The sequence below is a fragment of the Lepisosteus platostomus genome, chromosome 14 (genome assembly GCF_059453375.1).
Source record: "Lepisosteus platostomus isolate fLepPlt1 chromosome 14, fLepPlt1.hap1, whole genome shotgun sequence".
NCBI lineage: Eukaryota > Metazoa > Chordata > Actinopteri > Semionotiformes > Lepisosteidae > Lepisosteus > Lepisosteus platostomus.
Window position 1 is genome coordinate 21,861,488 of NC_142624.1, and position 112,822 is coordinate 21,974,309.

Here is a 112,822-nt window from a genome sequence, read left to right on the forward strand (position 1 = left end):
GGCACAGTGTTTCTATGTTCACCCATGTTCATGTGGCTCCAATTTCCTCCCATACTCCAAAGACATACTGGTAGGTTAATTGGCTACCAATGGTTAAAGCTGACCCTGGTGTAAGTGTGTGCATCATCTGTGTGTCTTGCAATGGACTGGTGTCCTGTCCTGGACTGGCTCCAGCTCCCCTGTGACCTTTATCAGACAACACACTTAGAAAATGGATCAACGGAGATCAAATTGTATGAAACCCTTGTAAGAATAAATGTTGTATGTAAAGGTGTCACTTTAAAAAAAGGTACATTTCTAGAAAACTGTGCCAAAGTAACACAAAACCTAATGACAAGAAGCAAAATAATCAGAGTATTCTGTCAAAAAAAACATTTTATTTTTTAGATTTAAACAACAGCAGGTATTTCACTTTGCTTGTCAAACCCAAGAGATAAAGAAAATAATTTTGTACATATGAAATTCGTTTCTTTGTGTAAACATCAATTGAAACTTCTAAACCAAACTGAAGTTTTCAGGCTTTCCATTCAAAGGGTTCGTGTCTTTAAGAGTATCAGCCCAGCGCTAGTCTCTTCCAATGTACCAACATCTTTTACCCTCTCTTACATTTACCAACATATTCCAAATGCTTCAAGTGCACCAAAACACAATAGGCAAAGTATAAAGAAATTAAACAAATCAACATGGTTCAACAGACAGTCCCAAAACTCACCACAACAGCTTAGGGAAATATTTTTGCTTGGGAATGCTGGGACAATACTTTTGCTTTATTCACAAGAGCCATCTCTTCCTAAAGGACTAATTCATGAGTCGTTTCTTCTTTCAGTGTTTCTTCTTCCAATGTGAGTGTGGTCTTATATAAAGACAGAAGCACTGCACATTCATTTTTGAGGTTAGATTTAATAGCTTCTCATTCCATTCTGAGCAAATAATACCAAAACACTTAACTTACCACTCTGGTTTCACAGACACAGGTAGCACTGGTCCTGGACTGCCCAATGTTATTGCATTTGAACAGATCTAAGAGTATGGCTAATATTGGTCAGTGAAACTAGCACATGATGTTTAACTTCATTTTATGCTAAACATGTTTTCTCTAGTCCTCCAAATTAATGCAAAACCTCATCTCAAAATTTATGTTTTTACAGATGCAGTACAGCCTTTGCTTGCAACTACACATCTGGCTACCTGTTAGGGGACAAAACCTAGGCTGAAAGAACTTAAAAGTCAAAACAGCATTTTAAGCACAACATATAATCAACATCCTCTTTAAAAACATTGAAATACTAGCACTGCAAGACATCTTGTGAAATTCTTGTGAAATTCAGCTGTTGCAGTACTAAATTACTCAGGTGAAAGTACTATGTACAAAAAAAAAACTTTAATACTGAGGAACTGCTGCATGACTGTTACAGCATTTATATGGGAGGGCCATTACAGTCAGTAGAGACCATCTTATCATTCACTAAAGAAAGCAGAACGAAGGTGTGGGAAACCACAAAATTGTCTAACTTTACTTTTATACATTAATTGCACATGGCTATTTGTGCACTAAAATATCCAAATTACAGTATCTATAAAAGTCAGTACAACTGGTATTTAAGCCAAAGTAAGAACATTCCATACCACCAAATAAACAGCTCATGTGCTTTTATGTTAATCACTACAGATCTTGTGGCAGAAGCTTAAAATTACAGAATATCTTAATCAAAAATGATCAATTTGGTATTTTTGGTGGGTTTTTGAAATCCTACAAAAAAAACGATTTTGGTCTAGGATGGGGAAAAAAGTATTATTTCTAAAATATCAAACAAATTATAATCAGAATGTGGTGCTGTAATTTGCAATGATCCTTAACCATAAAATAAGAAGTAAGAGTTACGACAGAATTGTTAAAGGAAAAAGGAAGCTGAATAGGTATATGGATACATTTTTCAGGAATATATTTACAAATAGTCTCTCAAATACATTTTCACATTCTACATTCAATTTTGCTTATTTGAATGGTTGCATATATGCCTCAGATATCCAAAAATAATGCAGTGACATATCAATGTTTCTTGAACATATACTACACTGCAAAGGTCTCCACATGGCAGGTATGATTTTGACCATCAAGCCCATATCTAGGAAAGGTAAACGTATGCCAGGGTAGTTAAGATTAAAGAGAACAACTACACCCAGATTGTTTCAATCTTAGATGTTCTGGGAGACCACCACAATGACACAGATTAAGGACAAATCCTGACAAACGGTTCTTGCACACTTTCATTTCTCCTCCTTTCCCACCACAAGCAGATGTATATGTATATAGTGAATATGAACCACACTGATTGATTCAAAAACAGTTCATAGATGAAAACAATTCAATAAATCACTTTTTAACCTGAACTTCATTGAGTAGGTAATGCAAAAACATAAAAGTAAAAATACTTCTGGACTTTCACTGCTCAATATCAAAAAGTCCAAAATCGCTGTTCCCTTATATTTAGTTCTTAACATTATATCAAGTTAAAAAGTGATCCACAGCAGGTATGGCACGTAATAATGTCCTGGAACCCACTGACAATGTTATTGAGCTACTACATAAAAGAGGAAAAATAAGTTTCTTTCTTTAGGCTGTTATAGTTGTATTGCTGGTACAGAATTAGCTAGTTTAGTTACATGCTTTGTTTTATAGTAGTTGCCATACATCTACTCTCTTATTGTATAGCACTGTGGTACAGGGAATTGACTGTCTAAGAGAAAAAATATAATTTAATTAAGGTACTCTAACCAGCTGCTTTGTTTTTAAACCAAATCCACCACAGGCAGACACAGATTTCGAAACTTTCAGTGCAGCCGAACTACTAGAATAAACAGTTCTAGGCAAAATAGTTCAACATTGGGATAGATATAAACCACATAAAAGCCTTTTTTCACATCTCTCAGTACAATTTAAAATTAGGATTGTATATGAGAAATAATGCTATTAACAACAGGGAATGGTGGCTGGTGTTAATACTTAAATGGTTGCTTTGGTTTTTGGTAAACCAACGCTATGTACAAACATGTGGAGGCAGGGGATTGCCACATTCACACTCATCATTTACTTTTTTAATACGGTCCTATATCACCAAATACAAATTTAACCAATTTGTGGAAGAAACGCACATATTTTCATTGGCTGTTCTTTCTGCTTTTCTGAATTAAGACAAAAAGCTCTGAAATGCAATCCAAGTTTAAAGAAACTTGAAAGGGGTGTGTTGTAAATATATGTAAATGAATACAGGATGCTTACAGAAGTTCTCTCACTCATAACAGTTTTAGGAACTCAGTTTCCTAATCCCAGTAATATGCATTATGGGTAGGTGAATACTACAGTTCAAGAGCAACTGCTGTAAAACAAAACTTTCTACAGGAAATGTCTTCACCTGACTTGAGAATAACGGATAATGATGGTGCAACATAGTTAAAGACTTGTACTGGAAAGTTCTCCAGATGTAATGGGCCAAGCAGTGGCAAAAGCACTTTGTCCCTGACATAGGTAATCATAATATAAAAACAAATGTAACTATATACAAATTATAATATATCAGGGATAAAATTAATCAGCCTGTATCCATTTCTTTATCTACAATTATGCAACATGACAGAACTCATGTCAAAACAGTCAAAAAATGGTGAATCTTATTTTGGATTTTAGCATTAATCCAACTTTGGAGAAACATGAGAACTCGCACTCTGGCATACTTTCAAATAGAATGTGGACTTCTTAAAATGTACAAAGTTGAGATTAAGGGCCTAATACATAGAACATGTACAGCAAATAAAAGCAAAAAAAATGTCAGCAATTCTTAAAATAGTATTTGGATTGATTATACCAATTTAGTTTTATTTTTAATTCTTAAGGAAAAAACAGGTATTTAACGACTTGAAAATTTTTGAATATGGTGCAAAGTGCTCAAAAATCAACTTCAGATGTTTTCTTAGTAACAACTAGATGAAGTGTGCAGATATCCAACATGAAATACTACATTAATACGTCATTTAAAAGTCTGTTTTGAAAGTATTTCATCACATTAAAAAAACATGCAAAAAGTCAAGTTTGGCAGTTTTTTTGCATAAACTGCATGGTCAAACAAACAATAACCCAAAGGAATAACTACATGTTGAGGATGCACAATATTCAAGAACAGTTTTCAAATACCTAAACCAAATTATGGACAAATTACTGCAAGGAGAAGTAATTAAAACTGTAACAAAATCAGACAATCATTTGTTTTTTACTACTATGAAATGTTGGTAAAATAACTTTGGATGCGATATCGAGTTGATTTTTATAAGCCGTGAAAGTGTTTACCATAGTTCCTTTTACAGCAGTTATTGCATTTTGAAGCAGGAGCTTAATTACCCATCTGCTGTGTTGCACTTAGCTCTTTCTGAAGAGACACTGAAGTTGGGATTCTCAAAATGCTTTTCAGGAAGCAATCCAACACCTACTGTACTTGAAGATCCTAACATCACTGGAAACAGATGCAATAGTGAGGAAAAGTAATAAGGAAACGAAGTGTCACATCACCAGTCAATCAAAGCTCAAACAAGTGATTGCCTCAAGAGCTTGGCACAATGTAAAAAGTCTAAGAGCACCGTTTATAACCATCTTAGTAAGAATACCAAGAAGCATCTACAGGTTTCCAAAGAACCAACTTGAACATGACGACCATAAGTTGTCAAAGCTCTTCATTTGTCTAATGTTCATAAGGGCTATACAGATCATCCTTTTTGTGTTGGATTATCCCCATCACAAGAAGATGGTGAGGGCTATTGTGGAGGTAGGGGAATATTCCTTGGGTCTGTGACTTCTTGAAGATTCTTCACCAGCTGAGCCAGCCAGCGCTTGGTTGTGGTATCATCCTTTAAGACCTGAGCAAAGGTTGTGTCTTTGAGCTGGTCAGGCAGGCACTGGCGGAGGGCTTCTCGGGCTCTGTGAAGGAAGAGCAAAAAAAAAGAAGCAAGTCACAATAATGCTGATGACAATATTGGAGTACTGAATGGCTTGGGAAAGCTATAGGACTACAACGGAACCAGTATATCCTCCACTTTTACCTAGCACGGATATTTGGATTATTTCAATACATTTTTATAGATACAACGATCATAAAAATGCAATATCTTCATGAAATATATACATGTACTAAACATAAGTACCAATATATTTCCTCGATTTTGCCAGGGCTTGATCTAAGGGTGCTCATCTGGAATGGCGATCTGACATGCAATAAGCGCGTCTAAGAGCCCTTCCCCTCGATTTGACACATACGATTTCTGCAACACACGATTAACAGCTGTGGTTGCTCTTCTACTATTTGTTGCAAAACAATTAATGATTTAATATCAACCTAAACAGAATAGAACACAAAATAATTCCTTGAATGATATGAAAGTGATATACAAATGCAATTGGCCCATATCCTTACAATAATTATAACAAACAAAAAATATGACAGGGATTTCACAAAGAAGCACTAAACATGTTCTAAAACTATACAAGCATTTGTGGACTAGCATAACGGTCTGTTAAAAGAAAAGCAGAATTCCTCAAGGGAAAAGACTTATTTTCAACCCACTAATGCATGAGAATTTAATAAGGCTCTACTTTTAATGTCAGTGAAAGTCCACTATATATTTTTTAGTCCGCATTGTTCTAGACTCTCTTCAGTGAACAGCTCCTCCTAGGGGGATTTTAAGTGTAGACCACATAACATTGTGTAATATGCACAGTGAGGTAGCTAACAGTAAGGAAAGGAGCCTGTGACGTACCTGGGATTGTCAGAAAGGCGGAGATAACAGCGTACAACATGCTTCAGCAAGCGAGCAGAAGGTTCTTTTGACAGCTGTAGGACCATTTTTCCCTTAAAAAACAGACAAGATCATCATGCTACCTTGATTTTTTACACAAATACCACAACAAATAAGATTAATTTAAACATGTAAACAAAACAGATAACAGAATATCCTGAGGAGTAAAAACCTTCTCAATAAAAGAAATTATGTTCAAATAAATAAGTCAAACTGAATTTAAGATTAAGATTATTAAGAATAAGAAGCTAACTAATGAAAAAATGTAATCTCACTGTTGAGTTTCACTCAAAATAGCCTGATATTTTACTTACAAGTATCATGGCAACATGAGAGAAACGTTCGTATGTTTGACAAATGTAAGCGAGCCCTGTGTCGTCCAGGAGAATTTTCTGTAGTATGAAAGTAGCAACCTGTTGCAAAGAAAGACAACCAAAACACATGCAGATTACAGACACGATGATGGATTGTTAATCCTGCAGTCATGACTACAGGCAAAGAGATACAGTATAGACAAACATATACACAGACCAAGGCTCTGGTATTGTGACTGCAATTTAAGAAATAACATTCATAAATTGGAGTGCAATTGACTAGTTAACTACCTACTGAAAATACTTAAACGCATTTATGTTTTAGGTCTTTTGCTGTGTAAAAATTAGAAAGCAGTCTAATTGTGATTACCTAAATTTGGGGAAGCAAGAAGCTATTACTAGTTATTTTTGTGGTGTCAGATACAAAGGTGGACTTTTAGGTTTTCTGACCACTGTTTTGCTCTGCATCTCTGGGCATGTTAATTGCACAGCTGTTTAGACTTATATCAGCAGAGTGCAAGGATGTTTCCTACCGTTTTTGACAATTCACTGCCAGACTCCATGATGCGCAGACACAGTGGAATGATCTCTGTGGTCAGTAAAAAGTTGATGACTTCTTGCTCATCTGTCTTCACCAGAGCTCCTATAGGCACACAGACAATTTTATATTCTTAATAAACAATGTTTTGGAACCTAAAATGCCCTGTTTCGCCTCCAAATTAATAAACATAGAAATTAATTCCCTCCCAGCAGAAAGTATGAGACCGTGCAAGTGCAGCAAAAAGTTACTTAATTTCAATGACATAGATTGATTTTGATTTAACATGAAAATTATTATAAGGTCCCTAAAACCTGTAACATATACATCAATATACACAAGCTATACAATGAGATACTATTAAAATGAGTTATGTTACAAAGTTTCAAAGACTTACCCAAGTTAACATTTGAAAAACCAAAGCAACGAGTATATCTAATAAAACCTACAGTGTATATCTTCTATATCCTGTGTGGGTTAACCTTCTAAGACGTTTGTTTCTAGTACAGACGGATCCCATAATAAAGGTCAGTGTTTCCTAATCCTAGTTCTCAAGTACCCCGTTGGCTTCTGGGATTTGTAGTTAAAATGATAAACCCTTAACCGATTACTTGATTTTGACCTGCTTTCTACTGTCAAATCTTAGATATTCTATTTTGTATTACTTCAAAGAAATGCAGCAACCGAAGCTGTATATCAATGAGTAAACCAACATTGAATGGAGACTCAATCATTTCCAAATGGTCATTGAAACAATCCTGTCACAGTGATGATACTGCGAACTCATAACCAATTATTATTTAGGAGCTTGGACTATTGTAATTAATTTAAAGATTCAATAACCTCATATTAAAAAAAGCACAGTTGAAAATGAAAACTGCCATGTAACTCAAGGACCAGAGCTGTGACACAATGGTCAATGCATTTGCATTACAAGTATGTCATTAATAGACTGCACCATTCCCCAAGTGGCAGGAAACAGTGGGTTGAATTCCACTGGAGTTGGGGAAGCCTCAGTTGCCCAGAATATCCATGGCAGTTAACGTAATAGCAACTACTTTGCCTTCTAGGTAACTGTGAGCTTGCAGTGCTGTGATGTAGACGTAGATGCTGAGATTGTGGAACAGGAAAAATATCAGATGGCTATGACAGTGTGAAGTTCAGAGAAAACCACGCACTGTGATCATCCCTCCCTGCAGACATGAGGGTAACAGAAGTAAACCAAGTCTGGACACTGGTGACTCCAAACTAGAGGTGGTTAAACAAAAAAAAACAACAAATGGCAATTCAAGATTTTTAAATAATTAAAGAAGAATAAAAAACATATGTAGTATGAAAAGCTACTATAACTTAGCTAAAATGACTTAATCTGAAGTATGAAGAAACCTACCTATGACTCCTAAGCTAGTTAGCCGAAGATACTCAAAAGGCCGTGTTTTACTGACGGTGTGCAGAAAGGGGTAGAGGAACAGTGGGATGTGTGCTGCAAGAAATGCAGACCTGAAAAAAAGATGAAGATTGGTCAACTTACACTTTCTTTTGGCAAACACAGAGCAGATCACAAGCAAGACAAAAAATTGTTATAGACTTGAACTAAAGTTGATATATTTACATGTTGAATGAAAGGTGAATCAAAACTTGTAAAAGAGCAAGCTATTTTATTAACTTAGCTAGTATACAGATGTATAATAACCTACCTTGTCTCTGGATGAGAAGCCACACATTGCAGAAGTGCTAGGGCATTACATACTCTGTTGGACTGATGTGCTGTTAGTGTTGGTGGATTTATAGAGGGATATATGTTGACAATTTCCTAGAAAAAGAATGTTTTAAAAATACGTCATAAAGTGTCACAGTGCATGACAAGCTAATTTTACAGTCAGAAAATACTCTAAACAGACCATTAACCATAAAACAAGCATAACAAAAACAATGTTCCAAAGTTTCTCACCAAAACATTTCATTTTAAAGGAATGCCAAAACCCATAAAGTTAAGCTGTAGTGTTTATATCTACCCATTTAGTAGAAATGTATGTCACATGCTATGTCAACTCTTTATTTCCTTAAATAACGCTATCTTGAATTATGCCAAATTATAACATATTCAAATGCTTCATTTTACATAAACTCCAAAACACTTTCAAAATAAATATATTTGCATGTCAGTCACCTCATGGGCTTCAAGACAAATTTCTAAATCACTATGAAAGTCTTAAGGCCAAAACCAGAAGAGAAAGAGAACTTTACTAAAAATTGCACATTCTGAGTGTACATTTGGTTCATGTTTTACACCCCAGATTCTTCCAATTTAATTAAAAAAAAACTATAACTCCAAAAGCAGTCTGAATTCAACCTTCACAGCCGAGGTTAGACGCACTAGATACCTGCAGGAGAGCAGCTATGGTACCACAGGAGTGCCAGAGCATGGGTGCCAGATCTGGTACTGACTCCCGTTTTTTGCTAAGCTCCAGCAAGGCATTCTCACGGGTTTCTGGACTTGACAGCTCGTTGATCCATTGATAGATCTTCTCCCTATCCACTTGCGCCAGCGCTGTGGTTACAGCCTGCAAGGAAAGAATGCAGACAGTCTGAGAGAATGGAGCCTACAAACGGATTTTGATATTTGGATTTTTGCTACTGTAATAATGAAAAGCATTTAAAACATTTTAGGTACTGTAAACTGCCATTTGTAAAGCTTTCAAATGGTATCTCCTTTCCAACACAGTGCAACAACAATACATGAAAAATAATCTCACCATAAAAAGTTAAAACAGTAAGATGACAGCACTGTGATAACAAATTATATTAACCTGCTATAGAACAGCTACATCTAACTGTATCATCTATATCTATGTAAGCTAAGACAGATATAGTAGATACAGTTTGATTTTAATTACAGCTAACATAGTCCTGTACTACTCTGACTTGTGTTTGGTTTTGTAATTGAAACACGTTTAGGGTTACCAAATATCTGTTTTTTCCCCCAGACATGTCCTCCTCTGTAGGCCTTAGATCTCTGTCTGGGAGGAATTTTCAAATCTTAATATCTTCCTTTATTCTTTTGTCTCCAAAGGTTTTGAATGTGAAATGGAGTGCTGATTATTCGTGAGCAAGACTATGTATTGGTTATAGTTGGAGTGTCTAGTTTTCTGCCCCATTCAGTTTTCATTCCAAAGAGAGAGGATTTTTCCCAAAACCTCCACACTGGCTCAGCCACAGCACTAATTTCAGTATCTTATCTGATTCTGGACTGTGCACAGTAGCTTTTGCTCAAGAGAGCTTTATTTGATTTTTTTACTTTGCTATCCCTAAACACAATGCCAAACCAAAAATACTCATTCACTTCAGAAGTAAAGACAATATTGCTATGTTTTCCAAGCAGGATAGAAGAATGAGAAGCTGAGTGCTTGGTATGTAGACCTGGTACTTCTGTGGTAGGCAAAGGTGCAAATGATTTACAAGTTTGTGTGGACTCACACAAGCATGAGAAAGCAGTTGGAGAGGAGAGCTCATCATCAAAAATGGCAGATTATGTTTTATAACCAGACAGCAAATCAGGTAATCCAGCAAGTCCAGGGTTTATAGATTTTGAATGTCCTAAGCTATTTTCTCATGGCACGACATAACTGTCATTTTTTCCAGACATTACAAGACTGATACAGTTTCCAGCTTTTAAGTCCTCATTTTTGTTATAGGACAAACCACCTACTCTGATCAAGACATTCTTTTGAGTATGAATTAAGTGAGTGTTACCTCTGAGCATTCACGAGTTTATTCCAAACATATATCTAAGAAACTGAAAGGGAAAACAGCTCTGTCTTGGAAGTGATAACAAGCTTGAATCTAATATTCCCAAGTAAGGGACTACTGGCAGAAAATGCATGTGGAAGGATCTGTTGAAGAGTGTGACACATTATGTGATAAAACAGATAATCTGTATAGTAAATCCTCAGAATATTTCAAGACGTAGAAGAGGTCCCTTGAAGACTTCTCTTGTTTTAAACAAATTGTCCTGAGTGAAACACTGAATTGGGCTGATGTGGAACCTTGCGTCAAAGATCTGATTGATAAGGAGGCAGTAACTGATGCTGTGAAGTATTTTGATTAGGTCAATAATCTAAAGAAATTGATAGGAGGTTGAGATAATAATGAAGAATTTAATCACACCAGATGTGGATCAAATACTTTGAAAAGTAAAAAAAAACACCAAGTGGAACTCAGTGCTATTAAAGCCACATACTTCTTCTTTGCTGTTCCTACTCAAGATAGGAATGTAAAGTGAGGTTTTCCACACATGTAAAGCCAGTGGACAAGGTAAAACAACTTGTCATTGAAAAGGATATTACTTGTTCCATACAATTTCAGCCAAACCTCTAGCAAAGACTTCCACAACGTCTTCTCTCCTGCTGAGAAACCTGCTTTCTACATAGACATTTGCTTGGGCACATCAGGAGGAAGACTACTTAAGGACTGGTGAAGGAAAAGGACTACATATAAAGAGATACAGTAAAATTTGAATAAAGTATCTCTGAGGCCATAACGGTTTTTATAATTTTGCAGATCAATATAGACTTATAGACGAAACGTAGTACACAGAATATACAACCGTAATACAACTAATAAAGGTCTAATAGATAGTGGTACAAATAGCCCTCTCGAAGGAGTGTACCCCTTTTTTAAATGTTCAAATATGGTAACCCTTATCAAGCTCTCAATGTCTGATTATCAACAGAATTATGAAAAAGCACTAGGAAAACAATTTAAAAAGGTATTTGTTTACACCCTTAATGTAGTGTCGGGATTCTAAAAATGCAGAGCAAAAAACATAAAATGACAACATCCATACTAAACACTAGTTCCACCAACCAGTCCCTTCTCAATACAATACAACATTTCAAGTTGACCTGCTGCTAAAACTTCACTTCATCAGTTTTTAATCAGTCTTTGTGGTCCACTGGCATTAAGTTGAATTATCTGGTGTATATATATAAAATACAAGGTGTCGGTTTACTCGCACTTAAACTGCATCTAGAAAACAACCTACAAGTTTTGTAACTACATCGTCCACCAGTATGAAATTCCACCATGCTGTTGTTTTTCTCACAGACCTGAACTGCCTCCTGTGTATGATGCTTCCGTAGTTTTTAACCCCTGTACTGAATACCCTTTTTTGCATTAGAAAGAGAATATTTTAAACCCACTCTCTAAAATAAACAGTACAAATAAATATTTAACAAACTTTATCGGATCGTGAAATCACTTAACAGCCAATCGAGTCTTAAAGGAGTCTCTACACTTGCGTCAAAATTTTAAATTTCACCGAGGCCTAGAGCATCTTCAGGAATAAAGTACTTTTAAATAACATCTTACCGCCCCTGTAGCCAACATTCTCTGAAGCGCCTGGATATGATCGCCTGAATGTTGATTTTAACCCTATTTTAATTCCGTTGGATTTCTTTACTTTCTTTTAATATTAATATATGCTCTGTTTCCAAAAACAGAGAGAAAAATCCAGCAAGCGCCGGAATTGTAACCTCTGACCTTTCACCTCGCGCGCACATTTCCGAAAAAAACAAAACAAACTACAATAATTGATAAGGTTGCAGTTATTGTTTTACACCGATCTATACAAATGCTACATTCGTATAGTTTTAGGATTTTAACAAAATATTAAATAAAATCGAAAACAAATTAAAGAGATATAATTTGATTCTGCGTGACCTCTCAACTTTGCGTTGCCAATATTTGGGTTACATAACTGAATAGAAATATAAATGTATTGCACAAGTCCCTGACATATATTTCACAAGGGCTGGCCAATATTTTATTTAATTATTTTTTCCTGATATAAAAAAATCTAGACATGTCTTACATGCCGTAAGATTATTTAATTATAAGAGCTTCTTTTGACAAATGGTTTGATGAGATTCTTGGATCGATTTGCTATTAACTACCAAACAATGTAGAGGAGCTGAATGGCTTCCACTCCTTCAAAAGCTTAAGTTTTTAATCAAACCTATAGAGCATATTAAGTTATGTATTTCAGTAGGCTTTATTCCTACACTAAAAATTACCTGTGTTTTCACCCGCTCTACACTGTTAATTGTTTTGTATTAAAAATAAGAAAAAAAAATGAAAGTATGTTAGCAGTCTTTTACAAATAGCAATCTTTCAGCCCCGGACCCACTGTCTAGACTCCAAAGTAAACTAGTTTATTGTAATGTATTTATTGTCCCACAGTGCTTTTTAAAATATTAGGGGTCCTCATTGAGACATACTTCTTTAAAGAGAATTCCCCAGCCAGAAGCAAGAAAACCCTTAAATTACACCACGATATTAAGGGATTATGGGGGTTCCAAAATGATCTATGTGCGCTCAAGTCTATGCGCCATTAAAGGAGAAAAAAAGGTTTCCACATTTTATACTTAAAGCAGGTAAGAATATTTATAGGTTTAAAAGTAACCAACCCCTTGACCCCTGTAAACTACAGTACAGGAAGAAAACCAAGGCACTGCGCAGCTTCTCGCCATGCCACTCTGTCGCGCGATACCACAGCGCATGTTCTCGCGCCGGGTTTCCGTTGTTGATTTTCACGTTCCCGCCATCATACACACCGGTGGGGCTGCGTTTTGGACCGACTGTCAACGATAACAACATAGTTGCTACCGGAGGCCGGCCACACGGCTATCAGCCCGTAGGAGACGAGAGGGGAGTATACGCAAAATATAGGAAAGCGTGGAAACCGAACGCTTTCTTTTGCACGTAAGACATTATTCGTTGTAATTGCCGGAGTCCTGCGTTCCTCCTCTTCTTGTTATTCAAATTACTGACAGTGGCTGTCATTATCCCGGCCTTTAATGTGATTGCCGGTTTTCGTTATCCCTGCCCACGACGACGTTCCAGAAAACGGAATCTCCCGAAACCTGGGGGTAGTTCCGTTCTAAATAAATGTTGCCGGAGAAAGTGGCGATGTATGGGTCTGAGAAGATGGGGACTGTCGTGCAAGTCCAGGGCTGTTTGTGTGTTCTTGTTAAAATGCATCGCCTCTTTGAAACCAGCTTTTCACTCTCGTGTCTATTTTTTTCGTCGCCGTTGAATTTCGTGCTGTCTGTTCTCAGTCTTGTCGCTGTGATTTCCCTTCACGAACTTCAAGAAAAGTGCCAAAAAAAAGTAACACTTGGAAATCTTCGCAGTTCAAAATACGGCGAAGCAGCACGATTTGCGGGCGCATCTGTTTTAATTCAGTATTTGTGATTCCTGACCTGTATTGTGGAATAAATTGTACTTCGCTATTGGCCTCTGTGCACGTGTGTCTTTGCAGTCTGTTGTGGGCAGCTCCCCGTGATTTTCTCAGACACTTAACAGCAGAGGACAGTAGTTTGTTGACTGTATGTGAAAGCTGTTTGATTTCTGCAATAGCACGGGCCCCATCTATGGTATCCTCAATCGTTTAAAGATCTGGTGTAGTAAGATACGCTTAGCATATTTTACTCATTGCATTCTTTTGTGCGTTAGATTTGGTTTTGCTAGTCGCAATGGTCTGGTGCTTAGATTCCATGCTGTATCGTTTAAAAGCGATGATTCTGAATGAGTGTGAAAATACTGTAAGCGCGTCTCACACAACGATCAGTGGACTTCAGCTTCCTCGTGTTAAGTCAAAAGTGTTTCAATGCACGGCTTTGAATCCGCCTCCCCTGAAAGGTGCTCCGTATCTGTTAAATAATGTTCCACAGTTTGCCAAAATTAATGTTCCTGCATGTTTGTAATTACTACGTCTATCCGCAGTGCTTGCAATTTTGGTGGGATGTGTCATGCTCTCCTGCCTCCCAAGACATGAAGTGTTTGGACATCAGCACATGTTCTGATAATAGTTATTGAGCAGGGGTTTCGAAAATATTTTAAGCCATCATTGATCAAAACGAAAGCAAAAAAGGCTGCGATTTTATCTGTAGAACTTTCATGGGCTGCAGCTGCATCTTTGGATGTCACATTGGTGAAGTCCTTCTGCCATGGCAATAAGATTCATCCCAGAACGTTATTATTTTGATTTGTCACTAGTCTGGTGTGTTGCTTCTTTCTTTGTATACACCACCTGTCATTTTGATTATAACCCCAAGAAATGTTTAGCTATTGGTGTTTTAATACTTAACACGGACAAGGATGTTGTGAACCAGCTGTTTTTAGGCAATTTTGTAATGTTTGTGCTTCCCATGAAAAATGATGTATAGGTCCATAATGAATTTAAGAGTAAAAAAAAATATAGTACTAGTATGAATAAGCACAAGAAAAGTTTCTATCCTCAAAAGTATTACAAGTAACCTTTAATGAGCTGTCTAACTGGAAACCTTCTGTTAAATGTTCAGGTTTTACATAGGGCTGTCCATTGGCCCAGGTGTCACTTGAAGATCCAGTGACCCAGTGTCTGTTGTGCTTCAAGCCATGGCAGCCACTGTGCCAAAACTGTTAGGCAGCGTCCGGATCAACAGCCTGCAACTGGGTACCACCAAGTGGAAGGAAGGAAGCTTTGAGATCCACGAGAAGGACAACAAAGTCAACCTCTTTGTGAGGTTCAACAGTGGAGGAGTCCCCAAAATATTTCAGGTACAGTTTACTTGTCTTTCAGATCGAAAGAGCTTCATGTGTTTCACCCTACCTCTGTTAGGAATGAGGTTGAAGAAAACAGATGGTAAATTTGTACTATTTTCCTAAATTGTGCTGTTTTGCCTGTTCTTTAAGGCATGTTAGCATATGGTGCACTTACTAAGCAGTACATATATATGGTTATACAGGACCTTCCAGATTTATCCAAACGCTTGATGAAATAGGAACAAAATACATCATTTAATGGAAAGCTGTAATACATACTTTAATCTTATTAGCATTGCACAAAGCAAAGTCATATTTGTCATAATCAAGTTCCGAAAGTACAAGGATCACCTTTATTCACATTCCCTTAGTGAGTATTTTTTTAATCCTCCTCTGGCATAGATTACACGGACACCTCCTGCAGTGTGCTGTATAGTTCTGGTGCTTCTTATAGAAGATTTCTGAGCACTTCTCCAGGCAGAAGTGTTCCGGGTCCTTAAGATGATTGTTTTTTTTGTGAACTGCCTTCTATAGTTCAAACCACAAATGTTAGATTGGTTTGGTGACTGGTGATATAGATGGCCAGTCAAGAACATTTACTTTGTGTTCTGTTAACCATTCGTTTGCTGGTTTGGATGTATACTGTTCTCTCAGTGTGAGCTTCACCTTTTTTATACCAAACAGAATGCTAATGAGCATGCACAAGTCTTAATTTTTATTTAATTTTTAACTTTCATTACATCAGACAACATTGAATGTCAGATTTCTATACTTTGTATCCCGAAGATGCCAGTTTGGGTTGGAGATCTCCAGTTGTCGTCTTTAGATTTCTGAGCCTCCTGAAACACGTTTCAGTATGTCATGATGGCAAGATATGCTTGTGTCCTCCTCCTAACGGAGTTACCACTGTACCAGTAGCCTTGATGTTCTTAATAATGGGCACAACATTGAAAAGTGATAGATTCAGCTGTATGTTGCTTCTTTCATTGCCATCCCCTGTTTTTAGGAGGTCAATGGATAGTCTTCAGAGGGCTCCAGTGAGAGGTGTGTTACATCCTTTATATTTCAAGGACACGGGGAACCAACAGAGGTCACTGTGTAGTTCTGGTGGCTTTTCGTTTCTAAAAAACACTGGTTTTGTAGATTTTCTGTGTTCTGATTTAATTTAAAACAGTTGTGAATAAACATGACACTCGTATTTTCTAGAATTCAGTTATTTATGATCAATATGACTTTGCTCACTGCAATGCAGTTGCAGGTTCTGTATAACATTTTTAGAACTGTTGTAAGCAAACACATTATCCAGTCTGTAACTTATTCTGATGTGTGTTCCTAAATATTTTAAATGAGTAATAATTAAAAAAGAAAAAGCATTTAGACTAAAACAAGTGGCAAACATATTTTAAGGTATTTCTACATATTTTTTATGTATAATATTCTGAATTTTATAACCATTTCTTCTTTGAAACGAATCTTTGTTCAGAGAGAGTAAAGGTGTCAATAGAAAAGTGTAGCAGGAAGGACACTTGTACTCGGGGATTGGTGGGAGATGTAATAGACAAATGAATTTTAAAATGGCGCATTTTTTTTGTTGCAATACAGCTAAACCAGAATGTGAAGACTGTGTCACTGGGGCCTAAACAGAATCAATGCCGCATCCAGGTGGTGTTGAAGGACTCAAGTAGCCTAATCATTGATAAAGTGCCCTTGTTATTGGCCCAAAAATTCAGGGATTACCTGGAGAAACTGAAGCAGGGAAAACAGACAGGTACAGTACATATCTTCCCTAATAAGAATATGTATTGCATATGAGATCTAATTCTGGTTACGTTTTGTATTGTATTTTGTTTTCATGAGGTAATATAATAAAGAAAGCAAACATAATGAGTTGTGAGGCTTGTATACAATTAACAAGGATATAAAGGATTTCAGGCTTCTTTTAAAAAAATATTTGTGGCCTTTGTTTATCATAAAAATGATGACGACTCCAAATCCTACTTCTAACATCACAATAAATGCAGAACAAATTGATAAAATAGAGTTCTGAAGCTTTAGCATGGGTATATCTTAAGTTGTGTTTAACTCTAATGTTTGTTTTTTAATTCTAGTTTTAAAGCCATCACAGGGAACTGTAAGCTTTGGCAGTATACTTGGAAACCGGTCAATACAGAATGACTCTAGCCAACACCTACCCAGCACAGAAAGACAGGTAGAGATCAAAGACTGCTTTTCATTGAAACATTGGGAGAATAGGCTTGAGTAAAACAAGCATGAGAAATATAGGCAGAAGTATCTTCTGCTGATGCAGCTAAGCCCTGAGTTGCATTCTACATTTGATCAAAAATATTTGTTTTCCTTGTATTTTGCGAAGATTGGACATGCAAGACAAGTTAATTGTTTTTTTGTATTTTCTGTTCATATTTTCTTTCCAATCTAAACGCAAAAGTCTACACTGCTAAATTCTTTTTTTGTCCAATTTCAAGCGTTATCTAGAACACGTATTTCCAGGGTACTGAGTAATGGATTTTTTTGTGCCAGATTTAAGTTGCCCGTACTTTAAAAGTAATCTTTGTATGATTGTTGAAAGCGGCAGGTTTGTTTCTTTGATACCCTTGTATCTCTAATGTTTATTTTTGCATTTAAAGTTTCTAAAGAAATTGAAACAAATTGCCAAGGTTATAAAAAAAGTGAAACGCTGTCTGTTGCCTCTCCTTGGTTAGACACCTCCTAGGCGCGCGAGTTTGGAGAACAGAGAAGAGAACAGCGTCCGGAAACCCCTGGGCAGCCCAAGCCGGGTGGCCGCTACACCAGTTCGGAGTGGACATTTGGAAAGCAGGTACAGGACATTCAGATTGAGAGATCCCACATTCGTGGTAAAGATATAGTTCAGGCAACCATTTTACTGCCTGGCAGCTCTGGCGCACCCCTGCTCACAATGCTTCCCTCTGTTTCCAGAAGTGAGAAGAGGAAGAGGCTGCTGACTCCTGAGAGCGACCTGAATGAGGACTACCCCAAAGAAAATGACTCGTCCAGGTCTGAGTTTCTTTGGTTCGTACTCGTTTCAGAGGTGGTGCATTTGTGGATTAAACAGAGTGATCTTGTGTCTATGCCATACAATTAACTGTCTGCCTAAAATGTAATATCCTAGATGAACGTTGTGTTTGTTGAAAAGAGTTGTTATTCCCAGTGTTTGTCTGGAAGTAGCTGTAAAGGCATGATGCGCGAGTAAGTTGGGGCTGTAGACTCCGTTTCTGTTGCTGGAATGACATTTAGTTGAATTGCTACAATAAAGGTAAATATGAAATACCTAGAAAGTGCTTCTTTCATTGAGGATTTTATTAAGCATTATCAGTGGAAGTGGTCATTTGTTTATCAGAATTAATTTTACTTACATGAAGTATTTCTTTCTTTTAGCAATAACAAGGCAACTTCAGATCCTGCTCGCAAATTTCTGATTAGCTGCAAAGAGAAGCTCAGTCAAAAGCAGACTGAGGAGAACAGAAACTCAGGTATGGGTTTTTCCACTTACTGGCTTATCATTACTTATTACATGGTAGTAACTTTCTAAATTAAAAAAAAAACAATTAGTTTTGTCCATCATTTAGTGTTTAGTATATGAAATAACTGAAGTGCTTCACACAAGATTTTCTCCTTTGAACGGTTGATTAATGCACTTGGTGTTTAGGTACTTAAACAATTTGACAAGTCACTAGCTCCTCAGCTATGTGCAGGAAGCTGAGCTCTGATTGGAGGAAAGGTGCATCTCAAGCCTGCAATTGCCCAGGAAGCCACATGGCTCACTGTGTTGCCAGTAACCAAGAGTTGCCAATTAATTCCATCCTACCCTGGCTTGTGCTCAGCCAGTTCTGTGCCACCACTTGGGGAATACGCGTCAAAATCATGAGTGACCATGACATGACCCAGGCTTGCAGTAATACTGTCATTGAGAACAGAATGTGTTTTGTGCTCTGAAACAATTAGATAAAAGACTTTCTGCCATCCTGTATTTTAGGAGAAGGAAAAGTTAGGCAAAGTGCAGACCAGAAAGTTTCTATAATATACAAAAGTTTCTTAATATACATCCTGTCTAAAAATAACGCTGCGCTAGCTAACGATGGGCAGATTTTCCATGTCATAGTTTAATTGTGTTAGCAGTAAATTATGGACCAAGGCATTCTGCTGAGACACCTACAATTAAACATTTGGTTAAACTTTGCATAGGTCATAACCTGTTGCCTGGCTGAGGTCAAGGTTATGCCTAGAATACCTATATTTAATGAATTTCAAATGCTGCAGAGTATTACACAACTCTTTCATGTTACTCTTTTTTGTTCTTTGAAGGTCCTGCACCACTACAGCCTTCGTCTTTCTACAGTAGCAGATCTGTGACTAAAGACTACTCGCAGGGAAATTCTTTCCTAGACAGGTAAATTTAAAGAAAGAGATTTCTATTTAATGTAGAAATAATATTTGTGAATGTGAAGAACTGATAAACGTAATATATTTGGAACTTCCTGACATCAGAATTGTTAACAAGTTAAGATGTCAGTAAGATGCAGACCTTTCTTACTGCACCAGGATTGTTGCAGTCAGAGGTCATTCTTAAACATCTTGGTCCATTCTTTTGAAATAACTGAACTATAAAGGTAGCAAACTTGCTGGCAAGAGTCTGTAGTTACTCGTGCAGCCCTGCACTTCTGGTAGTTCACAGAATAAAGTATATTTATTGTCTGTTTTTCACATAGACCAAGCAGTACAAGTCAGTCACCTTCATCAAAAAGGAGCCTGTTATTTCCCAGTCACTCAACTCCCTTGAAAAAAGTTCGGCCCAGTCAGGATTATACAGGTTGGAACAAGCCAAGGCTGTCTTTTCTCACCCAGACCCAACCTCAGTTACAGGGGTAAGGAAATGAATTGATAACCTATGTCTGTATTTTGAGTTAAAACATCATATGAACAGCCAAATTCTTTGCTTGGTTTGTCATCAGTAAAATTCAGAAAAAAATAATGGGTTTCTAAGACAGAAACCTAGTTTGCAGTGTTTTTAAACATTAATTTAGGATAGTGGTATTGTCAGTTTATTTAAATGTTTTCTGTATGGCTTTTATTTGGTTTCACAACAAATGTTTAAAAATAAAACATACCTAATGCAATATATGATCTCATTTGAGACTGTCAAGCAAAGGAAGAACAGAAGTAGAAGCATTGTTCATTTCTGTGTGATGTTCAGTGGTTTTCCTTGATGGATAAGGTTTCAACTTTCATGCTTTTTAGGTTCTCCAACTTGGGAAATACTTGTTACATGAATGCTATACTACAGTCCCTCTTCAGTCTGCAGTCGTTCTCCAATGACCTGCTAAAGCAGGGAATTCCATGGAAAAAAGTTCCCATTAATGCACTTCTGAGGTACAGTATTAACAAACACACACGGAATTCCAGCACAACAAAAGTTCAGATACAGCTAAACTACTTTAAAAGTTAGTCTATGCTTTCCATAGATTGCAAACTTCAGAAAACTCTTGAAAGGACTAATTCTGAATTCTGGATTTTTTTTTTTCAATTTGTGCCATTAATGTATTTGTGTTGACCTTGTGCTGAGCTTAAAAACACATTTGTATTTTACTAATGCTGATTTTTAATGAGGCCATATATATTTCTTGGATTTCAGTTTTGTCTGAAAGAAAGCGTAAACTTTAATAAAGATTTTATATTTGAGTTCCTTTTATACAGCATAAAAGACTTTCATTCCTGTTCTCTTAAAAATTATTCTAGGATTCATACATTTTTGCATACATTAATGTGTGGATTAATTGTTTTTCCGATAGAATTGGTCGGTCTTGTGTCCGAAAAAGCCACTTGTGTTGTTTAGTGTCATGAATTGTACTGTCAATCTTTATTTAATTCCACGTTTGTTTTGCCTTGCTTCTGGAAGGCGTTTTGCTCATCTGCTGGCAAAGAAAGATATTTGTAGTCCTGAGGTTAAGAAGGATCTGCTGAAGAAAGTTAAGAGTTCCATCTCTACCACTGCAGAACGGTTCTCTGGATACATGCAAAATGTGAGAATTAAAACTATTACATGTGTTTGTTTCTCTTTATTTCTAAAGATTTTATTTGAATTTCTGTTAATCATAGGAAACTAATTACTGAAACAGATTCAGCAAAGTTGATATTTTTTCAGCAATAAGACTGTATTTCTTTTAATGCACATGTTCCTCTGGCAGATAAGACTAAGCTTCCATGAATTAAGGAACCATTGGTGATGTACTGTTTTTTACCTGGTTCACTGCATCATGTGCTGCCCTACCAACACCATGGGTTCTAATAGTTTGTGGGGTGGGAAAAACTGTTTCTGTTACATGTATTGTTTAAGCTGTATTTATTGATTAATTCAACTTTTCCAGTTAGATGCTTTGGAATATTTGATATGACTGGGAGCAGTCGAAAAATAGCTAGCTTAATTTTGTACAGTTTATGTATTAGACATAGCCTCTATGAAATTCTCCATTGAGGATGTAGTCAGTTCTGTAGTGATTGTTTTAATGAAAGTAAGACTGCTTAAACATAATAATCTCTACACAGGATGCCCATGAATTTCTCAGTCAGTGCCTAGACCAGCTCAAAGAAGATGTGGAAAAAGTTAACAAAACCTGGAAAAATGAGCCTCAGTCTTGGGAGGACCCCCAGGGAGCACGGCCAGGAGAAGAAGCAACAACTTCACGAATTTACACCTGTCCAGTGGTGGTTAATATGGAGTTTGAAGTGCAGCACACTATCACTTGTAAATGGTGAGCAGAGTTATAAAATTGAGTATTCACTTTGAAGGACTGGGTTAAAGATGTATGATCTTTGAAACCCTTTTTTTTTTCAGTTCGCAAGACCAGTAGATTTTATTTTCAGTTCATGCCGTTAATGCATTTTTGTTGACCTTGTGCTGAGCTCTAAAAACAATTTGTATTTTACTAATGCTGATTTTTTCTCTTTTTTTGTTTTAGTTGTGGAGAGATTGTCACAAAACGGGAGCAGTTTAATGACCTGTCTATTGATTTGCCAAGGAGAAAGAAAACACTTCCTTTGCGGTCCATTCAGGACTCCTTAGATCTCTTCTTCAGGGTTGGTGCTCTCAGGGCTGTAAATCAATATAAAATGTGACGCATACTTGATTACAGTCAAATCTAACAACACTACCTTATGCTTCATACAATATATCTGTACCTGGAAAGGCATTTAAAGATTTTAGTATCATGTTATATGGAACAATATTGAAATCTCTGCTATTCATATAATAATGGCAATGTACGTTTTATTTAAACAAGTGGTGTTAAAATGGGTAAACTGCATTTTTCATACTGTTGTGTATTCTTTGCTTTTATCTAGGTGGAGGAGATAGAATATTCTTGTGAGAAATGCAGCGGGAAATCTGCAACAGTTATGCATAAATTTAGCAAACTGCCCAGGTAGGTTCTGTGCATCTAAAAAACATATTACATTTTACAGAGCTCTATTTATGGAGCCGTCATATGCTGGGAAGGGTAGTGTAAATTTGTGTATGGCATTAAATCCTGTTTGATTCTTACTCCTGTTTTAGATGGATACTTCAGTGGCCTGCTAAACTCCATTTAAGCACAAACTGTTTACTCAGTCCCCATTAAGTACATGAGTAGAGAGCAATCAGAATTAAGTTCATCATGTTGCTAATGAGCTTTCCTCTGGCACTTTAACTGCCTGTGGTGCTCCTTGGTTTCATATAGTGCTCCAGGAGTAAACTAAAGTGTGTTTTGTAATGTTCTTTACACATAGTCCTCTAGTTTGTTTTTTTTTCCTATTGATTACAAAGTAGTCCTGTAGGTTGCTGTTGTCAATTCCTTTGAGAATTTATTTTGAATACTTGAATCAAGTGCTCTTGCAGTCTTCTTTGGTCATGACTAAAGTTCATTCAGTTCATCAACGCATTGCTTTAAGCTCCAGAATGTATCTGGCTGATCGTCTCTGAGTTTTACAGATCCTCTGATACTACACTGATAACATTGTCTCAGTTTGAGTATTTGCCCCTTATCTGTAGTGGTTTTGATCTATTAACCATCTATTAATTTTAATTCCAAATTCTCCAACATAATTTAACAGCAGTCCATTATGAGGTATATTACTGTTGTTGCTTGTTTAAAGTTAGACAATATGTACATTTTTTTAAATTCAAGTTAACTGTCCCCTTTTACTGGATCCTTTTACCCTCTAGGCAATTCTCTAGCGGTCTTATATATTTGAAATATGTTGCTGACTTTTTCCTTAGTGAAAGCTTGGGTAAAAAAGCTGTTTGGTACCCGAGCCATTTCCCTTTCATTGTCTAGAAGTTTCCTATTTGTCTCCTGGATGCCTTTTACTTCACTTTTTATGGTTCTTTTGCTATTTTATTTTAGCCTCCATAGGATATTGGACTCTTTTTCCTTTCTCTCTTGGCCTTTCTAATATCTTTTTTGCTATCGGTTGTTGAGCCAAATGATTAGATGTACATCAAATGGAAGGCAAGAACTGCTGCAGGCAATAAAAATGTCAGTTTTATGTTAGATGGTGTATTTTGTTCAGGAGACAGAATGGTTTGCGAAGTACCAATGTGTTTGTAGTATGGGATCTTTAAACTCTTCTCTAGAAAGCTGACTAATACCAAAGTTACATTTTACATTTACTTTTAACATTTTCATAAGTTGTTTGTGATCATTGTTATTGTATTATCCCGAGTAAGGAGAGGGAAGAGGAGGAAGATATTGAGAAAAATAACTTTTGAAAGAAGATGAAATCACAGTCTGCTAAAGGTTGGATAATAGTTCTTTATGTCCCTTTACAGGGTGTTGATCCTTCATTTAAAAAGATACAGTTACAATGCTCAACTGTCACTCAACAGCAAGCTGGGTCAGCAGGTCTTGATCCCCAAATACCTCACTTTGCTCTCACATTGCACTGATTCTACACGACCGCCCTTAAGTCTTGGCTGGAACGCAAATTCAGCAGCGTAAGTAATGAAAATATATTATTAATATTAATCTTCATGTTACTGTTACTATTAATATTTTTTTTTTGAGACTAAAGTTTAAAATGGTGTTGTATATTTTATAATGCTTAAAAGCTGTTTTTGACCAATAGGTTCAGTTCCAGTTTAAGACATTGTTTTGTTTCATTAATGGATGGAAGATTTGTCCATTTGTTATAGTATTATTTTATAGGGGCAGTGAAATAATATTTCAAACCACATTTATTATTATTGAAGGCTTTTTACGATACTCAAATTTTTTTATCTTTGTCACTCAAACTGCAGACAACTCAAATCTTACTCTGTTATCTAATCTAATGCGTTCTAATGTTTATCCAGGTCTCGGACACTAAAGGCTTCCCAGTCTGTAAACTCAACTATACCAGCATTTCGGTAAATATTCAAAAGCTTATACAGAAGCTAATTATGTTTTGATATGCTGCAGATTGTTTGGTGCCTTTTGCTTGTCAACAGTCTTAAGTTAACAATCTCTTTTACAGGAAAGGTTCCCTTAAACCAGGCAGTTCTACTATGACTATCTTGGATTCTGACAGTGAAGAGGAGTTAACCAGGAAAATTGTCAGTCGCAGTCGCAGGCTGAGTGAGTCTCCTCAGGAAGAAGATAGGACAGAGAAGGTGAGGTGTTGCTTGAAACTTAAAATGCTTATAATACGTACTATTATTAATAGCATACATAGGAACAGCATTACATTAAGAACCCTTATAAAAATAGTGACCAAATTTGAGCTTACCATTTTCTGCACAAAACAGTGGCCACACTATTTAATTTTTTTAGTTTCAAAATGAAAAATATTTCATAGGTTTCTATACATTGTCATTTATAGCCCACGCGGAGACCCCAGATGGAGCATCCTCTGCCTGGCTATGACGGGATGAATGATGAGGAAATGTTAGCAGCTGTGCTGGAGATGAGCCGTCAAGAAAATATGCGTTCGGGATCCCCTGAAGATGAGCCAACTAGCAGCCCCGACACAGGCTTTGGGGAGGGTGATGGGCAGGACCTGGCGCAGCACACCGATCTATTTGACTCTGATAGACCTGCATCTTCGGGTAATGTTTCCTAAAGCATTAGACGTACTAGATCCAGCTTTTTTAACAACCATCAATTGGCCGTTACAAGAGCCCATGAATACTGAATACTAAGTGACCTTGAATACTGAATTATGATATATTGTGATGCTACTGTTGACTTTTGGAAGTATATTTTTTACAGTGTAGTAAACAGGATTTGTGTTGAACTTTGACCTCTAAGTTAGGTTAGCGTGTATATTAAGCTATATTACTAAAATTATTTTTATTTCCATTTAATAAATGTAGCAAATCATGTGCCATATAAGTTCAGCAGTCATTTTATATGATTGATCTGTTGCAAAGGCTGTTTCCTTTCATGCCCAGATGTCTTAGATTCTTTGGATCTGACAAAGGACCTAGATGAGAACAAGGAGAATCAGACCCCTGAGGAAGCTCAAGGAGAGTTGGACTGGGTGCAGCAGTATAGTCTGGATCAGGAGCGGGAGGAGCAGGAGCTGCAGCAGGCTCTGGCTCAGAGCTTGCAAGAACACGTATGTGCGCATTTAAATACATGATCTCTGCTTTTAAAAGGGATTTTATGAGTTAATTCTTTCTCATGCCTGCTCAAAATAACGTGGAACATTTTTTGCGCATCTTGGCAGGAAGCTCGGGAAATGAAAGAGGATGATGACCTTAAAAGAGCTACTGAGCTGAGTCTGCAAGGTAGGAAAGGATGAAAGCTATAAACCTTTTCTTCTGCCAGGAACGTTTAGAAGCTGTTTCCCATTCAGCCTGTAATTATTAGTACAATGCTGACCATTTTAGTGTATAGTACATAGTAAGGTCATGATTGCCATTTCCCACACCATGCAATTTTACTCAGGTATTCTGGATATCCATTATGAAGCATAACAGGTGGCAAAACACTTTTTTTGGTTCAAACTAAACTGCATGTGGGGGACAGAGTAAGAAAAGGTCAAACTCAAATCATATGTGTTGTCAAATCTACGTTGCACATTTTCTTAACATAATCTCCAAAAGAAAAAAAACAGCACATAGCTAAAGATTGTGATTTAGCTTTGGTTTTCTTGTTTCTGCACTATTGTCAGGTGAGTGCATGTCTCTGCAGGGATCTGCACAGTTTTAAAGCAAGCATAGGATGGCTGTGGTGCTTTAAGAGGCAGTCAGTAGGCAGGTTTCTATATGTGATTAAATAAAGCCTGCAGATCATGATAAATGTATTATTGCATGTTTTTATAAATTGAAAAATAGTTCATGAATAGCTCTTATATAATGAGCTATAATAATGTACCTACTGGTACTTTAACCTTGTGATGTTATGAATTACTATAAAAACTTGTTTTCTTGAAATTTAATGTATATTTTCGCTGCACACAAAATAGTGTAATACTCAGTTTTTAAGATAAGGGTTAGTTCATATTTATCTAAAATGTGTGAGCTTTAAAGTGTTCTTGACTTACGGTGCCATGGTGCAGCAGGATTGCAGGAAGTTAAAATATACCTCTCCCTCCTATGACATTATTAAATTATTTGTTTTTTGGATTAAGGACAATTTAAACATTACTACTGAAAAATAAATACATTATTGGTGTGTTACCACTTTTAAAAAATCTCAGTAAATTCAGTGTTTCATATCACCAGGACTCAGCAATTGATTACTCACAAGTTAGGAAGAAGACAATCTTTGCAAGATCTTCTGCATAAGGAACATAAGGAGCGACATGCTATAATATTTAAGAAGAAACTGTCCTCTCTTGTGGAAACAGGTCCCATTACGCTGTTGGAATTTCAATGATATGCAATTTCCTTCATAACAAGGGTTTTATCCCTGAGCATACCAGCAATATCAGCATCTTTTAAACAGCTTTTCTCCTCTCCTAGAAATATTCTCAAAGAAAAGACCAAGCTTAAGCTCAGACCATGTACAGTAGACATGCTGAGCTTTATGTACTGCAAATTATGATTATTGTAAAAGGGCTCACAACATTTGTACTGTGAAGGCTTTAGGAGTATGTCTTTTGGTGGACCAATGTTAAAGAAATGTGCTTTCAGTTTCTTTTTAATTGTTTGTAGCTACAGCAACAACATGTGTAATGAAGAATATTTGTGAGTCGATGCCTTATTTCCGTTCCAGGACTCCAAAATCATTTTGTCAATAAAATGTGTAGTGTTCTGATTATTCAGATATAATTGAATATTTCTATTGAATGTTTGAATACACTAAAATATTTTATAGATGCAGGCCTATTAGACGAATTGCAGAAACTTTATACTTGAACAATTATTACTTATAAAAATATAAAATATCATGCGTATGAATGTCCTTGGATGCCTTTATTTGTAGTTCACTGTTAAAGTAAAAGCAAACTTTTTACTGTTTGAGCAGATTTCTAATATTCAGCACCCTGTAAACTGTCAAAATTTTCTTCTTCACAGTTAAGCTGTTTTGTGTGAGAGCACAATATGTACTAGTTTGCATTACCTATTATAATGTAAAATAAAAGCCTTCTAATTTTGTACAAACATGTTAAAACTGGGTAGCACTGTATTATTGTCTTATAAAACATTGTTTTTTACATAATACTGAGTGGACACTGAAACCTTACTTGCTAAAGTTTACTGCTTTTCAATAGGCGATTTACATATTTATCCTTCCATTTCTCTCTGATCTGTCTTATTTTTCAGAATTCAACAATTCTTTACCAGAATGCCTGTGCTCTGATGAGGATTCTGGAAATGAGGATGTCTTGGATATGGAGTATAGCGAAACTGAAGCTGAGGACCTGAAGAGAAATGCTGAGGTGAGGGTTGTATATGACTTTTCTTTCAAGGAACCATGTACTGACTTATTATTGGTATCGATACCATTAATTAATGCTGTGTATCTTTTTACAGAGTGGTGAGCTCCCCCATTCTTTCAGACTTGTCAGTGTGGTCAGTCATATTGGCAGCAGTTCATCATCAGGTAAAGAATACTTGAATAAACAGTGGAATTTTTAATTTAATTTTATATAATGTAGTTGTTTAAGATTGCCGTGTCACACTTGTACAACTGGAAATTAAGGATGCACCATGAACTAAATTGTAACAAACTCAATGCACAATGTCTCGCTTCCCTCTCCTTAGGGCACTACATCAGTGATGTTTATGACATTAAGAAGCAGTGCTGGCTGACTTACAATGACCTTGATGTCTCTCGGACACAAGAGACTGCAGTGCAGAGAGACCGAGATAGAAGTGGATACATATTCTTCTACATGCACAAGTAAGATCATCTATTCCTTTTAGCTTTAGGGGACTACTGCTATAAAAATATCCGCTAAATGTTTTGTGTGAATTACTGTAGGTTAGTTACGTTTTTATATACTGTATAAAGCTTATGTTATATATAGTTGTAATATTGTAGTTGTTGTTGAAATATTCCAGGAAAAAGGTATGTAGGTTCAGTGTGAGACTGTTTTATCCTATATAGAATATGAATGTTATCGATTTGGTTTTCTCTACCATCCTGAAAAATAAGATTAAACACAATTTACATGTTACAGTAATCTTGCAATGTATATTTTAGGATTCAGTTTCCTATTTGTTTCCGTTTTACACATCATAATAGATCAAACTACCTTGTACTAGAACAAGCTCGTAATTCCATACTTTGTCAAAGGCAAGGAGTAGTGATTTCCTTCAGCAGTGTTCCACAACTGTACATTTCTCCATAAACCTTCTTAAAAAAAACTGCAACTTAATCATAATTCATAATCACCATTGAAACAATTTGTAAAAACTTATTATATATAAGGTTTGTATTATATAGTTCTCACATATTGTAAGTTATATACATCATAAAGCTAAATTTTTTATATTAATTTAAAGTTTGGTTAATACCAAATAAAACTACATATGCTGCTGTACAAAGTTGCAAAAAGAAACCTAATTGTTGATGTACCTTGCTACAGACAGTAGGACCATGCAAATCTCACTTGTACTTATTTCTTAAGACCTTTTACAAAATAAAATAAATATCTTATTGCAGGGATATATTTGAGGAGCTTGTGGAAGCTGAGAAGTCCAATGGGAATAATGAAATGGGAAGGTCTGTCCTGCAGCCCCTCTGAGAAGCCAACGGTGAATTTGATAAACCCTTTAATACCAAAGGGGATGGAGTTATTTAATAATGAGAAAAGCAGAAAAACTTTCCAGTACTACTGACCACCATCCAACTTCCCTCTCTGAAGCACTTTTTAAAAAAAAATGACACTTGCTAACATTACCACAGCAAGATTACTTTCAGTGCTGTGAAATCGTTGCTTACTGTTTGTCATGGACCGTCAAGAAAGCAACTATAACACAGTGTATTTTTGAAGTGTTTCTGTGATCTATCCTGGATTACCTCACCTGTGTTTAATAATGGGGTACTGCTAGGATTATGGAAGTGGTAAAGGTTTTGATCGTTGCATAAGGTTAATGAAATATCCCAGGTTTTCACTACTTAAACCTTATTACCACTGATAGATACTATGCTACTGTTTCCTCTATCTGAAAAGTACTATTAAAACAAGATTTATAATTATTCATGTTTATTGGGAGAAAAGTGTTCGCTCTCCATCTTTTTTTTTTGTCTGAAATCGTATATTCATACAGTTACAAGACAGTGGTGCAATATTTTTGGTAGTTAACTTGTCAATGTGCTTAAGCTTTTAAGTTGGTCACCTTAGTGCGGGTTTCATTAAACTTTAGGGCTTGCTTTTGCCTTCTCTTTGTGTGCAGTTTGTTGTTTTTCTTCATTTAAATTTTAATGACTAGTTTTAAAGCCTTTAACAAGCGAACTCTTGATGAGATGGCTTGTCTACTTTTGGAAAGTAGACTGTTGTAAGCATTAGCCTTTTCTTTGGATGTCCTCAGCAAATCTGTAATTGAGCTCCTAAAGGCAGTAGATTCCTGCAGAGCTTTATTTTGTGAAAGTTGCACAAACAATCTGGTTAGAATGTATTTGTTGAAAATAAAACAAGAGTCACTGTAAGTCAAACGTGTGTAAGTAATCCGTAATTGTTAAAGAGGCGTACATTTCTTTTAAGTATTCAAGCTGAACTATTTATTTTAGTTCATATTTTGATCACTAGAGTATTGCAGTTCAGTCTTGTCCTAACCAATATTTTTATTTTTATCAATGTGACCAGTACTCGTATTCAGGGTTAATCTGGAAAGATATATTCATGTCATCACTGTTTTTTTCCTAACCAATGCCTTCATAAAGCTGAGTAAATGAAGAAATGTCACGGTAAAAAGTTTGAGTGGTGTGATCTGCAGTACAGTTCTTTGGTTTAGAGAACTTGCATACACCAAGCTTCCAGTATTTGACTTTCCCTAATGCATTTTAAAATAAAATAACTTGTATACTGTACCACGACAGTGTTTGAATCTTCACTTATTTTTTTCTTAATATTTATAAACATGTTTAACAGCCTGTTTTACAGTCTTTAGACATGTGGAAGGAAAGTGTATAAATACTGGAAAGTTTCCATGTGATATGGCACATTGTTGATCTAATACAGTCGTAAGTATACATTCAGGGTTGTACATCTTCTTGATTATATATTTGCTTTAATTGGCCATATTCCATTTTTACTCAGAGGCTGATAATATAAAATGAATATTATAATAATAAAAAAGAATATTCTAAGCCACACACCTGCCAAGAAGAAAATGTTATATTAAATGGTGTAGTTGTGTTAAAAGTGACAATGGTATAAAAGATGAAAATGCTCATTTTATTATACAGATTATAATATAGAGAGTTAAAGACATTCACATTTACTGTCCAGGATTGTGTGCCATGCTGCCATCATTTTATAGATGACATTTATGATCAACAATTTATATGTATATCTATGATGATACAAACAGATTTGAATCAAACATTTGAATTCTTGACTGTTAATACTATACAGCAATCAAAACTTTCGTCAGTCAGTAGCCTCTGCAATGCATCCATTTTCTGCATGGAGTCCACTAACGACCGTTGATCATCTTCTCTGCAGTTTATTTTTCTGAATTGTACTCCTTGGTAAGTGGTTCAAGGTGGGAGCCTGTGCGTTTGTTGAACTCATTGAGAATATATGACTCCTTCTGAAACATCTGTATGAATTGAATGCAAGATAATCAACGCATATAATAAAAATATTAGAAATATTTAAACTTGTTATACAACATCAGACTTTTCCAAACTGTATAATCAGTTGTTTACATGTGCATAATTCCAATCGCTCTTCTGAAAGAACCGACATGCAATTCACATTCTCCTAAGCATAGTAGTCCCAAAAACGGACAGGAATGTGCACAAGAATTCAGTGACTCTTTTATATCTGGTTAATCAGTCTCTGAGGTACCATACCTGTTTCCATTCTTCTTCCGTTTCATGCCTGTACCCCAGGAGGTGACAAATCCCATGAGCTGTAACTACCTGTTTACAAAGAACTTGGGTGAAACCTTTGAGCTAAATGAATACATTTAATAAAGTTAAGAATTATATTTAATAACTAAGGAAAATAATGATAAATCCATAAGTATTTTAGCCTACTGATACACAGTGATTGATATTGTCTTTAAAATAACTTTTACTATGCTATATTTATATACTTTAAATATATAAAGAAACTGAAAGGGTTGTTCATCAGGGACTATTGTAGCATTACAAAGATGACTGAATTTAATTTACGGCCTACATTGAAGACAAGAGTTGTTGTTTTTTTTAAAGATATGGGATAGAGTACACATTTAAGTGATGTTCATGTATTTTGGAAAAACGGTATCCCAAAAGTTCTGATTTCTGTTCATTGTGTGTCTAAACCTTTCAACTCATGCAGACCTGTCTTTCTTGGCATGACAGATAAAAAAATAAAAACCGTTTTAGCAAAAAACTTGTGTTGAATTGTCGGGTATTACAGTGCATTACTGATAACCCTCAGGCTGGGTATTTTGTGTAAGCTGAAAGTTTAATTCCTCTTTTTCCTATTGCACAAACCGTTTTCGAGGTGTTTCCAGGTGGATTCCTGAACTTCCCTCTTCTACTTACAGTGAGGGCGCTGTGGAAATCACATCCCTCCTCATCGCACTGTCTCAGCAAATACTCCACCCCCAAAAAGATGTCTCCCAGGTTACATTCATCTCGGTCGAGTCGAGAGGGCAGTTCACCTGCCTTCAGATCCTTCAACCAAAGTGGAATACAAATGACTACAGCTGCAGTACATCGGTATTCTGGATCACATATTCATATCCAGTGGGATTAAAAGCATTTTACATTGATATTTACATGATCACACATGTGAGAGATTAACTGTTAACTGTACATATAGAAAGTGACATTTGAAGAACACATTATCAAGTAGATGGTAGTCCGTCTTTTTAACAAGACCTTGTAATCTATTAAAATACATTCCTAATGTACATAGGCCGAGCATCAAAAAAAAAATTCACAACATTTACATTTTTGTTAAAATTATCTTGTAGTGTAGCAGGTGCGATGAAATGTTCTCAAACAGATGAGACCTACCTAAGAGTTACAAACAAGAGGAGGCCATTCAGTCTTTCTAGCATATTTGGTAGGTAGTAGCCAATTGATCCAAGGATCTGATCCAGATGTTTCTTGAAAGAACCCAAGGATCTATTTAAACAACATGGCTGAGTAATTTTCATACTCCCACAGTACTCTTGATAAAGTACCTCCTGTTCTCAGTTTCTCACTTTCACAGTTTCCACTTGTGTCTGAAGAAGTCCATTGGGTTGAGTACTTTGAATATCTGTATAAAGTACCCTTGCAATCTTCTGTTCATGACTAAACAGGTTTTGTTTCTTCAGTCTGTCAGTATAGAGCATTCCCTTAAGCATGGAATGTTTTTGGTTGCTCTTCTCTACACTGATTTCTATAACTTGGTGACCATAATTGTATACAATATTCTAAATGAGGCCTTGCTAGTGCATTATACAATTTAAAAATATGATTATGACTCAATTTAAATTATATGCTTTTATCTATATATTATGTTTTGTTTGCATTTTAAATTATGGTAAATTCACAGTACTGCATTAACAGAGATGGTGAAGATCACAGGGGTTCACTAAGTCCACTGTCAATGTCTAGCAGCATGTGTGACCACCCACTGTTAAGAAACTATACAAGTCATGTTTGTGTGATGCTTGCTTTGTACCAGGTTGGAGATGCTGTCTTGTGGGATCATTTCCCATCCCTCTCATACAGCCTGGACAAGCATGTGCCACATGTTATAGCACATCCTACATGTGGCCAATGAGGACAAGTTGGTCATCCACAGCTTAATTCTCATGTTGCAAGAAAGCCAGTGATACACAAGCAACAGAGGGCTTGCTGTGTCCATCTGCAATACTGGCTCTCCAGACTGAGCCAGCAAGTGAGGACAATCGCTCAAACCTCTCATTCGTTGAGTTTACTGTGCACAGAAAGCACATCCTTCTGCATGTCTGTGCCACAGTCACCGCTATCCATCAAAATACAGTAGTCTACATAAAAGATGGAGTTGGACTTGGCTCAACTGCAGGTGAGTCCATCTGAGATGTTGCTTCACCATACCAATAACACAAAGGCATCATACTCTTAATAAGAACAGATATTGATTCCATTCAGGGTTTTTGTTTTCTTGATTTTAACCAGATTTGACATACAACAGGTTAAAGCATTATTACATGAGCCCAATTAACTCCCTCACTAAGGAGGTGATTGAGTGCTTATGACACTCAAGTATCACTGGCGAACAATCAATTAATGATACTGAAAAAACATTTAGGTCATATCCAAAATCTGTATTCATACTTTCTAAAAGCATACATGCAAAAAGGATACAATTATAAAATCATATTTAATTGAAGACTTAGACTGGCACCTCAGGTATAAATCTTTTTAAATCCTTTTCTTAAAGCTTTTTTACACTGTAAATACGATTTTAAACGATTTTTGTGTGCTTTTAAAATGCCCAGACTTCACAATAGACAGAATCAATATACTGTATACATGATTCAATACATGGTCACCTGCTTTAAAGAAAATACAACACGAATGTGTTGTCGAAGCATAAAAAAAAACATCGGTGGAAATAAAGAAAACACCTGCCTCATAGAAGGGGAATGAAAGTACGTCAGTTGGCGTGTCTTTATGCCTGTATGTTTTATTGATGTGTTGAATCCTCTGGTTGTCCACGCAGATCAACCCCAGGTCAAACCTCTGTATGCCCAATATCTGCCTCAGTGTTTCCACTTCCCTTCGAAGTTTTGCCCGTCGTATAGGCACCACTCTCTGGAGATTTCTGAGAACAAAACTCATCGCTCACAACAACACGGCGCCAGCTTCAGGACAGGCTTCGCAAATCTACAGTGCAGAAATAAGGCAAGAGAAAATTGATCAGCAGAATCGCATTTTACACCTTAATGCGGAACACTAGACTTCACGCATACAGCTTGACTTGTTTAGCATTTACCTATTTGTTTGTATTTCTAAATCTGAGTTAGGATGATTTTGTTGGTATCTTTCACTTGAGAACAACAGTACCAAGTTTCTTGGCGCCATGTGCCGTTTTTCCCATAACATGTAACAGGTACTCAAAATCCAGACAGATACTCTCAGATTTCAACAAGTATAATACAGTTCTCTGTGCTGAAACCCCTGTGTGGATTTCAGTTAGATTTAACAGCCTGGACAGTTTTGTTTATTTCCGGTTCTGTGCCAGGGGCCAATTAGGAAACCCCATAACACACACATGCAAATCCAAAAATGACAGCGGTAAAATCTCTCGCACCCTATTACAACTAAATTGTTAAATATGAAACTATATTTCTTTTACCATTTTACATTTGGGAATGTATTCTAGTTTACCAGCTTGCCAATCATTGAACTTCGCGTTTCCAAAACAGTACTTGCCGTTGCATACTATCGTTACACTTTAGATTATGAGTGACTTGATATGACAAAGCAGTTAATAACTGATTTGTCATAATAACTAATAACTGAGTTATTAAACCTGTATCTCTGAGACAAATGTGTGTGTGATTAAATGTAAAGAGCTGGGGGGAGCACAACAAAAGCATTAGTCTTAGAAATTTGCCCGTTTTTGTCTTTTCAAAATCTGACAACCCTAATTTAGCTCTCACTTGCTGCAAAGCTTTGAGGAAGGGTTACACAGACGAATTAAAAATCCCAATATAAAATGATCTGGTATCAGGAAAGGTATCAATTATAAATGTACACAGTGCGTGCAGTATGTCAATGCTCATTGCGAGAATTTGCTATTCCCTTCCGAAGGGTTTGCATCGTGCAGTAGTACATTATTCTTTAACAGACATTAACTTTGAATTGCTTCAGATCACTCTGGCGCAATTTCCGATCTCTTCCCTGATGAACTAAACTACCTTAACATTGTCACGTGTCTATCAAGAAAATCTAAAACCTGACCTGTATGTCTTCAAATAATCTACACAAAACGGCAATAAGCATTTTAATCAAAATTTACATAAGATTCATACGTTTAGCTTTCATTACCATGAACAAGTCATAAAGACGCGGTATATTTTAGTCCCGTTTATTTTTTATTTTAAATAGCAAATGTTGAGGTTCTTCACATTTAAAATTACAGTATTTCACACAACCACTAATCTATGGATTTAAACCTGGCTTTTCAAGCTGAATTATTCAATCTGCCAGAAACAGTCATACCTTTTTTAGATCAGGAAACATCCTTGATGCGGTTCTTTTTTTATTAAGGTTGTGTAGCAGTCAGGAGCACAAAAAATGTGACGCAGGGAAATGTTTCCCTCCGGTTTTTTTACAAACACCTAAACGAGATTTCAATTGAAGCAAGAGGAAAAGATAAACAGCAGCACGTAAGTATTTAATGTTGCTGTGTTTTACTTGTATGATTAGGTCATTATAAACTTCTGGAATTATTTTAATTATACATATTTATTTCTATGTACATCAGGGATCGGTGTGTGCGTTTTTTAAGTAGTATATGTTCATAGGAACAGAACAAGACCAAGTACAATGTTGGCAATGACGTTTTATATAATATAAATCGACAAGACGAGCGGGTAAAGACATTTTGTGAGTTGATTGTTCATAACTGCTGTATGAAGTCAAATTAACTTTTTTTAGTATATCGTTTAAAATGAAACTGTCTTCATGATTTTTTATTTTATTTTGCAGGCTTAACGGATGTTATTAATGACCAGATTTTCGGTCAGACAAAGGCCATTTAAAACTGTACTTGACCAATAAATGTTTTTAAAGCTTTATATTCCGGTCTTGCGAGAAAGATGATGAAGCTTGCCCGCCTTCTCTGAAGATAGGGTTACATAAAAAGTTAAGTAACTGTGTTCGCTATTAACGAACCTGGTGCCTGTTTGCAGCATGTTTGGTAGGCAGCAGGGCGGAGCATTTCAGGCTCCTAGCAGTACCAACACCAGTGGAGGCATTTTTCAGTCTTTTGGGCAGGGGAGTGCTGGTGGGGCACCACCGACTGTAGGATATGGGCAGACATCTGCTTTCAACCAGCCAACGCTGTTTGGGCAGCAGTCTGCCTTTGGTCAGACTCCTTCCTTTGGCCAGACATCTGCCGTGGGACAGGGGTCTCTGTTTGATCAAAGCTCCAGGCTGGGGCAGTCTTCCATCTTCTCCCTTTCGGGGGTTCAGGGCCAAAGTCAAGCATTTGGACAGCCTTCACAGAGCAATGCAGGGTTTGGAATACTGCCATCTTATTCCCAGTCAACTGGAGCAGGCCAGACCTCAGCTTTTGGGCAGCCACCTCCCTATGGGCAAACCACAGGACTTGGTCAGCAGTCTGGTCCATCAGCTCAAGCTACCGTGTTTGGGCAGTCTTCGGGTTTTGCACAGTCATCGGGGTTTAGCCAGGCTATGAACATCTCACAGGCCTCTACAGTTCCCACGCCATCATCTGCATTGGGGCAGACACCTGCAATTTCCAGTTTTGGTCAGACTTCTGCCTTTGGGATGCCCAGTGGAACTCTAAGTTCTTCTACAGGCAGTCAGAGCGTCACCTTCACTTCACCTTCCTCCTCTTCGTCCTCTGGTGGACTGTTCGCTTCCACCTCCTCTTCTGTCTTCAAAACCGCTGACACAGGAAGCCGTGGGTTTGCAAACCCTCAATTCACCTTCAAACCGTCGGACACCGCCGTCTTCAAGCCCATCTTCAGTGGCAGCCCCGAACCATCCAACCCCCAGGCTGGGCCGGCCCAAGGATCCTTCAGCACTGTCCAGCCTGTCGCCAGTGTGGGGACCAGTAGTGGCACCAGTTCTGGTTTCTCCCTCCTGAGCGCCAGTTCCGGTGGTGCCTTGGAATTTAGCTTCTCTCAGCCCACAGCAGCCTCCTCCATCAGCAGTAAAAATGTCAGCCTTCCGCAGACAGAGGGTCATCCAAACACAACTAGCAGCAGCTTGGAATTTACTTTCTCTCAGCCCGCAGCCCCTTCCAACAGCATCACTACTGGTGGTGTAGGACTGTCCCAGGCGTCCGACAGCTCAATCAGTGCCTCAGCCTTCAGCTTCTCAGAGAAAGTCCTTGAAGCTCCCGTTTCTGCTACACCCTTGTTTGGAGCTGCTGGATTCGCGCAAGCCTCGGCCTTTGGCGACCAGAGAAAACCGGTAAAACCCGAAGCAGTCGCCAAAAGAGATGAGAAAGACCCCGCCAAAGAGATGCCGGGGGATGCGGCTTTTGCCAGCATAGGGAAAGGAACCAAAAGGAAAGAGGAGCAAGCTGAACAAAAAGGCCAAGGCAAAGCACTCAGGGTGGATGGTTCCGGAAGTGGGAGTGAGAGCCCGTCGCGCTACGCCTGTAAAAAGCCTTTGCGGTCTCGTGGTCCTGGGGGTGGGCTCTTCCGCAGCGCCCTCAGTGGTGTGTTGAAATCCACAGTCCAGCCTGTCAAGAAAGAGATCCCGAGGGAAGAAGAGCCGCAGCCAGGCAAGGCAGAAATAGAGAGGCCTGACACGCAACCGCAAGATACCCACCCCTCTTCCCGAGCCCCAGGGACACCCCCCAGAGGAACCCCCAGAGATGCAGAAGTAAACGAAAAAGCAAAGACAGGTGAGCTTTCTAGAGAACACATCGCCTTACTGCATGATTCTTATCACAAATCGTCAGCTGACCTTCAACCGCTGTATTTCAAAAGACATATTATGAATATCTGTAGCATAATCTGCTCAGAGGTTTTGCCAAGCTGTTCATTAAAAGCTACTAGGCAGATTTCTTAAAGTTGATCGCGAAGATGTGACTGGTGTTGATAAGTGCCGTGAAGAAATTTTGTTTTGTGCCAATATCCAATACAAGTATTTTCTAAGATTTCAGATGAGGGCATGTTTTGTTTAGCAACCGTTTCTGTTCTAGATAGTAACTCAAAAGCACTTATCAGTCTTGGCTGCAGTAACCGTCATCAAGAACACTTTTTAATATGAAAGCAAAATAAAGCTTTAAAAAATACAGGAGGGCAGGGGATGTAAGTTTCACATTTATTCATTCATTTTATCTAATAACAAGTCGGCTTTGAACATCATCTACTGGGGATAATGGATGCCAGTGGCTAGCCTCTGAAGGGATATTTTGTGCTTGGGCCCCACATGGCAGGCAAGCACTGCTGTTTGACTTTGTGTTACCTTGTTGTGCCTTCAGACGCGGGGAGCAAGACTCCAGCCCGGCGAACCCAGCGCAGAGAGAGCAGTGACGGCCTGGCAGGGCTTTCACCTACTGACGCCATATCTATCCAGTGCAAGAACATCCCCCCCCACCTCAACAAGAAGGAAATCCTCGAAAAGCACTTCGGCCGCTTTGGCAAAGTGCTGAAGGTGTACTGCAGACCCAACAAGAGCCTGGCTACAGTGCACTTCCATGATCATGTAAGGAAACACCGTCCGAGGAAGATCATTTGACCACTGCTTTTGTGCCCTTTTTTTCTTTTTGTTACCGTAATCAATTATTTTATTAAATTAATTTATTTTTTTCAATTTTTTCACGATTAGCAAAAAACACTACGCTAAACATGAGAGGAGCATCTTATTGTCCTGAATTACGTAGGATTTTCACTACAGAATGAATTGGAGTTATGCTTCACTGAACTTTAGTTTTTGTTGTGTTTTTTTTTTCCCTTCGGAATTCCTTGGTTAGTATTTTAACTTGCCACCTCCAGAGAACAGACAGGATTCCACATTCGGATGTTTGCGTCCCATGAGATGTAGCATTGCTTGGATTTCTCTAGGTTTGCGCGGTTTCATCGACAGGCATAGAACATCAGCAGCTGGTAACAGCTCACTTCATTCCTCTCATCGCTGCCTTTTTTTTCCCCAGGCATCAGCTGCCAAAGCCAAGAAGAAGGGGAAGTCTCTTAACAGGGAAGAAATTGCAATCTTTTGGCATAGAAAAAAGCCAAGTGAGTCATCTGGCTGTCATGTGATTGTAAATTAAGGGTTGGATACAGGTCATTCGCAGGGTCATGTGAGTTGATCTGTGTTACCGGGCTGTCACCCATGCAGGCCCTGGAGAGAAAGCGGAGATATCCATGATAGGAGATGAAGCCCCAAGAGAGACAGAGTCCAGACACAGTGCTTTCCAGGCCTCTCCCCTCCGTAAGCCTCTCTCTAGATCTCCTATCGTCAGCGGCGGCTCCCTCACCAAAGGGTATGTGATTTCTTTGCCGTGAGCTTGTTTTTTTGCATACCTGTAGCAGGTAATGAACAACAATATTCTATGTTGGCTGTGGTAACGTCTTATAGGGTTTTAAACTGATTCCCATTTTAGGTCTCCAGTCAAGAAGTCTTTGATTGCCAAGACATTGCAGTTTGATACAGAGTCCCAACACGATTCGGGCTCGGAGGGACAAAGTTCCGACCACCTGTCCAGCACTCTGCCTTCCTCCCTCAGCCATCTGATCGGTCAGGTGGCAGAGACGTCAGAGGAGAAGTACAGGCTGTTGGAGCAGAGGGATAAAATTTTGCGACAAGGTAAGGAATCGGCTCAAAACTGTGATCTCGGACTCTGCGGGTTGCAAGTCCTTAAAACAAAGGAGAATTCCATGTGACGCACAGTTTAAAATGAAAGGCACAAGTGCCCTGAAGTGTGGATTTAGCATTTTCTGGTAGCGCAGATTGTTTATAGTGAAGTGCTTTCTAATTACACATATAGGTAATGGATATACTATCACAGGTTTAGCTTAATGCAGCAGAGTTTACAATAGCTTCACCTTAATCCTTCCGTTTTTTTAACTGCTGCATCCAGTTCAGGATCACAGGGAAGCCATAGCCTTCTCAGCAAACAAGGGACGCAAAGCAGAGTACACCCTGGGTGGGACGCCAGTCCGTCACAGAGCACAGACGCACTCATTCGCAGAAGGGCCATAGATAGACCATAGATAGCACCAAGGCCCCAACGCTGTGAGGCAGCAATGCTAACCACTGTGCCATCCATAACATCACATAAAAAACATAGGCCTGATTATGGAGTGGCATCTCAACAGCACACAAGAAAAGCAAAAAATACCCTATTTGGGCTGTAACTCGGAAATAAGAAAATGAACATGTGCTGTTGTGTATAATTTGCTTTAGGCAGGACAAAGAGGACAGAGCTGGACTTGTCCAAGGTGTTTGTGGGCACATGTCCAGACATGTGTCCCGAGAAAGAGCGTTACATGAGGGAGACCCGCAACCAGCTCAGTTCTTTTGAGATCGTTCCTGGAACAGAGTGGGTAGGTCATACTTCTTTTGTAGCACGTGTGCAGTTGCGTTTAAGTTTAGTTCTTCACTATGCCTGACCATCTCTCTCCGGACCTGTCTGTGTGCAGGTAGACCCCACAGCGGCCATTAAGGAGTACAGCAGGTCCTCAGCTGACCAGGAAGAACCTCTTCCCCATGAGCTTCGGCCCTTACCTGTTCTTAGCATGACTATGGACTACCTGGTCACTCAGATCATGGACAAAGGGGAGGGAAACTACCGTGACTGGTATGACTTTGTGTGGAACAGGACACGTGGGATACGCAAGGTAAGTAAACTAGATCAATAAAGGTTCTCAATGTGTATGTTTTTTATACGAAGAGTTTTGTTTGGGAATGCTTTTTGATTTTTCTCATGCATCAGGACAGAATGTTTACTTCATGTAAACATTATTAACCACTTGGAATCAGCGATATAAGCTGGGTTGAAATCTCGTCAGTAAATTGGGGGGTATCCTAACTAGATTGCACACTGCAGACAGACCTTAACAACAGATTTTTTTTAGATAAAAAAATTATTTTGATTTTAACAAGGGACATCAGAACAATAAAAAGATAAGCCAGAAACAATGAAACATGTGTAATCTGTTTCACCCTTCCACAAATCTGTTTTTGACTTCCAAAAGATAACTCTTTTGAAATAACGTCTTTAATTCCCCTTTTTATGTGGTGTATTTATGGAACTCCATCATAGAATTGATGAATGGTTGTCTTGACAGTAGGAATATCAACCGCAATGGCAAAAATGTGACTTCTTGTTATCTTCTTTCCTGCTAGGACATCACCCAGCAGCACTTGTGTGATCCTCTCACGGTGGCCCTGATTGAGAAGTGCACTCGATTCCACATCCACTGTGCACACCACCTGTGTGAGGAGCCCATGATGACCTTTGATGCCAAGATCAACAACGAGAACATGACCAAATGTCTGCAGAGCCTGAAGGAGATGTACCAGGACCTGGCTAACAGGAACGTGTACTGTCCCGGGGAGAAGGAGTTCCGCCAGTACAATGTGCTGCTGAAACTGAACGATGGCGACATTCTAAGGTCGGATTTATGATCTTCGAGCTACTTTTTAGTTTTCATCAGCCATTTAACCTGGAAAAATAACTGTTTTGTAATAACTGTATGTGCATTGTTACTCCAATGGCTATTGCAGTGGCTATGATAACCTTAATTTGTGGTGAAATATTTCCGGTGCTAAGTCTTATTTAAACTCACATTTCTTCTCAAGTAGGTTGAAATTGAAGTCAGGCAATAACAAAGATACCTTATGCAAAGAATTATTCAATTACTCTGAATAAAAGTAAAGAATAATTATTTTGTACTAAAATACATTTTTAGGGTAATGTGTAAACATGGAAATTATTGTGCACCATTTTAAATATCACAGACACTAAATGTCAGCAACAATAGAAAAGCCATAAAAGATGTAAGATTATAGAGAGCTCCATTTTGAAAAGGGGGCTGTGCTTTTATAGTTGTAATTCTAATTAAAGTTGTAATATCACTTATTAATACTATAATGCTAATTGAACAGAATATCACTGGAATCGGAAATGTAAATAATATAATCGTTTTTTATTATATGATTTTAAATACTCTCTTGTTTACAGGGAAGTGCAGCAGTTCCGTCCAGAGATCCGCAACTCCCTGGAGGTGAAGTTTGCGGTGCAGGTGTTTGCAGCTCTCAACAGTAACAACTTTGTCAGGTTCTTCAGGCTGGTTAGAGTGGCCTCCTACCTCAGCAGCTGCATCTTACATCGCTACTTCAACCAGGTCAGTCATACACACAGACAATAGCTCTAGGAGGCGGGCGGAAAAGCGATCTGTTGGTATGTGCTTTGTAGTGTCATAATCATTAGTGGGAGCACAGAAACATTCCAGTTAAAAAAGAAGATTGTACTTTAACTTAGTGCTTTTGTACCCCCAAAATTGCAAAGCTGGGGGAAAGAGAGGAAATGTGGTGTTTGGTTTCTTTTTTACAGATGAGACGTGATGCTCTGAAAGCCTTAAACATCGCCTACACAGTGGGCTCCCAGAGGCCTACTACTTTCCCCATTGAGGACCTGGTGCGGATGCTCATGTTCCGTGATGCTGCAGAGGCCGGGGCCTTTATCATGCACTATGGGCTGAACGTCAGTGAGGGGTGAGTGAGGATCTGCTTCTCTTACCTTTGATTGTGAAAGGGAAAGGCTTGATCTGTCCCCTGATTGGTTCAAAGGTTTATTGCACCATAGCATGTTCTTCCCTTTGTGCACGTACCTCTTGATTTTCCTGTGGTTTTAATTAAATTCATAGAGTAATTCAAGCAGGAAAACACTACCTTGACCATAGGGATATTTTTAAAAGGGCAATTGTTTCCTTTACTATCATAATTTTATAAATAACTCTGTATTTCAGTGCCTCACAATCCTGGTAAGTTCATGAGTTTCAGAACTACCCAAAGGTGTTAGGTGTGTTATCTAAAATATATCAAAAAAGAATATAAAATGTTAAATACATTATCATTCCCATCTGTGCATGATTTATTAAGAAATTAGAGAGAGTGCATAAAGCTCTTGGATGTTGGTACATTAATATAAAAATAATATATTTTAGGTTTTTTTTTAAGCCAAGGACTGAGTGCAGAGAAATTCTAACAAGATCATTTCCAGGCAATAATTAAGTGTGATTAAAAGTCCCGTTGCAATGAAAATTAGCAGTACCACCAGTCAAGTACCAGAACCACTTCTCTTGATGTTACTGATGAGTTAATTAACTCCTTTTCGCAAGTACTGTTTAAAATGTCGTCCTTAAAAGTGTTTCCTTTTAAGTTAATAATATCTGGCAGCTGGACGACTCTGGGGAAAAAAAGTTTCTTAAAGCATTGAAGTCAAAGAATTGAGTTTTGATGTATTTGTAATTTAGCTGATGCAGAATATTAACCCTTGTCCATGCGGTGCTAACAGGATGGTGGAGCTGAGTCGCTCTGCCTTCCAGGAGCCGGTTGATCCCGCACCGATAAAGAGGTCGGTGGACATCATGGCGAAGAGACCTCTGCTGATTGGGGAGGTCATTAATGGAGGCCCCTTGCCCAGCCCACCTCAGCACACCCCACTCTGCAGCTTTGATTCCAGGAACAGATACAGGGGCGACGGGCTCATGATGGAGCCAGCTCCCACTCTTCACAAGGGCGGCCCTCTGGGTGCGGCGGGTATGCATCACCGTTTCCTCACGATACAGCATGACTGCAGTGCAGTTGAATCGTTACAGTACTTTATAGTACTTTGAATTATGAATCGGAGCAGAATATTCTGGGTTATGAATCTATCTGAAATATATATGGACCTATGACTTTGATATTCATGATTTTAAGTAACCTTATTACTTAATGGTTTCCAGTTTTTCATGCTTAAAAAATTTAATATTTTACACAAAGGTGAAGCACAGAGAATAAATAACCTGTAAATCAAGAGTCTCCAACCCTGGTCCTGGTGAGGCCCAATCCTGTTTTCCTTGTAGGTCAATTTTAATTATGTTTATCACCAAGATTAATTTTTGTTCCACCTGTTTAATTGATAATAGTTAAATTGTTCCTGCCCTTTATAAATGAATGATTTAAAGACTAGCTGTGAAAGCAGGACAGAGGATCTCCAGGACCCCTGCTCTAAGTGAATAGCACACATGCACACATGAGAAATAAATAATTTATAACCGTGTTTGTCTACAGTTCCAGCTGAACCAATGAAACAAGACCTGAAGCCTTTAATGGAGCTCAGACCCTTGATGGACCTTGACGTAAAGTCTCTAATGAAACCCAAGCTCCAGGGCGAGTCCAGATTTTTTGAAGAACCCAAAGCTGTAATGGAAATGAAGCCAAAGGAGGCGGAACGGGTCGGGTCTGCTTCTGTCCTTGGAGCTGAGCCACTTTTTCAACAGATTGTACAGCCAGAACCCACCCGGCCCCCATCTCCCCCTCCCAAGCCACAGCCTGTGTACAAAGATCAGGTGAGCCTGTCTGACCACTGGGGAAATTTTAACACCTCACACCTCACACTGTACGTTATGTTACAGTGAAACCAGAGTCGCTGTTCTGTTGGAACCCAGCACATGTGTTTTGAGTGGGATGTGTAGGTCAGGAATTGTGAATTTTGTTTTAACTGGAGTGCCCAAGGTTAGCGTTTTTTAATATATACATCATTACGTGCCAGGGATGTCTATGATTCATTGAGGATGTAAAAGATGATGCAGGAGCTAACACTGCCCCTTCTATAAAAACAATATTTATATTATTTTTTTCTAATTGATTGTCAGAAGCCAACAATGGACAATAAGAACAAAAAAGAACATTACGTTAACAAATTTATTATCTTAATTATATACAGTGGGACACCATCACAAAGCACTTCACAGTACTACAGCATTATAAAATGTATGGTTTTAATCTTGTGTTGCTTAACTGTAATAAAATACATAAATCATACTTTATCAATGTTAGTCTTTAGAATCGTATTGCTGCACTACATGAAAAGAAATGTACAATGCATAATTCAGGCAGTTTAACACTTTGGCACACTACATCAGTAAGTCTTTGTAATAGCTTTATTTTGTTTGTAGTTGTACGCTCTGGCAGCCTTTAGCAATGTCATTTTTCAGCTTTGCTCTATTTAATACTTTAAACATCTAATGCTTTTTCAATTTAATTGAATAACTTTATAAAAGGCTGCAAGCAGAAAATGGATGGAATCTAGCTTCCTCTAAAAAGGTATTTTTAAAGACGTTTGTTTTTTAGAGAATGTACAGAGTGTATCAGTCTTATGTTGCATCACCAGTGACATCTGTAGAGTCTTTACAGTCTCACTGCACATTCTGATTATATAATTCAATTTTAGGAGTCCAGTGGGAAAGCAAAGAATGAATGATTGTGAGCATTTATTAGTACAGGTGGTAAAGGTTGCCAAAAATGCCATTGGCGTTGGTCTCAACTATCCCATCCACCTGCTGACACCTTCATAGCTGGGCCATGATTATCAGACAGATTTAATTTGACAGCTTTCTAAAATGCCATACACCTCTGACAGGAGGAAACATTTCCTTCAGATAGCTCCTGCTGGGCATGCCAACAGATTTGATTTACAATGCTACAGGTTTGTCATCATATCTAGAGTATTGAGCAGAAAAACGCCATTTCATTTACAGAAGACTCTTGACCCAACTGAATGGCCTCTTTTTTTACTAAACATATCAATTTTACATGTTGGAAGATAGATTGAAGCTGGTATCTCAAAGACATCTAAACATTTTAGTTTCATTCATTTATTTATTTCATGCCAAACATACCATTCTTTCGCATTGAAATGAATTATTTAGGCGACATTACATGATTAAACAGTGTTTTCATTCCCTTATTTTACAATCCTCTCTCATCTTTCTCATTGCTTTAAACGTGTGCAGGATGACACAATAGGTCTGCTTCTAGAAAGACTGTAAAATGCATACACCGGTTACTTGCTAGGTCACAGACTGCTGGAATTAAACTCCATCTCACGCACATCTTTTATCAAACTTTCTAATCTTTTTTCCAGGATATTATGGAAGAAGTTGAGTCTCTGGTTGAGGATGTTTTGAAAGCCGAGTGTAGAGAACTGGCCAAAGCAGGGGCTGACTATATGTCTGCGGCACTGAGGTAAGACTTCAGCTCAGGGTTGAGGAGCATACTGGTGATTAGTCCCTTTGCATGTGTTACCATTCCGTACGGGCTCGTGCCATCTGCCGCCCGTTTCGTCCTGCAACACCTGGGGCGCCAAACCGGGTCTCCGTCATAACGCAACAGGGAACCAGCCGCATGAGCTAAAGGAGATCTCCCCCAGCCTAGGCAGCTGAGGTCCCTGCTACGTGCAGGGAGGGCGATGACGTCACTGTATCTGAACTAGCTCCGATACACGTGTTGGACTTCAATTTAACAGCGCTCATCTTTTAAAGCGAGTCCTGTACCCGCAACCCCAAAATCTGTGATCCTTCAGGATTGAAAATACTATATGAGTGCTGTGATTATTTTGCTCTTTGCTTAGATGATCAGGCAGGAATGGTAAAATCCCACTTACTCTGCATATTAATAATAAGATTTTTACAGTTATGGTTGGCACAATGTGAGCAGGTTGTTAGTGCCGCCTTCTTCTGATTGCAGCGTCTCTGACGGTCAAGTGGGAGCTGTGGTGAATGAAGTGGTGGAGCAGATGCTGAAGGAGGTGTGCATCGGTGAGATCACAGCCGAGAAGGAGAGAATCGCAGAAGAAAAGCGCAGGATTGAAGAAGCCAGGTCCTCAGAACTTTGTAACTTGCTTTTGTCTTCTCGATAAAAGACAGATTAAAACCTAGGCTATCATCACTTGTAATACAGCTGGAACCAGTTCTACTGGAGTTGTTTATAATGGACAGCTTTGGTTTAGAAAATCTGGGTTTGAACAGGGTGGTTTTGAACATCTAACGAATCCTGGTAGCCCTGTGTATTTTCTGTTGGTTTTTAATGAATGCTTCTGTATTGTGTCTCACAGACGAAAGCAGGAACATGAGATGTTGATTGCCCAAGTCAGCAAAGCCCTGTGCGAGGAGATTACAAAGGAGGTCCTGAAAGAGTGCATTGAAGCCACTGCTGCTTGTGAGATTAAGTAAGTCTTTTAGGAATATGAGAGAAACACAAGGAAGCAACAGATAAAATGGTTGAGAAATAAGAGGGAATGTAGATAAGTGTGGATTTTTAAAGTCTTTTTTTGGTTTACAGGCAAGCTTTGGAGGAGAAAGCTGCTTGTGTTGCTCGCTGCTCTGAGGATGCATGTAATACTCTAATAGAGGAGACACTGGAGAGTGAAATTTCCAAACTTGCCAATGACATCCTGACTGCGGAGGTGCAGCGCTTCCGCAAGTTTGTGAAAAGGTAAGAAAAAACGCACTTCATCAGGATTCCCTTTCTCTGGATCAGAATTCCAGCCTCTTGCAATCAGTTTACAAGCTGCCAATTCCTGAAATCATTGCCTTGCTTTAGTGGCTATCAGTACGCATAAGAATCTTTCACAAATGCACAGCAAAGTTTGCCTGCTGAGTTGTGAAATGTGGTATATTAGTACTGTTAGACTCTTTTCTCAGTAAACCACATGACTAGTGAATCAAGCTAGCAATTTCTTTATTGCAATAAAGAAAGGAGGACAGACGTAAGTTAACAGGTTAACTTTGTCTCTCACTCACTTTCCTAAGGACTGCAACAGGCTTTTATTCTTGAAGATGAGCAAACTTTTCCATACAAAAACATACATTCATGGTTGGTCAGAAGCAGTTTGTTACCATATAAGGTGTAATCAAGGTAATAAAATTAGGCAGTTAGGTCACCCTTGGGCAACTAACCAAGACCATATTCAGCTAAGACCCCTGTTCCCTTTCATGTTGCTAAATCATGCGAAGGATACATGGGTTACACCTCCACTCAAGAGACCTTGAAGAAACAGGCCAGCTGGGAATGCACGAAGTAGTGAAACAGTTCTTGAGCGCCTAGTAGTTAACTCCTAACAGGCATAGGTTCTTCGGTGTAGAAATATTAAAATATTTTGTACTAGAATATATATAAATAGGGATAGATTTAAAAAGATGTTTGCTTTATATTGCTCTTCTAGTGTCTTATATATGAGTAAGGGTGTTTTAAAACACGGGTAACTGCAATGTTAAACTTCTTGAATTATCATTGCCTATAGCCAGTTTTTTCAATGTGTGCAAGCATTCAGGATTTACATTGTAGTCCACCTACATTGCCAGAAAGTTCATTGTGGTCAGTTGGTTTCTGTGGGTCAAGTGCATCCAGTGCTCTGAGCTCTGTGGCGTGTGTGACAGGTGGCGGGATGTGGTGGCCGTGCGCAGGCAGCTGAAGAGGCAGATGCGAGCGTTCCCTGCAGCGCCATGCTGTGTGGACCCACGCTTCAAGCTGAAGGCTCTGGCGCCCAGTGCCCCCTCTCCCCCCAGCCTGGACCTTCTAGCCCGAAGTGTGGTCAACCTGGGGAATGCTGGGAATGTTGCTGTGTCCTGTACAAGGTACCAGGCCTTCTTACTTCTCCTTCATTGTCTTGTGCAATAATAATAGTAATAATAATAATTCCTCACACCATCTTTTGTACTTTAGTGGCTCCCATAATATAACATTTTCAGTGCATCTGGAAAGCATCAACATTAATGTACCTTTCCGGTTCCAGATTGTTGCAAATGAGAAATGCGGCACTCCATCAGATGAAGGTGCATTATTTTTATCGGCAGTTACTGAGGTAAGGAATTCCTGTTCTATCCCATCTTCAGTTATTAAAAATAGTGGAATAATTCTAACTATGATTGAAAGGGGCTGCTATAAAATGAGTCCGTATCTGAGGCTTCTGTTTATAATGCAGACCCTGTCAAAATAGTTTTTCTGTCATTCTTGTAGTTAATCCTTTAATTTATATAATTCCTCACTGTACCAGTAGTTAGCGAGTGATACATTTAAGCTTTTTCTTTTGTAATGTTTATGTCGATGTTTCCTCAGTGAATCAGCATGGACCCCACTAGACCTGCCTAGCTTGGTGGCAGAAAGCTTTCCAAGCCCTGCAAACAGAATCTACTGGAAGGCAGCCCTCCTGTTGCCTAGCAACGAAGAGTGTGAAATGAGTGTCACTAACAGGTGAATGAATAGTGATAATGGAGACTAGGTCTCTCAAAAGAACATCAACTTACACTGTTCTTCAAGTTTTCTCTTGTCTAATACAAAAGTTTCATTTTAGTATTGGATCTGTGAAACCCTAGATGTTTGCATGAAGTGGGAAAATGTTGACATAAAGGGAAGCTTTTCTAACTATTGGGTTCTGTTCTTGGAAAAACCCAACATTTTAAAAACATAATATGCCTTTCGAGTAAAAAAGGGGATTAAGGAGAACCATTACTTAACTACCATAAATGTGTTGAGTACATAAATAAGTATATGTAACAAAAATACTATATAGATACCGTACCCCCTACTAGTATAAAATTATTATACAGTAACATAAGCCACTAGCAGTACCAGCTCTAACTGTCCACACCTTCGTTCTTCTTTATTGTTCTAATGGTGTCGTCATTAACTCCAATGAGTTTCAGCAGAAAAGCAGCAATTTCACCATTTGAAAGGCTATCGGCCACCTCCTTTTTTTCCCAAGAACCTTACATGTCTTGCTTTTTTGTTTTTTTCTAGAACTGGTTACTGACACAGGTTACACTAACAAACCAGACATCTAATAATTTTTTCATTTTCTCTCATTGTATAGTATTTTAACAGATTGGCTAAAAGCAAAGTTTGGTGGACGTGAAAACTCAGAAAACATGGAGCAAAACCAAAATGATAAAATACAGACTCTTTCCATCTGTAATGGGTTAAGAAACCATGGAGACAAGTCTCAGAATGTTCATGTATGCATTAAGGTATGTAATAACCTGAAATAAATTAAATTACAGTATAAAAAGCTTATTAAGTCATGGATGCAAGAATATTGCACAGATGCCATCTTTTTACAGATGGGCAAAATGGATGAACTTCTTTGCTTGAGCAATGCTACCTGCTTTGTGCTAAGAAAATATTTTGGCCTCTGGAAATACTCTGCTCAGTACATATTGCTGTTAATTAATTCCTGTAACCCTGTATTGTTGAGTGTTTTAGTTTGTCTACTGTACATTTAATGTACATCAATTTGTTTTGCGCTAATTGCACTTTTCTATTTGAGGCCTATTTTGAAATCTGTTTTCAATTCTGAAACTGTCAAGTGGGATTTGTAGTTGTAATCAAGCTTGTACTAATTAGTGAGTTTCAGAATTGTCTTCATTCACATGTGTAGTTGTAATCTGGCGATCTGGACAAGCACTCACTATTTGGGGGCGTCTGATACATTGTCGTTCCCACCCATTTTTCCAGGAAAGTTTTGAAATCAAGTCCTGAATAAAGAAGAAAACATCTAAAGAACCAAATGTATAGTTAGTGGCACCATTTAGAACTAGTGATTAAGGGTCTTGCCAGAATGAATACAAGTAGACATAGGGCATTCTTTTTTTAACAGGTATTTTTATTGTTTTTTAAACTACCAAAAATACATGCTGCATAAGTTACACTTTAAAGTAACGTTACAGAATATGTCAGTTGTTTGGTACAGTGTGTTAGCTGAGAGTAATTAATGAAACAGAAAAATGCAGAATTTCCAGTCCCCTTCCTATGTCCCTCCCAAATCTTCCCTTACAATAAAAGAGTAAAACGTCTACTTTAAAAGAGAGACAGAGAGCATAAAAATATTAAGTATACTAACAGTGTCTAGGAAGCAAAAGAAAAGTGGGTGGCCAGGTCAAACAGCTGTCAATCTAAGTAGCCAAATGATGACAGATAAAGGTCTAAGAGTTTTCACATTCTATCCTGCTACATCCACAGACATGTTTAAATATTGCTTTCGTTGGTGTAGTATGCCATTGTCTGAAATATTCTTATCTTTCAGCCAGTCCTTGATAAATAGTGTATTTTCAATTTGAAAGGAATCTTGCATTCCAGCTCCGAACTTTGTTCCCCTTGTTATAAAAGGCCTCTTCTTTGCAGTGCCCTGTATTTGGATGTCTTTGCTAATGGGCACACGTGTGTGGTACATTACAGGTAACTCATGGACCTCTGAGCTTAGCGGGGATGTCTCAGATGGAGAGGCAGAAAGATGTCCTGGGCACCAGTGCCCTGCTGTTGTTGTTGCCATCCTTGCCTGGATCTGGAGGCTGCTCAGCCACCGAGGAGAAAGAGGAATTGGACGTTTGCCTGCTCTCTGCGCTGTTGCAGCTGAAACAGATACAACAGGTCTATTCCTGGCAGTCTGCACTGCCCCTAGTGGTGGTGGTGCCCAAGCACGCAGAGCAGCCAACCTGTGAAGAGAAGCTGGAGGAAGGTACAGCAATTACATAAGATTTATCTTATGCCAATTAATAGACATCTGTACATTTTCTTGTACATGAAATAGGTCTTAATTTGTCAGCAGTTTGCACAAATTATAGTAATGCTTTTAAATTGTATAACAGTTAAAGGAAAAACATTAATCTTTTGCAAGTATGAATGGAATTCAAAGAACTTGCTGTGAAATACCTATATGTAAAATATCAATGTAATATTATCCATTTTAAAATGAAGACTGTTAGTATAACTGCTTTAAGGAATGAGTTTCAGAACTCATACCTTCATTTTCTCTTTTTAAGGTCTAATGCTGCAGGCTTTGGTTGAAGAGAATTTAATTTCAGAATATATATTTGTTCATGTCCCGCATTCAACCAATGATTTACAAGGCTCTCAACAGGTAAATGTCTACAATTTTTCTCTGCTTATTAAAGAGAACATTTCATAGGTGTTGTATTAAATGCTAAAGTACAGACAATCGTAAAGAAGTGTTGACAGTCTCATACATCCATAACCATTCTTCATGTTCTGTAATTCTTTTGTGAAATAAATTTGAAGATTCAGGAACTGCTTGGCAATACATAATATTGAATTCATGTCAGTTAAAAATCAGAGTCATTCTCTGCATTTGCCCTTTTTAGTGCTTTGTCCACTCTCTTTCCAGATCCACCAGGCAGTGAAGTGGCTAGTCTCCCGCTCTCCGGCAGCCCCTGACCTGAGCTTTCAGACACTGGTACAGTTTGTAGAGGATGGCTTGTGTCGGGAATTCAGCACAAGGTTTTACCATGATAAGACAGAGAGACAGGCTTCGGGACTGCCCTGCCAAGAGCCAGCCCCCATTATTGAACTATACAACAGCGTGCTGCGCTTCCTGGCAGGCCTGGTGTCCTCAGAACAGCTCTCCAGGCTATCTTGGCCTGTGGCAGAATTTTCTGTGCCACGCCCCCAGAACCTGCTTCCTCACCTGGAGTGGAACTCACCCGAGCACCTGGCCTGGCTGAACAGAGCCATCCTCACCTTGCAGATACCTGACTGGGATCTGCCTGCACAACATGGTATGCAGAGGTTAAAAACACGGTTTCGAAATGTAGTGTCAGATTCTCTTTGCTTTCAGGACTTATATGGTTTACAAATCTTATGGTTTACATTCAAATCTTATGGTTTACAAATCCTATATATGGTTTTCAGATCTTATATGGTTTACGAAAAAATATTTCCCATTGAACAGACTTGACCATAGTTGGTTCTGTGAAGTACTTAGGAAATACTCTCTATGGCTCACCTGTGATCATAGGAACATAGAAACCTCTTTCAAGTTTCCACCAAAATTGACCAAACTTTATAAATCTGCAAGTGGAAAACGGCAAACCCAGAATAGCAGTAACCCTTCCAAGAGAATAAATTTGACGTTAAAACAAAGGCATTTCCTAAGAACCATTAGTGTTGAGCAGAGAGGATAGAACTATTGTTTAAAAATTAATTTTGTGGTTTCATTTGATTTATAATGTGTCAGATAGAGTTTAGGCTTTTCAAAATTATAATCGGAAAAAATCTGTATATTCCACAGAACCTTTGGTAATTCATGTAGTGTACCCATAAAATACACTGATCTTTAGCACTAATCTTCATTCATTCAGTATTCATTCAAGTTATTCTAGATCCACTGCTAAGTGGCATCTCTAAAACTAGTCAATAGACTTCCTTGTTAGTTTCAGTTTTATATTGTTTTGTAGTAGAAGCGCTAGACCTTCTCTCCTACAAGCTGAATGACTTTGTGCTTGTTGTGCCGTAGCCTCCTGGCCTGGACTTTGTGCTCGGATCTTCCAGTTCGTGGCCCAGATTCCTTTCTCTCGCCACTCCCATCCCCTTCTCGTGTCCAAAGTGGGACACCTCCTGAAGAGAGTTCACTCCGAGTGGATGCGAGGGGCCACGTCAGCCCAGGAGGAGGAGGAAGCTGGGCCTGCTTTCCACCAGGTGCCCTGGGATGAGATTGTTGCCTTGTGCATTGACCACCGCCTGAAGGACTGGAAGCCCCCAGAATCACCTGTAACTAAAGGTAGGATTGTCATTACAGAACCCTGCAGCAGGACTTTCAAATGTGTGTATGGAGAATGTAGAAAAGGGGTGAAGTTTAATATAAATCAGTTCATTCGTTTCTTTACTGTGATCCAGTGAGTAAAAAACATTTGAACTGTTTGCTGTAGATTAAATTTAGTGGAACTTGATGGGAGACTATTCTGGCCAAATATCTTTTTTTATTGTTAGATTTATAATTTAACAAGAAATAAAATGAGCTGTATAAATGGAAATGTTAAAATTTCACTTGTGGAGTCTCCTATCATGGACGGTAGGTATAAAATGGTCCTTGAGCATGAATTGTAAGCAGACTGTCTGCCATGAACTGAAATGTTTGTGTACAAATATGTTATTTGTAGCTGTTTAATCTCCAAGCGCTTGGCGTTAACGTTTCAGATGCAATTACGGATGATGGGGAGATTTTAGTGTACTTTGTTAAAGAGGATCTGAAGAAATACGAGCCCCCTTCCAGCTGGCTTCGGGCTGTGAGAAAAACCCACAAGGACAAGCAGCAAGAGTCATTTGGGTAAGCCAGCCCCAATGTGCTTGTGAACTGCTAGAAACACGGAGAACCATCAGCTCCGTGGTTTTCGTTACGTTACCTTACCTACTCTTGTTTTGCTGAATCTGTGAAAGTGACATTTTATGGTAGTTTAAATCTGAAAAACTGTTTTTACCAAAGTATAAACAGAATTTAAAACGTGTCCTGTAAAAATCACTAAGAGCATAACTATGAAAGTCACTAAGAGATATAACAGACATTGATATTTCCAAAGTTTTCGGGAGAGACCTTTAGGAGTTTGTAGTGTACTTTGGAGTTTGATTTTTATTTTCTTTTGTTGAATGCTGTAATAGTGGATTTCTTTGTGTGGCTAAATTGCATCATTAACTCAACACTTCAGATCATAGTATCTTATATCTGGATTCAGTGCTTAGCCTTTGTGGTTAATTAGGAGACATATGAAAATATGGGCGGCATGGTGGCACAGTGGTTGCTGCCATGCTGTGCCAGGGCTCTGAGTTCAATTCCAGACCTGGGGTGCTGTCTGCGTGGAGTTTGAAACTTCTGCCCATGTTCACATGGGTTTCCTCCTGGTGTTCTGGTTTTCTCTGTGTCTGTGTACTTATTGCTGGCTGGGATAGGCTCCAACTCCCCCCTGACACTGAATTGAAAGAAGTGGTTAGAAAATGGATGAATATATTTTAATTTTTGTTCCTTTCCAGATTCTTAAAACTTATTTTTTTACAGTAGGTTCCTTTTTAGTCTGCCCTCCAAGGAGCAGCGCATCATGTACCTTCAGTTCAATGTTTTGTCTCACAAGGCGTGCTCAAAGCCGAAAAGAAACAGGATTCACAAAGGTTTGAAAGGGATCGTCGCAGAAGAGCCCACTCAGCTGGCCCAGCTGGAAAGAGTGCCGCTGTATGCAGACTGACTTGCTCATGCGTTGCTGTGTTTCCTGTTGCAGATTTAAGTTAAGTCCAGCCAGAGTCAGCACCCCGCAGCTGCTGCACTCCAGGCAGAGGTTGTTTGACAGCCCTGTGGAAAAGCCAGGTCACGCCACTGTCGCCGACATCACCCACACCCCTTCCCCTCGGGAGCTGCTGCCACACCGCCTCCTCAGCAGCCTGGAGGCCGAGAGGGCCCAGAGCCAGAGGTCAGCCTTCGCTTTTCACAGGGGAGGGGACAAAACGGGAGCAGAGCATTCGGCCCCTCGAGCGCATTCGCTCTTTAGCAGCTAATTGTTCCAAGGATCTCATCCAGCCATTCCTTGACGGAATTTTCCTGGGGCATGTTGTTGACACTGGTCAGCCCTTTTATACAACACACCTCTCCCCACACTCTCTCCGTCTTATACTGCTTGTTTGGAATATGAAAATAGTGAGGCTCCACTGCCTTCACCCAAGGTGCTTACAAACACAAGACCACATGTAAAATCAGAGTCACATTCATATTCTCCCTGCTTACTTTTAGTCACTTACTAAAAGGCTTTGAAAATAGTGCTAGAACTATGCAAAATGAAAAAAATATTGTGGTGAGTTACAAGAAGTAATTAAGAATTAAGAATTGCTTATACTTAAATAGCACTTTTCTGGATACTCCACTCAAAGTGCTTTACCGGTAACAGGGACTCCCCTCCACCACCACCACTAATGTGCAGCATCCACCTGTAATTCCTTTGGGATGGAGGGGTCCATTATATCATATATTAATTCAGAGAGACTAAATGTTTACATAGCATCGCAGATCTGTTCTTCTGGTGTCGTGCTGCTCCAGAGGGCTGATGTTTCCTGACAGTACGAACTGCTTGTTCTCCAGGTTTGAGGAGCAGCTGCAGCAGTGGCTGGAGGTGGACCCCCTGGATTCCTTTTCAATGCCTCTCTTCATGCCTTCAACACTCATCTCAGTGCCTGAGATCATGGCAGCCTCCCAGAGGGCTTTTCCTGCTTCTGCTGCAGTTTCACTGGTACGGCGCTGCTTACAAGAGCTCTTTACTCAGAGCACACTGAGCACTTACAGAGTCCAGTAAAGTGGCTGTAAAGAGAATGTAATCACAAACTTCCCATAGCTCAGTGAAGCTAAGGAGAAAATGATCTCTGTTTTCTGATATAAGAACTCCTAGAACTTTTTTAGAAATATTTTGTTTTATTAAGCAGCATCATGAATAACGATGACAATTTTGCATTCCCAAAGAAAAACACAATCAGGGAGCAAGGTACTGGAAGATAAACTGTAACCTAAAATGTATTCCCAAACAATAACTTTGAAATACTCACAATGTTTCCAGTGCAGCTGTGTCACCTTGTTGGTTTAAACTCCATGTAACAAGCTCCTCTTTCTCTAGAGCATGGAAGCTGGGGTCCCTGGAGAGAAATGGGACCGTAGCAGGCAGAGAGGCTGTCCGGTGTCAATGGAGGAGCGTCTGCAGGATCTGGACAGACAGATCCGAGCCAGCAAAGAGGAGGAACTGGCCTGCGAGTTGCAGCTGAGCAGCCTGCTGGACATTGTGGAGGACTGAGAGAACTGGCCATGCCCCCCACCCGCAGGGTCTGCACTACCTTTAGTCTAGCGATTGTGCAGGACTGAGAGCCCCCCGCGTTTAAGGGCTTCCAAAACAAAATCCCTTTCTGTTCCTAAGCGCCCGATAAGTAAATAACCGAAAAGACACTAAAGCACCCTGTGTCTAAATCGAATGTGATCACTGTCACCCAGTATAGCCAAAAGCATGTCATACCTGCTCTTGAATTGCCGAATCTGTGGAAGTGACATTTTATGGTAATTTAAATCTGGAAAACTTGCTCTTACGGAAGTATAAACAGAATTGAAAAGACATAAATCAATGTAAAAATCAAAATCTACATGGAGTGTTTATTACAGATCAGTGTGTTGTACCTTGAGATTGAAACGTGGAAAGATACTCTCTAAAATGTATATACTGTACTTATGTTGTCTCGTTTAAGATAAAAAATCACCTTGGGATATCTCCATTTGAGGAACAGTTTGAAATGCTTATGATATTTTTAATGTATTTGATAAAGAATTGTAGATAGCCATTTTGGAAAACTGGGAGGTAAATTCACATACTAGCTGGCTGAAGTATTTTTATGTCTTAAAGAGTTACAGATAAACGTGCTTTCTTAAGTATTTTCTTTCTGTTAATAGTTTATTATAGTATGTTGTGTAGGAATTTCGAATTACTGTAATAACTAAATGTCAAAAATCATATTATGTTCTGCATATTCAGTAATAAAGTGGAAACTTGTTGTTTTTTTACACTGGTGAGTTGTTTTGTTAAAAATTGTACTTAATACCAATAGAGTGCATTATCACTGCAGGATGAAGACCTGAGATTATTTCACGAATGTAAATCTTAATCGTCATCCACCCTGTTACTACAAACCTCTGTCCTGGAATTGGGGCAAATGCTATGAGCTTAAACAGAAGATGCGTACAACGTTCAGAAGTTTGCCATTTGTAGTTGAGATCAAATCTAAACTGTTGAAGGAGTGACAACCTCCACATCCCCACCTCTTTAGAGCATGATTGGCCAGTTGCCTGTCTGCTCATGTCTCTCCATGCCGTGCTGGGCTCGGAAGGCATCGGGTTGCATTATGGGAGTAGTAGTACTCTTTTAACGGGGACCGTCGTACTCCATCGGCAATTCGAAGAAATAGAACTACGTTCCCCAGCATGACTGAAAAACAGGCTGGAGCTAAGGAAAGCAGAGCTGAATTTAAAGAGACAAGGTTTTACGCGCAGCGAGTTTACATTTTTTAAAAGGGTTCATGATGACAGAAGGAACGTAAGTATAGATTTTCATACACTGAATACATGTAGAATAAATGTTGAACAGAACATCGTATTCAACCGATAAGCCCAAACCCTTTAAAAACTCAAATGTCTGCAAAAAGTGACAACGAATATTCTATAATTGTGATTTTGATTTTCTGAAAACGTTTCAAAAAGGAAATATCGCCACTTAAACTGTAAATCAAAGCGGCAGTTTGCTAGAATATACAACTGTTTTAATGGCTGAATATAGATTTTATGTTTTACTGTATCTTCAGATACTGATGTTCTGAATGACTCAAATCATCACTAATTTGTGTGTGTTAGACTGTGTACACGTGTATATATCCAGTAATACCGACAGGTATTCTCCTTGCTTGAAGAATGCAGTTCATGTTTCTCGTCGGTATCATGTTAAAACAGGTGTTTGAGGAGACGGGGTGGACCTTACAAGAGTGAACCAGCCACAGACCTGAGGCGCTGGCGGCTGTCTAATGTGGAGGGTCGGCAAACCTGGCGTTATGTCGAAAACGAAGACTCCGCGGGAAGGGAACTGAATATGCTGGAAGCTCACTCTCTGGGCCTCGACACAGTACGGCTGATGGATTACGTTGACTTTATTTATTGTTAGACACCATCTCCCATAACTTTGTCTCAGAGCTGTATACTGAGAGGCATCACATGATGCTTACCAGTATGTCATTGGTCATTGGGAGTAAACTACTAAGAAACCATACAAACTCCATGCAGATAGCTTCACAGATCTGGAATGAACACAGGCCCTCAATGCTAACCACTGTGCCACCTTGCCACTACCATTATCAAAGAAAAAGAGTTATGCTTTGATAATGGTAGTGGCAAGCTGCTTGCAGCTCAGCAAGTGCACATGATCATTGATTCTGACACCAGTCACCAGAATTTCTCTTTTGGCTTCACGTAAGGTGATAATGGTGGCCAGTTCATGACAGGCACACTGTACCCTGCCAGAGAAGTCAAACTTACTGTATACCTACTAATAGGAGGTGTGCATTGTCATACATACGGTACATGTGAGCATAGAATTTTCTGCAAAATAAGGCACAGAATGTGTGGGGTGAGAACATATTCTCCATAGATTTGCATAGTCAAGTGTGATCTCAGTCCATACTGTATTGCAGCCCGTTCTATCACATCTCCACCTCTGAGCTGGTCTACCTGTGCTGTCATTGTGGGTGGTACCTCTCTGTGGTACACTCCAGCCGTCGTGTCAGAACAGTTTGAACATTGACACGTCACCCAGCACCACATTGCACCTTGTTCTGAATATTCAGTGTCGAACCCACATGTACGTGGAGGCTACCTACATCTGCCATCTTCCTTTATGGTCCAGTTGTCTCTGCAGCGGTCAGGGAGGCAGGACACTGCTAGCAGGATGCTGAGGCATCTCCAGGGCCGACAGCAGTTGTGCAGTGGTGGTGCCACAATCACATTCACATTTACACATTTTTTGGAAATTACGTGAATAAATAGATTTTTACTAGTAATTTGTGAATAGAAATTTCTGGGGGAAAATGCTGGAACCACATTACTTTGTTGCGTTCTTGTTGCATTCATAATGCCTCTCTGTATACATTGCACATAGGTGGTTCTCATTGATATCTGACACATTTTATTTGTGTAACAAAGCAAAGGTTGTTAAACCTTGGATTTATTCAGTTACATTAAAGTCCACAGATGGGTTGCGTCTTACCAGACTTGCCTTGTTACAGGTCCACGTCTTATAAATTATATTTTTTAAACAATGTCCATTACAACTGTAGTTAATTACAATCTGACTTTGGCAAACAATGAATCAAGATGTAACCTTCATCACATGTATCAAGATTAAAACAACAACAATTTATATGCTTTTCAAAATCAGGTTTCTGAGCTTGGTAATATATCATCACTTTCAATAACTACTTATCTGCTTCAGGGCCCAGAGCCAATTGGGCACAAGGCTGGATACATCCAGGACGGGACTAGTCCATCGCAGGGCACACACACAGATACAAACACACTCGGGGCAGTTTTTTATTTACAGAAGCCAATGAATCTACAAGCATGTCTGTGGACTGTGGGAGGAACTGGAGCACTGTGAGGCAGCCATGCTAACCACTTTGCCACCATTCCACTCATGCTCAGATATGTTAAGTATAAATGTGTCAGATATAAATAAATATAAACACCCTTTATTATACAAGTGCATAAAATGCAAGTTTCAGTTTTGTCTGTGTATGTTACTTTAATCAGTTTCTTTGATTTTCCGATGATAACTTTATGTTTTAATTTCAGCATTCCTGTAAGACAAGTTTTCTGCCCAGATCACACATGATTTTGCATTATATGTTCATGAGTCAAACTTAAATTTTTTTGTCTTTCGACAGAGCATGTTTGCTCCCAGTTCCCCTCCTGCTGATACAGCAAGACAGTCAGCTCTGAAGGGAATGGAGTTCTACCGCCTCCTGCAGGCAGAAGATGGGCATTGGGCAGGGGACTACGGAGGACCTCTCTTTCTACTCCCAGGTCTGGAGCTTTGAGACATCAGCCCAGCTCTTCTCTGTCTTATGGATTAAACACTTGTGCAAGTCCTAATTGAGGACATTTAATTAGTGGTGTTCCTCAGGGATCTTTACTAGGACTACTGTTCTTTTTAACATATATCCATTAATTAGATTTTGGCATAGTTAGAAAGGTAGTCTTGTTTTACTGACAAACACTGTTGAAGCTTCAAAAGAAATTCCAAAATACTTAAATCAAATTCATGATTGTTCAAACACTTGACCGGTGACATTCAACGTATACAGGTGTGTGGTGTTGCATTTAATTATCAAAAATACCACATTAAAAAAAACAGTCAATAACAAGCTTGAAGAGGCTAGTTATGAAAAAGACTTTGTTTTATATTGACACTCACTGCAGTTTCTGCTTCTAGAAACTGGGATGAAATATGGCAAACAGAATGTAGAGATATGTAGAAGAAGGGTAGAATTTTAAAATTATACAATGCAATAGTTCTTATTTAGAATAACATCTATAATTTTTAGTCACAACAATACAAAATATATTATTTATCTAGAATCAGTCCAGAGAGTGCAGATACACCAGATACACACTTATGCTTAAAATAACATTCTACTTTGGTGCTAAATCTTACTCTTGAACAGAGAACACAGGGGACATGATTCAAGCTTTTGAAAATATCAAAGGTCAGTCCAACTGACTTTTTAGAATCAATGTTGAATCACAAATAAGGGGACTCAAATGGAAACTGCAGGGAAATGCATTTAAAACTGACAACAGGAGGCACTTCTTTACACAAACTGTTGCCAGATTACAGAACAAGCTACTAAGCTGATACCTTGGCTTCTTTCAATAACCAGTTGGATGAGATCCTTGTATCAATTAGTGCCTAAAACCCCAAATGGACTAGATGATTCATATATACCTCTCTCAGTTGTATATGTTCTTATGGTTTTATAATGAAGGTAGTTGTGAACTGCATGTGCAGTTTTCCCACAAAAGAAAGTTCCATCCCTATCTGACTGCCAGCACTGATAATTCCAAATCACCATACTGTACCTCTAACAGAAGCAATACAAGCAAAGGCAAAATCGAAATCTGAGGGCAGCATTCTTTCAGTTTGTTTTAAAAATAATCATTATTGGATGCTGGCAAAGCGGACATTTGTTTTTTCACAACAGAGGTTGTGAGATGTGGTAGTATCATGCTACAGGCAAGTCTGCGCCTTTTCCAGATTATGTCATTCAATTGTACATTTTTCTTTTTAGAAAATTGCTTTGTTTTTTTCCCCGTCTCTTTGAAAGAAATGCCTGCGAAGTTAATTGGTATCTCTAAATTCCTCCTGTGTGCTTGTGTAGTTGCCCTGCTACAGATTGGTATCTTGTCCTGTTTTGCTTCCCATGCTTCTGGCAGAGATTTGGATTGTTGCAGCCCTTACCAGGAATAAGTGTAGTTTCTGATAAAGGATGGTCTGATGGGGTGTGTATCTTTGCTGTTGAGCAGGCCTTCTGATCACCTGCCACGTGGCTAAGATCCATCTCCCAGAGGCCTGGAAGAAGGAGATGGTGAGGTACCTGCGCTCAGTGCAGCTCCCTGATGGGGGATGGGGCCTGTGAGTGTCTCTTCATCTTCCTCAAGACTTAACTATCCCATCAGTTCATTTCCTCTTTCTTTACATCCCATTTGAAGTAACAACAACTGTGTAGCCTAGATAGGTTCAATAATGGAAACTGCTAGGAGAAAATTATAAATAAACCATTTCTGCTTTAAAATGTTATATGTGTGTGCTCTTATGGATTGTTCTGGAGCATAGACCTTTCCTAGTTCCATTCTTTCTTCTAATCTTAAAATATATGGTACTGGTACAAGTTGTATCCCAGAGGCTGCTTTGAGAAATAAAATGTTTTTGTTTGTTTAAAATGATCTTTATGCTGGACTTTCAGGCATGTTGAAGACAAGTCAACAGTCTTCGGCACTGCTTTGAACTATACCACACTAAGAATTCTGGGAGTTGAACCTGATGACCCTGATATGGTGCGGGCCAGAAACAACCTTCACAGCAAAGGTCAGAGGTCACACCAGGATTCTGTTTTTTTCTGGAACTTACAAGATAAGAGCTGGTATAACTTTTGATGTTGCAACACTTTTCATTAATCATGAAAGGCCAAAATAATTTCTGTTAAAAGTTTTCAATCTCTCTTCTAACTCTGTAGTGAAATTAGAGGAAAACATGCACTCCTTTTTATGTTATTGTCTTCTTTTAAATTTTATAGGAGGTGCCATTGGAATTCCTTCCTGGGGTAAATTCTGGTTGGCCATCCTCAATGTGTACAGCTGGGAGGGGATGAATACTCTCCTTCCAGAAATGTGGTATGTTTAACAGAAGGCAGCAGAGAAAATGTATTGTTGTGGCAAAATATTATTTGTTTCACATAAGTGTGATAACTAAAATAAAAAAATGTTGTTTTCTCATAAATAAAAGTTCTTGATTTTCTTTGAGAAGGCAGAAGAAGTACGGCTAACATTTGTCTGCCTCCCCAGGCTGTTTCCCACCTGGATGCCTGCTCATCCATCCACACTGTGGTGTCACTGCCGCCAGGTTTATCTGCCCATGAGCTATTGCTATGCAGTGCGCCTCACTGCCCAGGAAGATGCTCTGGTGTGCAGCCTCAGACAGGTAGAGTGCAACACATTCTCCAGCAGGGGCCTATGTAACATTATTTTATGATGTTGTTCCTGGGGTGCTGTATTTCTGTGCAACACTAGGGGGCAGGCAACAGGCTTGGGAACCTGTTATGTAAGTTGAACATTTTACAGAATAATAGTTAAGCGCATCTCAGACTGCAAACAAATGAAGCTCATTTACACACCTTAGATCATAATTAACTTTTTTTTCTTGCGTAAGTTTTGTTTTCTACATTTTATATTAAGATTAAAGTCAATACAAATAAATCCAGTCTTCGTTTTTTTCAGCCTAAAATGCATGAAACTCCTGAGGTATTTTGTCGTTAATACGATAAGCAGGCATACGTGTTTTCATCAGGAAGCCAAGTGAAGTCTGAACATTTTTAATGATTCTTTTGAGTCAAAAGTGGTGCTATTCTCCTAACATCTTAAATTTGTTAAAACATTTACTTATTATACTGAAATCAAGGCTGCAGAGGGTCTCAAGCTTTTAGAGTTTTGTGCTTTGTAGTATACCCTCTTTCCTGCTTGTTTTTCCAGGAGCTGTATGTACAGGACTATTCATCAATTGACTGGCCTGCTCAAAGGAACAACGTGGCGGCCTGCGATATTTACACACCTCACAGCAAACTTCTAACAGTAGCTTACTGTAGGTGCTTTACAGTACTTTACTCCAAGAGTTTGAGGCTTGATTCTGTACAGGGAAATTCCATTCCAATGTCTTTCCTGTCTTCCAGTAATCATGAATGTGTACGAGTCCCATCACAGCACCTCTCTCAGGAAACGAGCAGTTGAGGAACTTCTCAGTCATATTAAGGCAGATGACAGTTTTACCAAGTGTATCAGCATTGGACCAGTAAGTTATTAAATGTTCTGTCGTAACATTTTAGCACCCTTCTTTGCACTGGGTTGCTGAATGAAAATAAAATCTGAGACTGTGACATATTTATGGAATATGTTGATGTGTGGGCAGCTCGGTATTGCAGTGGTTAGCATTGCTGTCTCACAGCACTGGGGTTTCGGCTTCAATTCTGGACCTGGGGTGTCATCTGTGTGGAATATATGACCTCTCTGTGTTTGCGTTTGTCTCCTTCATCTGCTCCAATGACTATGTGGTGGTAGGAGTATTTAGAGTAGAGTAGGTAAATTGGTATCTGGGAAAACTGGCCCTGGTGTGAGTTTGTGTGCATGTGTCTGTGTGTGCCCTTTGATGGACTGGCATCCTGTCCAAGGTGGATCCTGTTTTTGTACCCATCATTTGCTGCAATAGGCTCTGGCTCCCCTGCAGACCTGATTTGGATGAGGTGGTTAGAAAATGGATGGATGTTAAAACGTGCACATTACAGTCCAAACCTCCTAGTAAAGCATTTATGCACATGGTAATTCCCAGGAATATATTTAGCTTCTGTGGATGTATTGGTATGTATCTAGAACAGTTAAGGGACAGAGAAAACAAATCGTTCAGCAAAACCTGAAAAGAAAAGAAAATACAGAAGAGGATTGATAACTGGTTTAAAGAACAGTGGCTAGTTTAGCGCTGTGCACAAAAGCTCTGTTAAGACATCACCCATGGCTCAATCACGCACAGTCTGGGAGTCAAACTTGAAAGTCCTAGAGTTACCATGGTGCTTAGACAAACTCCACTTTCCAGAGGAAAACAATCCATGCTCAGTCTTGGCTATTAATGGAGTGATTCAATCAGTTGGCTATTTTAAACTTAAGAGTCCTGCTTTGAATCCTGTGAACAGTATTTAGAATGTATCTTGTTCTCCTCAGATCTCCAAGACCATCAACATGCTGGTGCGCTGGTATACAGATGGTCCCTCCTCCCCGGCCTTTCAAGAGCATGTGTCCAGAATCCCTGACTACCTGTGGTCAGTACTGGGTTTTGTATTTGGTGCTGGTTGCCATGGTGCTCCCACTAACCCACCTGCTCAACATTGAAATCAGTGTTGGGAAACTTTAAAAAGTAATCAAATACAGATAGAAACTCTTTTTAAAAGTTACAAAAAGGAAGGGGGGTCAAACCATTTTTTCAAAGCCACCAATTACAGTGAGTTACGTATTGTGTGCTTAGTTACTATGTGAAGTAATACATTACTTTTTAGAAGCAATTCCTCCAAAACTACAATGAATTTAACAAATTATTACATTATACAAAAGTTTGTAAAAGTAATACATTTTGTAAAGGTGTTTGGGTTAGGAAATTTGTGAGTTCTATTTATTTAAAGCTAGGGAGCTGAGTTTGTTAATGTCACTACTGTTAAGCAAGTCCAAACTGAAATTTAATGATTTAAGAACAGCCAATCCTCTTGTGGAGTTGTGAAAACGATACATTGCCGGTGCACATGTCAAGGATGGAAACATAAGTTCTCAAGGGCTGGGTCATTGCAGGTCCATACAGGTGATGCTCAAATGGAAACTGACTAAAAGCCAGAAGCACAGGCGATACTCTTATTAATTCAAATGATTGATTCAGTCATTAAAATCAGAGGAGGAAAGAAGGTTTTTTTGAAGACTGGAATTCTCCATTCCCGATGTCTTACATTTATTAATATTATCTACTACCTTGAGCAGTCAAACCCTGTTAAATAAACAAGATTGATTTGTTTAAAGTCCACTATGTACTTTGTCTCATTCCTTATTTGACATCTTATATTCTGTGGATTAATGCTTAAAACCTTCTTTCACAGGATGGGCCTTGATGGCATGAAAATGCAGGTAAGGTGATGAATCCAAGATTTTTGAGAATCTATATGTCAGTGGACACAGGAATCCACTTCATTGCAAGCGTTGTAATGACAGAACAAATATCACCCTTGCTTCTCCTAGTTAGAATGATACATTTCACACATCTCCAGCCATTTGATGATCTACTTTTCAGCAGTGAGTTAACCAGGCTGATCTATGACCTATATGATTTATGCTTTTTTAACATCACAGCAGTCTCAGCGCAGTGCTAGTGTTAGATCTGAGACATTGTATTGGTTTCTTGTTTGAGGTTAATTAATATGCACTATTAATGCTCAATAATTATCGATTAACCTTATGTGTTGTCTCATAGTTCTGCTCTCTTTCAGGGAACAAATGGATCACAGCTGTGGGATACTGCTTTTGCTGTGCAAGCATTTCTTGAGGTAATTCACCAGTATTTTTTTAAGAAGCTCTGGTTTATATACAGTATATGTATGATTTTAACAAAAACCTGTACACTGTAATGCCATTTTTTTTCTCTGCAGGCTGGAGCCCAAGACTGTTCTACATTTACAGAGTGTCTCCATCATGCCCATGAATTCTTCAGAATCACACAGGTGAGAACATTCTGATGTACTAAATACTCCAATCCTTTACAACATGCATTGTAGGCAAAGAAATGTTATTTTCCTTGTAGTTGTAATTTATTTTCTTCCTTCATTAGTTTGCAATATCAATAAAAGCTAATGTTGTTGTTGTACTCTTTGTTGTCAAGTGTTAGACACTGTGTACAAATGTCATATTTAACAATTAGTAATAGTAATCTTTATTTTATATATCACCTTTCATGTTCGGAGAGATAAACACCAAAACCAAACAACAGAAAATAATGCAATACATAGTTAATGTATAACAATAGCAATAATACTGTACAAATCAGTATTCAGTAGAAACTAAGGCATAAAAGTAAGTTTTCATTTTTTATTTAAAAGAGGTAGTCATGTTGCAAATCTTTAAGTGTTTTGAAATCTCATTCCACAGCCTGTGGACAAAATGAGAAAAAAACATCTCCAAAAGATTGCTTTTAATTTTGGATACACATAGAAAGTCAGTTCAGGTCACAAATGTATTTCTGAGCTAGCTGACTAAACACAAGGCAATGCAAAAATATTGTATTTAATTTAAAAAAAAAGATTATCTTAACAGCGATGGTGGCTCATACTTCACAAATATTAATTTTATTTCATATGTTTGCAACATTTCCATATTTAACTAACACTTTACAATGGCTGAAAAAACAGAACAAACAGTGTTGTCTTTTAAACCATCTTAATGATGGTTAAAACATAGTTTTTTAATAGTGTAAGGAATGGTATTTTAATACTGTTTGTTATTGTTTTATCAATGTTATAATGTAAGCTACTCCTACCAGGAGTTATTTAAACATTTTTCCCCACCTATTTATCAGATACCAGAAAATCCTCCTGATTATGAAAAGTACTATCGACACAGGAACAAGGTGAGTTCTCAAGTCAAGGTCCTTGCCAGTTTAAATAAAACCTTAGAATGGTTCTACTGTAAGTGAGAGCAAGCCATCTAGACCATTTGATAGTTAGCAGCTTATTGATCCAAAATCCAAGGAACTCATCCAGCTGTTTCCTGAAGGAAGCCAGCTTCAACAAAACATTAGGTAGCATGTACCACACGTCCAAAACCCTTTTCATAAAGAAATGCATCTGTCATCAGTTTAAATACACTTTTCCCTAGGTTCCACTTCTATCCTCTAGTCTGTTTATTCTCAAGACATCCACTGCATCAACCTTGTCAGTGCCTCTGAGAATCTTGAATACTTGTATAAAGTCTCCCTAGTCTTCACCCTGAACATCTCTGTTCAAGAGGAATAAGTTTCAGTTCTTTCAGCCTGTCTACACTACGCTGCTCTAAAAATGTTGTATTTCACTTTCTGAACATCAGTTTCTTGGTTCTTGGCCAATACATAAAAATAATAGAGAATATTTAATACCATTAACATTTTTAAAAAATAACCTTTAAATTAGATCATTCAAACATAACTGGCGGGATTTTCAATGGATTTCACAAGGACACATATCAGTAAGAGCCAGTTTCTCATGTATGCGATTGTGAGTGAGGCATGTCTCATTGTTTTAGTAATCAGTCTTCTTCACTGGGTTGTCTGTCCTTTGTAGGTACAATGCAGACATTCCTTTCAGGCTTTCAGAAAGGCTATATGAGGTCCTATGTGACACGCAAAGGACTCCGTGTGTTTTTTAGGGTGGCTTTCCTTTCAGCAACCGGGACTGTGGCTGGATTGTGGCTGATTGTACAGCAGAAGGCCTGAAGTCAGTGATGCTGCTGCAGGACAAATGCCCTTTCATCACGCAGCACATTCCCAAGGAGCGCCTCTTTGATGCTGTCGATGTGGTACTGCCATCGTGACCGTTTTGCCTTTTTAAAAGAGATGAGAACATGATCTGAAGGAACTGCAATCTTTATTCATATCAGTTAAGGGTGGGGGTTGCAAAACATGTATCAGCTTCATTACAGTGTTTTGTTACAGTATGTGAATGCATGAAATGAAGAAACCTTTTAATATTCACTTTTCTACCTAATTGAGATTTTTTCCCAAAGTTAAAATTTTGATGAGTTATTTGTTGGCTAATTATTTATACTTCTGGCCAGGGAGAACAATGTGAGTTGTTAGTAGATTCTTAGCCCTGCAGACTACATGATGTTGTCATTGGAGATATACGACTATTCTTGATTGGAACTTTGTATTTTTTTATGCATGTCCTGATACCAGTTCCATTCTGTATGGCTTATTAATGATGGCTCCTGATCAGTCAGTTTTGCCTAAAGATGGTCAGTGTCTGTTCTTGTGTTCTTTGTCCTGTATGGGCAGCTTCTGAGCATGAGAAACGCTGATGGCGGATTTGCCACTTACGAGACCAAAAGAGGGGGAAGACTGCTGGAACTCCTGAACCCTTCCGAGGTATTTGGTGAGTCCATCCATCTATCCATTTTCTAACCACTTTACTCAATCCAGGGTTGTGTTAGAGCTGGAGCTTCTCTCAGCAAACAACATTTGGAAGGCAGGATACACCCCAGACAGGACGGCACTCCATCGCAGGGGACACACAGACACATTTACGCACACACTCCCATTGAGGCCAGGTTTCCCAGAAGCCCATTAACCAACCAGCATGTCTTTGGACTGTGGGAGGAAGCTGGGGCACCCAGAGGAATCCCACGCAAACACAGGCAGGAAATACACACTCCATGCAATACGTACCACAGGAATTGAACCCAAGGCCCAAGAGCTGTGAGGCAGCAGTACTAACCACTGTGCCCACCCAAGTCCTTTCATAAAAAACTATTGATAATGATGATGAGAATAATTTTAAGTGAGTCCCAATCAAGTGCTCCAGTTAAGACCTCTGACATAAACTTATCATAAGGTTTGATCGAGGCTTTCCTATTCATGGATTTGAAGCAAGAATACATCAGATGGAACTACTGTAAGTGGGTGAAAGGTGGCACTTTCTGTCCAGGCTACCATGGGACACTGTCCAACTGGTACTACAGCTTTGCTGTTTGTATTCCAGACTCACCATCTAAATTGTGAAAAAATGTACAACTTTTGTCACAAAACATAAAACTCATAAGATGTACAAGAGCTGTTTATCTGAGGTTAGTGCAGGGTTCTTCAGGGCTGTCTGGTTCAATATTGCTGGCCGATTCTGTTACTGTGTTACAAATAGTTGATGTTTAAAATGAGAACAAACCCCTGACACGAGAAGAACATTTTTTTACCAAAGAAAAGCAACTCAAGCCTTTAATGTTTGTTCTCACTTCAATCCCTGTTATGTTTTTTGCCTTGCTATAGAGAGAAAATATGTGAATATATGCTCAGCTGAAATCTAATGCATTGCTTTACAGGTGACATAATGATAGACTACACCTACGTGGAGTGTACCTCTGCAGTGATGCAGGCACTCAAGCATTTTAGCAAGTCATTCCCTGAATATAAAACAGAAGAAATCAGGTAAAACACACCCGAGAGTTCAATATCATGCCCCACTCCATTAAATGAGTGTTTGTGATTAAACAAAAGTCCAGTGTCTGTCTGACTCTTATTCCTTGTGTTTTTCTTCATTGACAGGTCTACTTTGCAGCAAGGACTAGAATATTGCAGGCAGGCACAGAGAGATGATGGCTCATGGGAAGGGTAAATTATTTCTGACACTTAAACTGATTTTTTTTCTTACAACCTTCAAAGTGATAGGAAATGTGCTTATGGGAACGTGGGACAGTTGTGCAAAATCTTCTTTTCAGTAATTTGTTATAAACTATATATAAGTCGTGTGCCATGTGTTTTGTTTTTCTCCTAGATCTTGGGGGGTGTGCTTCACATATGGAGCATGGTTTGGACTGGAAGCCTTTGCCTCTGTGGGTCACACCTTCCGGAATGGGTAACCAAATTTATTTAGAAACAAAGTACACCTCTGCAGTAAGAAATAGGACATATACAGATGCAGCCATTCAAAACGAGTGGGTTATGCCGCGGTAAAACGCGGTGGGCGTTTCGAGGTATAACACGTCATAATACCGTACATACCGTATAATACCGCAAGTAAGATAATAGTATCCGGAATTACCGCCAGGTGGAGCTAATAAAGCTCAACCTCTCATGTACAGAGTCTGAGGTGTCGCCATCAAAGTCTTTACCGAAGATATTACTAATAGTATTAATAATGAATGACCTTGGACAAGCTGTAAACTCAAAGTATTACCCTGGTCCACATTCTTTGTAACCATCTTTGTAAACAAAAATACTTTATTTTTTCAAAAAGTAACACCACAGCATTTCGTTGATCCGATCACGCATTTGTTTCCAATCATACAAAGTAATTTTTGAGGATCCCTGATTCACCATGCCTTTCACATGCTCAGGAAAGATATTTATTTAGGAACATAAACATATTACTGTATGTAAACTGCACTGTATATGGCAGGTCTTGGTTTTTAAAGAAAAAATACCAGTATTCCATTTCTCCCTAAACATTTTAAGCATAAAAAATTACATGTGGTAATTTTGGAAACGTTTTTACGCTCCTTGCTCCTTCTGACCATGTTACAGTACGTTTATACAGTATACAGTACTTTGTGAGAAAAGTGATAGTTTTAAGCTTTTCTGCAAATACGCTCGATATCGGAGTAAACAGAAGCATACTTTTAGAATTTGATTAATAGGGAATATAATATGGAATCGCGTATCTAAAGAAATTAATAACGTTATTTTCCATTGATATGTGTTTGTCACATGACTGCCTCGGTGGCGTGATAGCTTAAGTGACTGACTTATAACCCTGAGGTCAAGTATTCAAACCCAACTGTCGCCATCAGTTTTCTTTTAACAAATAAACATTTATTTGTAAACTAAGATAGCGAATATTATTGGCATTATATTGACATTTTTCATATTTCTAAATATCACAACATGTTTGTACTGTATGTACACAGCGGTACCGCAGGTTGTACTGTAGGGCGCAAATCCACGTGAGCCCAAAAACCCTACATGTGCCCTAAATGTGCATTCGCCTGGCGCTGCGCGGTTGTTATCACATCTCTCTCTCTCTGTGTCTACATTGTTTGTAACCAAACCGGTTTCACAGGTATTTCCAAAGTAGAATAAGGGCAAGTCCATGTCCCCCACTCACATGTTTTCTTAGACAAACAGATTCACAACGCAAAGCTGTGTCAGTCTTCTGTGTAAAAAAAATCAGTTTGAACACCATGGGTGCTGGTTTTATGACGCTGCTGAGTAAAGAATAGGAATTTTCCTGCTGTCAGCAGTATTGTGTATATAGTAGACCTTTACCTGAATGAAAACAGGACATAAAGAAAGGGTTTCAAAAATCAAACAAAGCTTTATTCCTTTGTTTTGTGGTCTGGGTAATTGGAGGCTACGCTGTTATGCTTCCTATGGTGATATACAGGTTTTTTGCACGAAGCCATATTGAGCAGTATTTGTGCACAGTAATGAGATTAAATGATTAAATCTTTTCACTACCGACCAATGCACCAGGGGTGCCCCTGTCGGTCATTTTGGCCAGCCAATCACGTACCGCGGTAAGGCGCGGTGGCGCACACGTAGATGCCCGCGGTACCAATTTGTACCATGCATTTTGAATGGCTGCATTTGTATAAGAATGACTGACTTACTAGCCTAAAAAACATTTAATAGATGGCTAGCGCTGTTCAGTGGTTCTTTAATTAAGATAATTGTTCTGAATGAAGCAGAATGATCAGCAGGAACTTCTTCAGTCTGATTTTCAACCAGCTTCAAAGCTCAATCATGTTGAATTAATTGTTAAAATGAACAAAGAGATACTGTCTTAGTCAAGCACAACTGTACTGAATTCTGATTTTCACCCAGCCTTTTTTAGACAGGCTGCTGATAACCTTCACAGCCGTCTTAACAAGAGAACGGTCCTTTTTATGAAATCCCAGGAGAAAAGACGGCATTGTGCTAATCTTACAGCTGTCATGCCACAGGTCTGCGTGCAGTGAGGTGCAGAGAGCCTGCGATTTTCTGCTCTCAAAGCAGATGGAGGACGGGGGCTGGGGAGAGGACTTTGAATCCTGTGAGCAGCGTAGCTATGTCCAGAGTGAGAAGTCCCAGATACACAACACCTGCTGGGCCCTCCTAGGCCTCATGGCCGTGAGGTAAGTACACTTCCTGCCCTGTCTCGTCTTTCTATTGATGCAATCCAAAATATTTTCACTAGAAATAGCAAATACCCAAGAATTAAGCAAAGTGAGTGTATATTGGGTTAATGTGTTTTAGTTTTAGTTATTTTTGTAGCTTAACCTGCTTGCTTGAGGGCCAAACTCCTGATCATAGGACAAGGAGGCAGGAACCCCCATGCAGAGTGGGGAGTTACCAAGGGGTGACTGCAGAGGACGAGATGGAGTGGAAGGAAGAATGTGAGGGAGAGAAGAGATTTACAGTATTGTTAATTTTTAACATTTAAAGGGAATGACGTGAATGATTATGTTTTAGAGAAGCTGAGGCTGATTGGACTTTCATCCCTGATGACCAAATTTCCATTAAAAAGTAAATTCCTTATTTAGATGTAGTTTCCTTTAGTATTGTATTCACCACTGAGTGCAATTTGATTTTTCTTTTCAGATACCCAGATGTCAGAGTGATAGAAAAGGGTATACAGATGCTAATTGGTAGGCAACAGCCCAATGGAGACTGGGCACAGGTGAATGTTTTCTTCTGCTTTCACCTCCTTGTTCCTGTCACCTGTAGATAAAAGGGAAGGCATTTTGGTGAACACAGATGTTAACCAGCAGCTGAACGACTGTGTTCCCTTCTTTCTATTGCAGGAGAACATCGCTGGTGTGTTTAACAAGAGCTGTGCTATCAGCTACACTGCCTATAGAAATATCTTCCCCATCTGGACTCTGGGACGTTTCATACACTTGTACCCTGCCAGCCCCCTTGCTGGAAAAGTCAAGTTATAAACAGCCTTGAAACACTATGAAGCAAACTCTAATACCTACTTTTCCTGATGGAAAACTCAAAAACATTTGTTGTTGTCTAGTCCTGAGGCCTGTAAGAGTTCTTGAGTAATTTCTTGTGCATCTTCTTATCTTTTCTTTACAAACAAAAATGCTCATCATTGCTTTTGTTCTATAGCAGATAACAAGAAATGTGTTTACCTCTCCTAAAAGCCTTAGTCATCAATGAAAATTGTACAGTATAAAAGTAGAAGGTTGTTTAATACAATGAATGAATAAATAATGTCTGGATCAATTCCAAACCAAAAGGGTTAATATCCTCCCATTTTTTCTTTTTGCATTTTTTTTTTATATTAGCAGTATTAATTGTTATTAATTGTTGTTTAAGTTTACCTCTACGTACAAAAAATAATCAAAATTTTCATTTTCAAACTGTTAGCATTGTTTTGAAGACCTCTGTGGCATACACTCAGACCCCAAATGTTATGTTTTTGGTGGTGAAAAAACTATAGTGATTATGTTCACGGACCTTTTTTTGAAATTCAGAGATTAACAAATAAAAGAGAAATGCTGTAAACAGACTCAATACCTTGAAGAAATGCCTTGCCTTTTACATTTTCTGTAAAATTGCTAATTCTGTTCAAAATCTGTCATCTTAATGTCTACAGCAGCTTGTAACTTTGCCCGTGTCACTGTAGAACATTGTGAAATTTAAAATTGTTTACTTGAAAATATTGATTAAAGATTTTTGTAGACTGTAATGAATCTTTAGCACATTTTTTATTAATCTGTTCTTTCTTCCCACTCTTATTTTGTAATACTTATGTACTATCTGCAGGGTAAAAACTGTTTTATTATTTGCAGCAACTAGCAAAACATTCATCTGCTTTGACCTCATTATGACATCATCTGTGATGTTGCAGCATCGTCACAGTGATGTCATCATCAAGACATGCTTTAACATGGAGGATTTTTTTGTCAATCCTTTACTTTCATATGACTGCGATTTCCATTGAGCATGATGTCTGAGAACGGAGACAGTGTGAGAAAGGATAAAGCAAGGCTTGTAGCAGAAAATGAAGAATTAAAAAAGCATCTCCAGTTGATGAAAGAAAATGAGGAATTAAAGAAAGTCCTGTCAAGTTACACACAAACCAAGATTAATGAAAAAGACTGCGGAGAGAAACTCGGCATCATGCCCTTTGGGCACCCTGTTTCCACATGTGTGGAAGGAACAGGTATAAACATACTTTATAGGACATTTGTATCAGAAATAATAATTGATACGAGTACAAGAATAAAACCGTGGTTGATGAATCACATATGAAATACCTAGAACATTAAGAAGATTCTGTTTAATTACATAGTACATAAAAAATGCTGTATATACCATAGATCAGACTGTGCATTTGTATTTTATGTTTGTTAAAGTGGATATTACAAGGCTGTTCATGTACTGTATGAGAAAAGGCTGTAAAATGCATTCAGCATCAAGGGAGAAACTTTTCTGGCTTTTGGTGCTAAAACCAACCACAATTTATGGGGAGTCTTTGATTAAGTAGGGCAAGTTTAAAATGTGACTTCACTCTGTATCCTTTGTATATTTTGTACTAAAAACTTAAATTTGAACAAAGACCACGCTGGCCATAAGCACCAGTTCTTGATGTTCCCAAAGATGTGCTGCAGCAGTTTAGTGTCGGCATTTATGTTAATTCACACTCATATACAGTACATACTGTACATGAAATTATACTTTATACTGCTTAGCAGCCATATTTTCTGTACCAGACACAGCAACACAAGCAGGAGAGAAGCGCTTGGGACTGAGCAATGTGATGTTCAGGCTGAGAGAGAATGAAGATAAAGCTTCAAGCCCCACATTTGATGACTACTTCTACACCTCACTGCAGCTGGGAGACCCTGATCAGAGGGGACTGCAGAGAGGCAGCCTCTCTCAGAATAGAGATCACAAACAAGGGACCCCTCTCACCACTGGCCAGGTACAGACCAGAATGTCCGAGCACTGTCTCCATAAAGGAGCTCCACTCTCGGAAGCGAAAATGTCGTCTTCACTGGGCAGTGCTCCAGGCACAAAGATTCAAAGCTTCTATGACAATGGTAAGCAAACGTGTGTTTTTAAACATAAATAATTGATAAAATAAGTCATCCATCCATTATGTAACCACATTATGAAATACAGGGAGAGTTGGAGTTTACCCAGGCAAGCAAAAGCACAAGGCAGGACACACCCTGCGTGGGACATTGGTCCATCACAGGACACACACAGACACACTAAGGCCAGTTTTTCCAGAAGTCGATTAACCAGACACCAGTAGGGCTTTGGAGTGTGGGAGGAAACTGGAGTACCCAGAGGAAACCCAAGTGAACACCGGGAGAACATAAAACTCAAAACAGATAGCACCCAGGTCTAGAATTGAACCCAGAGCTACAGCACTGAGATGCTGCAATGCTTATAGTCGTGCCACGGTGCCACCATATGCCAAGTCATGTTGGAAGAAAATATGGATATCTTGTTCTAAAACAAGTTTTGTTAAAAAGAAGAAAATTAATCCTGCTTAGTGGTCTATGAATGAAACAATCCCTTTTTCTTCATATAGAACTCCGAATGTTGCCCAGTGTGGAAGAGAGGGGCCGAGTGGTGGGGGAGATCGCCTTTCAGCTAGACAGGAGGATTTTGGGAAAGGTATTTCCAGGATTTACACGCCTGTATGGATTCAGTGTCTCAAACATCCCAGAGAAAATACAGCAGGTCAGTGTTCCCATCTGCCGAATGCTCCCTCTCACCTTTTTGAGAGTAAATCAATCATATTTTATATTTTGCTGGGATGTGATGTCATGGGATAAGATAATAGGCCCATCATGCCATGGAAAGCAGATTTAGAAAGTTTTTCTGAAGTATATAGCAAAGTCCAGAATTTAGTATAGATTTTAGATTTTAAGAAGCAATTGGACTAGGATTTATCTTAATTTGACTTAGTGACTTGCTTCAAAAGAACAGCTGGTGAAAAACAAACCAAGGCAGAATGCTGAGAGATTGAGTGGGGAATAAAAACATCACAGTTTTTCACAAGCTGAGCTGATTGCTGTGTCTTCTCCAATTTGACTTCACTCTTGTCACTGTTGCATTTCCTCAAGCAGGTATCCTATAACCCTCTGACTGGCACTCTCCAGCAGTCCCAGAGGAGAGAGATGCTGGAACGCTATGATTCCCTCATGTCCCAGTTGGAAAAGTTTGGATATAACCCTAAAGTCCACCCAGCATTCTGCGAGTTTGTGGTCAACACCTACGGCATCCTGAAGCATAGGCCAGAAGGGCAACCCCCTGTGGTCTACAGTGATCCTATTACTTTGAGGAAGCTGACCCGGGACACTGTCCCTGCCAAATTCCTACAGGATTCCCTGCTGATCCTCAACTGCCTGTGTGAGCTCTCCAGGACAGATGGCAAGCCACTGTTCACCTTCTGAACATCAGGACCTGATCTAACACCACAACAGACTGGAATTCCTCTGAGTTATATAGGAACCAGATAATATAAGCAAAAAGTCAATAAAAATCTGGGCCTATCATTTTTCTTGTCTCTTTCTCCTTCAGTACATATGATCCAGTCTTCGTAATACAGAAAGCTGAAAAAGAACAAAGGGAGTTTTCTTCTGTGATCTAGGAATAAGAAGGGTTTCTAGTCAGAAAATGTAATAGGTGACACTCTTCTGAAAAGTCAATTTATTCCATGTAAAAGAAAAAGAAGCCTGACTTTTTTGGTACCTATAGGTTCTGTGGGAGAACAGGGTGGGGGTGGGGTAAAAAATTGGTTATTTGGTTATTTGGAACTCTTTCCAGAGTACCTCCAACTGTCCTTAAGCCCCTTGACTGAAGAGTATTACTAATTAACCACCTTTGATAAATTTGTATTTGTTTTTGGAGTATTATGCAGCTCAGGTTTCTTTTAACAAATCACCTATTAATAACTTCTAGGCAGGCTGTCCCAGTGGTCATCACAAGGGAGGATATTTTTCTAAACCTTGGCTAAAGATTTTTTACTTAGTTATAAAGTTCAATTATGTTTATCACATGTGGAAATTTTTTTTCTGGATTTTTCTGTAACTACAAATAAAAAAAAATATGTTGAAGTTACTGACAACTGTGCTGGACATGTGTCCTGTTTTTTAACCAAGTCTTGTGTCATTCTCTCTAAACATAAATGCACGTTTTGAAAAGCATCAATAATACCAAAAAATATGAAGTGCCATGAAGTGTGACATAACATCTGTAGCAAATCAGTTAAAAAAAATAATTTTCTTTTTTGAAATCAGACGTACCTTACATGTATCTCTGACAACAACAATGACAACAACGGTGATAAAATTCCCAATCTTTGATGGGCTTTTTTGTATTATTTCCCCAGAGATAAAACTGAAACTTCTCTAGTTTTCTTTATTGATATATGCTGATAAATGTTAAGTTCACAGCATATGTTCTAATGCAGGATTGCTCAAGTAATATTTTTAAATATATTTAGAAAATTCAAAATGCATACAGTACATATTACAACTACTGGTATTGTTTCTGCCATTGAGATGAGTTTCTGGGAATGAAAATGCATCTTTAATGCATCTGACTCACTCCCACATGTGTCTTGACGGAGTTAATATTTTCCATCTTTTTACATGTACTTTCTGCATTTTAACACTGTATAAAAGAAAGTTAAGGGATTGAAAATAAAGTGTTTATAGAAAGATTTAAGACTAAGTGAGACAGAAAGAAAAAAAAGTCAAACTTGAAACTATAAATCCATAGCAAAACAAATCTGTGAAATACAAAAAATAGTCCAATTTATTAAAAAGCATTTCTCTCTCTGCTTCCTCTTTCCTTTAGGCCATTGGTGATTTTGGGTGATTTTTGTTTTTGAGTTTAAAATGTTTTAATTACCACTTGTTTTGCTGCAGTAATGGCATTAGAAGAAATGTGTGCATCAGCTTTTAACTTGTTTTATTTTGGAAAAGGAGACATAACATTGTCTTATTTTAAACTGTTTTTGCAATAGAAACATTTTTAAATTATATTTAAAATACATATTGTGTGAGTTTATCCTGCTCATCTAACATTGCTCACCCGATTAGAAGAACCCAAGTCTAGCTACATGACTGCAAGGAAAAGAAAAAATATGTATTAATGGTGTGGTAGATTTAATTTATCTAAATGTTCCCAGGTGTCAGGTGTTATGACAAGACTATATTCTTCAAGTTCTTTGCTGTGTGTTGGAAAATGTTATAGTATATATATATCACCTGTAAAAACAGGAAAATAAAAGATAAGATTAATTTCTCATAGTTTAGATATTTTTTGTAAGGTCAGACTAAATGATAATCTGCTGAGAGGCATTTTAATCAAAATACAAAAATAACTACTGATCACTGCAGCATGGAAGTGTGATATGGCAGAACCTATAGTTCTGGCTGTGGAGCCTCTTTTCTTTTTGGAATTTTAAACTCAACCTTTAAACTCAGGACACATTTTTTAATGTAAACTACAGTATACATACAGTACAAGCACACAAGTATTCTAAATAATGGATCTGCTGAATTATAAACCATATTTATTTTGGGATTTGGATAAACTCTTAGCTATATCTTTCTTTTCTTCAGTGCTATTTCATTTATATACAGTATATGTTTTGCTCTGCAAAGCAGTCAAAGTGCAGAATATAGATTTATACCTTTCAGCTGGTGTATAGGGGACACTTCAGATGCATGGACCTTACAAATATTTAGAACAGACAGCACAATGGTTGACAGACTTATTTCAAGACAGTGGAGCAAGTTAATGATTCTCACAATCAGCTTTAGGACTTTAGCCCTTAAAAGCTCCGTCTAGAGAGGAAAGTCAGACGTGTGTATTCCTGGACTGCTGCAGACCTCTGGAGTCTTTGCTCACAGTTTCTTAATTTCGGCAGCAAATGGCCAAACTAGTGGAGTGCGTACCCAACTTCTCAGAAGGAAGAAATAAAGAGGTAGGGTGTATACAAATGTCCTTTATTTTATGTCGTTAAATTACACTAATCTTTAAATCTGCATCACTTAGAAGTTATGTGAATTAGGCTTCTGGGCAATACTTTCTTAACTCAAAGTCTGACCAATAAAAAACTTTAAAAAACACTTAAAAAACAGATTACTGTCATTGCTAATGTAGCTGTAATCTTTTATAATCAATTATTTTCTTGTTCATGGGTCTTTTCCACATGAAAAAACCCAGAATTCACAATGCACAATTCTCAATTTGTAATTCAAACAGCACATACTATACTTATACCGTAGCACATAAGCACATTTTAAAAACATATTGCTGTCCTAAGGAGAGATTAGTTTATATAGAATACATGGTGAAGCACAGATGCAAAGAATTTTACACATTTTATAAATATGATAAATATTTATCATTTACACCAACATCTCAGTGTGTTAGCATCTTCCTATTACTTTGTAGTTTCTGTCTTATAAATTAGATTAGTAGAAAAATAGCAATAGCTCGAATGTGATTACTGTAAAGATAAAAAAAGGTCAGTGAGTGGGTCTGTTTGCAGGTTATCGATGCCATCGCCAATGCTATTTCCAGCACAGAGGGTTGCAGCCTCCTGGATGTGGACCCTGGGCCCTCCACTAACCGCACAGTCTACACCTTTGTGGGGTCCCCCCAGGCTGTGGTGGAGGGGGCACTCAGTGCTGCCAGAATAGCATTCCAGCTCGTTGACATGACCAGGCACTCAGGTGAGCCTGCCATCTAATGGTTTATTAGGATTGCTCACATACGCCTCACAATATACAGTATAGTCAGTAGCTACATCACCCTGCAACCCACTGAACCTAAGAAGGTGTGAGCCTGGCCAGTACCTGGATGGGAGACCTCCTGGGAAAGCTAAGGTCTGTGCTGGAATAGTTGTACTGGGACCAGCAGGGGGCACTGACCCTGCGCTCTGTGTGGGTCCTAAGACCCCAGTATAGTGACGGGAACACTATACTGTAAAATGGCGCCGTCCTTCAGATGAGACATAAAACCGAGGTCCTGACTCTCTGTGGTCATTAAAAATCTTGAAAAAAGTAGGAGTGTTACCCTAGTGTCCTGGCTAAATTTCCCATTGGCCTTTACCAATTATGGCCTTCTAATAATCCACATCTATGAACTGGCTTCATCACTCTGCTCTCCTCCCCCACTGATAGCTGGTGTGGCTGAGCGTACTGGTACACTCTGGCTGCTGTCACTTCATCCAGGTGGGGCTGCACACTGGTGGTGGTGGAGGGGAGTCCCCATTACCTGTTAAGCACTTTGGGTGGTGTGTCCAAAAAAAAGCTCTATATAAGTGTTAGGAATTATTCATTATTAATTACAATGTTACAGGTCTGTTTGTTTTGTGGACAGTTTGGTTGAAGCTAAGTACACGCTATACAGCAAGTCCCACTAATCCATATCAGATTAAATGCCTTCATGTAGAGATTCAAGAACCACAGTGTTATCTTCAAAGAATCAACTGATCTTAAGAACCCTTTGGTGTTTAAACAAATGGAGCATTGACGTAGAATGGAGTTAAAAATAGTGGAAGCAAGACATACTGAAAAGTGCAGTAAATGCTCTCCGCTGTTCTTGCTTGTCAACAACCTGTCCTCCTCACTGGTGCTCCCATGGGCCCATTGCAGGTGAACACCCGCGCATGGGGGCCTTGGATGTGTGTCCATTCATCCCAGTGAAGAACGTGTCCATGGAGGAATGTGTGAGCTGTGGCAACCGCTTTGGGGAGAGGCTGGCTGAGGAGCTCCACGTGCCTGGTAATCCTTCAAGCCCTTCAGCTCTTGTGTTTCTAAAGCTCTCCTAAGAGTTCTAGAAACAGATTTAATGCATCATCAGGGCTTTAAAAGCCTGTGCTCTATATTCTGCAATAAATACATGTCATACTGAAATATTTCTTGCAGGGTAGGAACATGTAAATGAAGTCCACAAGGTCAGTGGCCTGTCATCGTTATCTAAAAGTACTCTCTTAAAATAAATGCCAGAATTACCAAGCGAATGCTGCCTTCCCCTTAAGGACAACCAATGTGACCTTGACAATATGCTGTTCTATTTTCTGCTCCTCATCCCCGCCCATGCCCACAACACATTTAAACGAATCGCTGGCATTTAGAAACAAAATACAGTATGTCATAGAAAATAACTCCCTTCCTTGGAGAATTGTGACTAAATGTTGAGGCTCATATGATTTCTCCCCTCAGTGTACCTCTATGGAGAGGCAGCCCGCAAGGAGAACCGAAGATCTCTTCCTTCCATCCGTGCTGGGGAATATGAGGCCCTGCCTGAAAAGGTGAGTCTGGAGAAACATATTACATGTATTACCATAGCACAATGTGAACTAGGTCCCTGCTTGTATAAAAACAATTAACAGAGGACATTTATGTGCTTGTAAGCAAGGAGTATGTTAATAATCAAACACATCTGTCCTGCTATAACACGCAGCTCTGGTTTAGAATTCTAGTCTCCTAGTCTTTTAGAGTGTTACCAGATTCTCTCTACAGTTTGCCCTGTTCAGTAAACTCACTGTGGCTTTTCCAAGATAGCTTCAACAGGGTTCAAAGAATTAAGTGGCGATGGATTTGAAACTTCTGCTTCTCCTTTTTAAAATACTTTTTATGTCTTTTATCTACCAGGTTTGACCAGGTTTTTATTTTTTGTTGAATGTGCTCAGTGCAAGTTTTTTTTTCTGTGTTACATTGTTTGACTCAATATGTAAAAAGTCACATAAGACTTATTCCATATAACAAAAAGTACTTTTGGACAACTCCTTTAACTAGAATTTCCTTGAAATCTGGGAGTTGACACACTAGTATGTGCCCTTATTCTGTGTGGGAGCTCTCTCCTACAGTCGACTTAGGATCAAGTGGAGGAGTAATGCAGTTGTAACTGATAACACACAGCTGTCCGTTACACCATCAAGGTTATTGTTGTGTGGCAAGTTTAGGTTACCCAGAAGAACTCTGACCCACTCAAGCACAGCGGCTCTTGGCCAGTTGGGCACTGCCTTCTGGGAAATCCCAGCTGGCCAGTGTTACAGCTCAGACGTCAAGGGCACTTGCCAAACTACCCTTTTTATTTTTTCAATCTCGTTCCACAGCTGAAAAAGCTAGAGTGGGCTCCTGACTTTGGTCCATCCACATTTGTCCCCACATGGGGAGCCACGGTGACAGGGGCCCGCAAATTCCTCATCGCTTACAATGTCAACCTGCTGAGCACAAAGGAGCAGGCTCACCGCATTGCACTGGACATCCGAGAGCAGGGCAGAGCCAAAGATCAGGTAAGGAGACACTGCCTTGACAATCCAGCACAGGTTGGAGGAGGGATTAGATTGTTTCTCGGAAATTAGGCTCTTTAACAGGGGGAAGATAGGCGCTCTGTTGAAGTCTAGAACTTTTAACTCATCAGATCTAAAGACTCAGAAACATTTCCACATTTCCACACAGTCAAGAACTAAGAACATTTTTCTGTTTCCAAATGGGGTATGCTCAAACCAACTTGGCTGCCTAGAAAGAAAATATATTCAGAGCACAACATAAGTAACTTGAACTGTTTTTTTTAATTCTTCTGGGAATACTCTTGCAAAACCTTCATTTGTTTTTTTCCAAGAACAGTTGTATACTTTTGTACATGCATTATGATTGGAAATTTGGATTGTCTTCACTGTTCCCCCTTCTAAGAACTATCAACCTGTAATTCTTCTTGCTTGGTATTACAGGTGTCATATAGCTACTGTATAAGTTTCCTGGGCACAGGACACTATACACATTTATAAAATACCTTGTAGACCCATCTGTATGTGAAAGGTATCAGAGGAAAATAGCAACGTTATTTTCTTAATGTTATTGTTGTATCAAGAATGAAAAGTAAAATATTCCAATATATATATAACGACTGAGCTGTAGTGCTTAAGCCATTATATTCAGCAATCCCTTAATTTGAAGTGTGTTTGTTCCAGTGAGGGTCATGGCACTTTTATATTCAATGTTATCACAACAAAATGAGAAATATATATTTTTTTACCTACATTAGTTTTAGTACCAAAGTAGGACGGTAGATTTGAAAATCAGTGTGGGTAGTGCACTGTGCTCCCTGCACCACTGAGCTGAGGTCTGTGCTTGTACTCCAGCCAGGACGTCTGAAGAAGGTACAGGGAATAGGATGGTACCTGGATGAGGCCAGCCTTGCCCAGGTGTCCACCAACCTGCTGGACTTCGAGGAAACTGCACTACACACTGTCTACGAAGAGATCTGCCGAGAGGCTGAGGTGAGAAATGCTGCCCCCAGTTCAATTTACTTCTACCTCTCCAGAACAAAATCCAGAACAAAACATTTGTTTTGGCTAGGTAAGTACAGACTAGAATGTAAGAGATAACCACCCTTTCGTATCGAAAAGTTGTACATCCTGCTTGTACATGCCATTCTAGAATAGCTCCTTGATATGTGTGGTATAAACTTTCCAAATTATCACTGTAATTTTTATAGTGTAAGATTAAACATTATTATACATTACAGACTTTATATTTTAGCTTTTTACGGTTACTGTAAACCAGTTCTAGTAACACACACAGACACGAGCATGAACACACCCATACCAGGGCCAGTTTGTGTGTGTTACTAGAACGTGACTGTGTGTTACTAGAAACTTCAATTTCATGATCAATGTCACAAAACATTTTTTGCTGTCTGTACACTGCCATTTTACAGATTTATCTTTATGTAGAAATTAAATTAATAATTTTTGGTTACTGAAGTTAAATACTTGCCGACCCAATGTGGAATCACCCTATACCCACAAAGAAGAGAGATCACTCCGGACTACCACACAGGAGAGGTGGGACTGAGGCTCTGATAGCACTACAAGTTTACATGTGCCAGACAAGCCACAGAAGTCACAGCTTGCCACAGAGTTGACGGACGTTTGGCCTACTAACTCCTGATGATCTCAAGACAGTTGTGCACTGATGCTAGAGACCCTGGTTGCAGAAAAGAGGGTTTCTGTTTCCTTGTCTGTGCCATTTGAATACAAAAATCAAAATGCCAGAGCTGTATGCAGTATCAATCTTAAATACTTTTTTAAATGACAGATTTCTAAACTTTTTTTTCCCAAACATTTACAATGATCCTCCTTTCAGTAACCCTCTTCTGCCTCTCAGGAACTGAACCTACCTGTTGTGGGGTCTCAGATCGTGGGTCTGATCCCACTGAAAGCTGTCCTGGACTGTGCAGAGTTCTACATGGAGAGAGACAACCTCTTCATACTGGAGGAGGAGCACAAAGTGAGACTGGTGAGTATAAGACAAGGCTTACCTTTAAGTGCACTGAAACACTGTTTCACTGCCTGCCCACACAAAAGGCACAGTGCAGGAATGGCTACTGCTTCTTCAGCTTTTTATATCTTTTAGTTTTTAATGCCCTGATTTAATGCGGGGACCAATTATGGATTCCTTTTTAAAGGTTTGTTATTAGGGCAGGGAACAGACTTAAGCCTCATTCCGACATAAATGAAAAAAGGAAACTTTCTTTGTGTCATAAAGAGGACATCTTCAGAGGGCCTCCATGCTATAATGAAACATTGGTTTGGAATGTCTATTTTTTGAGGAAAGAATGCCACTAGCAAGTTAGCATTGCTGCCTTGCAGATCTGGGGCCCTGAATTCAATTCCTGGAGTGTTGTCTGCATGGAGATTGTACAGCGTTCACATGGGTTTCCTCCAGGTGCCTGGTTTTCTCACACAGTCCTAAAACTTGTAGATAGGTTAATTGGCTACTGGCAAAACTGGCCCTGGTATGAGTGTGTGCTGTACATGCTCATGTCTGTGTCTGTGTGTGTCCTGTGATGGACTGGCATCCCGTCCATTGCATCCTGCCTTGCACCTGTCACTTGTCAGGAAAGGTTCTGGCTTCCCTGTGAACCTGTATTGAATAATGTCATTAAAAAATAGATGAATGTATGAATGGAGTGTCACTAGCAGAGAATGGAGGTGTATGGGAATTAGAGGTATGCTGAAGACATCCGTAGCATAGATGAAGGATCGTAGTGCCGGTGAAGTAAGTTGAGCAGGCTGTTAGCAGGCAGCCAAAAGCAAAAAAAATACACTATCCTGCATTGAAGCCAAACAAGCCAAGTCAAAGGCACAAAGGGTGATATGTAAGGGAAGTTGTAGTTGTAAGCCCGGTGTGAAACACAAAAGGCAGTGGCATAGTCAAAGCAGGCCAGGCTGGAAACAAGAAAGTGCAGACTAAGCGCAAGGGATGATCCAGACATGTTGTTATGCAAAACAAGTATTGAAGCCAGAGAAAACTAATACACACAAAACACAATGTCAGGGAATGCCAAGACACAAGTAGAGGCTCTATTACTGAGAGGTGAGGCACTGTCATAACTGTTCTTGAATACCTGTTGGTAAAATGGTATGTAATGGTTTAATTGCACATAAGTAGAATACATTTTCGAACTGATAATGTTGTCACGGCGACTGATGTGTTAACAGGCATGATGTGAGTGGAGGCTTACAGTAGGTGGTTGCCATGGTGCTTCAGGTGCACAAACCAGCTCTTCTGTAGGAGCAACTATGACAACTCACTGGCTAAAAATTAAACAAACTTGAAACATGGCAAGTTGAAATTAAAAAAATTAAAAGAACTTGAAATATGGCATCAGGCAGTTTCATGAAATACTGCAATATACCAATAGAAATGTTCTTCAGTAACAGTGTAGTATAATCATGTATGAGACTACACAAAATGACATACCATGCCTTCATCTTCTTCATATATAACATAAACTCAAACAGTGACATCTCTTCTTTTCAGGTGGTCAGTCGCCTGGGATTAGATTCGCTTGGGCCTTTCGTTCCAAAAGAGAGAATTATAGAGTAAGTAATAATAATTAATAATTGCTTACACTTACATAGCGCTTTTCTGGACACTTCATTCAAAGAGGACTCCCCTCCACCACAACCAGTGTGCAGCCACCACCTGGATCATGTGACGGCAGCCATAGTGTGCCAGAATGTTCACCAGACATCAGCTACTAGTGGGGAGGAGAACAGAGTAATTAAGCCAATTCATAGATGGGGATTATTAGGAGGCCATGATTGGTAAGGGCCAATAGGAAATTTGGCCATGACACTGGGGTTACACCCCTACTCTTTTCAAGAAATGCCCTGGGATTTTTATTGACCACAGAGAGTCAGGACCTCGGTTTTACGTCTCATCCAAAGGACGGTGTCTTTTTACAGTATAATGTCCCCGTCGCAATGTCACAGTGCAAACATCCTCACACTGCCTGAGCAGTGCTCTGCTGCCTGGTACTGACTGGGGGCTGAGACGGCGGTGCGTCTGTTGTGCAGGTACATGGTGGAGGGTGCTGAGCAGGGGGAGCGGCTGGCATCTCTGCCTCTTCAGCAGTTCATCCGGAGTGTGGGGGCCAGGACAGCAGCGCCAGGAGGGGGCTCAGTGTCGGCTGCAGTTGCTGCTATGGTATGTCTCCGAAAATTCAGCATGCTCAGCATGCAGTAGCTTGGACCTTAATAATGTATACTAGTAAGGGAAAATACTGGTCCCTGAGAATCATGTAAACTTTGATTTTACTTCATCTCAGCTCTTCATCCCTGTTAGTTAATGGGTCTAATGTTAATGCTACAATTTGATCCATCTTTTGATTGATTGATTGGTTGATTGATTGATCAATACCTACATGTATTTCCAGGACTCGGCAGTGACAGAGATGGCTGTCCCAGAAAAGATGTACAGTATGTCAGCCGTTGAGCTCTTGGCAAGATGACCTCTGTCATATATAATATTTTACATTCTCCCTCTATTGTTTCCATTTGGTGTGTTGATACATATGAGCTAACAAGAAAAAATATCCTGAGACACCAGGGAATCTAACATTATGACTAGCTGTGTCATTCAAATGTCATCTTTTCATATATGTACTCTTTTTTGTATGATCAGCAAATGAGCAAGAGCAAATTAAGAACTAATTAATGTTATCAGGTCTTTTTTTTTGCGCCACAATGTATTACTGGGAGGGTAACCGAATGTTTAATATGACTCTAAAATATGTTTTATCATCTGGACTTAATATTAGGGCTGGCACAGTGGTTAGCATTGTTGCTTTGAAGTGCTGGTGCCCTGGGTTTAATGGGTACCATCTGCATGGAGTTTGAATGTTCTCCCCATGTTTGTGTGGGTTTCTGCCTAGTACTCTGGTTTCCTCCCACGGTTCAAAAACATGCCAGTGGGCTAACTGGCTTCTGGGAAAATTGTCTCTGGTGTGAGTGTGTGCGGGTCTGTTTGTACCCTGCAATGGACTTGTTGTAGGAAATTCTTCAGCAGAGGAGTAGGACACAAATCTTGTGCAGTTTTATTGAGCCTCAGTAAGTACAGCAATGCATGCTGGGTCTGCCCCACAGAACAGACAAACTGCAAGCATATCCCAGCTCATAAATACAGTATTGACTAAGAGACAAAAGCTACTACAGTACTTCATGCTTTAACATGTGACAGGAGTCGGCTTGACGCTTCCTTGTTTATGGTGCGTTTTCCTTGTTTATGGCTTCCTCTGTTTATTTTCCTCCTTTAACACTTGCAGCAGGGCATTTGTTGTTGCAGCTGTTGGTACAAGTCACCTTTGTTTGCTCTAACAAATATTTTCGTTAACAGATCTCAGCAATCATTCTAATGACTTCTACAATATGGTTCAGTACTAATATTGTATTGCTGGATATGTGCAGGAAATCAATGGATGTATTTAACATGACAATTCAGGGTTGTCAAGTACTGTCTGTATCAACTACTGCATTTAATGTTCTTGAAACAGTCCTCAGAGCTCTAGAACATGAGTGTTGCATCATGTGGGTCTGCCTGGTGTCTCCAGGGAGCAGCGCTGGGGTCCATGGTGGGACAGATGACATACGGAAAGAGACAGTTTGAGAGACTGGATGGTGTCATGAGGAGACTGATCCCTCCCTTCCACCACGCCATGAACGAGCTCATTGCCATGGTTGATGCTGACTCCACAGCTTTCAGCAGCTACATGGTGAGCACGTCTGACTGCTGTTCCCTGTAGTAGGAGCAGCAGTAAAAATAATGCATTTCACTTTTGTAGAATGAAAGTACAGGAAAGGGTTGAGTTAACACTTTTTTTTTAATTTCACATAAAAAAGACATATACTCCAGTAACAGAATGCTCTTACAGCAGTCCATATACTGCATTCCAGCAGAAATGGCATCAAAGAGTCATACTTATGCACAACAATACGGACAATTACAGACAGGCACTAAAGGGTGTGCAGTGATGGAAGGCTGTCAGTTCTCATCAGCAGTGGCACAAAAATGATGCAGAGCAGCTCCCAACATCCCAGAAGGAGGGATGTCATGGTTGGGTCTCCATGAGTCTAATTGAATACTAGGTCTCAGTACGACGTCAAAGACATGGACCTTCCAGCATCAGTGATGACTGCATTCCTTTTCAGGGAAATTCCTCCAAAACAACTTTCTTTAAAAAAACCTTTATCTTAGAAATGCATTTTTAGCAAATCATGCATTTTATTTTATTGCAAAATTATTTAACCAATCCAAAACCAAAATGGAATCTTATTAGAAAAGGATCGCTAAGGTTAGATAAGAAGTCCTAAAATAGTGTGTGTACACTATTAACCAATATACAGCAAGTAGCTCCCAGTTCTTATACTGTACATCAGCGAAACATAGATGTCAGAAAATCAAAATGAGAAGAAAGTTATTTAAAACAGCTCCTGTTTTTTGCGAAAGCCCTCTTCAACCTGAATGTAATTGTTGTCCAGGAATCTCTACGTGTACATTAGGGAAAAAAATACTTTGTGTGAAAATGCCCATGACTTACAAGTGTTTCTCATGCAACCATTGAGAGACACTTTGCTCTCATAACAAAGCTCTTGCATTGTATTAGCTCCACCTGGAGTTACAGTGAGAAAAACAAAATTAATCTTGAAGATCTTTCTTCTCTGAAGAAAATGACCTTTAGCAAAGTGTTGGAATCAGACTTCTCACCTGCTTTACTATTATTACAAGTATCCCTCATGACCCGCAAGGTGTGGTACATGCTGTAGGAATGCAACAGATGACATTTAGGTTTGAGTGACCTGTTTAAAAGAAAACACTTTTGCACATTTGCAGTTATACAAAAAAACAAAAATTGAAAACGTTAGGTGTGAGGCTATGAATTTGTTTAAGACACTGGGACTAACATTGCAGCAAATGATAGGTTTATTGACATGTAGAATTTAACAGCAAATGTTTCAAAACAACTCTTCCAAACATGACCTTGATGTTTAAAAGTCAGAAAAATGAAACATACGTTACTGCTCACCCAGCTTCAATGTTCAAAATAATGCCAGTTTTCCAAAGGGGAATTCAATATCAATGCAAAACCCACTGGTGAAACTCAGCTTTAATCTGAGAGTCACATTAGCTCTGTTCAAATTGTAATTTCTGCACATAAACTATTTTCTTCTTTCTTTTCAGACTGCACTCAAACTGCCTAAAAACACAGAAGAAGAAATTAAAAGGTACTGTATGCGCAGAGATAATAAGGGAATTAAACTTCTGGGTCAGTGGAGCCATTTCTGCATATGCAGAGTGGCCAAATAGAAAACCAAACAGGGTTTGGAAACTTACTTTATGTTGAATTAATACAAACAACTTAATTCCAGCATGGTGAAGAAGAGATTGTATTTCCACCAATATTCCTATGTAGTCTAGTAACTAGGGAAATTCTTTTTGGTCTAAATATTTTGTGCTTTAGCCTCAATATCGACATCTAGACACACCTTGAAAGTAAAATGTTACTGAAACATGAAGGAATTTAGCTGATGCTTATCATCCAACACAACATACATTTGTACTGATTCATATAACTGGGTGTAGCTGGATGACTAAGATTAACTTTGCTCAGGTATACAACAACTGTACTGCACCCAGGATTTGGCCCCACAACATTGTAGGCATACGGTCAGAGCCCCTAACCACAGCCCCCCACTTCTTACCTATTTCTTGTTACACAAATGCAGAGGGAATTTGTATCTTGAGATTTAAATATTTCATGCCTCTGGGAAGATGGTTGATAAGTTTATAAATGATTTAGTATTGTATAATTACCCAGTATGCTCCAGCAAAGTGCTATGACGTTTGTATGCAGGTGCTTAAACCCCAAGTCCAAGATGCAGTTGCTTTTAAATCCTTTAGTAAGAGATTTACACAGTTGAAAAAACAAAACTTAATGCAAACCTTGAGGGAATCTAGAAATGGATAAAAAAAAAATCACACAGACTGTTAAGCCCTTAGTCTAATGAAATTTAGCTCAGAAGAGATTTAGTCAGGGCTCTATCTTTATCCATGAAAACCTAAAAAACAACCAAATACAGATGTTGAGTTCTTAATCTTGATAAGTGACAAGCAAATCCATCCAATAAGTGAGAAGGTAAAGATTTGCCACCTCAAATGTTTCGGCTTAGTGTGTCCGTGCTCGTCTTCTGCGATGTCTGACAAAGGAAAGGCTGCTGCACTGCTTTCCTGTTGGCAGCATACCAAAGGTCAGACACCACACCTGATAGAAAGTTCATTTCTGTGCAGGCAAATGTGAAAATGGTGTGTTTAAAAACGTAAGCCCTTAGTGCCTTAGGCTTCTCTTAGCATAGTTGTCTGCTTTCTTTAGTGATACCTGAATGTCTCTTATTATCGAGGAACAAAGAAAAAGGTTGTTCAGAAAAAATAGCTAGTCTGCTGAGATATAATGAGGAGAATAAGTTGCAGACCTGATAGGGGGAGCTGAGATGAATCAGATAGGACCCAGTCTTTCTTGGAGTCGTGATTGGAATTTCTACATGACCAATTGGTATTTTATTTGATCAATGCTTACCAGCATGCATTTTAGAATAATGTTAACACATAGGTTCCAAAAGAGGTCTTTGAATTTCACTTTTTTAATTCTGTATCTTGGTGACCTTGAAATAGACCACAATCATTTCCATGTTCAGATAGCTGGAATATGAGTCTCTAAAGTATATGGTGTGTTGTCCGAAAGGAGGGAAGCTGCCATGCAGGAAGGTCTGAAGAGGGCTGTGAGAGTCCCCCTTTCTCTAGCGGAGAGAGTGAGTGTGCTGTGGCCCAGTCTGAAGGAGATGGTCCTTTATGGAAACCTGGCCTGCAAATCAGACCTTCAGGTGGGAGAAAAAGTTTAAGGCTGCAAATGCCTTTCAAACCCATTTACTGCAACTCAATAAATACTACAATACAGTACGTCCACGTAAAGCTATTGTAATTCATACTTCCAACCTGCAGAACAAATTGTGTACTTAGGAACCTTTCTGATAACTCGTAGACATTTGCATCCAATGACCAGCAAAGAAAACATTAGAAGTTACCACAAACCAGTATGCTCATACTTCGCATTCAAATTCACCTGCTCATCTTCAGCCTCATCGCACATTTTTCATCACTCAATTATCACTGCACCTCACCCATATTTACCCACTGCCCCCCTCGGGATTGTTGCAAACAGCATTCCTATTTTGTCTCTCTCATGTTACTTTCTTTTTTTTCAATAAACTTCAAGCTCTTTACTTCATTAAATGTTCTACATATACATAAATTAGACAGGAGATACATTTCCTACGTTGCTTGGTACCAACTGTGGGTAATCTGTTCTTGCAAAGAGGGAAACTTCGGACCCTAAATCAGGTGGAAGAAACTTAGGGCAGTTTCTCTGAACAATTAATTTATTAATTATTAGGATTAATTTATGAGCAATAAGTTGCTTGAATGATCAAAAAAATATTCAACTGCTTGTTTACATTTACTAGAAAAATAAGGAAACTACAATGCGGAGAGAAGTAATTTAATATAAATTCAGAGACTAATTCAGAGACCAAAATACATTTCACAATCTTTGCGGTCACTTCTCATGCAACATTTTAATCACTTGGTTGGAAAACAGCAATTCAGTAAAGGTTTTTAAAAAATAAAACACAATTGAAATGTCTGGATAGCTGAGGGATCTAGGATCAGTTTCAGGATAATGGAGATGTTGCTATGCATGACGGCAATGTCAGATGTCCGCTGACAGTACTTTTTATTTGAATTGTGTACTGTATATAGTGAATTTTGTTTTCTGTTTTGGGTAGGTGGCAGCCAAAGCTCTTGAGACAGCAGTGTTTGGAGCATATTATAATGTCGTGATAAACCTTAAAGATATCAAAGATGAAAGTTTCAAAAATGAGGTAAGTACCTGGTCTTGGAGAGACATGGCATTGATGGAAAATACATTATGAGGGTGTTTAACTAATGACGAAGGGAAGCACACATTATATATATATATACATACTGCTAAACTGCAAAGCAAGGGCTGTAATACAGTCAGCCACAGCAATCCATGTTTTAATATTCACATTAGATTACATTTCTTGTTAAGAATATTTAAAAGGCAGTTACTCCCAGTTGTAACAATTGTGTTTGCCTTTTATTGGCAAGTTTCTGTTTCACAGGCTTGACCTGTTCAGTACACTTCCTTTTTTCAGCTGTGAAAGTTTCAAAATGTTATACTTCTCCTTTAGTACCTCATCTCTCGTTTTCACATGGACACTCCCACTGTTTTTCTACTGCTTTCTACCTTTTCTGTGTAGGTGTTGACTCAGGTAGCACTCCATTTAATCCGCTGTGATTCTTCCCACAGACCCAGAAGAGGGCCTCTGCCCTGCTGCTGGAGGCCAGGGAGAGCGCAGGCGCAGTCCTAGAGGCTGCTGACCAGAGAAGAGAGTGAAGAACTAATGCAAATGGGTCCGGGCAGAGCGGTGGCACTGTTGCTAAGGATCTGTGGCTGGAAGGTTGCTGGTTCAAATCCTGTGGCCGGCAGATGAATCCTACTCTGTTGGGCCCCTGAGAAAGGCCCTTAACCCCAACTGCTCCAGGGGTGCTGTATAAATGGCTGACCCCAAGCTTTTCTCTTCCCCCATCTGTGTCTCATGGAGAGCAAGCTGGGGTATGCGAAAAGACAAATTCCTAATGCAAGAAATTGTATATGGCTAATAAAGTGATCTTATCTCTTACATCCCACCTTAGTTCTACATCCATTGCTGAATGAAAAGAAACTGAGCTCCATCTGTCACAGCAAATAGGATAATCTCACTGCAGACTTCTTTTAATGATTTTCAATTTGGCATTTCATTATAATGCTTCCCATGCTATCCTACAGTATGTGTTTTCATTCCTCACAATTGGAAATAGCTTCCAACTATCCAGTCCTTGTGTAACAGAGCTCAGGTTGCAGCCTGGTACAGAAGATGACCCCCCTGGAAAGTTGGATAGTATTGTAGTCTGTATAATTGGAGCCCAGGGATTTTGATTTAGCGGCGTTCACTGGTGATTGGGGTGTGGAGGCATGTGAACACCTGTAATAAGAACATAAGAAAGGTTAAAAATGAGAGGCGGTCTTATGGCACATGTAGCCCATTTGGTAATTTGATAGCTTACTGATGCATCTATCTCTTCCAGACATTTCTTTAAAGAAGAATGTAGCTTGTTCCATACTCCTGCAACCTTTTGGGTTAAGAAGTTTCTCCCTTTCTTGGTTTTAAATGTAATTAGGTTTTAATGGGGATAGAACAACATCTATTACACTGGTACAATCACAGATTGTCTACTTTTAACACTCTTTTTGTGGAGATAAACACATGCATTTTAACCTGACAAAAACTGATGGAATAGCCCATAAACCGCTCCATTTATGTTACTTACAGGTGTATGTAAGAATCCCTTTTAAAATGAGAATTTTTGTGTCATTTTTAAAAACTCACAGCTTTAGACTATCAAAGCTGCAGATGCTTCATGATTTATTTTTAGAGTTGCATGGAGTTTATATTTGAATCATTTACACACAGGCCTGTGACATATTCTGTACAAAAATGAATGGTTCAGAAGTCTGTTTATAGTACACTTCCTCATTCTCATAGTGTCTGTTTCCTGATTTGTCTGTGATTTGAGGACACGGAAATGTGCAGTTGCCACAACCAGACTGGTATACAACAGAAGATAAAATAATTGGGAAAATGTTTATAAAAGAATAAAACAAAGTTTAAGTGCTGTTTTAAGTGTGGGGTCAATTTTATCTTCACTAAAAATAATCTAAAATTTCAGTTATTGGTGACAGGAGTTCAATTATTGCAAAATCCTCTCGTGATCAGTAAACTGTATTCCAGTTTCCAGGAGACAAGCATTTCCTTTTTCAGTCAGTAAGCTGTGTTGTTGTGCCACAAACGTTACTCCTGAATATTTTTTCAGTATTCTGGGATAACAGGGTATTTAGCAGTAAACCCATACTACAAAGCATCTGGTGACCTTTAATACTTATCTGTCACACAGTCATAAATGAAAACTCCAGAGGTAGCTTGTTGACATTGGCATGCTAATGCAATTATAATCACAATAGTAGGAGAAACACAGACCTGCCACAGGGATTACTTTAAAAGTACCATTGTGAGGAAAATCTTTGCATTGTGTTGAAGGTGAACCCAACCCCTGAACAGCAAAATACTTTGTAAGAGTCTTTGAATGTAGGAGATTGAAATAAATAAGAGCAAAATGTTCCAGGATCTTTCAACTTGACAACATGTTGTAAAAAACAGTAGTTCAAAAACAACAGATATTTTATGGCACATGACTGAAACCATTCCATAGTGAAGGCTACAGCTATAGCTCTTAAGTTGCCGACAGCTAATTCAAAAGCAGGCTTAATGAACAGTATTATTTTTTCTCTTTAAAATTATTTAGGTCAATGATGCCCCCTGCAACTTTGTCATAGTAGAATTGCTAGCTGTTTCTCTATAGCACTACTTGAGATTCATGTTGCAGAGAGACTTCGGTATTTTGATCCATTACATTTCACATTGGGGCAGCACGGTGGCTCAGTGGTTACTATTGGTGCCTTTCAACACTAGGGCCCTGGCTTCAGGTCCTGTGGTGCTGTCTGTGCGGAATTTGTATTTTTTCTCCCTGTGTTCATGTGGATTTCTGTTTAACTGTCTTCTGGGAAAACTGGCCCTGGTGTGTGTGTGCAAAGGACTGGCATCCCGTACAGGATGTGTCCTGCCTTGTGCCTGTTGCTTGCTGGGATAGTCTCTAGCTCCCCCGTTTCCCTGTATTGGATAAAGTGGGTAGGGAACGGATGGATGGATATTTTACACTGGTTTTGATCAAAGTGTCCTTTGGAAAAAAGAGATGACTAAAACTACAGTCCTCTGTTCTGCTTATGCCCAATGACTGAAGGATCCCCTGTTATTCTTTTTTCAAAGCAGCAGTAAGGAATCAGCCATTGCTTTTTGGCTTTTTATGTGCTGAATGTTAAAACCTTGTTAGAAATGTATATACAGTACTGTAATTTGAGCAGCCAAACATGGGAGAAAGATTTTATGGGGAAAGACTCCTCAGACCCTGAAATGAACAATCCTATCTTTCCTTCATACAGTATTACCATTGAGATAATCAAATGCATCACAACACATACATACAACATATTGAAGCAATAAAGGAATAAAGTTGATTCAATAAACCAATAAAGGTGATTCATCTGGGGTTTTCATTTAACTCTATTACAGGACTTACAGTAAGTCCAATGAGTGATTTATTTAATGGACATGTTTTTCTGATTACAGGCATTATTGTGGTATAGTTCAGTGTAAGGGTTACCCTTCAGCACGGCATTCAGTACTTATACACATTTTTTAAAACTTATTAAAAAATGTCCAGTCATGGTGTTGGTAGAAAGCTGTTACAGCTAAATAAAAGTTCTGTTTTGTTTGCAACTGAGCATCACGCCCAGCCACACCTCAAGATCAGCACATGACTGCACTGAGAATGTGGAGGCAGAGAGCCTGGGGCTGGGTGGGTATTTCTAAAGCTGGTTCCTCTACAGAAACCACCAGTAGCTGATAACCATCCTGCTGTAAGTATGGCTTTCTTGTTATTCAATTTGCCATCTAAAATATTTATAAAATAATTATATGCGTATTATTTTCTTATTTTTTTTAATAAAATGCAATACTAATATAGTGGAATGTATTCTAGTAATCATTACATTTTTTCTGGAAAACAAAAGTTTGTATTACCGATTTAAATCAGAAGGAATATGCTACTAGGCAAGATTTAAACAATGATCTGTAATGGGAATATTGTGAGAATATTGTTATCATATGGGGAATTGTCCCCAAAAAACAGATTATACTACTGTATAATCCTATAGATTATATACTGCAAAATGTCTGATACAACCTGAATTGGATTGATTGTGCCAAACCACAATCACAGGCATATTTATTTAATGTTGCAACTTAAGTTTACTTTTTTAGTACATATTTTATGAGCAAAGTATGATTCTGATCTTGCTAGAAAGATATTGTAACTTTAAATGATAGCAATCATATCCAACTATTCCTGTTTTGTTACAGTAAATGGTGGGAGGGGTGGGGTGGAGTAACAGGTTACTTTGAGTGTTTTGTGTCACTGCCCTTCTTCAGTCATTTTAAGATAATTGCTATTATTTCTGACACCCCACATTTTTCATTGGATATTGAAGGCTACTGTACATAGCGTACAGAGCAATTATGCATATTAACAAAGTGTGAAGAGGAACTGTTTCCTCATTTGTGACATTTATGAACATTTCATACAGTAAAGGAACTACACAGTGATAATATATAGTCAATGTGTTAGAGCAACAGATGTAAAACAGGTTATTGGACTTTCTGTGTTTCTGTGTTAATCAGTATCCACAAGGCACTGTGACACTCCATGGCACTGTACAATTGTGGTGCATTTTGTGGCACAATGTCAGAAACTGCAACTTGGACAACTCTGCAAAGGCCCAGTGTGTTCTGTGATGATTCAGTGAATGTCAAGGCTACAGAAATAATGGAAATTGCCATATACTGTAGATACAGCTATCAAATGGTCCCGTAATCCACTGGACACTTTGAGAACGAAGAGTGTTTTAAAGTTGCCAATAATAACCATTGTGTAAAATGTTTAGTTATGGCTATGAAAAAATGCATTACAACATCCAGAAATACAAGCAGACCAAGAATTCTGCACAAAGGTTAAGTATATCTATGGGCAATCTTATACTGTAGCTACATGTTTGTGTCATTAATATTTCCTCTTATGATCTACCTCAGACATACAGTATTCCTCTCCAGTCTTCATTGGCACATGAACTTGTCTGTTAAAGCCTACAAGCACATTTTATCTGGGGCACAGTTCCATCAGTCTCAGAAAACAACTAAACAAAAAAACCTTCTTCTGTCAGAAATAGTAAAGTATTGTCACTTATCTTCAGTGTCAAAATATATCAATGTCAATATACTGTACCTTAATTGTATTGTGCTATAATTATATTATTATTTCTGTTTATTTTTTAAGATCTGAGACGGTAACCATTTTTTCCTAATTGTAGGTCTGAAATTTCACAATGTGGGGCAATAATCCAGGTCAGTTTTTTTACTCTTAAATTATTTATTCACAGCTGTTATGCACTTACAGTTATTATTTTGGGGAGGAATTTAGGGCCCAGAGAACAGTTTCTGAATTGTGTTTGACTTTTTGTCCCATCATAGAATGGTTAGTATTATATGCCACTCACCACTCTTTTGCTTAAAATGTGATTTTGGATGATTAACTTGTCAGAAAAGAGAAGAAAAGAAACACAATGCTTCGGCTGTGGAGCCTTCTTGAAGTGTGACAGAATGTCAACAGAATCAGATTTGTCAGTTGTCAATAACTTCACGGACTAGAAACTACAGAATGTAGTAACAACATTCTTTATATTGGTATCATTGTAATTCTCAGTACTGTCTTCATATTTGTGTTGAAGGAGGCACAAATCCTGCAGGCTTCCAACAGCCATGTCCCACGGGTCCAGGGACACAACCACTGCCATACCCTTCTGGACAGCAGCCATGTCCCCCTGGTCCACAGCCATTCCCTCCTGGTCCAGGGACACAACCGCCGCTGTATCCTTCTGGACCAGGAGTATATCCTCAGCCCTGTCCTCCTGGACCAGGGACACAGGCCCCATCATGTCCTACTGGTGGTCATAGGAACCATGAGGGGAGTCCAGGATGTGGTACTAAGCATCATGAACACGGTCATGAGCATGGTCATGGTCACGGTCATGGTCATGGGCATGGGCATGGGCGCGGTCATGGTCATGGTCATCGTGGCCATGGACGAGGTGGTGGACATCATGTTCATGGCCATGGAAAAGAGGTAATTATTTCAATTTCTTCTTTTTCCTCTTGGTACAGAATTCTTTTTCAGTTAATGTCACCTTGACAGCATTGCAAGCATGCCAGTCATAACATCCTTACATCTTATTGGGGTGGTGGGTGAAACTGGAGAAGGATTTTGGTAAAAAAAACAAATAGCAGGATTATCAAAAATATTCTGCATTTCTACACTTTCCCTAGTGTTGCTACACCACATTAATTATCTTTCAGTTAATGAAAAACTTGTTCTGCACTTAAGGATGAAGTTTATTTTCTTCATTCTCAAAATGCAATCTATCTGTCCTCCCATGCCCTGCAAAAATCTGTTTGGCTTATCTTTTCCCTATGATAGGCTGGAAGTTTACCAATGTCCTGCATTATCTTGTCATATCCTAGAAATTAAGTAAGGCTGCACAGTAGGTGGCACTCATCACTTTAGACTAGAATTTAAAAAACAAAAACAATGCCCTAGTATAATGATTTAGGTCAGACATTTTGGTGTAGAAGTTGCAGTCTTTTTAATAAAATTTAAATAGATATCCTAACTACATACTTTAATAACAAGTTATTAAGGATCTCATAGTTCTTTCCAAAAGAGTAGGGACAGGGATCCCAGTGTCCTGGCTAAATTCCACTCTAGGCTAATGCAGTCTGGCCTTCCTGAAGTTCCACCTTAGTTTAATTGGTGAAGCAATTCCTCAGTTCTCCACTTAATCTCCTGTGCAGCATGCCTGCTGGTCCATAATGACTGCAATATATCACCCACTTTAATGGATGAAGTGGATTTCCTCCTATATGATAACTTCTGCTTACAATCTCTTCAGGGTGAAAAGCTCTATATAAAATTGTAAATTTATTATTTGAATTTTTAACACAGCTCACTGCCCCTCACCCACTTCTGTTATGTGGGCAATTAGAATCAACAATAAACATTGAAAAAGTATTATATGTTTACATAATACTGGAAACAAAAATGACAGTATCATTTTAACAATTTATTTGAACAATGTGGAGAAGTAAAATGTTGTACTGTTCTGGAACTCTGCTTTGTGTTTTACATGCTCTTTAACATCAGGGAGGGAGAAAAGTATGGAACCCCATGATGATCGAAAAAAATCATGCTTGGTGTTTTTCCCTTCTTTTTCAGCACTGTTCCAGTGGCAGTGACTCCAATTAGAAGGATGTGCAGAAGATGGATGACAATTTTTCATCATTAGCTTTGTGGGTTTTTCAGTTTTTATGATGGAAAGGAATGGATTAAAATTGTATTTAAATGACTATCATTTCCTGTGATTTAAAGTATATCTGTATTCCTTATATCTTAATGATTTTATGTTCCAAAAGACATGATGCAGGTGGCAGAACAATTGTCAAAATCTTACAGATGAAATTGAAAGAACTCAGAAACTGTGTTACTGGTAAACCAGTTACACACTTGTAAAGAGCAAAAACAACTGATCAATTACAGATCCATAGAACACTAGGCAGCATAAAACAGTCACTAACTTTGTTAATATCCTGTTTTTTTCTCAAAATTTCTATTTTAAATATTACTTTATTAAGACTAATTCTTTTGCTTTAATTCAGAGTGTTGATTTCGAAATGTAAGCTAGCATTTTTACGTTAAACGTTTTGCAAAGCATGTTTCAAAACACACAGATGAACTGATAACATGTTTGAAGGTTCTTCATATAAAAAAATAAAATAAAACACCTTTATTCTGAAACAGTTTGTTGGTGTTACAGATCCTGCTTGCTGTAGGAAATAATCTTTTAGTTTTTAGCCCTAGTGTAACATCCCATTGACTTTGTCCAGGCTTGGAAAGGGATTAAACATACTGTACAGCTACTAATAAGCATGTACTATCATAAATTGTAGGATAACTGAAAATAGAAAATAGTAGGATCCTCCAATCAAATGAATAGGCTCTCTTAGTGTCAGGCTGTGTGTGGGTGGCTTGAAGAGCCTGAGACAGTTGGTGTCCTCCCTAGTCAGCACATCTGTAGGCTTCTGGATCCTGAGACTCCTTGCACATGCTCTGCAACAGGTATCTGATGCAGTTCTATAGATCATGATTGCTTAACTCTTCCGTTCAATCTACCAGTGTGCTGCTGCCCTTCAGCTGTTCAATACTCGGTCACAGTGTGCCAGAATTATCTATGGTTATGTGGAATAAAGAGGAGCTCTTTCCAGACTTAGAGATCAATTTCCTAATATCACATTCCTGAAGTTGTGTTCCTACTGTATGTCTCAAGATCAAAATGAGTTTCGGGGTGCAACAGCAATCCTCTGGCATTCCATGTGATTGTACAGTATGTACGTACTGTATTTTCCTCTAGACGACTGTCTATTCTTTGACTATCTTTGATGAAGGGTGCTAGTTAACCAGTTTTTTTAACCAGTTAACCAAGTTTTTTTTACTCCATGTGTTCTTCACCTTTCTGTTATCTTTCTTTCTGCCCTGCGTGTCATGATAAGAATATTTATAAGATAAGATCACTTTATTGGCCACATACAATTTCTTGCATTAGGAATTTGTCTTTTCGCATACCCCAGCTTGCTCTCCGTGAGACACACAGACCGGGAGAGAGAGAAGCTTGGGGTCAGAGCAAAGGGTCAGCCATTTATATGGCACTCCTGGAGCAGTTGGGGTTAAGGGCTTTGCTCAGGGGCCCAACAGAGTAGGATTTCTACACTGGCTGCAGGAGCTGAACCGGCAACCTTCTAGCCACAGAAACAGATCCTCTGGCATTCCATGTGATGCTACAGTATGACTATCTTTGATGAAGGGTGCTAGTTAACCATTTTTTAACCAGTTAACCACGTTTTTTTATGTATTCTTCACCTTTCTGTTATCTTTCTTTCTGCCCTGCGTGTCATGATAAGAATATTTATAACCTAACAAATGCAAATGTCCTTTGATAGTAGTTATTGATGCTCCAGCTCTCTGAGCTATGAGATAAGATCACTTTATTGGCCACATACAATTTCTTGCATTAGAAATGTGTCTTTTCACATACCCCAGCTTGCTCTATGGGAGAAACACAGACTGGGAGAGAGAAGCTTGGGGTCAGAGCACAGGGTCAGCCATTTATATGGTACCCCTGGAGCAGTTGGGGTTAAGGGCTTTGCTTAGGGGCCCAACGGAGTAGGATTTCTCTGCCGGCTGTGGGATTTGAACTGGCAATGTTCCAGCCACAGGTGCAGATCCTTAGCCACAGTGCCATCACTCCACCCTCTTGATGAAAAGAGACTGAGATGACTTTCCTCCATAGCTTTGGTCTTTTTGGGCTCTCACTGCGGACCTAGTCTCTCAGGCCAGGAAGATATTGTTGTATTGCATTTTCGTCGGTTCTGACAAATCACTAGGCTGACTGTGGCCTGTGGGACTTCTGTGTTTCTGGACACTTCACACTGGTTTCACCCTGCCCTCCACTGTCCAGCAATGTGCCCACACTGAAACTGAGTTAACTCTGTCACTTCTGTTTGCGGCATCTTTCCACTTCACAAAACCAACTGTGATGTGCATTTGCTGCCATCTAAAGCTTGTAGTGACGCAGTCAATATGGTACATAGGGTGGCATGGTGGCACAGTGTGTAGTATTGCTGCCTTGCAGCACTCAGGCCCTGGGTTCACTACCAGACCAGGTGTGCTATCTGTGTGGAGTTTGTATATTCTCCCCACATTCACATGGGCTCCCTCCGGGTGCTCCGGTTTCCTCCCACAGTCCAGAGACATACAGGTAGGTTAATTGGCATATGGGAAAATTGGCTGTGGTGTATGTGTGTTTGTCTTTGTGTTTGTGTGTACCTTGCTATGGACTGGCTTCCCATCCAGTGTCTATCCTGCCTTGTGCCTGTTGCTTCCGAAAATAGACTCTGGTTTCCCATAACCATTTATTGGATAAAGTGGCTAGAAAACAGATGGATATACTGTATGGATATTTCACGTTGATTCTGATTAATATAGAATTAAATAAGTTGATGTGTCCTGTGGAAAACAGGAGTGGTTTTAAAACTTCAGTCCTCTGTTTTATATACAGTATGCCCAATAAGCAACAACAGTACTTGTTGTTGTACAACATTCCTCTGCTCTGCTTATACCCAATGACAGAAGGATCCCCTGTTATACTTCTTTTAAAGCAGCAGTAAGAATCAGCCATTGTCTTTATGCCCTGTGATGTCCTGAATGTTACAACCTTGTTAGAAACTGACCATATAAAGTACAATTTGAGCAGCTGAATGTGCATTTTGGGTGAAAGATTTTACTGGAAAAAACTCCTCAGAACCTCAGGGAAAAAGCCCATAATGAAACATCCAATCTTCCCTTCATACAGTATTGCCATCAAGATAAGCAAATGCATCATAACAATACATACAGTACATTGCATTGAGGCAATGAACTGGATTTGTCTGGGGTTTTCATTTTACTCCATTACAGGACTTCAGTGCAATGAGTAATTTATTTACCTAATAGGCAAATAAATACATTTCTGCAATCTGCAGTCTCTCTGAGTACAGGCATGGTCAGAAGAAAAAAGTAAGCAATCTTTCTGTGTTGTAGTTCAATGTAAGGGGTTCGCCATCAGCATAGCATTCAATACAAATATACCCTTGCTTTTTTAAACGAATGAAAAATGTGTACAGTCGTATTTTTGGTAGAATGATTTTACAGCAAAATAAAAGTCCTGTTTCGTTTGTATCTGAGCAACAAAACCAGCCACACCTGAAGTTCAGCACATGACTGCACTAAGAATGTGAAGGCAGAGAGCCTGGGGCTGGGTGGGTACTTCTGAAGCTGGTTCCTCTACAGAAACCACCAGTATCGGACAACCATCCTCCTGTAAGTACGGCTTTCTTGCTATTCAATTTGCCATCTAAAATATTTAAATGATTATTGTTTTCTTAAATATTTTAATTTAGAAATTGTAATAATAATAATAATAATAATAATAATAATAATAATAATAATAATTGCTTACACTTATATAGCGCTTTTCTGGACACTCCACTAAAAGCGGAGATTCCACTTATAGTGGAATTATGGAATGTATTCCAGTAATCATTACATTAATTAAAGGAAAACAAATAATTTTGTATGACTGATTTTAATCAGAAGGAATCTGCTAGAATATAGTATAGCTATAGCTATATAGCTATAGAAAACATCGATGGAGGCACAAGTTAAAAAATGATGTATGATATGCTACTAGGCATGGTTTAACAATGATCTGTAATGGGAATTTTGTGAGAATATTGTTATCATTTGGGTACCCGTGCCCAGAAAAAAAAATAGGAGATTATACTCCTGTGTAATCCTCTAGATTATATACTGCAATGTATGATACAACTTGATGTGAATTGAATTGATTGACAAACCACAATCACTTGCACATTTTTTAATGTTACAACCTTAATTGACTTTTCAGTACATGCTTTTTCTTCAGATATGGTAGCTTTGAGTGTGATGAATAAAGTGATTATGGAATAAAATGTCTGGTGCCTGGAGCAAAATATAAAAATATAAAAATATGAATTCTGTTCTGGCTAGAAATGGGAGGGTGTAATTGTAACCAATCATCTCCTACTATTCCTGTTTTATTAAATGGTGGGAGAGGTGGGTGGACTAACAGGTAAGGTTACCTTGAGTGTTTTGTGTCAGTGCCCCTCTTCACCTCTTTTAAAGATAAATGCTACTGTTTCCTAAATCCTTTTTAATTGGATATTGAAGGCTGCAAACATGCAAAGCAAATACCTTAAACATGTTAACAAATTGTGAAGTGGAACTTCTGTCTCTTTTGTGACATTTAGGAACAGTTCATACAATAAGAGAACTACACAGCGATAATATCTAGTCAAAGTGTTAAAGCAATGGAAGTGAAACAGGTTATTGGACTATGCTTGATTTGTGTTAATCAGAATCCACAGTAGCTTGACATTCCATGGCACTGCACTGAGGGACTGCATTTTGTGGCACAAAGTCAGGGATAGAAACTCGTACAATTTTGCGTCGGCCCAATGTGTTCTTGGGTGATTCAGTGAATGTCAAGACTACAGGAATGATGGAAATATCAACAATTATACAACTATCAAATGGTGCCATAATCCATGGGGCACTTTGAGAGAATGTTTTAAGGTTGCCAGTAATGAACCATTGTGCAAAATGTCTAGTTATGGTTAGGAAAAATGCATTACAACATCCAGAAGTACAAGTAGAGCAAGATTTCTGTACAAAGGTGAAGTATATCTATGGGCAATCCTATAGCTGTGTGCTTGTGTCATGAATTTCTCCTCTTATGATCTGCCTCAGACATAATCCTCTCTAGTCTTCATAGGAAACATTATCTATTATATTAGCACATTATCTTTTCTGAAAGGGCCTTGTGACAAAACCTGATCTGAAAGCCACATCTTTTACACACACACTTGACAGAGTTAGTAGATAAAGCCTAGAAGCACATTTTGCCTGGGGCATAGTTCCATCAGGCTTGGAAACAAAAAAAGCTTTGCCAACTTCCCCTGTCAGAAATTGTGAAGTATTGTGTGAAACTGTGAAAAGGACAATTACTGTAGGTGTGCTAGAAAATCTTATCTGCAGTGTCAAAAGCATTGACCATACCAATATATATATATATGTCAGCTTCAGCCTAAATGTCAAAATTGATTTGGCTTTGCAGCTGACTATGGCACCTAGTGTCCCTTTTTTATCACCTAGGACCACCACTGCACCAACAGACCTGACAAGACAATCATCCAACATAACTACCCATTTCATTAGTCTATCAATTTACCCATCTCACAAAAGCATCCCCTAATCTCCCCTGTAACACAACAGCTCCCCTGTGGACCCCTGTTACCAAAACCCCGATGTCCCAAAGGTGCAGTCCAACATTTCTGTTCTCTAAAACCAGTCCAGTCAGTGACCTGGCATTCCCCCTTCTGTCACTGCAAAGAAACTCTGTGTAGTTTTAGACATCTTGCTCATTTTCAGCCATTCTAAGAAATGCGGTTGCTTATGAGTCCCCCCACCCTACTTTTATCTGGGTCCAGCTTCGTATAGGGGGAAGAAGAGAATGCTGGAGCCTTCCTCCGCTGTTCTCTATAGAGCCCCTGGTGTCCAAATTCTCTCCTGGGTGCTGTGATACCACCTGTATATCCTCCAGTTTCTCCTGTCTCTGTGTGCTGCTGGGATTTTTGTCATGGTTGTGGGCAGAAGTAATGGCGCAGGACCGAGTAACAGACTGTATGCAGATGGCCAGGTGTGATGATGTATTGTTTATTCTTACCGTGTTTTTGAGCCTCACCCCCCACCCCATCTCTTGGTCTTAGGCCTAGTTAGAGATGTCCTACAATCCCACCACATGTCACCCCTACATAGTGTGGTATTTAATGACATCTGTGGTATCTGCACAAACAGGACCTTTGATCAATGGGAAGCCCCAGAAAGGGAAAGACAAGAGCACCGCCCTTATGGAGACTGACTGTCCTATGCAATCTTAAAGTCAACACAGCCCAAGCCACGGCCTCACTACCAGTGTTTTTCACTCTGTGGTTTAATCAGATTATTATTCCTTTTTTTAAAAGATATGAGACAATAACCATTTTTCCTTTTTGTAGATTCAATATTTCACAATGTGGGGCAATAATCCAGGTAAGTTTTTTCTAACTCTTTTAAATAATTATTCACGGTAATTATGCACTCACAGTAATCATTTTGGGGAGGAATTTAGGGCCCTGACAACATAGCTTAACGCTCTTTGCTTCAGTACATAACTTTTGGTTATTAGCTTTTTCTGTAAGCTGCAACTACAATCTTTGCAGAAGCACATTTTTCATTCCCTGTTGTCAATAACTTCATGGCATTAGAAACTGCAGAGTGTAGTAACAGTATTCTTTATGTACTGTAGGTATTATTGTTATTCTCAGTACTGTCTTCATATTTGTGTTGTAGGAGGCACAAATCCTACAGGCTTCCAACAGCCATATCCCACTGGCCCATGGACACAAACGCAACTATTTCCCCCTGGAACACAGCCATTCCCTCCTGGCCCAGTGACACTACTTCCGTTGTGTCCATCTGCACCAGGAGTATATCCTCAGCCCTATCCTTATGGACCAGGAGTATATCCCCAGCCCTATCCAAATGAGGGGACCCCATGGTCAGGCTATAAGCATCATGAACATGGTCATGGTCACGGTCATGGGCACGGGCATGGTCATGGGCACGGGCACAGGCATGTGCACGGGCATGGTCTCGGTCACTGGCTTGGGCATGGGCATGAGCACGGTCATGGTCATGGGCATGGGCATGGGCACGGTCATGGTCTCGGTCACTGGCTTGGGCTTGGGCATGAGCACGGTCATCATGGTCACGGTCATCATGGTCACGGCCATAAAAAACGGGTAAATATTTTGAATTCTTCTTTTTTTTTTCTTGTGCCTTAGCCAAGGCCACAGGTGCAACCAGAGCATGAATGAGGTGTTAATATGCCAAGCAGGCCAATGAAAATAATCCTACATGTTATTGGGGTGGTGGATGAAACCAGAGTAGGCTTTCGAGTTAAAAATGCAAATAGTTGGATCCTCAAAAATATATTTCTACACTTTCTCTAGTTGTGCTTCTCCATAGTAGTCCTCTTTCAAGTTAAGGACAACTTGTTTTGCACTACAAGGATGAAGTCTATTTTACAAAATGTATTGAGTAGGTGGCACTCCTCCATCTAGGCCAGACTTTCTGAAAAAAACTATGCCTCAGTAAGATGTTCTGGGACATTGTGCTACAGAAGTTGCACTCTATTTTAAACAGCTATGTTGACGACTTGGTTATTAAAGGTCCTTTGGTACAGTATATTCCAAAAGAGTAGAGGCAGTTACTTCAGTGTCCTAGCTAAATGTAATTCTGGGATGGTACAATCTGGCCTTCCCAAACCTCCACCGTAGTTTAATTGGTGAAGTGATTCCTTATTCTTCCACATGATCTCCTGTGTAGTGTACCTGCTGGTGCATAGTGGCTGATGAAGTGGGTCCCCTCCTACATACAAAGTTCTGATCACATCCCCTTCAGGATGAAAAGCACTATATAAAATCATAAAATCAATTATTTACAGGAGGGTCTTGACATCTTCAAATTCAACATTTGTGAATTTGTATATTCGCAATTTGCTCGTCTGACAGGGTTTTGCGTGAAAGAAGAGCAGAGGGGGATGATACTGAGCTGAAGGTTGCTAATATTAGCTGCATAACAGACTACTGTAGGATCACGAGTCCAATCTGGCTTGTGAATTAGTGAGCCTCTCCCTGCCTCTTCCCCAAATACTCACTACCCAGTATCCGCATCTGGTCTTGTTTTTGTATGACTTTACAGGCTCACTGACAGTTTTATTGCCCTTTTCATTACAGTGGGGAGAGCTAGTCACTGAGCAGGGAAATAGCTGGAAAGCAGAGAAAGAAAGAGCAGGAATATGCTGGACAGAGAGGAGGGATTCATGTTGTTTGATTTAGCCTTCATCTTTAAGTTTATGATTGTTTGTTTTAAATGATCAAAGTAATTTAATTTAATTAACATAAAGCCAATATTTTAGTCCTTAAATTAACATATAACTTAGGGTTATTTATGTCTGTGAACCATGCATAGTGTGGTATATTATACAATGGTACAGTATATGGGTGGACTTATTTGAGAAGTACTATACAGTTTTGTGCACTGGACCCTCTCAAATCTCGAGACCGTACTGTATAGTAATTTCTAACAGTAACAGTTGACAATTTTTAACACACAATAGTGACAACAGCTCATTGTTGCTGACTACTTCAGAGATGTGGACAATTAGAATCAACAATAAACATTGAAGTCATGCATTTATACTGTATAATGTCATGCATTTATATAATGATATAAATAATTTAAACAAAAATTACATGTGGAGAAGTAAAATGTTGTACTGTTTTGGAACTCTGCTTCATATTTTTACATGAGCTTTAACATGAGGGAGGGAGATGAGAGACAAGTACATGTTGATGGAAAAAAGAAAGCATGCTTAGGTTTATTTTTTCTTCTTTTTCAGCACCATTCCAGTGGCAGTGACTCCAATTAGTAGGATGTGCAGAAGATGGATGACCACTTGTCATCATTAGCTTTGTGGGTTTTTCAGTTTTTGTGATGTGAAAGAATGAATTAAAATGATTTATTTCTTGTGATTTACAGCCTCTCTGTATTCCTATACCTTAATCATTTGGTGTTCCAAAAGCTGTGATGCAGGTGAGAGAAATATTGTCAAAATCGCACAAGAATCAAGAAACAGTGTTTTACTGGCTATCAGATTACTGGCTTATATAGAGCTTCTACATCCAAAACAATCGATCAGTTATAGACCCATAGAACACTAGGTAATATTAATTAACAGTTAAGTTCCAAACCCATCAGTAGAAATCATCCTCTGACAAGTCTAATCTGTGAAAAACACATTCAATTTATTAAAACCTTATAAAGGTGAATGTTGTTTTTTAATTAAAATTTGTATTTAAAATTTTACTTTTTTGAAACTCATTATTTTATCTTTTTTTCAGAGGGAGGTGCTCCAAATGTCTGTGGAGTAAACTGGCATTTTTACATTTAAAGCTTTGCTACAGTATGCATGTTTCAAAACACATAACTGATCAAATGTTTAAAATGTAATTTGAGAAGCCTCTATTTTAAAAATAAAACGCCTTTATTCTGAAACAGTTTATTGGTGTTATTACAGATCCTGCTTGCTTTAGGAAATGATCTTTTAGTTTTTAGTCCTAGTGTAACATCCCATTGACTTTGTCCACGCTTGGAAAGGGATGAAACATACTGTACAGCTACTAATAAGCTTGTACTATCATAAATTCTAGGATAACTGAAAATAGAAAATAGTAGGATCCTCCAGTCAAATGAATAGGCTCTCTTAGTGTCAGGCTGTGTGTGGGTGGCTTGAAGAGCCTGAGACAGTTGGTGTCCTCCCTAGTCAGCACATCTGTAGGCTTCTGGATCCTGAGACTCCTTGCACATGCTCTCCAACAGGAATCTGATGCAGTTCTATAGATCATGATTGCTTAACTCTTCCGTTCAATCTACCAGTGTGCTGCTGCCCTTCAGCTGTTCAATACTCGGTCACAGTGTGCCAGCATTATCAGTGGTCATATGGAATAAAGAAGAGCTCTTTCCACACTTAGAGATCAATTTCCTTATATCAAGTCGTCAAATGTGTTGTCTTATGTCTTCTTATGAATATCAAAGGAACAAGTAATAGGTTTATTCCATGCTGAAAAAAAGAAGAAAGAAAACACAACGTTTCGGCCGTGGAGCCTTCTTCAGGTGTGCTCCACGGCTGAAACGTTGTGTTTTCTTTCTTCTTTTTTTCAGCATGGAATAAACCTATTACTTGTTCCTTTGCAGCCTACGCATGCTGACGCAGCTACCCACCTGAACTACTTATGAATATCAAGGTGACTTTCTGTTATCTTGCTTTCCACCCTGGGGAAAAAATCTTTAGAATATTTGTCATGTTTAGAGTATTTAAAACCTAACAAATGCAAATGTGTTTTGATAGTAGTCATTGATGCCCCAGCTTTGTGAGCTATAGTTGGAAAGGGACTGAGATGACATTTCCTCCATGGATAGCTTCAGTTCTTCAGGGGACTACAGAGGCTTGAATGTTCCTGGTCAAGAAGATACTGTTGTTTTGCCTTTTCGCTGGTACTGACAAATGGCTTTGCTGACTGTGGACAGTGGAACTTTCTTGTACCTGGACATTTTACACAGCCCACCCTTCAACGTCCAACTATGTGCCCACACTAAAATTGAGTTAACTCTCAACTGTTCCTGGCATCTTTCCACTTCACAAAACCAACTGTGATATGCCTTTGCTGGTATTCACTACCTGTAGTAAAAGCTGCAGGTTAATTAATAATAATAATTGCTTACACTTATATAGCGCTTTTCTGGACACTCCACTCAAAGCACTTTACAGGTAATGGGGACTCCCCTCCACCACCAGTGTGAAGCACCTACCTGGAATTAGTGACTCAATAATGCACATAGTTTGTTAATTCAAACAAATGAGTTAACAAGCCTACAAAACAATTATATTATTTCACGAAACTAACAATAGAACAGAAATCTCTTTCTGGGCATTATTACTAAAGCTCCAGTACATTTTCAATGTTGATAAGAAACTAAGCAATGTTTCACAGAATGGGAATTGATTCTTTGGTAGATTCCTTGACAGATGTCACCTTATGCTGCCAAAAATAAAACAGGTTCTGGATATGATTATATCACATGATTTATTTTGTTTAAATTGTATTATCCCATTCCAACCCGTTCTTTCACATATCAGCATCATTCTAAATCCATAAAAAAAGCAATTTCATAAAATGGAGTTTGATATAAAAATGTTCAGCTGTTTTTACACTGAATATACTGAATCGTCTACTGAAGACGTTTGAGTCTTGTCAAATATGTCATACTGTACGTAATTTCCTGTGCACATTTCTACATCCCAGGTAAAACCTTCTATTTCTGATCATATCTGAATTTTCCAGAGAAACTGGGTATTATCAGCTTATGATAACAAATTCCAGTGCTATCAAGTTGGAAAACGACCCATTATAAACTGGGGTGACATTGTGTGCTAGATTTGTACAGTACGTTCATTGTCGTCAAAATAAAAAATACGGATCATCCAAACAGTGTAGTTTGAAGAGCAATTAGAATATTATGCTTTGAATGAAACATATCACAGCCATACACAGAACAGGTAGGTACTGTACAGTACATTGATTGCATGCTGTGTGCAGTGTGCATTGCTGGTTTCACTTAAGTAAACACCTTATTAGAAGCCTATTTTCCAAAAAATAAAACTCTAAAAATAAATCTTACAATATACATATTATCATCTATGATCTTTAAAAACACAGCTCTTATATACATATTCATAATAATATATGACAACATATAAAATGTACGTATATTTTTAAAATGTGTAATATAAACTGTTGATTTGTGATAAAATACATAAAGAAAATTAATTAAATATATGTATATAAAATATATGTATTATTTAAAAATACGTACATCTCTTCAAACACAACACGCGAATGTAGGTGACTTATACAGTAACTGAAAGTATAAGACTAGCCGGATAGGGGATCTCCAGGTCCAGTACTGGAGACCCCTGGTATACAGGTATACTGGTATAGTTTAATCAGAAGTACTGTAAATGCTGGAAGAGTCTGGCGTTGGGACGCTCACCTAACCCTCAAACGAACCCTTCATTGTGTTATCTGTAACCGACAGACCATGAAACATTACGAGTAAAAATTTAATGTAGACAGATAACGTTTTAAAATATGTTTGTATTTACTCGCACTTCGAAAATTGACAATAACTTTTTTCACTTTATTTCATTTTATTAAACGATGATCCGTTGGATCAGTACAGCAAACTTGTAATCTAGTTTAATGTTGCCATCTAGTGCTAAATCGCCGCAAGACCTGAGGTGCAGCACAGTCAG

The 112,822-nt window shown here is 38.8% G+C and overlaps 8 protein-coding genes and 2 long non-coding RNA genes across 15 annotated transcripts; 7 read left to right on the plus strand and 3 right to left on the minus strand.

The window, feature by feature from the left end:
- Positions 1-364: 364 nt before the first annotated feature.
- cnot9 (CCR4-NOT transcription complex subunit 9) lies at positions 365-12,244 on the minus strand. The gene is made up of 8 exons (XM_088605013.1): positions 12,064-12,244; positions 9,078-9,257; positions 8,391-8,506; positions 8,084-8,193; positions 6,689-6,798; positions 6,156-6,254; positions 5,803-5,894; positions 365-4,966 (listed from the first exon to the last, which is right to left on the minus strand). Exons 1-8 carry the CDS (start codon positions 12,079-12,081, stop codon positions 4,804-4,806), a joined length of 888 nt encoding a protein of 295 aa, XP_088461139.1. The 5' UTR covers positions 12,082-12,244; the 3' UTR covers positions 365-4,803.
- Positions 12,245-13,259: 1,015 nt separating this feature from the next.
- On the plus strand, positions 13,260-30,752 carry usp37 (ubiquitin specific peptidase 37). The gene is made up of 24 exons (XM_088605015.1): positions 13,260-13,455; positions 15,057-15,294; positions 16,882-17,047; positions 17,388-17,488; positions 18,000-18,115; positions 18,235-18,312; positions 18,694-18,788; positions 19,621-19,705; positions 20,025-20,180; positions 20,554-20,685; positions 21,212-21,335; positions 21,859-22,064; positions 22,272-22,389; positions 22,654-22,733; positions 24,119-24,283; positions 24,641-24,694; positions 24,802-24,937; positions 25,147-25,372; positions 25,718-25,884; positions 25,996-26,056; positions 28,040-28,155; positions 28,250-28,319; positions 28,481-28,619; positions 29,385-30,752. The coding sequence occupies exons 2-24, from the start codon at positions 15,133-15,135 to the stop codon at positions 29,464-29,466; spliced, it is 2,835 nt and encodes a 944-aa protein (XP_088461141.1). The 5' UTR covers positions 13,260-13,455; positions 15,057-15,132; the 3' UTR covers positions 29,467-30,752.
- Positions 30,753-31,098: 346 nt separating this feature from the next.
- Positions 31,099-36,150, minus strand: LOC148648990 (endoribonuclease YbeY-like). Of its 2 annotated transcripts, none has more exons than XM_088605016.1 (5): positions 36,087-36,150; positions 34,491-34,745; positions 32,424-32,555; positions 31,743-31,811; positions 31,099-31,486 (listed from the first exon to the last, which is right to left on the minus strand). In XM_088605016.1, exons 2-5 carry the CDS (start codon positions 34,698-34,700, stop codon positions 31,391-31,393), a joined length of 507 nt encoding a protein of 168 aa, XP_088461142.1. In that variant the 5' UTR covers positions 34,701-34,745; positions 36,087-36,150; the 3' UTR covers positions 31,099-31,390. The 2 variants fall into 2 exon arrangements, with proteins under 2 accessions (XP_088461142.1, XP_088461144.1); XM_088605018.1 differs by lacking the exon at positions 36,087-36,150 and adding an exon at positions 34,926-35,113.
- Positions 36,131-57,924, plus strand: mcm3ap (minichromosome maintenance complex component 3 associated protein). Its single transcript, XM_088605014.1, has 29 exons — positions 36,131-36,253; positions 36,576-38,469; positions 39,052-39,275; positions 39,724-39,805; positions 39,909-40,053; positions 40,174-40,376; positions 40,977-41,116; positions 41,213-41,410; positions 41,919-42,187; positions 42,757-42,919; positions 43,129-43,289; positions 44,092-44,336; positions 44,853-45,130; positions 46,708-46,808; positions 47,310-47,441; positions 47,677-47,790; positions 47,904-48,056; positions 49,001-49,198; positions 49,357-49,425; positions 49,680-49,814; positions 50,434-50,587; positions 51,795-52,074; positions 52,379-52,476; positions 52,741-53,131; positions 53,869-54,132; positions 54,549-54,678; positions 55,619-55,807; positions 56,470-56,617; positions 56,996-57,924. Exons 2-29 carry the CDS (start codon positions 36,780-36,782, stop codon positions 57,167-57,169), a joined length of 6,528 nt encoding a protein of 2,175 aa, XP_088461140.1. The 5' UTR covers positions 36,131-36,253; positions 36,576-36,779; the 3' UTR covers positions 57,170-57,924.
- A 375-nt stretch (positions 57,925-58,299) lies between these two features.
- lss (lanosterol synthase (2,3-oxidosqualene-lanosterol cyclase)) lies at positions 58,300-74,672 on the plus strand. Its single transcript, XM_088605019.1, has 22 exons — positions 58,300-58,453; positions 58,864-59,032; positions 60,846-60,984; positions 62,485-62,593; positions 62,925-63,046; positions 63,255-63,351; positions 63,523-63,658; positions 64,207-64,315; positions 64,404-64,522; positions 65,443-65,540; positions 66,360-66,387; positions 66,747-66,803; positions 66,906-66,977; positions 67,829-67,879; positions 68,653-68,802; positions 69,281-69,377; positions 70,318-70,423; positions 70,541-70,606; positions 70,770-70,850; positions 72,937-73,107; positions 73,574-73,652; positions 73,777-74,672. Exons 1-22 carry the CDS (start codon positions 58,437-58,439, stop codon positions 73,912-73,914), a joined length of 2,211 nt encoding a protein of 736 aa, XP_088461145.1. The 5' UTR covers positions 58,300-58,436; the 3' UTR covers positions 73,915-74,672.
- Positions 74,673-74,801: 129 nt separating this feature from the next.
- On the plus strand, positions 74,802-77,499 carry LOC148648993 (speriolin-like protein). 5 transcript variants are annotated; one of them, XM_088605020.1, is made up of 4 exons: positions 74,802-75,149; positions 75,679-76,029; positions 76,530-76,681; positions 77,068-77,499. In XM_088605020.1, exons 1-4 carry the CDS (start codon positions 74,930-74,932, stop codon positions 77,395-77,397), a joined length of 1,053 nt encoding a protein of 350 aa, XP_088461146.1. In that variant the 5' UTR covers positions 74,802-74,929; the 3' UTR covers positions 77,398-77,499. The 5 variants fall into 5 exon arrangements, with proteins under 5 accessions (XP_088461146.1, XP_088461150.1, XP_088461151.1 ...); XM_088605024.1 differs by having other exon boundaries at positions 76,530-76,615; XM_088605025.1 differs by having other exon boundaries at positions 76,530-76,615; positions 77,071-77,499.
- Positions 77,500-79,781: 2,282 nt separating this feature from the next.
- Positions 79,782-95,109, plus strand: ftcd (formimidoyltransferase cyclodeaminase). Its single transcript, XM_088605026.1, has 14 exons — positions 79,782-79,940; positions 80,511-80,694; positions 81,619-81,747; positions 82,189-82,277; positions 83,085-83,264; positions 84,114-84,251; positions 85,141-85,272; positions 86,800-86,861; positions 87,339-87,468; positions 88,871-89,032; positions 90,499-90,542; positions 92,057-92,195; positions 93,156-93,251; positions 93,704-95,109. Exons 1-14 carry the CDS (start codon positions 79,887-79,889, stop codon positions 93,788-93,790), a joined length of 1,626 nt encoding a protein of 541 aa, XP_088461152.1. The 5' UTR covers positions 79,782-79,886; the 3' UTR covers positions 93,791-95,109.
- Positions 88,516-90,094, minus strand: LOC148648995 (uncharacterized). Its single transcript, XR_015926268.1, has 2 exons — positions 90,025-90,094; positions 88,516-89,056 (listed from the first exon to the last, which is right to left on the minus strand). It is a non-coding gene; the product is annotated as an uncharacterized LOC148648995 (long non-coding RNA).
- Positions 95,110-96,847: 1,738 nt separating the features above from the next.
- Positions 96,848-101,010, plus strand: LOC148648996 (uncharacterized). The gene is made up of 4 exons (XR_015926269.1): positions 96,848-96,967; positions 98,474-98,507; positions 98,891-99,285; positions 100,432-101,010. It is a non-coding gene; the product is annotated as an uncharacterized LOC148648996 (long non-coding RNA).
- A 2,986-nt stretch (positions 101,011-103,996) lies between these two features.
- Positions 103,997-110,004, plus strand: LOC148648997 (uncharacterized). Its single transcript, XM_088605028.1, has 5 exons — positions 103,997-104,127; positions 106,902-106,935; positions 107,236-107,687; positions 109,349-109,422; positions 109,851-110,004. The coding sequence occupies exons 3-4, from the start codon at positions 107,395-107,397 to the stop codon at positions 109,416-109,418; spliced, it is 363 nt and encodes a 120-aa protein (XP_088461154.1). The 5' UTR covers positions 103,997-104,127; positions 106,902-106,935; positions 107,236-107,394; the 3' UTR covers positions 109,419-109,422; positions 109,851-110,004.
- Positions 110,005-112,822: the final 2,818 nt, after the last annotated feature.

What these genes read in the sequence shown, in the direction of transcription:
- LOC148648997 (XM_088605028.1), top strand. Translation starts at nt 107,395, where the DNA reads ATGGACCAGGAGTATATCCCCAGCCCTATCCAAATGAGGGGACCCCAT. An exon ending in GTCACGGCCATAAAAAACGG is followed by an intron (nt 107,688 to 109,348) that starts GTAAATATTTTG and finishes CTTCTTTTTCAG; the next exon opens with CACCATTCCAGTGGCAGTGA.
- LOC148648993 (XM_088605020.1), top strand. Translation starts at nt 74,930, where the DNA reads ATGATGTCTGAGAACGGAGACAGTGTGAGAAAGGATAAAGCAAGGCTT. An exon ending in CACATGTGTGGAAGGAACAG is followed by an intron (nt 75,150 to 75,678) that starts GTATAAACATAC and finishes TATACTGCTTAG; the next exon opens with CAGCCATATTTTCTGTACCA. An exon ending in TCAAAGCTTCTATGACAATG is followed by an intron (nt 76,030 to 76,529) that starts GTAAGCAAACGT and finishes TTCTTCATATAG; the next exon opens with AACTCCGAATGTTGCCCAGT.
- usp37 (XM_088605015.1), top strand. Translation starts at nt 15,133, where the DNA reads ATGGCAGCCACTGTGCCAAAACTGTTAGGCAGCGTCCGGATCAACAGC. An exon ending in AAAGAAAATGACTCGTCCAG is followed by an intron (nt 18,313 to 18,693) that starts GTCTGAGTTTCT and finishes TCTTTCTTTTAG; the next exon opens with CAATAACAAGGCAACTTCAG. An exon ending in TGGAACGCAAATTCAGCAGC is followed by an intron (nt 24,284 to 24,640) that starts GTAAGTAATGAA and finishes ATGTTTATCCAG; the next exon opens with GTCTCGGACACTAAAGGCTT.
- cnot9 (XM_088605013.1), bottom strand. An exon ending in CCATAGCTGCTCTCCTGCAG is followed by an intron (nt 8,507 to 9,077) that starts GTATCTAGTGCG and finishes TTCTTTTTCTAG; the next exon opens with GAAATTGTCAACATATATCC. An exon ending in CGCCTTTCTGACAATCCCAG is followed by an intron (nt 4,967 to 5,802) that starts GTACGTCACAGG and finishes CTTCCTTCACAG; the next exon opens with AGCCCGAGAAGCCCTCCGCC.
- LOC148648990 (XM_088605016.1), bottom strand. Translation starts at nt 34,700, where the DNA reads ATGAGTTTTGTTCTCAGAAATCTCCAGAGAGTGGTGCCTATACGACGG. An exon ending in TTTCATTCCCCTTCTATGAG is followed by an intron (nt 32,556 to 34,490) that starts GCAGGTGTTTTC and finishes CTTTGGTTGAAG; the next exon opens with GATCTGAAGGCAGGTGAACT. An exon ending in CGGAAGAAGAATGGAAACAG is followed by an intron (nt 31,487 to 31,742) that starts GTATGGTACCTC and finishes CAATTCATACAG; the next exon opens with ATGTTTCAGAAGGAGTCATA.
- lss (XM_088605019.1), top strand. An exon ending in GATGATGGCTCATGGGAAGG is followed by an intron (nt 70,607 to 70,769) that starts GTAAATTATTTC and finishes TTTTTCTCCTAG; the next exon opens with ATCTTGGGGGGTGTGCTTCA. An exon ending in GGTCACACCTTCCGGAATGG is followed by an intron (nt 70,851 to 72,936) that starts GTAACCAAATTT and finishes GTCATGCCACAG; the next exon opens with GTCTGCGTGCAGTGAGGTGC.
- ftcd (XM_088605026.1), top strand. Translation starts at nt 79,887, where the DNA reads ATGGCCAAACTAGTGGAGTGCGTACCCAACTTCTCAGAAGGAAGAAAT. An exon ending in AGGGCAGAGCCAAAGATCAG is followed by an intron (nt 83,265 to 84,113) that starts GTAAGGAGACAC and finishes CTTGTACTCCAG; the next exon opens with CCAGGACGTCTGAAGAAGGT. An exon ending in ATGAAAGTTTCAAAAATGAG is followed by an intron (nt 93,252 to 93,703) that starts GTAAGTACCTGG and finishes TTCTTCCCACAG; the next exon opens with ACCCAGAAGAGGGCCTCTGC.
- mcm3ap (XM_088605014.1), top strand. Translation starts at nt 36,780, where the DNA reads ATGTTTGGTAGGCAGCAGGGCGGAGCATTTCAGGCTCCTAGCAGTACC. An exon ending in TTTTATCGGCAGTTACTGAG is followed by an intron (nt 49,426 to 49,679) that starts GTAAGGAATTCC and finishes ATGTTTCCTCAG; the next exon opens with TGAATCAGCATGGACCCCAC. An exon ending in ATGTTCATGTATGCATTAAG is followed by an intron (nt 50,588 to 51,794) that starts GTATGTAATAAC and finishes GGTACATTACAG; the next exon opens with GTAACTCATGGACCTCTGAG.